Source organism: Crinia signifera, chromosome 11, assembly GCF_055691185.1.
Source record: "Crinia signifera chromosome 11, ASM5569118v1, whole genome shotgun sequence".
NCBI lineage: Eukaryota > Metazoa > Chordata > Amphibia > Anura > Myobatrachidae > Crinia > Crinia signifera.
Genome location: NC_139227.1, coordinates 31170619 through 31314797, shown reverse-complemented (window position 1 = coordinate 31314797; position 144179 = coordinate 31170619). Strand labels below are relative to the sequence as shown.

The following is a 144179-nucleotide window of genomic DNA, read 5'->3' as shown; positions in this document are numbered from 1 at the left end:
AAGTTTTTTGGTGTCCTACTTGACATAGGTCGAAATGGACACCGAATAAGTGGACCGTGTCTCCTTGGATGGCTCGCTGCTCTTGCTATGCTTCAGGTATGGTGCCTCGCTGCACTCGCCATGCTTTGGGCATGGTGCCTCGCTGTGTTCGCCATGCTTCGGGCACAGTGCCTCGCTGCGCTTGCTGGGCTTCGAGCACGGTGCCTCATTGTGCTTGCCATGCTTCAGGCATGGTGCCTCATTGTGCTCGCCATGCTTCAGGCACGGTGCCTCGCTGCACTTGGCACACTATTATATTCTCCCTCTACGGGCACTGGAATGGTAAATTATAAACAAGTCGGATAAAACAAAACAAAAAAATTCATGTCCACCTTGTCACTGTCAATTATGTTCCCATCAACTCTCTTCTGCAGTCACATATACAGTATATTATTGTTTATATTGCATGGCAGCTGCAGCCTGTGTGGGTCTATGTATGAAGCCTCTAAGGACGTTACTTTGAGTCGATACATAATGAAAGCTAATTGCAAATTTTCTTATCTAAAATAATATTTATAATTAATGCCAGGACAGAACAAAACCCTATTCCAGCTCACAGAGGAAGACTAGTAATCCAGGATTAGCTTTCTAATTGAACAGCAGGAGATTTCCTGTGCAAATATTTGGGTACCTGGGAGGAATGTCTCTTATGGTGGGCTACAGAAGCAGCTCCTGTTAGTCCATCAGGTAGACCTCAAGAGAAAGCAACAAAGTATATAAAGTAACAAGACAAACAAACAGTGCAAATGCTATGCTTACAGCAAATAACGGCAAATTACTGCTGAGATGGAGACGTTACAAGCGTCAGACTTGTCAGCCCTTGGCTACGAAATGCAGCAATTTGTGGAATTGTGTTGTGGCAGTTGGGGCCACGATGATGGCATTTACAGTGTTGTCATTATGGCGAGCCATGCAAGGGTATGCTTTACACTAATTTGGGTCCATGTCGGCAGGTGTTGACATTGACCCAAAAAATGACAAACATGCATGTTGACCTTTTTTCACGTGTCAACCCTTTTGTCACCCCCATGTCAGCATTTTCACCCTGCCAACCCTTTGTTGGTGTCGACCTAGTGCATGTCGAGTTTTTGGTGTCGACCGATTGGCTGTCTAGCTGGACACTGTAGGCCTTTCAATCCACACCTGCGCCACACCGAGGTCAGAGGCTCTGTGGGCACTGTTGCCCGACCCGTTGCCCGTGCTTCTGGCTTGCAAGTTGCATGGAACGGTCAATAGGGGCAGTAGTGCCCCTGCAGCAGCCCAGACTCTGTACACTGCTGACGTTTCAGGGTGCCAATGACACCACTCCTGTGCGTGACATCACACATAAAGGAGGCGGGGCCAGCACATGGTGCCGTGAGTGCTTTCAACAGCACTGGCTCTTCCTGTGGATGTTTAACAGTGTGTCAGTGAGTAATGAGTGCACCTCTGTACCTGTTAAGTCACCTAGGAAACATAAGCTGTTTGGGGTCCTAAAGTACGAGTTAAGGTGCGTACACACGGGGGCGATTTTGTGCAGGGCCGGCACCACCACTAGGCAGCTTTAGGCATTTGCCTAGGGCGCCGGCCACTGGAGGGCGGTAATGAGCTGCAGGAGCCAGGAGGAGCAGCAGCAGCAGGAACAGGAAGGTTCCCGCGGCACCAAGGAGAGCAGGAGCCAGGATTAAAGCACCTGGGAGCATGGTGAGTGATTCTACCCCCAACCCTGGAGCCCGCATCTCCCTCCAAACACACGCACACACACCCCCCACCCGGAGCCTGGCCGGAGCCGCCCCCCCCGCTCCCCGTGGAGCATGACGCTACGGCCACATCTCCGGCCGCATCCCCCCAGCGTAGCGGCGGCCGCATCCGATCACCCCCCCTGGAGCAGGTAAGCGCCGGGGCGCCAGAGTGCCCCCCCGCCTGGGGCGCTCCGGTGCCTTGCACCGGCCCTGATTTTGTGTAATATCGCAGGAAATATGGTCGCTAAGCGACCATATTGCCCACAATGGGAGTGTGCACCGGCGATATATTCCCGGGTGCGCACTCCCGTTTTTACCCCTGTAGTGATCGCTGGTCGCAGGAACATGCTCCTGCGACCAGCTGATTACCACTGCCGGGCTCCCCAGGCAGTTTCTTTTTCATCAGCGACCATCTCTGGTCACTGATGAAAAGGAGAAACTGAGCAATATATCTCCCCCGTGTGTACGGGGCTTTAGAGATCCAATGGTATAAGCCCTGGCTGGGGAACAGCTGTGCCAGGACACATGTATATTCTCATGTTTATTCTCGGAAAGGAAAAGATTCACAACATTCCTCAAGGCTAAGAGATTGCTGTGGAATGAAGAGCTGGAGCCTCCCCAGGCAGAGAATCCTGCCAGGGGTGATGTTTTCTGGGTCACTGCTGTGAACTGCACGCCCTACTACACTTATAAAAAGGAAATGGGTTCTTATCTACAGCGGACGTTGGCTTTCATTTCCTAATCTGCGCTATACAAGTTATATGACAGGTTTCTATGGTAAAATCAGACATTTTTTTCCCACTTGTCTCCGTACGATGTCCTTGGTAAAATTGGGACACCCTAGGACAATCTTCCAATGTTCTTATTAGCTTTGTAAGCATTAATTAAAGGAGGCAACTTTACATACTGTACATTGGGCCTTATTCTGACTGATTCGCTCCCCGTGACTTCGCACGGGGGAGCGATGTTTTGGTTCTGCGCATTTCTGCGCATGTGTGCATTTGCTGGGTGCGAGTGTCAGGCAGCATTTCATCCACACGCAGCGTTGCATGTAGACCAGAATAAGGGCCATTGTCCGCAACATTTTTGGGGGATGAGGGTAGTCCATAAAGCCTTGGAGTGTGATAAAGAGGAGAGAAATAAAGGGCCTTATTCAGGTTGGCTCGCTGAGCAGCGGTCGTTTGCTGCTTAGCAAGCACCTTAACGCCGCCCCGCTGAACGGCCGCCCCTCTAGCGCCCGAATCCCTTACCATTGAAGGATTTCTCCTGCCTTCAGAAGTATAACTCAGTCTAAACTGACCGTTATTTCCTCCGCAGATCGGCGAAGATGGGGCGGGCGCTGAAGTCATGTGACGGCAGCTGCCCGCACCGAGCAGGCATCATCCTGCCTGCCTTCCCAGAGGAACGCCCAGTGTTTCATGGGGACACCCATAAAACACTGGGCGTTTCCCTACTCCGGCCCAATGTGCGCCACCACCAGCCCCCTCTGGAGCGAACCATCGGGTGAAACCAACGGAACGGGGTCAAATTCGTCCCCTTTGTTCCGATCAATGTTGAATTCAGCCCAAAGTATCAACCAAATAGTGTCTAGCTTCCATGTTACAGGCTGCGTTTTAACAGTGACAGTTAGAAGCTAATTGGTTGGTATTGTAGCTCTCCTCACTTATCTCTCCGAGTCAATAGTATCAAGCATAAAGGGGGTCATTCAGGTGTGGTTGCACTAGCGATATCATGTGCAAAGTACCGAAGTTAGGCACATGCGCAGGACTGCGACATCAGACGCAGGGAAGCAACACAGTGTCTTCGATTGACCGTATGCTGTCATTTTGTCGATGGGGAGCTGGTGACCGTGGCAACGCTTACGGAGGAGAAGAGGTCAGGGATGTCCATCTTAGGACATTTCCTTTCCTATGTGACAGGTGGTTTGTCAATGCTGCGTCTTAGGGTGTAGCTCAGATCATTACTGCAGCAGGAAGCATCTGCTTGTAAGAGACATAGGAGGATATTCTGTACTTATCCGCACAAGGTATTTATAGAATGAGAAACCCCTATAATATTGCATACTCTGCTGTATTCTTTAGTTATCAAAAGAGAGGCTGCTATCTTTGGGTGCCGGACGGGGTCCTGACAGTCGGGATCCCGTCAGTCATTTACCCGACATCGGGATCCCGACTGTTAAAACACCGAAAGATGGGTTCCCGACGGCCATTGGCTATTCTTCCTCGTGGGGGTCCACGACCCCCATAGAGGGAGAATAGGATAGGTGGCGAGTGTAGCGAGCCTGCAAGGGGCTTTGTTGTGCTCCCCATGTTGTCTGAGTCCGGCCAGACGGGATCCCGACGTCGGGCTAATGACTGTCGGAACCCTATAAAACACCCCTATCTTTGACCATACCTCCCAACAGTCCTGTTTTTGTGGGAAAGTCAAATTTTTCTGGGATTGTCCCCAGGGCTGCTGCTATAAATTTTGGGGCCCGGGACTGATTTCTAGTCCGACACCCCCCCACCACCACCACCACCACCCAGCCTAAGGGTCAGTGTCCTTATGCCCAATATTTTTTTGAGAGATATTATGTTTGTTATATTGGTCAATGAATAAACAAATGTATATTTATTAACTATAACTGAATGACAATATTCTTATGAGGAAGCTGGGAGCCTGTAGCGCAGGGAAACACGTTGGAACAATAAACCTGCCAATTCAGAGAGCTCATCTTCAGAGAGTCAGTTACAGTCTGTGTGACTGCACTGGCTCAGTGGCTTTACTGTGTCTGGCAGTGATTTCCTACCTATCTGTCACCCACATGACAGGCAGTCTCATTGGGAGGCGTCAGGGCCGTCTTAACATTAGGAAGGGCCCCTGGGCAACCTAGTTCACTGGACACCCCCCCCCCCCCCCCCAAATTAGTTTGCCCAGGAGCCCACAGTCACCTCCCCAACCCTCACCTCTCTGGCTCCGTGCGGCAGCCAGTCAGCTTCCGGCGGCCGGGGATCCGATCATCTTCGCTGGGGGATCCGGGCAGCGGGATCAGGGCAGCGGCGGTAGCTAGGAGCCTGCCCTGAAGTGGCAAAGCGCTATTAACTGGCGGGGCGGGAAGCGCTGTTGCATTTGAAAAGACTGGCCAGACGCTGATTGGCTGAATTCAGCCAATCAGCGTTCGGACAGTCTTTTCAAATGCAGCAGCGCTTCCCGCCCCACCGGCAAATAGCGCTAATGGGAAAGATGGTGGCCGGGTGGCGGGGATCCGACCATCCTCGCTGGGGAAGGGGATCAGGGCGGCGGTGGCGGTAGCTAGGAGCCCGAAGCGGCGAAGCACTATTTGTCGGCGGGGGCGGGAAGCGCTGTTGAATTTGAAAAGACTGTCCGGATGCTGATTGGCTGAATTCAGCCAATCAGCATTCAGCCAGTCATTTTAAATGCAGCAGCGCTTCTCGCCCCCCCTGCCGGCAAATAGCGCTTTGCCGCTTCGGGCTCCTAGCTACCACCACCGATGCCCTGATCCCCCTGCCGGATCACCCAGTGAGGGTGATCAGAACCCCGGCACACGGACCCCCGAAATTAAATTCACTGCTAGCTAGGAGGTGAAGCGCTATTTGCCGGCGGGGTGGGAAGCGCTGTTGCCTTTTCAAAGACTGGCCGGATGTTGATTTTCTGAATTCAGCCAATCAGCGTCCGGCCAGTCTATTCAAATGCAACAGCGCTTCCCGCCCCGCCGGCAAATAGAGCTTCGCCGAATCAGGCTTCTAGCTACCGCCTGCGCCCTGATCCCCCTGCCTGGATCCCCCAGCGAGGGTGAGCGGATTCCCGGATCCCGGACCCCGGCCACCATCTTTCCCATTGGGCTGGGCCGGGGGCCCCTAGGCCCCCGGGCAACTGCCCATCGTGCCCAATGGGAAAGACGGCACTGGGAGACGTTCCCTCCCGCAAGGACTGCCAGACCAGGTTGCCATAAGCAGGGAGATGGTTCCTGTGGGAAGCTACTCTCTGCCTGGTTGTCAGCCCTATCCAGCTTCAGTGGGCTGCTACCTATGCAGATCCCTACGCCAGATCCCCACGCCTACCAGCACGGGACACAGGACTCCTCCTCACCCATGATGGATAGCAGCAGCTCCTCCTACCTAACTAGGAGCTTTCAGTATTCTACAGCTGGTTTTGCAAACATGGACATACAGTATATAGTCCAGCTAAATCTGACACTCCCTCTCACAATGGGTGGGATGTATTAACATACATTGCCGCCCCTTGCCACCCCCCCGCAGTGATGCTAGTGCATATGTACTAACATATACGGCTAGCATCGCGGTGACGGAGGCCCCCCGCAATACCTGTGATGTGGTGTGTGTGTGTGTGTGTGTGGGGGGGGGTCTCCGTCACCTCCTGGGCTCTGCGGCGGTACCCGGCATCTCCTCCTCCTCCCTGCAGCCGGAAGGACATCCCCGGCTGTGACATGCTGCTGGGGGTACATTCCACCCAATATGTTTTACTGTCTTGTGCTACTTGGTTCTGTACTGGCCCCGGTGCGGCCTACTTCTTGCTTTGTAGGTATTCCCAGTCTTGTATGCTGCCTGTCCTTATTGTTTGCTGCCTGCCTTGTGGCCTCTGCCTGACTCTCCCAGGATTCAGGTTCTGCTATTTTTTACTTTGCTTTAGGATTAATGTTACGTGTTGCAGCCCTGCACAGCATGTGATATATATGTATAATTCTGTCGTGCATCCTCGCATGTGACTGTTCCTTGCTCTAATAAATGCAAATAAACTCTTTTACTCTGTGTTTTATGCCGTATCAGAGATAATCGTTACACTTCCATATATTCTCATATGTTGCAGATTAGGCTTCTTCTCCATTCCAGTTCTGTATCGCCTCTGTGAGTTTTAGAGATAGCAGGGCGTCAGGATTACTTTCTCCTAATATGTTTTTGGCATTCACAGAGAGATTACAGTATTCCGTCTCTGCATTGCCATTCTGTTCAGGTTTGTACAATGCTGAAGTCTGGGACGTAAATCCATTTGTTTCCCTCCAGGATGGTTTGTGCTTTGTCGCTTGTGCATTCAATCCCACTATCTGCACTTAGGATCTTCGGTGCGATGCCAAGTTTGTTTCTTACTGGAGTGAGATATTCTTCCAGGTACCCCGGAACTCCGTCCTTGCTGTGAAACGCGTGGGTTGTGTATCTCTTGTCCGATCATGGAATGTGAGATAACGCTACACCAACGCTGATTGGTCCACACATATCCCTGTGTAACAAGTCAGGGCCTGTTTAGCTGCTGCCGCATGGTTTATAGACAACCTTTCAAGTATCTAGGGAAGAAACGTTATGACAGGGTTGCCTACCCTCCCGGAATGGTGGGATGGTCCTGGAAATCGGGTCCCCCTGCTGGCCTCCCCGGAAATGGGGCAACCCTCCCGCATAGCCCTCACCCGCGAACCACCCCTCGGCAGGGAGGTCCGTGGGTCAAATGACGCGATTGCATCATTTTAGCCTCCGCAGTGCAATGCCTGAAATACCAGCATTGCAAGGCAGGGGGCGTGGCAATGCCTCACTGAGCTGGCTGCCCTCTCCTGGAGAGGGCAGCCAGAACGTCGGCAAGTATGCGTTATGATGATGTCACTCTTTCATCCAGTGGCGTAACAATGTCACTGCAGCCCAAGTAGTGGCTTGTGGGGGCGCATGATCTCTGCAGATTCCAATTGATCTGGTCGTCTGTTTGTAATTTGCTGAAAATGTCCCTTTAAAAATGGTCGCCGCCTTGGAGGAGACAGAAGCTAGAAGTTCTACTAGACAGATGGATAGATGCTAGAGGTCCTACTGGGAAGTGTAAAACAACTATCAAGTGTTTTAAAATTAATTAAAAAATCGCTAATCATTGATAATAAAAATTGATAATCAATAAAATCTGCTAAAATCATGTAATTTTTGCAAACCAAACCGAAATAATAGGCTAAACTGGTGGCTATCAATCATAGCTGTTCAGGAAAAGTCACAGAGAGGGTCATTCAGGTGTGGATGCAGCCGCCAATTGTTGCCAGGGACGTGCAGTCAGGGGAGGCAGGGGAGGCAGTGCCTCCCCTGTCATCAATGATTAATTAAATAATACAAAGAAAATACTTATGACACGTATTATGTGTCATAAGTATATGCTTTATTTTATAATAATAATCACTTTTACCCCATTATTTTTTTTAGAATTGGTTATGGAGGCACCAAGAGCGGTGCCTCCGGGTGTCAATGTTAGCATTTCTGAAATAGGGGGTGGGTAGGGGGCGAGGCCAAGTAGCAGGCTGTGAATGCCCATTAGAAAAAGCAGCATAGGCAGCACTTATAGCGGTGCCTCAGTGACAGTCAGGGACATGCTTTCTGCTTCTGGCTATATGAAAGCACGCCCCTGTCACTGAGGCAGATGTGATTGGGCACAGTGGTGCTGCCTCAGTGACAGGGGCGTGCTTTCATATATAGCCAGAAAGAGGAAGCACGTCCCTGAACCAAGTCACTAGAAGCTTATATATGTGTCGTAAGCCGGCCCCAGCCCCGGCGCTAATGAACAGACCAGCGGGGAAATGACTTGGTAAGGCTCCACAGCCAGCGAGACTGCACATACCCGGAAGTTGCTCCGGGCAGTGTCGAGCACCGTGGGGACATCAGCCGGCGGGTGTGCGGTGCACGCATACCCCGGCAGAAGTTTGAACACCGCCGAGGGATGGACGCTTCTCCATGGGATCTGTCAGTAACAGCAGTGTGGTCTGTCGGCAGACCCGGCCTAAGGTAATGTAGGCACAGGTGCACTGCAGGGGGGACGTCCCGCCTGCCCTCCGCACCACCCTCCTGCACTGTGACTTATTCCTGCACTTCATCATTGATTTAATTGCTGCAGGAAACCCTCCAACCACCTCCCCCCCCCCCACACCCACAGTGTCCCCCTATCTATCCAGCCATCCCTGTCCCCTGCCTAGTGCCCTACTATCTAACCAGCCATCCCTGTCCCCAGCACAGTGTCCCCCTATCTAACGAGCCATCCCTGTCCCCAGCCTAGTGCCCCCCCTATCTAACCAGCCATCCCTGTCCCCAGCACAGTGTCCCCCTATCTAACCAGCCATCCCTGTCCCGAGCACAGTGTCCCCCTATCTAACCATCCATCCCTGTCCCCAGCCTGGTGCCCCCTATCTAACCAGCCATCCCTGTCCCCAGCCTAGTGCCCTACTATCTAACCAGCCATCCCTGTCCCCAGCACAGTGTCCCCCTATCTAACCAGCCATCCCTGTCCCCAGCCTAGTGCCCTACTATCTAACCAGCCATCCCTGTCCCCAGCACAGTGTCCCCCTATCTAACCAGCCATCACTGTCCCCAGCTTAGTGCCCTACTATCTAACCAGCCATCCCTGTCCCCAGCACAGTGTCCCCCTATTTATCCAGCCATCCCTGTCCCCTGCCTAGTGCCCTACTATCTAACCAGCCATCCCTGTCCCCAGCCTAGTGCCCCCCTATCTAACCAGCCATCCCTGTCCCCAGCACAGTGTCCCCTTATCTATCCAGCCATCCCTGTCCACAGCACAGTGCCCCCTATTTATTCAGCCATTCTTGTCCCTAGCCCAGTATCACCCTATCTAATCAGCCATCCCCTAGCCCAGTGCCCCCCAACCAGCCATCCCTGTCCCCAGCCCAGTGCCCCCATATCTAACCAGCCATAACCTATACAAGTGCCCCCATATCTAACCAGTTATCCCTATACTCAGCCCAGTGCCCCCATATCTAACCAGCCATCCCCTATATCAGTGCCCCCCTATCTAACCAGCCATCCCTGTCCCCAGCACAGTGTCCCCCTATCTATCCAGCCATCCCTGTCCCCAGCATAGTACCGCCCTATCTAATCAGCCATCCCCTAGCCCAGTGCCCCCCTATCTAACCAGCCATCCCTGTCCCCAGCCCAGAGCCACCCATCTAAACATCCCTCACAAAAACATCAGCAGGGGTGGTAGAACAGTGGGCAGACCCCATGGTGGCTTGGTAGAGCCAGAACTGACAGGGTCTGCAGGGAGCGCTGGGTCCAGGGCCGGCGCCACCACTAGGCAGCCTTAGGCATTTGCCTAGGGCGCCGGCCACTGGAGGGCGGCAGTTTGGAGCTGCCCCCTCGGATGGAGGTGAGCGGTCACAACTCCCCCCCACCCCCTGCAGCGACTCGGGGATGCTGCATCACCCACCAACCCACCCCGGAGCATCACAACGACCCGCGCTGCTTCACCCGGCAAGCACACACCACGCCCCCCCCCCCCCTGGAGCGTCACGCCGCATCGATTCACCCGGCAAGGCCCCCCCCCCGGGGAATATCGCGGTGGCCAGTGCTGCATCGCATGGCTCTACCCCCACCCCACCATGTGGAGTAACACATGTGAGTGCCGGGGCGACCTACCTGGGGAGCGGGGGAGCGACTGCGCGCCGTTGCTAGGCACCGGAGCCCCCCCCCCTCCCCCTGCCTGGGGCGCTCCGCTGCCTAGCACCGGCCCTGGCTGGGTCCGGGTAGGAGCTGCTCTGCTGATCTCTGCAGCTAATGTAGGCGGCAGCTCTTGCACTTGCCTGTCAGCACAGAAGCATTGTGGACCCAGGGCTCCTCACAGAGCTCGTCGGCACTGACACCACCAAGCTAGTGCCTCACCAACCACTAACCTCACCGCACGTCACTGATTGTTGCAAAGTACAGATTTTCTGTACTTTGCGCGTGTGTCGGACCCGTTCTGCATCCAGGGTTCCATCAATAACTACATCCATCATGTTATAGTATGGTAGTAGTGATTACTTACTAATTTCAATAAATATGGATTCTACAGCGTGGGAGTCCGGGCTGCAGATTCACACAAGCTAATACCAGAGCACCATATGCCCAAGACTGCAAAGACTCTGAGTCCTCCAATGCACGCTACAAATTGCAATTACTCTTATCTCCTTAGATAAGCAGCATTAGTCTCTAATAGCAGGGGGCATGAAGCCAAATTCATTTAAACTTTGGCAGATTTACAGTTTCAAGACGGTAGTGAGCAGGCAGCAAAGTCAGAACACACTGGCCGAGATCATTAGGAAAAGGAAATAGTCACTTTAGCTGCTTCACTATCCAACTTGTCATATCATCTGCCAGCCTCGCATATTGCTCCGGGAATACAGAGCACAGTTCATGATGGGCATTAGTCTTACCGCGGAACTCAGTAGATTATGCTGGGTTCTCTACAGTACCATTTGTGTTTGAACCCAAATATGGAAGCTGAGCGACAGGTACGTCCATGAAGTTCTTCGGCAGTTCTCCAGGGCTCAGGCTGAAGGGCACGATTACAACTACGCAGTGGCAGAAGTTTGTCCCAGTTGCCCGGAGGCAACATAAATATTGGTGCCCCCAAATAGCTAGTTCGGTAAGGTGTCTGCTTCTAGTCAAACAGGTCTTGGGTTCTAATACAGGGCATGATGTATTCAATGTTTAGAATAAAGAGAGTGTGACGTACATTGTCCTGCTAGGAGGGGGACTCAGCAAATGAAGCGATAACAGAGGCTTTTAATTGATTTAAACTCACAGGGGAGGAGAGGTGCCCCCTTGGGAGCAGGAGCCCGGTGGCAGATGACTCCATTGCCTCCCAGATTTACGCCTCTGCAACTACATTTAGATGCCACTAGGTCAGTGATGGTGATTGGTCTTCTGCCCAGAACTGTAGCACCACTTGTATTGCATTCACTGGGGCGGCGTTAACCTGTTTGCTATGTTCCAAATATACTATATGGTCAAAACATCTGGAGGAGATAAGGGTGAGTGGCAGCAAAAAAGCGGATATTTTGTGACCATTATCGGTGCGGGTGTCAGCCTGCCATCCCATATGTAGTAACAGCAGCACCAGAGCCAGATTAAGGTCTAAATGGGCCTGGAGCTGAAAATGATCAAGGGCCTATTATGCGCAATAATGTGGGGGGCGTGACCAGTGTTCTGGTTGGGTGGTCTGCTCATGGGTGTGTCTTTATTTGTGTAAATGCTTTCAACTAATTATATATGCCTGGAAAAGGCAGGGGGCTGGCATAAGAAAAATGCATGGAGATATATTGGCAGGTGCCCTCCAAAGGTACACCCGCAGGATGCCGATGTCCTCAGATACTTGCGGGGTGAGGCGGCACTCCAGTCATAAAAAAAATACTGAAAGCCGAAACTTGGTAGACAACATTTCAGCACCTTTTATGTGGTCACCTAAAGTTACCACACCGTATACCCCTTATACAAATCATGTAACACAATAGTAACCCCCTTATACTGTACTTGCCTCTTACATATTATGACATATGGAATGAGCCAAAATTCACACCGATTGAGCCAAAATTCACACTATGGCAAACAGATTGAGTCAAAATTCACGTTATGCCACACAGATTAAGGCAAAATTCACATTTTGCCACATGGATTGAGCCAAAATGCACACTATACCAGGCATGTCCAAACAGTGGCCCTCCTGCTGTTGTGAAACTACACGTCCCAGCATGCCTTGACATCGTTTTAGCATTCCCTAATAGCAAAACTGTGGAAATGCATGGTGGGACTTGTAGTTTCACAACAGCTGGAGGGCCATAGTTTGGACATGCCTGCACTATACCAAACAGATTGAGCAAAAATGCACAATATGCTCCATAAACAGGGGCATTTGGCGCGCATTAAAAATTGACACCATAATGCCCATTACATGTTAAGCCACACACCATAATGTCCATTAGGTATTATGCCAAACACCATAATGCCTATTAAAAATGATGCTACATAAGTGTTGCTTACCTACATGTTCATTGCCAGGGGTTCGATGCTCATTGCCATGTGGGATTACATGCTCATTGCCAAGGGGGAATACATGCTCGCGGTAACTGGGGGACAGCCACCGCGGGGCAGAAATAACAGCCATTGACAGCAGGGCCAGATTAAAGCAGGGGCAAAAGGGGTCAGTACCCATGGGCCCCCTCTAGCTAGGGGCCCCCTGTGGTTGGCATGTATTTTTAACAAAAACATTATTATTATTTTTTTTAGCTAAAGGTTTTGTGCATGGGTAGTGCTGCAGCTTCACCTATCTGCCAATGTGACATTGATTAATGGTGCTGAGCATCGGGCGCCAAGGCACACTGACTGCACAAGTGTGCAGTGCATTACTGGGAGTTGACTAAGTCCCATGACACTTTGCACAAGAAGGCAGAGGCTGAGAGGTTTATGCTGAGCTCTGATTGGTAGAGCTCATTACATGCTTCTCAGGCCTATGGAGGACAGCAGCAGCAGCCTAGTCATGGGAGGGTTTTTAATCAGAGGCACTGACACTGTGAGGTCTCCTACAGTCCTACAGAGTAAGCAGTTACCCATTGACCAAGTTTATACTGTCTTTACTCTGTGTTTTGACAGTATAATATTCTCTCATGCAATTTGTGGCCAGTAATGACAAGTGCAAGGGGTCCCCCTGTCTAAAGTTCCCCGGGCCCCCCGAAGGCTTAATCTGGCACTGATTGACAGCCGGGCAGAGAGCAGGGGGCTGCCCGGCTGTATTCAGAGCACTGCATGTCCCGGCTATTTGAAATAATACCCCTTTCACACCAAAAAATGCAGGGACTTACCCGGGAATATGATCCCAGGATCATGCAAGGACATTCTCGGACTGGCCCCTTTTACACCAGCCTAATCCCTGCATTTTCTGGTGTGAGGGGGAGAGAAAACCACCGCCGCCCCCTTTAAACAAACAGCTATATCTTCGGAACCACCTGACCCATTTAAATGTAGGCTTCGAATGATTTTGGTCCCGTGAAACTGGGCCGTTTGGTTCCAGAGAATTCTGACCTCAAACAACATGAACAGCCATGAAATTACATTTTAGAAATGAAAAAAAAAATTGGTTTACCCACAATATCTCTAGAACCAATAAACCCATATGGACCAGGTATCAGATTGAAGGCCCAGTGATTTGGGTTCGACTGAGATCAACCTCGAGCTTCTGTAATGCCGGAGTGGGATCTGACAACCGTTGGAACCGGGTGGAGGTCGGAATTAGCGGGTCCCATGTTATCCTATGGGGACAACATTCCAGGTTTGCCTGGCGGTATCTCTGGTTCCCGGGGGACTAGCGACACGGGGCTGGGCTCGTTGGAAAGCCCTGACCCTCAGCTACAAAAGCCTATTTGGAGAGTTGGCCTGGAGCTGGTGCTCCATCAGGCCCATTTTTAATCCGGCCCTGAGCAGCACCAGCGGCTCACCTCCTGCAGCCATGCTGCCATACGGCTTCTTAGAAGCCAGATAATTGTCTGATCTGCAAGGAGGCTGCGTCTTTGTACCAACCACCGATGTTTGCAAACAAGAATGGACTGGGTCCATATAACAGCCCTGGCATTTTACCATGCACCTGTGAAAAAGGTTGTGTTCATGGCTCAAGTAACATGGAGGACAGCAGCAGCAGCGACCTCGTCATGGGAGGGTTTTTAATTAGAGGCAGTGCTGAGCATGTCAGGGCTCTTACAGAGTAAGCTATATAGGGCCAAATACGTGCATTTCATGTGGTAATATATATATTTATTTATGTTTATATTAACCCCACCCTCTGCAGTTACCCATTGACCAAGTTCAAACTGCCTTTACTCTGTGTTTTGACAGTGTAATATTTTCCATGCGGGCAGTAATGACAAGTGGGACCGGGCCCACCTGTCCCAAGTGACCTGGGCCCCCAAAGGCTTAATCTGGCCCTGAGACTAGTGAATGAGAGTGTTTTATTCTGTTAAACCTTATTGCATAGGTATTTATTTTTCTGCTATCGTGGAACTACATGTTCCAGCATGTGCTTTCTGCCTTTGATAGAAAGTAGGGTGGCCAATCCCGGGATCGGCGGGATCCCGGGATTTGGCCCCAAAATGTCCGGGATTTCAATCCCGGGATTGGAGTATCCAATCCCGGGATTTTGGGATTAGACTGCGCATGCGCAGTCTAATGCCGGGCAGCTTCTGAGCACCCGCTTAGAAGCTGCCAGGCTGTTCCCGACCCCGGCGTGCGGCCTGCGCAGCGTGACCTCTGACCGTCACGCTGCGCAGGCCAGCGTCCTGCTACAGAGGACCGCTCCCGGCCGACACCTAGCCTCCCCTCCTGCTTCTGGTGCCGCCGCTACCTGCCCGGAGGCAGGCAAGCATCACCGCAGCGCCGCTGTCTGCCCCGCTCCCGCCAGCCTGTAAGTAAATCTGCACCCCCGCAGCGCTGCTCTGTCCCGCGCCCGGCTGCCACGCACCTGCCCGCCCATATAGGGGTGGACAGGGTGTGTTTTTCTTTTAGGGATGCCAATCCCGGGATCCCGAGAATCCCGGGATTGAGCATTTTTCAATCCCGGAATCCGGGATTGAAAAAATGCCCCGGGATTGGCATCCCTAATAGAAAGGGCTGGAATGTGTAATGCAATTAGTGCCTGATTCAGACTTGCTCGCTAAACTTCATATATTCAGAGCCTTGCGAATGCACGCCCCTCCCCCCTATCTTCAATAGCGCTTTCCGTGTGAGGTCCGGTGAGCCTGTGTATCAGCTGCAATGGGTGGCATAAGTGCACAGTTCTGTTTGCCCCTGCTTCTGTATATTACCACCAGTCATTCAGCGACTATAATATGAAGCCAGCCTAAGCACAAGCGCTGGTTTTCATTGTCGCAGTGATACATTCCTGACATAACAGGAGACGGCTGCTGTCTGAGGCCACTGTTATATACAGGGCATGTTAGGGCACAGAGCCTTTGGCACAGGAAGTATTGTGAATATGCGCCTGGGTGAACATGTCACAGTGATAATGTGATGTGTTTACAGAGAAAAGAACAGCGCAGGATCACAGTGTGCCTCTGTGAGTACCTCTGTGTTTGGGTGCTATCAGAAGGCGATGTACTACATAAACAAGCATTACATTGTACAGCTTTGTGTTGCCAGTTACTGGCTGCTGGCACAAGATTTAGGACCCATACACACTGGGTGATTTTGCCCAGCCATACGTGCCTACTTTTGAAAACTAGTTTCAGGGAGATTATAGTTGGTAGTAGAATTTTGCACAGCGCCCCATTGATTATATGGAGAGATTGTGACGAGAGATTGTGCACGTGGCACCAATAAGCGTAGTTGTGCACTGCTACATCTGAGATGAACTTACGCCAATGAGTATATAGTTAAATAATCAACCTTGTGCTAGTGGCATTATAAATAAATAAAAAAAAGTTATTCATTAATCAAAGAAGCCAGAAAATGGTGTATTTTGCAATAGCGGGACTTGCATACGCATGTTATGTAGGATTGTAAATTGGTTGCTGCTGCACAGGTAAATCCCCACCATAATTGTACGGGGGATGAAAGCATTTATAAATCTAATGCCTCTTATTTGTGGAAAGTATCTCAAGGTAGCGCTCCCACATTCCAAAGAATTTGCTAGTGAGGCTTGCAGGCCGCTGGGCAGTCGGTAGGTGAAATCTCTGGAAATAAGTTATGTGGATGGAGGCGCCGCCAACTGGTTCCGTAGTTGCAGAATTTTTTATCATTTGTTTTGCAGTGGTAATCAGTGCGAAATGTAATCATCTCTTGCATTAGAGCATACCGTCCCCCAACCGTCCAGATTACCGCGTCCCTCCCACAGCCGGCAGTGTCTTGCGTAGAGATGGGTCGTTCGTGAACGAAGCGGTTCTTTTGAACGGATCCTATAAAAGACTGAGGGAGATCCCAAAAAATGTGATCCGTCGTTCTTTTACTTTCAGTTTCGTTTTTCATTACAATGCATTTGCCTGAGCTCAGCACTGCCACCTGTGGCAGCTGAGATGTACTAACTCTGGAGACAGTACAGTGCTGCGACTGCAAGTGAAAGAAAGAATAACAAGGCTGCTGCTGCTAGGGATGGCCATCGGTGCAGACGCCATCGATGGTTGCCATCGATGGCGATTCTGCACCCAGCCATAGATCAGTGTTTTACTCGGTTATGTATGTTCTTATTTGTTCAGCTCACTGCTTTAAAAAAAAAAAAGTAAAAAAATGGTAATAAATGATTGTAAAACAAATTACCCCTTCTTTCAAAGTGAACCGATAATCCGCCTAAAAGATACAGATCTTTTCACTGACTGATCTGCTGGATCCCAGCTCTCGTTAGTGACCCGTTTTGCCCATCCCTAGTCTTGCGGTTGTGGGGGGGGGGGGGGGGGGGGGAGGGAGTTTGGAGTCCCCCCTCAGTTGCTGGCCAGCGGTAATAGATGCTGTGCACATGTGCACAGCATTTATTCCCGCAGCCAGAGGGGCTGGGGGCATGGCTGGAGGCTCACAGAGCCACTGCGTCCAAACGGGGGTGTGGCTGCATGGGACAACATAATTGTAGGCCACACCTCTCCCGCAGCAAGCCACGCCCCCTAATTTCGGGCGCACGCTGAAGGCTACAAGTTGGGAGGTATGTTTCAATTTTGTTATAATAACCTTTTACCTATTTACTAGTTAGTTATCAGCACATCAAAATGACAGGACAACATAACAGTTATGTCAGCGCCAGCGGCTGTGCTCGGCCGGGCGGAGCAACACTTTAATTGCTCCATTGGCCACCATCTAGTGGTCACCAGCATGCATAACACTTTCATTTCCCCCATTAGCCTTGTTATTATATAGACTGAGTTAAGAGCCCATCAAATTTAAGGCTTCTGCAGTGTACTTTTACTTTGAGCTGTGGCCGTTTTTATTTTCACTTTGAGCTGGGACAGTTTTTCGCCCACCCCCAGTCCCTATCTGATCTTTCCTCCAGTCTCTGTCTTCACAGCTCCCTCTCTCCATATCCAGTGAGTTTAAAATAGATCAGTGTCCCTGCAAAAATTGTTATGACATCTTTTAGTACACAAAGGAGTAATTTGGTCTGTTGAGTGGCCTCTAGTGGCCAGTGGTGGTACTTCACCTCATAGAGTCCTTTTATTATATAAGATATGAAGGACAAGATGTGCAGCTACGTGCAATAGTATACTGATGCTAATAGGATTAATACATGGACATAGCTCTTTATTCCAATATACAGAAACAAACTTACTTTTATTACTTCTGAGATAAAAAAATACTTTCAATTCTTTGTCTGATTTTTTCCCCCTCCTTTTACTACAACTATAAAGAAACTTGGCATATATAATGTATGCTCCTATCTATACCATAAAGTGCATTACGCCTCTGCAGTCATAGCCACTTATAGAGAAATATGATGGTGGCAAGTTCTGCTTTGCTGCATAGTAAAATCTAATCATTATCAGAGTATACAGGAATACAGGCGGAGGCTGGGTCTATGAGATGACTTATTACTTGCTGTATCTCTCTGTGCTGTGCTGGAAATGTTTATACATAAAGGACAAACTGTGCTAAAGTCTTCAGACAGCGGCTGTTCATTTCTGAAACTGCAGAGCAATTCATGTGTCCCTAATTCTGAGGATACAATATTTGCATGTATAGGAGAGAGGTAGCAAACCTTGGGGAGAGATAAAGTTATACTTGCCTACCCTTGCGGAATGGCTGGGATGCTCTCAAAAATCCGGTCCCCCCCCCCCCCCTGGCCCCCTGGAAAGGTGGGCAACCCTCCCAGATACCACCAGACCCCCATCCCCCCCATCTCCCCAGCGGCAGCAATTCGCGGATTTTTTGGGGTGACGCTATATATATATATATATATATATATATATATATATATATGCAATAGGAGAAGTGGCTCTCGGAGACTCAGGAAGAAGGTGAACACAGTGGATGCTTTAATCCAAACGATCTATGTTTCGGGGTACGGTGACCCCTTCAACAGGATACATGAGTGACAGGTACGTCCTGCTGTGTGTATGTGTGTATATATATATATATATATATATATATATATACAGTGGTCGAAGTGAGGCGGTATACGGGGGGTATGCCATACCGCCACTTTAATCTGAAGATAAAAAAAAAAACTTTTTTTCCCCCTCAGGATGCTCTCTGATCACTCAGCAGCGCATATTGTGCTTTTGTAATACCCCTGTACAACGGGGCAGTCTGGCAGGGGACGTTGATGGACAGGGGGGTGTCCGAAGGTGCGCACTATATTCACTCTTTACTTTTCCATACCCCCACTTCAAAATTTCCACTTCGACCACTGTATATATATATATATATATATATAGATTCCCAAAAGAACACAGCAGCACTCAGAGACTTGTACAGGTGAGAACAAGTGCAAATTTACTGGTCAACAGTTTCGGGGATTACACCCCTTCGTCAGGACCTGAGGAAGGGGTGTAATCCCCGAAACTGTTGACCAGTAAATTTCCACTTGTTCTCACCTGTACAAGTCTCTGAGTGCCGCTGTGTTCTTTTGGGAATCTACACATTGGGCTTTTTGCCCTAGCAGAAGGCAACAGAGCAGGATACCCCACGGAGGGGCCGAGTGCCGGACATCGGATTGATATATATATATATATATATATATATATTTATCATGTTCTATTTTTTATATCTTTAGGGAGATGGTGGGGCTGATAGTGTAGTGAATGTACACACCCATAAGACACAGACCACACCCACATAGCACTGGCCACACCCATGCAGTACATTTTACAGCTCCTCCCCTGCTTACAATAAGCCATTGTACATTTTCAGCACCAGGCCCATTTGGCCCTTAATCCCGAAGTGACCATGACCATACTCTCTCTTCTACCCTTTGGCAGCACTTTTTTGTATTAGGAGCTTCCCTAACGTGACGTGCATTAGCGGATGTGGATTAGGGATCTCATTATTGAAAATTGCACCATTGTATTACTATTTACATTCGTTTGTCTGTGACCACACCATAGCGGCTTAGGGCCTCAAATCTCATTTTGTAACTTGTCCTCTGATTTGTCCTTCAGGCATGAATTTTCCCAGCGGCGGATGTTTATAAAATGGACAAACTATCTGGTAGAACCTGACCCCTCAGTTTATCACTGGCTCTGCAATGCATTCATCACCCGAGTGTGTTTATTGGTTCTGAGGTAATTAATCCTAGCCACACTAAAAATGACGTGCCAGGGTCAGGCCTGGGGTAACTAGGAACCATTAGTAGGATTCCTGCATGCGAGTGCTGTCAGGGCTGTTGTATTTGTGCAGAGCAAAGGTCTGACAGCTTAATGGGCAGTGTAGAAAGGCCCATGTCTACAGCCATACTCTACTACAAGTTGTCATCCAGATAACTAACGATAACATTCCAAACCTCTCTGCGGAAGGTATACATATACATGTATTTAATATATACACTTTGTTTTAACCCTGTGTTTCCTATTTATCAAGGATGGTGTAATCACAGCGCTGATTCACAGCGCTGATGTCATCGGTTCCATTCCCACCATGGCCCTAATTTTGCTGAGTTTGTATGTTCTCCCCGTGCTTGCGTGGGTTTACTAAGGAGTTATGATAAAAAGATCTCAACATAACTGTTTGTCTAAAGTAATGTCATTTATGTTTACAAAGATAACACAAATATTAATTATACTGCCCTTCTAATAAATATGCAGCACATTCCAAACATATAATGGTATGTTTAGATATTGTGGCAGATACAGCATATTTCCACATGAGGATAAATTATAAATCCAGACCAGGTTTTAGAGCAGCGTCAGGAAAATTAGATCCAGTCCAGGTTTCCTAACTGATGTGATCAGGGTTTGGCTGATTATCAGCACCTGTTGCTTTTTGATATAAGTGTTTCCAGGGCAGGGGGTCATGATTCCTGATGGTGGAATAGCAGCCCAGGTGATAGGCCGGGGTGTGGGCTAAGGTAGGGACCACTGGAACATACTGAGGGGTTTGTACTATGCGGTGACATCTGTATGCTGCAATGCTGTAACCATCCTTGCCTATGCGGTGTACCCGGTATGCTGTTTACCTGCTACAAAATAAGTGTATGTGATACCTTGTCACATTACATACAACCACTGTATACTGTATCAGCAGTCCATAACCACTACCTACAATTTATGATAAACCATTTCACACATATTAACCAGAGGGACTGGTGGTTTTTTGGGCGTAACAAACAGGGACGTGCAGTCAGGGGAGGCAGAGCCTCCCCTGTCACAATGATGAAAATAATAAAAAGAAGATATTTATATATCTTCTTTTACTATTTTCATCATTTCTACCTCTCCGGCTGCCTCCCACTGCTGCATGTGAGAGTGGGAGGCAGCGGGAGAGGTGCCTCCCGCTGTTCACATTAAAACACCGGGCAGCGGGGGGCGGGTAGGGGTGGGCAGGGGGCAGGGCGCAGCAATGGGCTGTAAAAGCCCATTGAAAATGAATGGGGAAGCGGCACTTATACTGATGCCGCAATGACAGCGGCACCAGTATAAACGCATGCCCCCAGATGTGATTGGGCCAGCAGATCCAGTGCTGGATCCGCTGTCCAATCACACATGCAGCAGCGCGGGCAGCGGGGAGTTCGGCCGGCGCCTGCAGGGAGAAAGCAGAAGATGTCACTCACCCGCCGAGAGGACTGGCCGCCGCCACCGCCGAGGACAGGTGAGTCTGCCGGGTGGTGGGAGGGGAGGGGGGGTCGCATATACCGGCGGCCGCTGCATATGTAGCACCGCCGGGGGGGGGGGGGGTGTGCTGGTGAGGTCAGTGCCTCCCCAGGCAATGACCTCACCGCACGTCACTGGTAACAAACTACCACCTGGCGGAACAAGACTGGCAGCTTGTATCTTTTCCAACTCTTCCAGGTTCATTGGAGTTGAATTCTAGATGCACCAATGCTAGCGAGTTCCTAGGTCCAGCAGCGACTTTAGGTACAAACATATTAGGAAAAACAACAGCATGCAATACACAACTGCAATACATACAACATTAAACACTTAGGCGGGATATATACAACGTTCTAGGACAGGCGGAGGTGTTGACTCCGCCAGTCAGAATCCAGCTATCATTTAGCTTGCACATTATACAAATTGATAGCTAAAAGCTTATTGGTTGCTTGAAGCAACACCTCCAAATGTCCCTTTTAGCAGGTTTGATTAATTCCCCTCTAGCGGGATGCACGGTGGATGATACAATTTTATTATGAGTTTAGTTACCATATAAATACTTTTCTAGTGCAGGAATTTTTGGAAGCACTATTTAGAGCAGGCATGGCCAAACTATGGCCCTCCAGCTGTAGTGAAACTACAAGTCCCATCATGCCTTGCCACAGTTTTGCTATTAGGGAATGCTAAATCTGTGGCAAGGCATGCTGGGATGTGTAGTTTCACAACAGCTGGAGGGTCACAGTTTGGTCATGCCTGATTTAGACAGAAGTAGATTTCAATACAAAAGAGATAATGTTCCGCTTTCCATGGAATGGGGGGGGGGGGGCACTGACGTCGTGTGACGCTTGCATTCTCAGGTGTCTGCCTAGCATTTCCATAGCCATGCCCAACGGTTTTGTGAGCACACCCATAAACCACTTAGGGGACCACAGCGCCTGCCCCCTGCCCACCCAGCATTGAGCGAACGCCCCGACGAGCGTAAAACTTGCCAAAGCCATTCGCTCCAGGGGTTTGCACAAACCTCCACCATCGACACGGGTATCAAATTCTGACCTGGTGCGGCGCTTTGGGGCGTGATGCCGGGCGTGTCCCGGGGGACACCTGCTCCAACCTCCGCCCTCCAGTGGGTGGCGCCCTAGGCAGATGCCTGGAGCTGCCTAGTAGTGGCCCCGGCCCTGCCTGTAGCAGAGGTCATGAAATCTCCATGCAACATCCGTCATTCTTGTTTCTTCACCTCCCCCTGAACCGCGGTGACACTCCTCCGCTGATGTCCTAATGCTGTCCTTGCTCCGCAGGACCCGTTTGTGCACATGCACAATGTACCGATCACCGTCAAATAGGGTGCCACAATAGCTATCCTGTTATAAACAGTTATCAGACCAATATATGATCTCAGTGACTAGTTATAATGGTCCCCATCACGTCTATTTCATCTCAGTGATTCGACTCTCACATTTGTGGCGCCTTCTGCAGGGTTTGACATTGGTTGTGAAGAACATGTTTGGTTTATTATCCTAGAACTATTACCTGATGTTCATGCTTGGGTAGCCTGTAATGTAGCGAGTGACCTTCCAGTGTCATCTCATTACTATGAAGCGGCTGTAGAGATACAAGGGGGGACAGAGAGGACAGGATGACAGCGAATGGAAGGGATGATCAGACAGCGAGCAGTGACGTAGCGTGCAGCTTGGGGGCTATTCCAGCTGACAGGTGTAAAATGGGATTGCAGGACTGGTTGTGCATTTGTGTGAATGTGGTAAGGAATTAGGCTGTAATTCCTCCGGCACAGAGGGAGATACGATGAATGATCAGTTTCTGAGGGGAACATCTGCAGGATGAATGCTTAGTAGCCGGCAGCGCAGCTTTGAGGGATTACTGGGAAATTGTACATACTTTGTAGAATTTGTATGATAGTAATTATTGATGTTATATCCTAAAAGCGGATTATGGCTAAATCAGTGTTATAGATGTGTTCTCATACACCCTGGCTTCAGTCCATTACTTGCATACCCTCCCGGAATGTCTGGGAGGCTCCCAAAAATTGGATGGCCCTCCTGATTTTATCATCCCCGCAAAGGTGGGAAAGCCCCCCGCTTTTGCCGTAGGCCCCCGTACTCCCTCCATTGCCCACCCACAACAGAGTAAAAGCTGGCGGTCCGAGGGGGACCAGGAGATTTGTGCTGAATGGCATCATCATAGCCCTGCAGCCCGCTGTTCAGCAGGGGCGGAACCATGATGATACAGTTGTGGAGCCACCTTCTTACTTGGCCACGCCCCTAACTCCCTGCCACGCTGCCTCCTGCTGGGCAGCAATATTTAGGGTCACAGCGGCTGCATGCAAACGGTCTTGACAGACCTGCATTGTCTGGACCGCGCCTCTGCAACACCGGGTCATCACCACAGCAACACCACAACGCCGTTCCCATTGTCCCTGACACTACAGTAGCATTTTTCTCCGTAGTGATTTTTGCAAATATCCGCATGATACTGAATTAGGCTCAATGTGTCCAACTGGGCAACTGGCCTTCATTATGCTGCCATGATGATGGGCCTATTTTGAAGCGGAGGCCTGGAGCTATAGCTCCATCCGCTGCATTGTTACTCTAGCCCTGATCTCCCATTGTTTTATAGAGGGTATACACTATTTTTCAATTTGATTTACACTACACGGGAGCGCGCATTGGGATTGAATCTGCATTAAATGTAGGAAAACCATTTGATGCCCAGTTCTATAAGCAAAATCGAAAAGAAAAAAAGTGCATATCCCACTGTGTAGCCACTATAAGTGTACAATTCGTTCTGAGCAGCTTACATATTCTATAACAATAACTGCAAATGCGCAAGAGATATGCAGTGCCCCCTGGTGGCAATTATATATATATACATAATGCCCTTTTATTACCTGATTTGAAATTTAAACTTATTTCACATTAAAAAAAATAAAAACAAAAATAATAACAAATTGGAGTGTGGTGGTACCTTGTCAGTGACCCCCTGAAGTTAAGAACAACTCACCGCAACAGGGGTGCCAAGAGGAGGAGGGGGGTGCATACCGATAACCTAAGCTCAGGTGTGTAGGAGGTGGTGCTTCACTGGGCCCCCCTGGACCGGGCACTACAAGCTCTGCAATGAGTTTGATGCCAGCCCAAGTCATTTGAGACTGGTCTACCAAACTGCGGCACCCATTCAAGTGCCTTGCAGCACCCAGTTTAGAAACCACTGATCTAGACCAGTGATGGGAAACCCTTGGCACTCCAGCTGTTGTTGAGCTACACATCCCAGCATGCCCTGCAACAGTTTTGGCATGGCCAAATAGTAGAATTACAGCAGGGTATGCTGGGATATGTAGTTTAAAACAGCTGGAGAACCAAAGTTCCCCATCACTGGCCTAGATCAGGGGTTCTCAAACTCGGTCCTCAGGACCCCACATAGGTCACATTTTCCGTCACCCGGCAGGTGCACTCACTGACACGGTTTAAAACACCCACAGGTGGAGCTAATTATCTCACTTGTGATCCTGTAAGGAGACCTGCAAAACATACCCTGTGTGGGGTCCTGAGGACCGACTTTGAGAGCCTGTGGTCGAATATGTCTTCTTTTTAGATCATGTCCTTCCATACTCAGGTGGACGGTCTCCACACTCTCATGCTTGTTTCTCAGGGCACCAAGAGTGAGTCTCTCATGGTCTCCTCAAGAACCAAAAATCAGTTAATTTGTGCCCCAGATGATCCGGAAAACATGCCCTGCTAGCATTCCCCTGGATGTGAGACACACTGCTGTAATGCATAGAACATTAATGACATAAGAACAGTGTAACAGTGATCCAGAGTTGCAGGTCCCAGCAGGACACAGGCAGCGGCCACATAAACTCACCTGTGCTTACATTTGATTGAACTGAACTCTCCTTGGTTTCTACTGTAAATCTCAGTGAACACAGACAATACGCCCGGCTGGGCCTACTGCGCCAGCTGTTGGGACCAGTTGCACCAGACACTGTCAGGCAGTGCAGCTGAGCATGCAAATAGATCGCAGGGCAATCAGAGACTTCTGCTTGAATGAAGGACCTGTCTGTACGCTGGAATCGCTGCCAAATCGTGCAAAAGTCTTTCATTCTTCACAAGCAGCACAGTTATGTAAGAGGAGACGCTGTTACAGCACGTTCGGCCAGAAATACCCACAGATTGATTTTACACTGGGGCGACAAGTTCTGTGGAGCGGTAAATGCATGACTGTGTATACAGATCCTGCAAGCAACTTCACATTAGAAGTGGTCTGTCTAGTTCACACGTCAGAAACCATGGACAAATCTGTACAATTACATAGGAGCATGTCACCCGGCCTAATGGAGTGTAAAGCTGAGGTGACATAGCCGGACGCTGCAGCCAGGAAGAATTACTCAGCACTGCACCTTATGCAAACAGGAGTTCTGAAGGGATCCATTTACCTGTCTTGTGTTTTATGAGTGTTGCCCAATTGCGCAGAATGAAACCACTTCCTCTGTTACTCATAGGTAAAGTACCAAAACCATCAACTATTCCGCGGTTATTGCTGAGAAATCATCTCAAATCTGAATCCCAGTTTTCTGTATTACTGCATACTTTATAGTAATGGCCATAAGACCAGGCTTTCTGTTCTGGTGCCACTGCCCATACACTAGTGCGACGAGGGCACTTTCATCCGATTCCGACGGATCAGTTCGATAAATAGGATAAATAGTGTCAGGTCGCTTGTGCCTAACCTCCGGTTTCGATCCGATGTGCGGTCCCATGAGCATTGGATTGGGGCGAAGATCGCAAGGACTGCACTAAGGATTTGTGGATATGGGTCATTGGGTTGAGCAACATTAGGACGACCACTTAAAGTCAACACGGCTTATGTCAACACCTGGAATAGGTCGACACAAGCATTACAGTAGGTCGACAGTCAAAAAGTCAGCCTGGGGTTTTCACTTTTTTTGTCCTAAATGTCAACATAGTCGACATGGACATTGTCAAAGTGTAATGCATCTGATCGCAAGGCTCGCTGCGCCCGGCACACTATTCTATTTTTCCTCCGCGCCCTAGTGGGCATGAAATACCGCCTGTTGGCACATGTCGGCTGAAAAAAAGAGAAAAACCTGTGACGATCTTTTGACTGTTGACCAAGCTCAACCTAATGATTGTGTTGACTTTCCATCATGACAACCTATTGCAGCTGTCAAACTGTCGTGTTAAAACGAGTCTCCGGCTTTTGATTGGCTGAGGTAGAGCACTCTCAGTGGCCGCGGAGGGAGGCCGCTGATTGGCTGAGAGTGTTCTATCTCTGCCAATCATTAGCCGGGCAGTCTTTTCACATGTTATTTTAAAGTTGTAACTGCCGCTGCTGCACACAGCACACTGATGATCACCACCGCCCGCCCCACTGTTCTGATCACTGCTTCCTCATGGGCACCCCCCCGCTGCACCCGCCGGCCACTCATTTCAGAGCCCCCGCTGCAGTTCGGACATGATCGTACATGCTGCACGTCCGCCCTCCTGATCCCGTCCGATGCGCACTGGACCGCGCATCGGATCAAATGTCAAACACATGCGATTTTGGTCAGATTTCCCAAGAGCTGAAATCGCGTGGAATCAGTACAAAATCGCATAGTCTTTAATGGGATCTCATGCCATACATTGTATGCAAAAAGACTATATATATATATATATATATATATATATATATATATATATATATATATATCGCATGTGATCCTGCCACCCGGGAGCTGGCGGGGTACTGCATGCAATAATACGGTCTATTACATTACTGCCTCACAGCGCTGAGGACATGGGTTCGATACCCACCAAGGCCCTAAGTGTGCAGAGTTTGTATATTCTCCCCGTACTTGCGTGGGTTTCCTCCGGGTACTCCGGTTTCCTCCCACAATCCAAAAATATACTGGTAGGTTAATTGGCTTCCAACAAAATTAACCCAGGAATGTCTGTGTGTGCATGTACATGTGGTAGGGAATATAGATTGCAAGCTCCACTGGGGCAGGGACTGATGTGACTGTTCAAATATTCTCTGTAAAACGCTGTGGAATATGTATGCGCTATATAAGAAACTGTTAATCTCTTATATATTTAGCCAGATCTGTCACTCAACCCCTGTGGAGAACGTTCCTGTGTAGAACAGTTTCACTTTCATGTGTCTGACGTTCCACCCCCTTGACATCACCTCCCCCCGCCCAGCCAGGGCTACAGTACACGCCCACCATCCACCATTACTCCACAGCCACCATCCACCATTACTCCTGCACATCCCTACCCTCTGCCAGGACCCCCGCGACCCCCCCTCCCGCGAATCGCGGGACCCCCGCCCCCCCGCGAATTGCGGGACCCCAGCGACCCCCCTCCCGCGATTCGCGGGACCCCCGCGAGCCCCCCTCCCGCGATTCGCGGAAACCCCGTGACCCCCCTCCCACCATTCGCGGCACCCCCCCTCCCGCGATTCGCGGGACCCCCGCATTCCACCCTCTCGCGAGTCTCGGGACCCCCCCTCCCATGATTCGCGGGACCCCTGTGAACCCCCCCTCCCGCGATTCGCGGGACCCCCACGACCCCCCTCCCGCGATTCGCGGGACCCCCGCGACCACCCCGGTATCCGGACTATTGTTAGACAGCACTTACATCGACAGCCATTACATCGACACCATTAGTTCGACAGCTCAATAGGTCGACATGGTTTTAGGTCGACATACCATTAGGTCGACATGTCATTATGTCGACAGCTCATTATGTCGACAGCTCATTAGGTCGACATGTTTTTAGGTCGACACTGCCATTAGGTTGACAGTGTCTATGTCGACAGTCAAAAGGTCGACATGGGTTTTTTCACTGTTTATTGAGCCGACATGTGCCGACAGGCGGTATTTCATGCCCTACTATCCACTAGGGCGTGGTGGGAGAATAAAATAGTGTGCCGAGCGCAGCGAGCAGCTGCGGTACACTTCAAACTGTGTCCATGTCGACTGTGTTGACATTTCGGCCAAAAAACAGTGAAAAATCCCATGTCGACCTTTTGACTGTCGACATAGACTCTGTCGACCTAATGGCAGTGTCGACCTAAAAACATGTCGACCTAATGAGCTGTCGACCTAATGACATGTCGACCTAATGGTATGTCGACCTAAAACCATGTCGACCTATTGAGCTGTCGAACTAATGGTGTCGATGTAATGGCTGTCGATGTAAGTGCTGTCTAATATCCGTCCCAGACCCGACCACCCCCTCCCGCGATTCGCTGGACCTCCGCGACCACCCCCTCCCGCGAAACGCAGGACCCCCGCGACCCTCCCGAAAATCGCGGGACCCCAGCGACCCCTCCCTCCCGCGAGCCCCCTCCGGCAATTCGCAGGACCCCTGCATCCTCCCCTCCCGCGATTCGCGGGACCCCTGCGACCCCCCCTCCCGGCATTAAAAGGGCCCCCCACGACCCCCCCTCCCGCGATTCACGGCACCCCCCCCCTACTGTGATTTGCGACCCCCCTCCCGCAATTCGCGCCGCCCCCTCCCGCGATTCACGGCGGAACCCCCCGTAGCGCCCCCCTCCCGCGATTTGCGGGCCCCCTCGGCACTTCTCGCGAATTTGCGACCGCCCCCTAATTCACACATTCGGGGACCCCACCTCCCGCGATTCATGCCCCCCTCACGCAATTCACGGCACCCCCCACACCCCCCTTCCTGCGATTCGCAACCCCCCACGACCACCCCTCCCGCGATTCACGAAACCCCCCGTAGCGCCCCCCTCCCGCGATTTGCGGGCCCCCTCGGCACCTCTCGCGATTTGCGACCGCCCCGTAATTCACACATTCGGGGACCCCCCCTCCCGCGATTCATGCCCCCCTCACGCAATTCACGGCACCCCCCATACCCCCCTTCCTGCGATTCGGAACCCCCCCACGACCCCCCCTCCCGCGATTCATGCCCCCTCCCGCGATTCACGGACCCCCGCACCACCCCCCTGCGCCCACCCTCCCTTGATTCACGCCCCCCTCATGCAATTCACGGCAACCCCCCACACCCCCCCTCCTGCGATTCGCAGCCCCCCCACGACCCCCCCCCCTCCTGCGATTCATGACCCCTCCCGTGATTCACGGACCCCCGCACCACCCCCCCTTGACTCACGGCACCCCACGCGCCCCTCCCGCAATTCACGGACCTCCGCAACCCCCCCTCCCGCAATTCACTAACCCCGACAACCCCCCTCCCGCAATTTGCGGACCCCCCTTCCCACGATTCAAGCCCCCCCGCGCCCCCGCCCAAGATTTGCGGACCCCCCCCCTCCCGCTAACCGCGGATCCCCACACACCACCCCCCCTCCCGCAATTTGCAGACCCTCCAGACCCCCTTCCGGCAATTCCACCCCCCAGCGGACCACCGTGGCCCCCGCTCCCGCATTTCACGTACCCCCGTGACAATGGGGGATCCTGTACTACCACAAGCAGGTACCGCCCCTAGGTGGGAAATCCGGCCCTGGCTGCCGCACTGCAGGTTTCCCCACTGCCCTCTGCACCAGCGCCACAACTTTTATCAATGTCTTGCCCACATACCACTATTATACAGCCTCCTGCTCTCATGGACGCTCACTCCCTCCCAGTGTGAGGAGACGCTCACCCACTGCCGGGAGCTGCATACTGTCCCCCTCCCTCCTCCAGTTCTAGGGATGCCCATCGACCATCAATGATTTTCAAATAATCGATGGTTTATGGCCGATGTTGAATACTTTTGCCATCAATGTGGGAGGACACTGCCCTGCCTCCTGTTCTCCTGCCCCGTAACTTCCGCCAGTGGAGACCCGCTCACCCTGTGTTGCCCACATTCCCCTATCATGCTTTACCGCCCAGCCTCCTGCTCTCATGCACCCTAACTCCCACCCAGTTGGAGGAGACACTGACTCCTGTATTTCTGTGCTGCCACGCTGGACCCTCACCCACTGGCAGAAGCTGCACAGTGTCCACCACCCTCTTTAGTCCCCCGTATGCCCACACACCCCTATCACTACCCAGCTTCCTGCTCTCCTGAACCGTAACTTCCACCACTGGGTAATCGCTGACGCTGTGTTGCCCACATACCCCTATCATGCCTCATATCCCAGCCTCCTGCTCTCATGCACCCTAACTCCCACCCAGTAGGAGGAGACACTGACTCAGGGCCACCGTCCGGTACTCCTGTGCTGCCACGCTGGACCCTCACCCACTGCCAGAAGCTGCAATACAGGGCATCTTTCATACAATTCTAACCATATTTCTCACAATACAAATGTTCACAAATTAAGGGGCGTAGCCCCTTACGCCGGTGTGAAGAGCGCCCGTAGGGCGCGATGAATCACCTAGTAAATAAATATGTATTCATTACTGACTGACACATTTGGTTTTAATTATTTTGCAAGGACTGAGATTTGGACTGAGCCCCGTAATGACGTTGTAGTTAGCCGTCATAGGATAAATGGCTAACTACATCCTGCCTTCCCCAGCAGCAGCCAATTAGACAGCGCAGGCGTCATCGTAGAACTATTCTCACCTGCACTATTTGGCCGGGCGATAGCGTGGCCGTGCCTCGCCATCACCTGCTGTGTACACATTGGGTGATTCCACATAACCTTCTAGGCGATTTTGACAATGTAGTCTAAGTCGCCTGGAGGAATCGCCCCGTGTATGTGAACCCTGCTGACATATTCGCTGTGCCTAGTTACCATTGAGAAATCAGTAACTAGGAATGACCATTCCTGCCCTGAACACATACAAAGGAAACTTGTTTTTTTTTTGCATTTGTCTGTTATTTCTGGGGAAATAAAGAATCCCGTCTATTATTAAACTCAGACTGACACAATTTAAAGCAAGAGCCAGACAACAATGTAACTTACTCCAAACCACACCATATGTTACAGACAATGCTCCCGATTCACAGCATAGTAGGCCCTGGGCAAAGCAATGCACTGGGACTGCTACCCACACATTTACGTGAATAAAACAAAACGTGTCCCTCCAGTTCCTGCATCATAGCTCCACATGCTTCCATACAGTGAGCGGCTGTCAGCACTCTGATTGGGCGACAGCATCGTCCACCAATCAGCATGCTGGTAGACATGCACTGTCTGGCTGCAGGCAGTTAGAGAAAGCTTCCCTGACGCTCTGATTATGTGACGACCACCACCCGCGCCTGTTCGGAGGCCCCTGGTATTGTGGGATGCTAGGCAGCGGTCTATATGTTAAGATGGCCCTGCCTGTCCTTTTTTTATTCACGGCATTGAGGGATTTCATTCTACAGAGCTTGAGAGTCCTATGGTGCACACGTTACACAGAGAGGGCGTGGAAAAATTCTGGGGGTTCTTGGGCGGTGGCTTAATAGACGTACAGAGATTGTCCGCCTTATGGCCACAGGTGTCGCCAAAGTGGTTGCCTACACAGGTGTTCACTCCATCTAGAACAGGCATGTCCAACGTTGGCCCTCCAAATGTTGTTTTGCTATTAGAGAATGCTAAAACTATTGCAAAGCATGCTGGGATGTGTAGTTTCACAACATCTGGAGGGCCAAAGTTGGACATGCCTGATCTAGAACATATTTGTCTGCATCTGGCTATACAGGTGACTTTGTTTGCGGCAGTATAAGTGTGCTGCTTTATGGCAGGCCTGGCAAACCTGTAGCTCTTCAGCCGTTATGAAACTACATAATGTCCCAGCATGCTTTGCCATAGGTTTGGTATTAGGGAATGCTAAACCAGTGGCAAGGCATGCTGGGATGCGTAGTTTCACAACAGCTGGAGAGTCACAGGTTGGCTGAGCCTGCTTAATGGGATCACATCTAATCTTGAGGCCAAGTGATCCCACTAACAGAAATGTGATTTGCTCCAAATAAAAGATGCGGTTGCACTTTGTCTCGAGCAGTAGCAAAATGCGCCACAAATCTCTCATGTACTAAAGACTGTAAACTCCTGCTGCATATAAGACACTCAGGCTCGGCCAGATCCCTAGTGGGAAATAGCCTGTCTGTAGGAGCGCTGCCTCTTGTATCTGTCTGTGTTTTCCTTGTAAGCGACCACAACTTCCTGTCCTGAGAGCTAGGGGATATGTGCAATCTACATGGAGAACATTTAGAAGTGAATAACCATTCTTCCTTCCATTAACCTGGGACAGCTCCCAACTGTACAGGACAGGAACGGGAGGAAATGCTGAACAGCTGCAACTCTGGTACAGAACAAAGCAGAACATGGGTATTGGGCCTGGTGATCACGCCAGGCCACCTCTAGTCCGCAACGTCAGCATGTGCCAAACGGGTCTTCTGTATAGGAAGCTGCACAGGTGGGAAATACAGACATCTGATTATACACACAAGGTAATACGGATGGTATAATGGTTAGGATTATTGCCTAATAGCACTGAAGTCATGGGCATGATTCCCACCATGGCCCTACTGTGTGGAGTTTGTATGTTCTCTCTATGATTGCATGCGTTTTCTTCAGGTACTCTGGATTAATCCCACAATCCAAAACCCTCCTGGTCGGTTGATTGGCCCAGGACAAAAAAAAAATGAACCATGGGCCAAGGGGATACGGTCACTAGGTCAACATGACTGAAGATCGACATGGGTTATTAGGTTGACACAAGCATTAGGTCAACATGGGGATGGTCGACATGAGGTTTTTCACTTTTTTTTTTTCGAAATATCGAGACAAAAGAAGTGAAAAACGCCATGTCGACCTAGTTGCAGTCTATCCTATGATCCATACCGGGTCCATGTGGTTCTTATCTGCCATCAAATTGTAATCTAATGAGACAAAAGTTATCTAGGATTAAATAGGATTATTTTTTTAATCAGTTATTAAAACTCACAACAAATTTCCGTTTTTCAGCTGATACGTAATACGTCCGGGCTATGCAAAACAGGGAGCGTTACCCAATCTCGGTGAGAAAGTACCAACCAATAAAGCTGCTCTCATTTTTCAAACACAGGGCCAGATGCACTAAGCTTCAAAAGTGATAAACTGGAGAGTGATAAACAACCAGCTTCTGCCAAACATTTTTCAAGCACAGTCTCTGACATGGCAGGTAGGAGCTGATTGGTTGGTTGTTTATCACTCTTCATTTTATCGCTCTTGAAGCGTAGTGCATCTGGCCCACAGCCTGTAAAATAACAGTTGGAAGCTAAAAGATTGGTACTTTATCGCTCTCCAAGTTTCGATAAATCTTCCCAAACATGTGGCCATAAATAAGATGTATTTGTTGGAGAAACGGAAGATGCACAATCGGAAGTGCCACACATTACTCCCGGGAAGCAGATCATTTTCTGATCATCTTTAGTAGGGGGAGTTCCAAGGTGGGGGCTATAAAAGACCAATATGCAGTAGGTTTAAATTATTTTATTGTACAATTCTTGTAATGTGCAATGGTTTAATAACACTCAGCTAAACAGTATTTATACCGTATTTGGTCTTAAGGTGCCCATACACGTTACAATTATTGTATCCAATATTGGATACAATATCGCATCTCGGTTTTGCGATAAGATGAGATCTAGTACAAAAAGTATGTGCTGCACATACATTTTGTACTAGATCTCATCTTATCGCAAAACCGAGATGCGATATTGTATCCAATATTGGATCCAATAATTGTAACGTGTATGGGCACCTTAAGAAAGGAAAATAACGGTTACAATTCGATTCTGCGTTTCGTCCTCAGATTATCTATAGATGGATGACTGTCCTGATATTACACGTTAAGAAGCCACAGGCACAACTCGTACAAACCTAGCAGCATTTAACCAAGATACAGGCGCTTAACAGATTCAATGTACCATGATCTCATGTAGCACCTACTCTATTAATATCGTAACGACCAAAGGCCTGATGCACTTTACGATTGGCTTTTACCATGATATTCAAAAAGCCAATCGTGTCCTTCGTATGTAATATCATTGCCATTTTATATTTCCGGCTAGGTAAATGTAGTCCCAGACGTATATAATCTTTTGTTATTTTGCATCTAGATCAATTTTATTCTTCCTATCATTAGCAATATAAATTCAATTTAAGTGAGATCTATGGATGTTTAAATTCAACCACCTGCACACACCCCCCCCCCCCCCCCCCCAAATTAAAAACTCCAACCCCACTGTTCTGCTGCAGCATGGTCATATACAGCACGCAGTGTAAGATAAACAAGTACTGATCCAATTTATGTGTAATGTGTTTTTTTTGTTCTATTTGCTCAGAGATGTAAGCAATGCCGATATTTACAGAGCGGAGCGAATATTGTCTAACTGTGGATGTCATGGTCGCACTGTGCCATAGAGTTGAGGATTTACTGACGGGCAGGAAGTGCTTGGGGGAGGTAACAGAGTGGCAGCACAAACGCAGGTGAGTCATAACCGTTTTCGGGCCTACAAATATGTCCAACATAGTAACATGATGCCAGCGTCTCACAACTCGCGTCCAATCTGTGCGACCGTAGGGTCACTCAGGGAGTCGATAGTGGGAGGATCGGAGACCACTGCTGCGTTATTGACAAAGATACGCGCGTTACCGTATTTTATAGTCCTTTAAGCCATTCAGCGGCAGAATGGGACTAATTCTGCTATATTCCGTTTTTTTTCTTTTTTAATTCAAAAACACACAAAAACATTTCAACATAAGTAAAAAATAAAATCCTGCAGAGCGTAAAAACCCAAAACGTTCCAAATACAGTCCCAATATACAGATTCTCAAACTTCGCTTTACCCGGAAGTGATTACCGCCCTGTTTTGCATCCTGTGCTTGGCTCGCCAACACCCAGAAAAACAGCCACCTGCAGCGTTTCGGTACCGGTTGGTAAAATCTACGGCTTCATATTTTTAAGTCTGATTTCTCGCTCCCGTTCGAATTGTCGGTAATCTACTCTTTCCAAGAAGGCTTTCCTCTCGATGTACCTGGAAAGTGTACAGGAAATCTTATTAGAACAGCAGTCATTACATTATGGAGGTTATTCTGATTCACTTAGAAAGGCACAATGAGTCTCTAATGGACAAAACCAAGTGCACTGCAGGGGGGCAGATGTAACATGTGCAGAGAGAGTTATATTTGGGTGTTTTATTGTTTCTGTGCAAGGTAAATACTGGCTGCTTTATTTTTACACTGCAATATAGATATCAATTTGAAGTACACCCCCCACCCAAATCTAACTCTCTCTGCACATGTTACATCAGCCCCACCTGCAGTGCACATGGTTTTGTCCATTAGAGAGCGATAGTGCCTTTCCATCAGAATAACCCCCTAGGTACTAAATAATTTATTCAGTGCAGATGTTGTCGTCTAGCGTCAGAAGCCGCCGCTACACCAAAAACAGTAATGGCTACAGTAATAATGGTCATCTGTGTTACAAGCAGTGTTACAGGACGGCTTCATACAGCGCATGGAGGAAACCTCTCTCAATGCATGTAAATAATTAAGAGAAGATGCCTCGCAGCATCCGTGAGTGTTACATAAGAGCTGGTGCCAAGAGTACGGCAGTAACCTCCCCCTCAGGCAAGAAAAGGCCAGCAAGTACAAGTGCGTGCTGACTCAGGGCATCCCTGGCACCCGAGCAAGCTGTACCGTGCTCAATGGAGGAGCAGTGCCAACTGCTAACACAGCATGATCATGTGCCAGGGGAAGGCTAGCTGTCTCCTCTGTGTAGTTAATAGGTGACAGTTCCCATTATTATTATAAACTCAGTTTTTGTATTGTACTAGATCAGTGGTTCTCAAACTGAGGGTCCATACACACTGGGCGATTATGCCCAGCGTATATGGACAGCGATGACCGCCGCCATCGCTGGGGGGGAAAGCCGCTCAGTGCATACACACTGATCCACTTTCCCCCTGCCTGGCGCTGTCAGCATAGCCGTCCACAAAGCCGCTCAGCTGCTAGTAATAGAAGCAGATGGACGGCCGACAGGCAGCATTTCATTCCCTACCTCCCACTAGGGCGTGGAGGGAGAATATAATACTGTGCCTGAAGCATGGCGAGCTCATCGTGCCAAGCAGGGGGACGCGGTGCACTGTCCATGTCCAAATTAGGGACAAAAAAAAAAAAAAGTGTAAAACTCATGTCGACCATCCCATTGTAAACCTAATGCTTGTGTTGACCTTTCGACCTTATGTAAGTTGACCCCATGGCCATGCCCCACCACCTCCATGGTTTACTGTATGTGCTCTACACTCTGGCATCAGATGTTCTCCTGATAACTGATCTGCAGAGGTTTATCACATGCGTCTGCTGCAGGAGCACAGCATTGTGCGGGGTGTCCAGTCACCTGACTATACAGTGTATTACAGGCATTCCCAGCCACGGTCCTCAAGGCACACCAACAGTGCAGGTTCTAGTGATAGCCAGGCTTCAGCACAGGTGACTTAATTAGTACCTGAGTGATTCTGATTAAACCAGGCATGTCGAAACTACGGCCCTCCAGCTGTTGTGAAACTACAAGTCCCATCATGCCTTGCCACAGTTTTGCTATTAGGGAATGCTAAAACTATAGCAAGGCATGCTGGGATGTGTAACAACATCTGGAGGGCCACAGTTTGGACATGCCTGGACTAAACCATCTGTGCTGAAGCCTGGATATCACTAAAACCTGCACTGTTGGTGTGCCTTGAGGACCGTGGTTGGGAATGCCTGGTGTACTAGGACCAGGGTAAGGTTTATGGGGGCCTGAGTTTAGCTAATTTGTGGGGGTCACTATCAATACAATTGCCAATAAGATCTGCCGTATGTGGTTATTAAAAGTACCATGTGTAAATACATCCAGCACCACAAGTGTTTTATGCTGCTGTGAAATAGATGCACGTGCACCCCCCCCCCCCCCCCCCCCCCCCTAGCGTGTGGTGCCTGTGGGTGACCGCTCTGGCTGCCCTATTATTAATCCGGCTCTGACTCCCGTTAGCATGACGTAATATCTGCCTGTGGGGCTAATTTGCATATTGTTCCACGGCTGAATTAATGCCCCCTACAAAAAGGCAAAAAAGTGACAGGGTCTATACTTAAAACAATCAAACATGGGCCGACTGGAGACCCCCAACTCCAGCTGCATCGCCTGCCTGAAACCTGCCTCTCTCTGCAGGCACAACGTTGGCGGATGTCCTTACCCATCTTTGCCCCGGTTGTGGGTAGCCAACTCTTCTCCAATCCCCTCTTGATCTTTAAAGGTTTCCCAATCCAGCTTGGACTTCTCCAGTGTGCTCATTTTCTGCTTCTTGGAGCCCAATTTTCCCAGAATGCTGCCGACGCCCCCTGGTCTCTTCACACTGCAGCAGCACAGAGGAAACAGGAGGGTCAGCTATATACAGCCTCATAAGGAATCAAGAAGATTGTAACGCAAATGATAATTGGGCAGGGTGCAACCCATTGCCAATGTTGACATAATTGCAATATTATTATTAAACATACATCTGCCTATGTATACTTGTGCATTGGAAGTGCCGGACATTTTGCTGTTAAAATATATATATATAATATTAAAAAGCTAAAGCTTTGAAACGTTGATCACTATACTGTATGTGAGTCTGTGTAATTTATTACATCCGTCAATCTGGCCTCTATATATGGTACCCACCAGCTGGGTACAATCACAGCAGCAGCAACGGAATTCCGGCATACCAAGATACACTAGAGCAGGGGTAGCCAACCCTAGTCCTCGAGAGCTACCAACAGTTCACATTTTCCAGACAACCTAGCTGCTGCACAGCTGCACTCATTAATCACTGACACATTTTAAAAGATCCACAGATGGAGCTAATTAGCTCACTTGTGATTCTGTGCGGAGACCTGCAAAACATGCACTGTTGGTAGCTCTCGAGGACTAGGGTTGGCTACCCCAGCACTAGAGGCCACTCGACAGACCAAGTTACTCCCTTGTGTGCTAAAAGATGTCCCTCCCAACAGAAAGCGAATGAAAGCAATTTTTGCAGGGACACTTATCGGTTTCAAACTTGCTGGATATGGAGAGAGGGAGCTGTGAAGACTGAGATTGGAGGTAGGAGCAGATAGGGACTGGGGGTGGGGTGAAGAGTTTGTGTGTAAAAGAACTGTGACAGTATAAAGTGAAAAGGAAAAACTGTCACAGCTCAAAGTGAACGTACATTGCAGAAGCCGTCATTCTGATAGGCTTTTAACTAGTTTTAAGTATAATGTACCACTAGGGAAGCCAATCCCGGGATTCGGGATTGAAAAATGCTCAATCCCAGGATTCCCGGGATTGGATTCCCTAATAATAAAAAGCACCCTGGCCGCCCGCATATTTACTTACATTTGTCCGGGAGCCGGGTTGATGAGTGGGCGGGTGGGAGGGCTGCTGGCTTGCCGGGTTGGTAGGCGGGCTCCTACGGCGGGGTGGCCGGGAGCTGGGAAGGCTGGGTGGGATGTGCCCTGCGCGACCTCTGACCTCGTCACGCAGCACTGCGGGGTATGGGAGAAGCCGGGCAGCGTCTGAGTGCTCAGACGCTGCCTGGCATTAGACTGTGTGCAGTCTAATTCCGAAATCCCGGGATTGGAAACTACAATCCCGGGATTTAAATCCCGGCATTTTGGGGGCCAAATCCCAGGATCCCGCCTATCCCCGGATTGGCCACCCTAGGTACCACGTACGGTAATGCAGCAGGAGGTGTCCAGTAGAAGTAGATGCCTCCTGCACACATTCGTGATTTAGTGCTGAGGCTACACCATCGGCTGGCTGAATAACCGTGAGGTGAAAAAGTTTTGAAAAAATCCCCCAAAACGCATATAAACCTTTTAATGTATTGACCACAGCGATGTCAATCTTTTGAACATATTGAACATCTGTATGTTGACCATATGACCGTCAACCTAGACATCGGAATACGCACTTCATCATAAGTAACATTCCCTGAAGCTCCCACAGCAGGCAGGAAGCAGCCGTCAGATTACAGCGGCACCATAGATATCACAGGAAGTCCATCTCAGCTACACCAGACAATACAGCTTTCCGTAACCACAGCAGTGACAGCACGCATTTCACCATGGCAACAGTAGATAACGCATGAAATATAAGAACATAGGAGCAGGTGCAGAAATGGCTGCAAGATCTTCTCTCCTTTCTTGCCCGAATGCATGAGATGTGCACTCAGAAGGATAAGAGAGACATTATGGTGCAATAGGTTTTTAATAAAAACAGGATAAAATAAAACGACATCAGAGATAGGATCAAAGGACTCTCACCATGTACATTGGTCTACAGAGAAATTGCAGAAATTGTGTGTCCACAAGCCGACCGGTTTCGATACAAAGTATCTTTCTCAAGGCATCCCTCTCATCCTGAGTGCACATCTCACCCATTTGGGCAAGAAAGGAGAGAGGAATCCATTGGTGGAAACTATATTCCCCCCAATCAAGCGTTTAGGTCTAGATTGTTAGTAGACCTAAGATTCTGGTACGAGTTGAGAACCATGTTGTCCTGTATTTTTATGTTAATGTGTTACAGTATTACACTAATTTTCTTTTCTCTCTTGTTTGGGGGTTAATTACATCCAACAAGAGAAAGAAATCATCATTCATATCGCTCTGGGTGGTATTGTATGGTTTCGATTGAAGTGGTTCTTCTTGTCTGCTAGGTATCCCTAAGCTGCTTTAAGTGCATGATCAATTCGTCTGGAACTTTTTCATTGTAATTAATGTCCAGATCTGACAGACCTGCTGCACATGAATGCAGTGTGGGAGAAGCTATCTGTCATCCTAGCTACAGCAGAGGTATCAGCCCAACGTGTGGCCCTATGCCTTGACAGGGACCCTTTTATACGAGTGACTATTATTACAGTACACAGCTCCCCCGTACACCTGGTCCCAGGTGAACTATAGTGATAGGTACACACTTAAGGAGCAGATAGGCAGTACAGCATAGCTAGCACAAGCAGTCACACATCTATACAGCAGAAACACAGTGCAGAGATAAGGAAAATCGGTACTCTTTACCTAGCACGGCGCCCACGATTTTGATCGTGGGCATCGCAGGTAAAAAAATCGCGGGCATTGAATGCACTAAAAATCGGGTGCGACGCGACCGACGCGATGCCCGCGATTTCCCATAGGGAACAATGTTAAATGTCTCAATTGACCCGATTTTCATGTTCAATGCCTCAATTGACCCGATTTTCATGTTCAATGCCTCAATTGACACGATTTTTCCATAGGAAACAATGTTAAATGGCCCACAGAGGCCAAATAGCCACCCTGAAGTGTGAAATGGCCCCCACAATTGTTAACGCCACCCCACGATCAACGTCAACCCGAAGCGTGGCGAGCGCAGCGAGTCCGCGAGGGGCGGCGGTACACGTCCTACGACCTTTTCTATACCCCCACTATCCACGTCGGCGTGGAGTTTAGAATAGAATAGTGTGGCGAGCGCAGCGAGCCACCGAGCCCAAAGCGTGGCGAGCGTAGCGTGCCCCGCGAGGGGACGCGGATACCTTCACAGGTAAACGCGTCCCTTCACGGGCTTCACAGGTATCCGCGTCCGCTCGCCACGCTTCGGGGGCTCGCTGCGCTCACCACACTATTTTATTCTCAACTCCACACCGACGTGGATAGTGGGGGTATGAAAAGGTCGTAGGACGCGTACCGCTGCGCTCGCCACGCTTCGGGTTCACGTTGATCGTGGGGTGGCGTTAACAATTGTGGGGGCCATTTCACACTTCAGGGTGCCTATTTGGCCTCTGTGGGCCATTTAACATGGTTTCCTATGGAAAAATCGGGTCAATTGAGGCATTGAACAGGAAAATCAGGTCAATTGAGACATTTAACATTGTTCCCTATGGGAAATCGCGGGCATCGCGTCGGTCGCGTCGCACCCGATATTTTAGTGCATTCAATGCCCGCGATGGGCGCCGTGATAAGTAAAGAGTACCGGAAAATCTACTGCCATTTAGACACATTTATACGGTGACAGTGTGAGAGGTAAGTGACATTAGCACACGCAATGAGAAAGCAGGAATAGGTATGTATGTCTGCGGTCACCAATATCATAAGAGGTGCGCTGTTATACAAAGTCGCCCTACAAGACTGGAAATGTAGATCCCTATACGGTTACATTGCTCCCTTGGCACTACACCTGATTTATATGGAAAACTAGTTATTTGGTGTGTTTTAAATAATGTGCATCTTAGCAATGCTATTCAATTGTTGCTCCATTCAGATGTGATTGTACCCTCCCATGATGGTGGGCAAGAACTGGAGAAAAGTCCCTAATTTGGGTGCCACTACTGTTTCGGCAGCGCACACAACAGTGTAGAAGGGATTTGCGGCTTTACGCTGGCAAAGAAACAATTGAATCTCTCCCCAAAACATTTATCATTATCACATAATACCGCCTTGGAAGCAGCACGAGGGACAGTTCCTGAACTCTGCTTCTGCGCTCGTCTGCTTCCCCCTCTGCTGCTTCTGTGCCATGTCAGGCAGGCTTAGCAAATAGCAGGAATGATAATGAGGACTGTCTCCCTGCAATGCAACACTGCGCTGCCCTCCGTGTTATCCCTGAATTGTACTTGCCCTTGATCCACGCTTGAAGCTAACATTTTATTGCTGTGCCTGCACGCAACTGGCGAATATTTAATTCACATTGCAGATGAAGGAAACAACTGAAGCAGAAACACCTACATAACTGCAGTCTGCTAACCTAGAACCATGTATATAGAGGCCGGTGTTTCTGGACAAGTATACAACACGAGCTAATGTTCTGCTGCTTTTACATAGAGACATACAATATGACGGCAAGTAAGAACCACCATCTGGTCTGCCCTCATACACTTACACACTAGGGTTCAGGTTTGTGGGGAGCCAGTTAACGCATCAATATATGATTGGAGCATGGGAGGAACCCGGAGTATCCGGAGGAAACCCACTCAAGCACAGGGACGATATACAAACTCCACACAGTTAGAGCCGTAATGGGAGACCAGCCCATGGCCTCAGTGCTATGAGGCAGTAATGATGATTATTACACCATCTGTACATTTAGTTATATAATTATGGACTCAGTGACCGACATTAAGGGCCTAATTCAGGTTGGCTCACTAAGCAGCGGTTGTTCGCTGCCTAACGAGCCCTTAAACGCCGCAGAATTCTCTCGGTACCATGTGAGAGGACGTACGCAAAACACATTCCCTTGCACGCCCAGCATTTTTATGGGGACACCCATAAAAGGCTGGGCGTTCCCCTGTTGCCGCCCCCTACACGTCACCAGCCCTCCTGCCCCACAGTGAACGGCCCACAAGTGTGCAACTCACTAAAGCCGTTTGCACATGTGCAATCCCCAACCAATGGGGTTGGGGCCAAATTCAGATCGCACTGAGCGATTCTGAATCGGCTCCCAAGTGTGTGTGTGTGTGTGTGTGTGGTGGTGGTGGTGGGGGGGCGAAGGGCTCCCCGTGTTGTGTGTCAGGTCCAATCATTTCAAAGAAGAGCTAGTTGATAAATTGGGCTCTGTTTCAAGCGGAACTGGAATAAACATGATACAGTAGACGTGGGACAGTAGACGTGGAGAAGGACTCACGATAGTGCGCACTTCGCCATGTCTTCTGATCTAAAGATATCACCAGGGACACAACGCTTCTGAATGATATTTTGCACAATTGTGCGCCATATTGCTGAGTGTGTACAGGTCGATGATGTATCATTACATCGTCATCCCTTCGCGCGCCAGCCACATCGTCTAGTGTGTACCCAGCTTAACTGTACGAGCTGTGATTGTCTTCAGGCATACAGAGATTATACAGTACATGAGAGGAGTGGCGGAATGCATTACCAGTAAAATGTGGTGCTTCCTTCATTGACCCTTATTGGAGAGACCTGATTTTACACACATGCGCAGTAGAGGTAGAATACACATGATGCAAGTACAGGTGTGCAGAACAGGGGGGTTATTCTGGTTAGCATTACAAGCTGTGAAGCTCGCAGCTTACCGAGCACCTGTGACTTCGGCCTGCTGAAAACCCTCTACCCCGCCACCGAATCCCTGCGTTAACATGCGAGGGGATAGGTAACTAAGACACGTCCCCTCACACGTCTCCACTGCAGGAGAAATCATTCGATGGTCGGTGACTTAATTGCGAGCGCCGGGACGACATCGGAGGAAGGTTCCTGTCATCCTCTGACGTCAGCCGTCTGAACCAAGCCATCCTCCCACCGCGGTGATGGTGACACCCACGAAACACTGAGTGTTCCCATGGGTGACCCTCCTGTCCCCACTGCCATGTGCCCCGACCCCTGCAAATGCCTCGGTGACTATGCAAGTCTCCAAAGCCGTTTGCATAATATACCATGTGCAGAGCCCTAAACATCTGAACGGGGCCGATTGTGTCCCGTTCCGAACGGACATATGATAGAGACAGATAAACAGAATCAAACTGAACCGATGTCACAGGCAGACAGATGATATTAGCAGAACACCTTTTAATTGTGTCGACCCTTAGTCAGAGTTGACCTAGACCATGTCAAACTTCTTCATGCGTCGGCCTATTGCCAATCGACGGGATACCCAGGAGATCAGAGCGTAGTGGGAGTGTCAGTGGTGGGGGGACGCAGTTTCGTGGGCCCCTTCAGGACCATGGCTGACAACCGCCAGCTTTAAATAACCAAAAGAACATGATGCACTCTGGCAGGCGAGAGATAGAACATGATCCAAGTACCACAGAACACGGCACCGGAGCAGCCTCACTCTTCTTACAGGAGTCTGAATGAAGCAACACAAAAAAATTACATAGAAATATACCAGCTCTGCACACTGCAGAACCACAGAAACGCACAATGTGGTTTTTCTTTCCTCAGATGAATTCTGTAAGCATAAATACAGACGACCTTTGCAAATAATTGTATTTACAGATGAATGTCACGCTGACTGAGCCCATTCTCTGCTCTGCTGTAGGAGGCTTCCAGCCAGAAGGGGATGTTGCTATTGTAATCTCTGGCTTTTCTGCTTACCACTGAGATCAACAGCACCATCTATGGGTACAGAGCAGTTACTGCAGTACCCGCTCAGCTGGAATGCTGCAAAAGCAATGTATTAAAGGGATGCCAGAATAAAGCCTTTTTCTCTTTATTCAGTATAAGAGTAGCATCTACTAATAAAGGTTACAAAATAAAAAATTCTATTGATTTCAATAGATCAAATGAGAAGCCACTGAGACGGATATAATAAAGGGCCTGGTTCTGATATGTAATGTAGTGCACAGCCAGGGGAAAGTGGAAGCACAGTACTGTATAACTAATATAGGAGGCTTCTGTAGGAAAAAGACGCCTCCTGCGATCAATGTGCGCCATCGTATCACCATCTTAACCATCTACAGCAGAATACTCAGACTGGCCGTTAGAACCCCTCTGCCAGGTGCAGGATGCTTGCGTCAGGTGACGCAGACCCTGGGTTTTGTAGAACAGTGCCAGTTACTGCCCCCCAAGCAATGCAGCATGATACCCATGCTAAGGAGGACTGGAAGTGACTCATTGCCCATATGCAGAACTGACAGAAATGCAAATCCGTCCCAAAGATGTGGATATTTCGGAGAACCAATCTAGACAGGGCTACAGCAGGGGCTGGTCCCTGGGAGCAGAAAGATCTACTATAGTGTGCTCCAGTACATACTGGCAATGGCAAACCTCAGTACCTCTCTAAAAGCCTCAGACGAAATCTCCAAATTTAAGATTAATTTGGAAAAGAGAGGAGGCTTAGGATTCGGCTGCAGGGGAGTGGGAGTTGGGGTTATGCACTAATGCAGTGCCTCCCAAGCTGGGGTACATGTGCCCCTGGGGGAACACTGCAGAACAGTTGGCGGTACTTGAAAATAATATTGCTAATGGAGATAGAAGAGGAAGCAGTCTCCCGTTGGTGTGGAGATGATCCACGTTGCATCACTTCCGGTTCCGTCTGCAGCACCATCAGCATCTCCTTGTACTTTTTCTTGACCAGCAAACCCACATGGAGACACCCGCCCTGCCCTCAGACATCAGCAATCATCTTCCCCGAGCTGACACGGGTGGAAAAAGCAGTGGCATTAATCCTACAGGCGTTAGCGGGAACCCCAGAGAGAGTACACAGCCAGCAGCCAGACACAGAGGGACCGGATTCCTGACCGCACACTACTACTCCGTACTATAAGGACATGCATACCGCTCACTTCCACTCCACTCATAGGTACTGTGGATATTTCAAATTGAGAAGACGGGTTACTCATAAATGAAAACCCGGTACTTATGTAATATCTGGGCTCCCGTTTTTCTTATGAGACCGCGTCCCCTCGCGGGGCTCGCCAGGCTTCGGGCACGGTGGCTCGCCACACTATATAAAATCAACTCCATGCGTAGTTGGATAGTAGGGGTATGAAAAAATGGGGTGCATTTAACATGGGAGCCCAGATAATACATAAGTACCGAAAAGCCTAATTCAGGGGTACGGGAGAGAAACAAGGTTGGGAACCGCCACATTAATGGATTGCTGGGTATGGGAGTGGAGGTTAGAGTTATGCAGTAGGGCAAGGGTTCCCCAACGCAGTCCACAAGGCACTCCTAACAGTCTAGGTTTTACGTAATACCAGGTGACATACGTAGTACCTCAGTCAATTTCATTTAACTATCTTTGCTGAGCCATGAATATACTTAAAACCTGGACCATTGGAGGTGCCATGAGGACCACGTTTGGGAACCTCTGCACTAGGGGGAGGGTTTGGATAATAGAACACTTACAGGAACAGTGGAGCATCACCGGATCAGTGCCATAAGCCACTGGAGATGCTCTTGTTGCTGAAACCAGGTGGGTGACCAGCCACCAAGGTCATTAGGTCAACATTCATCCGTGTAGACATAATGACTGTCCAGAGAATTTACAAGGAAGATGTTGGCCACACCCGGGTGTCACCCTTCCAGGCTCCTCAGCAGTGACAGGAGCCAGGCGCTGCAGTGTAACATTATCCTGCAGCATTCGGCTCCTGTCACTGAGAAGGAGCCAGCAGTGCAGCCACTAGTCTGCGGGGGACAGCCCAGCATGTCTGGAAATACTAGGCACTTCCCCAGAGTGATGTAACCAGAGGGGCTTCCAGCGAGGCCACACCCTATCAGTTGGATACCCCCCAAATTCTCATTTTGGGTTTGATACACTTTCCATTATAATGTAACCCTTCCATCTTGGGTAGCTCCAACTTATGCACCTCTGTGTACACCTGCTCCCCTCTGACCCATCATCAGTCTGACGTCAGCAATAACTAGCATAAAACCACACTGGCTTAGTACAAACTTGGGGCTAAAGGGTTACGTTTACTAAGTGGTGGGCGCTTTTCTGTACACTTAAGCCAGAAATCTAAAATGCCATTAAAATAAAAAGCAAAACATTTGCTGGTAATAGCATTATCATTCCAGCTTATCTCTGTGCCGAGCAGCACCCATGGCTTAGTACATTTATCCCCTAGGACAGGGGTGTGGAACCTTTCCGCCCTCCAGCTGTTGTTGAACTACACATACCAGCATGCCCTGCTACAGTTTTGCTATTTGGCCATGCTAAAAATGTTGCAGGGCATGCTGGGATGTGTAGTTCAACAGCTGGAGAGCCAAAGGTTCCCTATCCCTACCTTAGGGGTAAATTTACAAAGATGGAAATTCTATTGACGCCAAGTTGTAGCCGATAGCAACACTGGGGTAAATTTACGAAGTTCTATTGTAGATAGGATGTTGCTATGGGCAACCAATCAGATTCTACTTCTTAATTATTTAGCGCCTTCCAGAACATAATAGATCCCATCTTCAATAGAACGCCTATCTTAGTAAATATACCACTCAATGTCTATTTGTGAGCCGCAGATGGGGGTGCGAGTGCATCCTGTGGAATGCGTGCTCCTGCATACACACACCATGAAAGGTAATGGTAGCTGCTCCGACTCTATGGAACTCACTTCCCCACACAGTTCGAGAGACCCCCACTCTAGAACCCTTCAAATACAGACTCAAGACTTTCCTGTTTACTCAAGAATTTCCGTAATTCCTTTAACCCCTTCCTGACAGAGCCAGTTTTTGCGTTCCTGACAGAGCCCTTTTTTTCAAATCTGACATGTATCACTTAAGTGGGGATAACTTTTTTTTGCTTTTACTTATCCCAGTGATTTTGAGATTGTTTTTTCGTGACACATTGTACTTCAAATTAGTGGTAAATTTGGGTCGATACAGTCTGTGTTTTTTTGTGAAAAATACCAAAATGTCGTAAAAAAATGGAAAATTTAGCAATTTGCAAAATGTTAAATTTTCTGCTTGTGAGACAAATAATCATACCACTCAAAATAGTTAATAACTAACATAGACCATATGTCTACTTTATGTTTCCATCATTATTTCAACTTCCTTTTAATTTTTTTGGACACTAGGAGGCTTACAATATGAATAGCAAATTCTCAAATTTTCAAGAAAATTTCAAACACTGATTTTTTTAGGGACCAGTTCAGTTCTGATGTGACTTTGAGGGACTTGTATGTGAGACACCCCCATAAATGATACCATTTCAAAAACTGCACCCCTCACAGTATTCAAAACAGCATTTTGGAAGTTTGTTAACCCTTTAGGTGTTTCACAGGAATTAAAACAAAGTGTAGGTGAAATTTCAAAATTTCATTTTTTTTGCAGATTTGCAATTTTAATACATTTTTCTAAGGAACACAGTACATTTTACTAGAGAAATGTGACTAAAAATTGATTCCCCCAATTCTTTTGTTTTCATAAATATCCTATATGTGGCCCTAGTGTGCACGTTGACCAAACCACAGGCTTCATAATAGAAGGAGCACCTACTTGATTTTGGAGCCTCCTTTTTATGAGATTATTTTTTAGGCACCATGTAGGTTTCTAGGCACCATAAGATGCTAAAATTTAGGAACCCCCCCACGAGTGACCCCATTTTGCAAACTACACCCCTCAGGGAATTCATCTAGGGGTATAGTGTACATTTCAAACCCCCAGGGGTTTCACCAATTGTGGTACAACTGGGCAGTGAAAATGAAAAATTAATTTTTTTACACAAAAATGCAGTTCTGGCTCCAAATTTTTCATTTTCACAAGGAGTGAAGGAGAAAAAGCACCCCAAAATCTGTGCCCCAATTTCTCCCGAGTACGGCAATGCCTCACATGTGACCAAAAAATACCATTTGGGTGCATGGCAGGACTCAGAAGGGAAGGAGTGATTTTTGGATTTTGCAGCTCAGATTCTGGTGGAATTTTGGTGGGTGCTATGTTGCATTAGCAAGACCCCCCAAGCACCAATACAGTGGAACCCCCCCACAAGTGACCCCATTTTGCAAACTACACCCCTCAGGGAATTCATCTAGGGGTATAGTGTATATTTCAAACCCCCAGGGGTTTCACCAATTTTGATACAACTGGGCAATGAAAATGAAAAATTACATTTTTTTACACAAAAATGCAGTTCTGGCTCAAAATTTTTCATTTTCAGAAGGTAAGAAGGAGAAAAAGCACCCCAAAATCTGTGCCCCAATTTCTCCCGAGTACGGCAATGCCTCACATGTGACCAAAAAATACCATTTGGGTGCATGGCAGGACTCAGAAGGGAAGGAGTGATTTTTGGTGGTGGAATGTTGGTGGGTGCTGTCGCATTAGCAAGACCCCCAAAGCACCAATACAGTGGAACCCCCCCACAAGTGACCCCATTTTGCAAACTACACCCCTCAGGGAATTCATCTAGGGGTATAGTGTATATTTCAAACCCCCAGGGGTTTCACCAATTTTGATACAACTGGGCAGTGAAAATGAAAAATTACATTTTTTTACACAAAAATGCAGTTCTGGCTCAAAATTTTTCATTTTCAGAAGGTAAGAAGGAGAAAAAGCACCCCAAAATCTGTGCCCCAATTTCTCCCGAGTACGGCAATGCCTCACATGTGACCAAAAAATACCATTTGGGTGCATGGCAGCACTCAGAAGGGAAGGAGTGATTTTTGGATTTTGCAGCTCAGATTCTGGTGGAATGTTGGTGGGTGCTATGTTGCATTAGCAAGACCCCCCAAGCACCAATACAGTGGAACCCCCCCACAAGTGACCCCATTTTGCAAACTACACCCCTCAGGGAATTCATCTAGGGGTATAGTGTATATTTCAAACCCCCAGGGGTTTCACCAATTTTGATACAACTGGGCAGTGAAAATGAAAAATTAAATTTTTTTACACAAAAATGCAGTTCTGGCTCAAAATTTTTCATTTTCAGAAGGTAAGAAGGAGAAAAAGCACCCCAAAATCTGTGCCCCAATTTCTCCCGAGTACGGCAATGCCTCACGTGTGACCAAAAAATACCATTTGGGTGCATGGCAGGACTCAGAAGGGAAGGAGTGATTTTTGGATTTTGCAGCTCAGATTCTGGTGGAATTTTGGTGGGTGCTATGTTGCATTAGCAAGACCCCCCAAGCACCAATACAGTGGAACCCCCCCACAAGTGACCCCATTTTGCAAACTACACCCCTCAGGGAATTCATCTAGGGGTATAGTGTATATTTCAAACCCCCAGGGGTTTCACCAATTTTGATACAACTGGGCAATGAAAATGAAAAATTACATTTTTTTACACAAAAATGCAGTTCTGGCTCAAAATTTTTCATTTTCAGAAGGTAAGAAGGAGAAAAAGCACCCCAAAATCTGTGCCCCAATTTCTCCCGAGTACGGCAATGCCTCACATGTGACCAAAAAATACCATTTGGGTGCATGGCAGGACTCAGAAGGGAAGGAGTGATTTTTGGATTTTGCAGCTCAGATTCTGGTGGAATTTTGGTGGGTGCTATGTCGCATTAGCAAGACCCCCCAAGCACCAATACAGTGGAACCCCCCCACAAGTGACCCCATTTTGCAAACTAAACCCCTCAGGGAATTCATCTAGGGGTATAGTGTACATTTCAAACCCCCAGGGGTTTCACCAATTTTGATACAACTGGGCTGTGCAAATGAAAAATTACATTTTTTACACAAAAATGCAGTTCTGGCTCAAAATTTTTCATTTTCATAAGGTATGAAGGAGAAAAAGCACCCCAAAATCTGTGCCCCAATTTCTCCCGAGTATGGCAATGCCTCATATGTGACCAAAAAATACCAGTTGGGTGCATGGCAGGACTCAGAAGGGAAGGAGTGATTTTTGGTGGTGGAATGTTGGTGGGTGCTATGTCGCATTAGCAAGACCCCCAAAGCACCAATACAGTGGAACCACCCCACAAGTGACCCCATTTTGCAAACTACACCCCTCAGGGAATTCATCTAGGGGTATAGTGTACATTTCAAACCCCCAGGGGTTTCACCAATTTTGATACAACTGGGCAGTGAAAATGAAAAATTACATTTTTTACACAAAAATGCAGTTCTGGCTCAAAATTTTTCATTTTCAGAAGGTATGAAGGAGAAAAAGCACCCCAAAATCTGTGCCCCAATTTCTCCCGAGTACGGCAATGCCTCATGTGTGACCAAAAAGTGGCAGGACTCAGAAGGGAAGGAGTGATATTTGGATTTTGCAGCACAAATTCTGGTGGAATGTTGGTGGGTGCTATGTCGCATTAGCAAGACCCCCAAAGCACCAATACAGTGGAACCACCCCACAAGTGACCCCATTTTGCAAACTACACCCCTCAGGGAATTCATCTTGGGGTATAGTGTACATTTCAAACCCCCAGGGGTTTCACCAATTTTGATACAACTGGGCAGTGAAAATGAAAAATTACATTTTTTTACACAAAAATGCAGTTCTGGCTCAAAATTTTTCATTTTCAGAAGGTATGAAGGAGAAAAAGCACCCCAAAATCTGTGCCCCAATTTCTCCCGAGTACGGCAATGCCTCATGTGTGACCAAAAAGTGGCAGGACTCAGAAGGGAAGGAGTGATATTTGGATTTTGCAGCACAAATTCTGGTGGAATGTTGGTGGGTGCTATGTCGCATTAGCAAGACCCCCAAAGCACCAATACAGTGGAACCACCCCACAAGTGACCCCATTTTGCAAACTACACCCCTCAGGGAATTCATCTAGGGGTATAGTGTACATTTCAAACCCCCAGGGGTTTCACCAATTTTGATACAACTGGGCAGTGCAAATGAAAAATTACATTTTTTTACACAAAAATGCAGTTCTGGCTCAAAATTTTTCATTTTCAGAAGGTAAGAAGGAGAAAAAGCACCCCAAAATCTGTGCCCAAATTTCTCCCGAGTACGGCAATGCCTCACATGTGACCAAAAAATACCATTTGGGTGCATGGCAGGACTCAGAAGGGAAGGAGTAATTTTTGGTGGTGGAATGTTGGTGGGTGCTATGTCGCATTAGCAAGACCCCCAAAGCACCAATACAGTGGAACCCCCCCACAAGTGACCCCATTTTGCAAACTACACCCCTCAGGGAATTCATCTAGGGGTATAGTGTATATTTCAAACCCCCAGGGGTTTCACCAATTTTGATACAACTGGGCAGTGAAAATGAAAAATTACATTTTTTTACACAAAAATGCAGTTCTGGCTCAAAATTTTTCATTTTCAGAAGGTAAGAAGGAGAAAAAGCACCCCAAAATCTGTGCCCCAATTTCTCCCGAGTACGGCAATGCCTCACATGTGACCAAAAAATACCATTTGGGTGCATGGCAGGACTCAGAAGGGAAGGAGTGATTTTTGGATTTTGCAGCTCAGATTCTGGTGGAATGTTGGTGGGTGCTATGTTGCATTAGCAAGACCCCCCAAGCACCAATACAGTGGAACCCCCCCACAAGTGACCCCATTTTGCAAACTACACCCCTCAGCGAATTCATCTAGGGGTATAGTGTATATTTCAAACCCCCAGGGGTTTCACCAATTTTGATACAACTGGGCAGTGAAAATGAAAAATTACATTTTTTTACACAAAAATGCAGTTCTGGCTCAAAATTTTTCATTTTCAGAAGGTAAGAAGGAGAAAAAGCACCCCAAAATCTGTGCCCCAATTTCTCCCGAGTACGGCAATGCCTCATGTGTGACCAAAAAGTGGCAGGACTCAGAAGGGAAGGAGTGATATTTGGATTTTGCAGCACAAATTCTGGTGGAATGTTGGTGGGTGCTATGTCGCATTAGCAAGACCCCCAAAGCACCAATACAGTGGAACCACCCCACAAGTGACCCCATTTTGCAAACTACACCCCTCAGGGAATTCATCTAGGGGTATAGTGTACATTTCAAACCCCCAGGGGTTTCACCAATTTTGATACAACTGGGCAGTGCAAATGAAAAATTACATTTTTTTACACAAAAATGCAGTTCTGGCTCAAAATTTTTCATTTTCAGAAGGTAAGAAGGAGAAAAAGCACCCCAAAATCTGTGCCCCAATTTCTCCCGAGTACGGCAATGCCTCACATGTGACCAAAAAATACCATTTGGGTGCATGGCAGGACTCAGAAGGGAAGGAGTGATTTTTGGTGGTGGAATGTTGGTGGGTGCTATGTCGCATTAGCAAGACCCCCAAAGCACCAATACAGTGGAACCCCCCCACAAGTGACCCCATTTTGCAAACTACACCCCTCAGGGAATTCATCTAGGGGTATAGTGTATATTTCAAACCCCCAGGGGTTTCACCAATTTTGATACAACTGGGCAGTGAAAATGAAAAATTACATTTTTTTACACAAAAATGCAGTTCTGGCTCAAAATTTTTCATTTTCAGAAGGTAAGAAGGAGAAAAAGCACCCCAAAATCTGTGCCCCAATTTCTCCCGAGTACGGCAATGCCTCACATGTGACCAAAAAATACCATTTGGGTGCATGGCAGGACTCAGAAGGGAAGGAGTGATTTTTGGATTTTGCAGCTCAGATTCTGGTGGAATGTTGGTGGGTGCTATGTTGCATTAGCAAGACCCCCCAAGCACCAATACAGTGGAACCCCCCCACAAGTGACCCCATTTTGCAAACTACACCCCTCAGGGAATTCATCTAGGGGTATAGTGTACATTTCAAACCCCCAGGGGTTTCACCAATTTTGATACAACTGGGCAGTGAAAATGAAAAATTACATTTTTTTACACAAAAATGCAGTTCTGGCTCAAAATTTTTCATTTTCATAAGGTATGAAGGAGAAAAAGCACCCCAAAATCTGTGCCCCAATTTCTCTCGAGTATGGCAATGCCTCATATGTGACCAAAAAATACCAGTTGGGTGCATGGCAGGACTCAGAAGGGAAGGAGTGATTTTTGGTGGTGGAATGTTGGTGGGTGCTATGTCGCATTAGCAAGACCCCCAAAGCACCAATACAGTGGAACCACCCCACAAGTGACCCCATTTTGCAAACTACACCCCTCAGGGAATTCATCTAGGGGTATAGTGTACATTTCAAACCCCCAGGGGTTTCACCAATTTTGATACAACTGGGCAGTGAAAATGAAAAATTACATTTTTTACACAAAAATGCAGTTCTGGCTCAAAATTTTTCATTTTCAGAAGGTATGAAGGAGAAAAAGCACCCCAAAATCTGTGCCCCAATTTCTCCCGAGTACGGCAATGCCTCATGTGTGACCAAAAAGTGGCAGGACTCAGAAGGGAAGGAGTGATATTTGGATTTTGCAGCACAAATTCTGGTGGAATGTTGGTGGGTGCTATGTCGCATTAGCAAGACCCCCAAAGCACCAATACAGTGGAACCACCCCACAAGTGACCCCATTTTGCAAACTACACCCCTCAGGGAATTCATCTTGGGGTATAGTGTACATTTCAAACCCCCAGGGGTTTCACCAATTTTGATACAACTGGGCAGTGAAAATGAAAAATTACATTTTTTTACACAAAAATGCAGTTCTGGCTCAAAATTTTTCATTTTCAGAAGGTATGAAGGAGAAAAAGCACCCCAAAATCTGTGCCCCAATTTCTCCCGAGTACGGCAATGCCTCATGTGTGACCAAAAAGTGGCAGGACTCAGAAGGGAAGGAGTGATATTTGGATTTTGCAGCACAAATTCTGGTGGAATGTTGGTGGGTGCTATGTCGCATTAGCAAGACCCCCAAAGCACCAATACAGTGGAACCACCCCACAAGTGACCCCATTTTGCAAACTACACCCCTCAGGGAATTCATCTAGGGGTATAGTGTACATTTCAAACCCCCAGGGGTTTCACCAATTTTGATACAACTGGGCAGTGAAAATGAAAAATTACATTTTTTACACAAAAATGCAGTTCTGGCTCAAAATTTTTCATTTTCAGAAGGTATGAAGGAGAAAAAGCACCCCAAAATCTGTGCCCCAATTTCTCCCGAGTATGGCAATGCCTCATATGTGACCAAAAAATACCAGTTGGGTGCATGGCAGGACTCAGAAGGGAAGGAGTGATTTTTGGATTTTGCAGCTCAGATTCTGGTGGAATGTTGGTGGGTGCTATGTGGCATTAGCAAGACCCCCGAAGCACGGTGAAATGATGAACCTAATAATCCATAGATGTGTGGTATATTTTAAAACACTCCTTTATACATAGGCCGGGTTTGTCGGGGCAAGTTTCACAGTGGAAAATAGTTTCCTTTCTTATTCCATTTTTATAGCAAACTTTGCACCTTTTTTGTGTCCAGCCCTTTCTTGCAGTGGAGGGGATTTCGTTCGGAAAATGCTGCCCTGGTACAATACGGGGGCCAGTACTAGAAGTACTGGGGCCCTCTGCCTGCTGGTTCCCAAATACTAGGCCCTTTATGACTTCCTCTTGAAAGTGCATAAATGTCCCCCTCTGGCCGGTAGAACGGAATAGCACGTAAGCGTTATACAGTGCCATCTGGATGATATACACGGCCAGCTTCTTGTACCAGATTTTTGTTTTCCGCAGGGCACTGTACGGCTTCAGTACCTGATCTGAAAGATCCACTCCGCCCATGTACCTATTGTAATCCAGGATACAATTAGGTTTTGAGGTGTGGGTACTGGTACCTCGTACAGGGACGGAGGTGGTACTGTCTCCGTGAATTGTTGTCAGTATAAGGACATCCCTCTTGTCCTTATATTTGACCAACAACATATTTTTGGTGCATATTCCCCTGCTTTCACCCCTTCTCATTACTTGGGCAATGTGCGTTTTTGGGAGGCCTCTTTGGTTCTTGCGCACAGTACCGCAAGCTGCTGTACCTCTTGAACCAAGGGCCTTAAACAGGGGGATGCTAGTGTAAAAGTTATCCACATAGAGGTGATAACCTTTATCCAGGAAGGGGTGCACTAAATCCCAGACAATTTTTCCACTAACACCTACGAGGGAGGGGGGGCATTCTGGCGGTTCAATTCTTGAATCCTTCCCTTCATATACCCTAAACCTGTGGGTGTACCCTGAGGTGCTTTCACACAGCTTATACATTTTTATGCCATACCTTGCCCTCTTACTGGGAAGGTACTGGCGGAATTTAACCCTTCCTTTAAAATGTATAAGGGACTCGTCTATGCAAATGAATTTATCTGGGATGTACATCTCTGCAAATTTGGCACTGAAATGATCAATGACCGGCCTGACTTTGAATAGCTGGTCAAAGGTGGGATCATCTCTGGGTGGGCACTGTGCATTATCGTTGTAATGCAAAAATTTAAGGATCGTCTCAAATCGAGCCCGGGGCATGGCCATACGGTAAAATGGGGTGCTGTACAGAACATCTGTACTCCAATATTGCCTAATTTCTGGCTTTTTTACTATGCCCATATGAAACACCAGACCCCAAAACGTCATCATCTCTACTGCATCTACAGGGGTCCACCTAGCAAATGATGACGTGGGGTTTTGAGCAATAAACTGCTGGGCATATAAATTAGTTTGGTCCACCATTAAATTTATAAAATCATCAGAGAAAAATAATTTGAAAAAGTCAATTTCTCTGAGACCTGTGGAATCAAATTGGATTCCTGGCATGGCCAAAAACTCAGGAACCTGGGGCTCAAAATTGTCTGGTGGTGGGGTCCATACGAGATCAATTATTGGGGGGTGGGTCTCAGCTGCTCTACGGGGGCGTCTTTGAGGGGGTCCCTCATCACCAGAGGAGGAAGAGAAGCTTAAGACGAATCCTTCAAATTCCCCGCTTGCCTCACTGGCTGTGTCAGAGTCAGAGGCAAGCATGGCATATGCCTCCTCCACTGAATACATTCTTCTGGATGACTGGGATGACATTTGGGATGACATTTTTATTTTTGTGTTACTGGTAGTGAAATGTTTTAACACGTGTATAGTGTAGGGGGGGGGGGGGTACAAACTTTATTTCAACCCGGGGGGTATGTAGTGTGTAGTGTGTATGTAGTGCAGAAAAAAAAATACTTTATACAAAAAAAAAAAATTGAAGGGGTTAAAAAAAAAAAAAAAAATTGAAGGGGTTAAAAAAAAAAAAAAATTTGAAGGGGTTAAAAAAAAAAAAAAAAAAAGGTCCTGCGCCAAAAATTGAGCACAGATGTTGGTCAGTAACGTCCCGTCACTGAACAGCGCTCAAAGGCAACAGGAATTTGATCAAAAAAAAAAATAAAAAATAGATCAACCCTGTGCCGAAAAAGCTGATCAGTGATGTACGTCACTGATCAGCGCACAGTGGCCACAGGACACCCACAAAATCACAGTGTGTGTAAAAAAAAAATTAAAAAAAGACCCCACAGCACCCACAAAAAAAAAAAAGGTGATCAGTGATGCGACACTGATTACCAGTGAGGGGCAGCAGGTGCACAACCTTTGGTGCAACTGACAGTGCAACTGGCAGCAACTGACAGGTATATATATATAAAAAAAAAAACCTCTGCACCCCCAAAAAGTTGCTGATCACCTCAGATATAGTGATCAGCACAAAAGGCGGGGGCAGCAGACACAAAATTTAGCACTCTCTATCACTCTCTGTCACTATCTCTCTCTATCTCTCACTATCCATCACTCTATGACACTGCAGCAGCAGCACTGACAGTTATATATATGAAAAATAACCCCTGCACCCCCAAAAAGTTGCTGGGGGTGCACAAAAGGGGGGCAGCAGACACAAAATATAGCAGTCTCTATCACTCTCTGTCACTATCTCTCTCTCTATCTCTCACTCTATGACACTGCAGCAGCAGCACTGACAGGTATATATATCTAAAAAAAAAACCTGCGCCCCCAAAAAGTTGCTGATCAGTTAATTTATACTGATCAGCACAAAAGGGGGGGCAGCAGTCAGTTATATAAAAAATATATAGCACAATCTGTCACTATCTCTCTCTATCTCTCTCTCTCTATCTCTCTCTCTATCTATAGCTCTATCACACTGCAGCAGCACAAAATATAGCACTCTCTGTCACTAGGCCTCTCTATCTCTCTCTCTATCTCTCTCTCTCTATCTAATAACTCGCAGCAGCACAACACAGCACAGGATGTCACAGGATGTCACAAGAATAAGCAAGATCCAGGCAGTGATCAGGTAAGTATTTAGAGGGGTTCTGGTCAGTATATCGCGGCAGCTGGGTACGGTGACCGCACTGCACGCAATTCCAGACCGGAATGGCGTCTGCAGTGCAGTCACCGTTAGTTTAAACCCCCCTCCATGGCTGTGATTGGTCCGTCGGTCCGACGAACCAATCACGGCCTTTGGGGGCGGGCGGGGTGACACCAGTGTCACCCTTACACCCCGCGGTGATTGGTGCTGTACTTTACAGCACCAATCACCTCCGATCCCGTGTCACCGGCAAACGTTATTCGCCGGTGACACAGAAAACGCTGTGAATGGCTGTTCACACTGAACAGCCAATCACAGCGATCGCCGACGGGGGGGCGGCATCGCAGCCCCCCCTGGGCATGCAGGGACATGTCTGCTGTCAGGGACAGCAAACATCGTCCCTCTGTCACTGCGTCTCTAGACGCAGTGACAGTTAGAAGCCATGACGTATATATACGTCATGTGTCGGGAAGTACTTCCCGGCCATGACGTGTATATATACGTCAAATGTCGGGAAGGGGTTAAGTATAGTTTATGAAAAGCTTTTCTGTACTTCATTGTTCCTGTACTTTATTACATTCATTCTATCCGTTAAGCACCAGGAGTCCTATTGGAGAAAGCGCGCTATATAAATAAAATTATTATCATAACTTTGCTAGCGAGAGCTTTCAGAGATTGTACAAAATAGGGCAGAGGTTAGAGGATTACTCTGCATCTACACTGTATAATCCAAGGGGGAAAGAAGTGGTTACATTCCGTAACAGAAACATCTGCTGGGATTAATATCACACACTGCAATTAATGCAGCTGCTGCTCTGCCCAGTCCTGGCTTTCTCAGACTCCTAAGATGTGTTTTATTGAGCGCCTTGGCTACTGCCACAGTTTACAAGCTCTGAGACAGGACTAAGTAGGTCAGAGTGAGTGAAGCGGTCTACATGGAAACGATTAAGAATACAGAACGATTTTATTTGGGAGATTAACCCCTACTTGCCCCAGCAGCGGGCGCGAAGGCAGGGAAAATAGTGCAACACGCTCACAATCCTACTGCATGAAGAAACCAAAGCAGTAGTCGGGTTCTGCAAGCCTGGAATCGGCAAGGTCCGCGGAAGGTTAGAGGCAGAGCATGCTGGTGACAAGGCTCCAGGCTGACGGAGATGTGGGTAGACTGCTCTGATGAGCTGTGACAGAGACCTGAAGCCTCAGAGCTGCCAACAGGGCAGTCAGCCATACATAGCACCAAGTTCAATCCTGGGTCATGATACAACATGTCTCATTCTGCACCAATTTACCCTGCAGACCTTTTACAGATCTGTATGACCAAGGAGCATGGCCTCCAATCAGAAGGCAGGGAAGAGCATGCATACGAGTTACTGTCCACTGGTCACCTCCTTCCCTATTACCTTTTGTGGCCCAGCATTCTCCAGCTTCAGAAAGCTCCATGCAAATGCTGGAACAGCTATCAGAAAACATAACAGCTGGAGACCTAGCTGAAGAAGTTCCCTGCCTTCCTAGGATGAGCTACATGCATTAGTGGCCAGAATAGAGGTGGACCTGTGGTGGTTCAGTCATCACCCTCATACCCGCCTGCAGCACCCTCAATAATGGAGGCAACATACCAAGATATTCTCATCACTTTTTCCCAGGTACCCCTCTCCCAATAGATAGCAGGATTCTTATGCTCAGGTAGACCTCCTCGCTACAGTTCAGGCTCCTCCCCATGTCCAGTTACTCCTCCCAGTTAGAGTTCAGTCTGCTCCCCATGCCCAGGTACCCCTCCCCGCTACAGTTCAGACCCCTCCTCGCTACAGTTCAGGCTCCTCCCCATGCCCAGGTACCCCTCCTCACTACAGTTCAGGCTCCTCTTCATGCCCAGGTACCTCTCCCCGCTACAGTTCAGACCCCTCCTCGCTACAGTTCAGGCTCCTCCCCATGCCCAGGTACTCCTCCCCGCTACAGTTCAGGCTCCTCCCATGCCAAGGTACTCCTCCCCGCTACAGTTCAGACCCCTCCCCGCTACAGTTCAGGCTCCTCCCCATGCCCAGGTAACCCCTCCTCACTACAGTTCAGGCTCCTCCCATGCCAAGGTACGCCTCCCCGCTACAGTTCAGGCTCCTCCTCATGCCCAGGTACCCCTCCCTGCTACAGTTCAGGCTCCTCCCATGCCCAGGTACCCCTCCCTGCTACAGTTCAGGCTCCTCCCCATGCAGAGATACCCATCCCCATTTTAAAGCCGGCTGCACCTCATAAACAGGTGCCCAGGACTGGTATAAGGGAATGAGAGTGGGGTCCCTCTCTCAGGAGGTCCTGCTGCCCGCTACAGATCAGACCACCTATCCGTGGCAGCAACCGCTGGCTGGTATAGCTCCACCCTATTTAGGTCGACACGCATTTGGTCGACCACTGAAGGATGATAGGCCTTAGGTCGACACCTGAAATAGGTCGACATGACTAAGGTTGACAGGGTTGGAAGGTCGACACAAGCATTAGGTCGTCAATTGGAAGGTCGACATGAGTTTTCCACAAGTTGTCCCGAATGTAGATGTCATGGACCCTGTCTCAGTGTTCCGCTGTGCTCGCCATGCTTCACGCACACTATGATATTCTCCCAGCATGCCGTAGTACATGGTATGGCAGGAAATACCACCTATCAGCACGTCGGCTCAAAGGAACTCATGGTCGACCTTCCCATTGCCGACCTAAGCCTTGTCGACCCAATGCATGTAGCCCTAAATAGGGTCGACCTTGTGACCATATTCCTCGCTGACAGCTGTCACACCCTTTCTGCCCTACAGCTCGCGAGGCTACTGGCCCCCACGGGATACGGTTACTAGGCTACAAGCATTAGGTCATCACCATTACGTTGACATGGATGAAGGTCGACATGACAAAAGGTCAACAGGGTCATTAGGTCAACATGGGTCAGGCCGACAGTCAAAAGGTCCCCATGTGGTTTTTCACTTTTTTTGAGCCAACCCAGTCGACCTTCAGCCTTGGAGAATGTGCCCAAAGCAACCAATCAGCTTTTGTCATTTACCTAGCAAGGTATTTGAAGTGACAGAAGCTGATTGGTTACTTTGGGCAACTACTAAATTGTATCTCTCTGCAGGGCTGGTCACGTCACCCCAGTCTCAGAAGTGCCCCCTCCAATCAGAACTGCATGTATTTGGCCTACCTTGGATATCTCCCCCACGTCCCAATGCCAGGGGGTACATTTACTAAAGGGTTATAAAAATGATACAGATTCTGTATCATTTCGCTATTGCATCTGGAAAATGATAGACACAAGCCGATAGGTTGCTTTGGAAACATCACCTCTTAAGGACCTTTAGTAAATGTACCCCTAATAGTCCTGTCAATTTAGAGCTTAGTGAGTGGGTGGTTTACGACCACGTCCCCTCTTTGTTTCCTTTCCTCTTGTTTTGTTCTGCCGCCGTAATCCGAGCCACGCGGCAGAGAAAGGGTTAAACGTAGAAGAAAAGACAAAACCAAAAAACCAACAATGGCTGGCAGATCCGCCCTCTTTAAAGCCCATAGTCTTAAGGCATTTACACAAACCACATCTCTGGGATCCTGACAGCATCTCCCCACTGACCAAATGATCTCACTGCTAACGAGCTCGTAAAGACAGCCGCAGCCCACTGGAAAGTATTATGAAGATCAGGCGTCAAGGCTGGCAGTCGATTATTTAACAGGGAATGACTGCAGACAGGTATTGGGCAGGCTGAACAGCAAAGCCCGTCATAAAACCTATTATCCACTCTATGTCAATGATTTAATAACAGCTTTGTGAATCCTCCGAGGTGAATAGCCGACGGCAAAGCAGTTCATTAAGTCGGCCTGAGGCTGTTAAGTACCGTCCTTCAAAGCCACATAGGTTCCCTTTAAACTTGGTACCATTTCATCTTTTCTGCTACCAAGCACAAGTACACAGAGACGGGTGACAGCGTACGAGGGAGATGACAGAACGGACATCGTCGTGGAAACATCAGTTTGACCAGTGACTTTGTAAAGTGCAGAATACTTTCGCAGAGTATTGATCTAGAAACCGTAATTGCCCCAATCCTATAATTGGCCTCATTCAGGTTGGCTCGATAAGCTGCGTAAATTTGGTGCTTAGTGAGCGGGTAAATGCCGCCCATTGGGGAGGGAACGCCTCCCTTCCTTTGCGGAGCGAATGTTCGGTTACACTTCCATATGTGGCCGCGCAGGCGAAAAATTAGATGGTCGCCAACAATCGAATTATTATTTTCCCTGTTCAAAAATAAAAAAGTCAGTCTAGCCCGACGTTCCTTTATGATAGACATGGCCGAATTCGGGGAGGGCGTTGACGGCCTGCAATGTCAGCCGCCGGTCCTGAGAAGGCTTCACACACCCGTGTTCGCATTGGGATGCCCAACATTTTTCGGGCGCACCCACTGTTTTTTTTTGGGACATGCCCAGGAAACATTGGGCGTTCCCATGTAACAGCCTACTCTCCGCCCCGTCTGTGCGGACGCCTCGGGGAGTGTGGCACCCGCTGAAGGTGTTGGCACAGCGTATTTTCGCCGATACGCATGAGCAAACCTGCAACATCGGTCCCTGGATCGAACTCGGAAAATAACGAGCCAGCCTGAATCAGGCCCAATGTACGCAAGGATCTTGTGCGGTCTCCGGGCGAAACCAGTGGGGTATGGGTCCGAGTCGACCCAACTAAGGTCGACCGTAAATAGGTCGACAGGCTGTAGAGCTACACAGCGAAAAATTTCAACATGGCTTAGATCGACAGGGTTGAAAGGCCGACACCAGCAATAGGTCAACAGTTAAAAGTTCATCATGAGTTTTTCCATGTTTTTTGTATCTATGTCGACTTACGGCAACATGGACACCGCGGACAAGTGTACCAAGTTTACTCTCCGCACTATTATAATCTTCCTCTACATCCACGAGGATAGTCAAATAGGAAATAACACCTGTTCTGGAAAAAAAAAAAAATTCAAAATCTCATGTTGACCTATTGGCTGTCGACCAGTGACCCATCCAGTGATACAAGGCACATTCTGCTTAGATCTGGCTTCTTTCTATAGACATCCAGAATGTACATCTATTTTATTCCTCACGGTTTCTTATTTGTAAAAGCAAAATCTCACCCATAGACTTCAATGGAACAATGCGCTCCGTAGCCAAGCGATAATAAGCAGCAGAATACTAGGGGAGCCTTAGCCAGCAGCACGTACTAGGAGACATCTGGCAGGGGTGTAACCAGACTAGTGGGCCCCATACGCAGAATTTCTAGGGCCCCCTGGAAGCACAACAGCCGTTGCCATGGACGGGAAGTACAAACAAAGCTTTCATCTCATTTCAGACTTCACTAAATGGAACAAAAATCCGCTAATTATGTAGTCTCGCAATGCGGCAGAAAACTAACTAATTAACTTTATATATACAAACATTTTCTGGCTTACAGAACACTAAATACATTTACAACAATTAGCTGTAATTATTTCCAGCTTACAAAGAGCAAAGCAAACGTCCCTGTGCAGTTATCATGTACACAGACGAGGAACGTACTATAGGCAAAAAACAATCAGGTTTGTGCGCAATGGACAATGTTCATGCAAAGGAGCAATTATCATTGTGCAATTCACATGCACAAGGGCTGCACTGCGGTCCCGCTCGCAGAGTGATTGACAGGAATTGGCCATCTGAAGGTGGTAACCGGGAGTTCAACCCTTTCCTCCATCCCTTTCAATAATCACCTCACAGCACCCCCCTTTCAATAATCACCTCACAGCACCCCCCCTTTCAATAATCACCTCACAGCATCCCCCCTTTCAATAATCACCTCACAGCATCCCCCCCTTTCAATAATCACCTCACAGCATCCCCCCCTTTCAATAATCACCTCACAGCATCCCCCCCTTTCAATAATCACCTCACAGCATCCCCCCCCCCTTTCAATAATCACCTCACAGCATCCCCCCCCCTTTCAATAATCACCTCACAGCATCCCCCCCCCCTTTCAATAATCACCTCACAGCATCCCCCTCCCTTTCAATAATCACCTCACAGCATCCCCCTCCCTTTCAATAATCACCTCACAGCATCCCCCTCCCTTTCAATAATCACCTCACAGCATCCCCCCCTTTCAATAATCACCTCACAGCATCCCCCCCTTTCAATAATCACCTCACAGCATCCCCCCCTTTCAATAATCACCTCACAGCATCCCCCCCTTTCAAAAATCACCTCACAGCATCCCCCCCCTTTCAATAATCACCTCACAGCATCCCCCCCCCCTTTCAATAATCACCTCACAGCATCCCCCCCCCTTTCAATAATCACCTCACAGCATCCCCCCCCCCCCCCTTTCAATAATCACCTCACAGCACTCTTTCTCCTCCACCTTCACTATACACAATGCTCAGTGCTCGAAAAATCTTATTAGATGCCTTTTTGTCCCAGACTCCTCCTCACCTTGCATTGCTCCCTGCCTCCTTCCTAGGACTGGCCCTGTTAGGCTTCGCCATTTCTGGGCTGTCGGGAATTGTAGTATAAAACAGAAACACAAGCTATTTCCAGAGCACAATTCACAGAGTTACACTACAACTCCTAGCAGCTCCCACTGTGCTAAATGACGTACAACGTATTATCAAATCAAATTTTATGTCACATACAAAAATCATACATGGTACAATATGTAGTGAAATGCTTTTTTATACAACGGTCCTACATTACGATAAAGTAGATTGGCTGAGGGAGAGTGTAGAGAGAATGTGTCGGGGAGGGAAGGAAGGAAAGTCCCGGTACTAGGGTAATCCCTGGTGGCACCAGGGGATCGGGGATAAAAAACATGTTTAAAAATCCCGATCCTCCAATCCTGGCAGTGACCGTGGAATTGTACGTTTTTAACATGTTTCTTTTACTCTATCCTCCGGCGGATTACCGATCATCGATGCTCGCCGAAAGGCACATCCTGAACGGGTCAGCGGATTGCGCCTTAATCGGTTATAGCAGCTATGCTGTACTATATGCCTGTTTGTGGCATTTTTGTTATTATAAATGCACAATGGAGACCACGGATGATTCGATCACTAAAATACCCTTATTTTAATAATAAATTCACTCATAAAAGAACAAAAAACGTTGTTTAAGGGCCCCTCAAGTTTGAGTTTCATTAGTCCCGTAGTAGATCCATCACTGAGACTCATAGCAACTATGTTCTCCATAACTGCAGATAGCTGCCAATCAGAGAATTCACCAATCAAACCACTGTGCATGTGCGAGGGGAAATAGCCACTGAAAATGCGTATGGATCTTAAGCCCATTCCCCCTCACATGTCCAAACCCCCACAGCGGAGTGTCACAGGGCACAGTGTGTGTATATGCGGGAGAGGCAGGGGTCACAGGGCACAGTGTGTGTGTATATGTGGGAGAGGCAGGGGTCACAGGGCACAGTGTGTGTGTGTATATGTGGGAGAGGCAGGGGTCTCAGGGCACAGTGTGAGTGTGTGTATGCGGGAGAGGCAGGGGTCACAGGGCACAGTGTGTGTATGCGGGTGAGGCAGGGGTCACAGGGCACAGTGTGTGTATGCGGGTGAGGCAGGGGTCACAGGGCACAGTGTGTGTATGTGGGAGAGGCAGGAGTCACAGGGCACAGTGTGTGTGTGTGTATGTGGGAGAGGCAGGGGTCACAGGGCACAGTGTGTGTGTATATGTGGGAGAGGCAGGGGTCACAGGGCACAGTGTGTGTGTATATGTGGGAGAGGCAGGGGTCACAGGGCACAGTGTGTGTGTGTATATGTGGGAGAGGCAGGGGTCACAGGGCACAGTGTGTGTGTGTATATGTGGGAGAGGCAGGGGTCACAGGGCACAGTGTGTGTGTATATGTGGGAGAGGCAGGGGTCACAGGGCACAGTGTGTGTGTATATGTGGGAGAGGCAGGGGTCACAGGGCACAGTGTGTGTGTATATGTGGGAGAGGCAGGGGTCACAGGGCACAGTGTGTGTGTATATGTGGGAGAGGCAGGGGTCACAGGGCACAGTGTGTGTGTATATGTGGGAGAGGCAGGGGTCACAGGGCACAGTGTGTGTGTATATGTGGGAGAGGCAGGGGTCACAGGGCACAGTGTGTGTGTATATGTGGGAGAGGCAGGGGTCACAGGGCACAGTGTGTGTATATGTGGGAGAGGCAGGGGTCACAGGGCACAGTGTGTGTGTGTGTGTATATGTGGGAGAGGCAGGGGTCTCAGGGCACAGTGTTTGTGTGTATGCGGGAGAGGCAGGGGTCTCAGGGCACAGTGTGTGTGTGTATGCGGGAGAGGCAGGGGTCACAGGGCACAGTGTGTGTATGCGGGTGAGGCAGGGGTCACAGGGCACAGTGTGTGTATGTGGGAGAGGCAGGGGTCACAGGGCACAGTGTGTGTGTATATGTGGGAGAGGCAGGGGTCACAGGGCACAGTGTGTGTGTATATGTGGGAGAGGCAGGGGTCACAGGGCACAGTGTGTGTGTATATGTGGGAGAGGCAGGGGTCACAGGGCACAGTGTGTGTGTATATGTGGGAGAGGCAGGGGTCACAGGGCACAGTGTGTGTGTGTGTATATGTGGGAGAGGCAGGGGTCACAGGGCACAGTGTGTGTATATGCGGGAGAGGCAGGGGTCACAGGGCACAGTGTGTGTGTATATGCGGGAGAGGCAGGGGTCACAGGGCACAGTGTGTGTGTATATGCGGGAGAGGCAGGGGTCACAGGGCACAGTGTGTGTATATGCGGGAGAGGCAGGGGTCACAGGGCACAGTGTGTGTGTATATGCGGGAGAGGCAGGGGTCACAGGGCACAGTGTGTGTATATGCGGGAGAGGCAGGGGTCACAGGGCACAGTGTGTGTGTATATGTGGGAGAGGCAGGGGTCACAGGGCACAGTGTGTGTATATGTGGGAGAGGCAGGGGTCACAGGGCACAGTGTGTGTATATGTGGGAGAGGCAGGGGTCACAGGGCACAGTGTGTGTGTATATGCGGGAGAGGCAGGGGTCACAGGGCACAGTGTGTGTGTATATGCGGGAGAGGAAGGGGGTCACAGGGCACAGTGTGTGTGTGTATGTGGGAGAGGCAGGGGTCACAGGGCACAGTGTGTGTATATGTGGGAGAGGAAGGGGGTCACAGGGCAGTGCCCCACCTGCAGTGCACATGGTTTTGCCCATTTTGAGAACAAATGTGTACTGCGATCAGATCTGAACAAGGGCCCGTGTGTATACGTAGGACAGTCCGGGTCTGTGGTTACAGGACAGAAGATATTGCTGTGATACGCTGCTGTGAGACTCACCCAGAGCTGGCTGCTATTCCGGTCTTTGCAGAAATGGGGCTGGGATCCAACTGGTCTTTCTGCTGTTTGATAAACTCCTTGGCTTCCCGCGACGAGGACTCCACCTCTCTTGTCACCCTGAGGAGGAGATAAGAGGACAACATTGGCCTTCTCTGACAATAAGGTTCGCTCAGTAGAAGAGGTTACAGAACCTAAATGATTTCTTACATTTAGGGCCTTATTCTGATTGACTCGTAAGGCTGCGAAATTCGCAGCCTTGCAAGTCCCATCAGATGCCGCCCTCCGCCCGCAGTGCCGGCCGCCCCCCTCGCATGCAGTAAACCCCCCCCCTGTGAATGGATGATTTACATAATCATCCATTCACAGGCGGGGAAGTCATTCGATGTCATTCTCCGACCATCGAATGATTTTTCCCGCGCACGCAGTTCAGAGAGACCTATATAGTCAGTTTAAACTGCGGGCGCCCTGTGCGAGGACAGGGCGGGCAGCTGACATCCGGTGAGGTCAGCTGCCCGCCCCCTGCATGTCTGTCATGGCCTCATTAGCCTGGGAACGCCCAGTGTTCTCATGGAAACGCCTATGGAAGGCTGTGTGTTCCCATATGCTAATGGGGCTGGCCGGCACCCCCCGCCCTCCTCCGCCCCCCGCCCGGCGTGTAGGGTGCGTGCAGACACAAAACATCGGTACTCCGTGCGAAAGCAGGGAGGACCAAATGAATCAGAATAAGGTCCTTAGAGTATCAAAATACAAAACCAATCTATACAGGAAGACGGAACCAGCGGTGGATAGAGCAGAAGCTTCCATGCACAGAGGAACCGGTGACTATATGAATACATGTCTCCGTACACATCTGTCAGTCAGTTTATAGGTCGAATATGAAGGTTGACATAAATTCGTTCGCACCACTAGTGCCTAAACCTTACTTTTTTTTTAAACCGCTGTCCATACACCAGGTGATTGACAGGAATCCAGCGTTTGGGGGTGGTAACCAGCCGTTTTGTGGGAGTGTTGTGGTAAACACAGACGTGCCCAGGCATTTGAGGTGAAGTCACGTGACAACAGCTTTGGCCCCGATCCAACCGCTTATATAACAGCCGCCAAGTAAATGCCCATACACACTAGAAGATTATCTTTCCAATCTGGCTGGTTGGGATGAAAATCTGGAAATTTCTGGGAACAAATTACAATCCACCGTTTGCTCCCAAACGCTGGAAAATGAACAAAAGCCGTCATCTGCATAAAGGCCCATACACACTAGAAGATATTGGCACCAATCTCGTTCAGAAAGGGGCTTTTACTGTGTATGCCTAATATCTTTAGCAATGCGCCACCTTCCGGACATGCAGGTCAATCTGCCAATAATGCTCATGCCGTTTGCACCCATCGTTCAGTGTGGATGCACAATATCTTTCATGATCCGGGAAGGGAAATTGTTCACCAATATCTTTCCTCTTTCATATCTTTGAGTGTGTATGGGCCTTAGATTGACCAATATGCCTGTAGGACCAATGCTAAATAATTAACCGTGGAAGGGAGGCAATTACCGGATCGTAGCAATTTAGCAGAGCTGTGATCAGGTCTGAATAACCCTCAATGGTGGTGTTCCAGACATTAGCAGCAGTGTACTGTAACATGCTGTATACTGTATTCATCAGGTGGCAGAACAGTATATAATATAGAATCAGAGGGGACAAGCCCCTTAATGTGTGAATGTGGTGGATTTTCCTAGTGTATCACGTCACTGGTGAGTCTGGAGAACACCACAGGGAGAACTACGTTCTCAGCTCGGCAGGAGCCCTGAGCTCACTGACCTCATCGGCTGGTAAGTAGGATGAGATCCGTCTTATGCTCAGGTCTGAGGCCCCCACTGGAGACAACTCCCAAATGCAGGAGGTGAAAACCAACATTAAGAGGCAGAATACAGCTCATGATTGTTAAGAGGCCCCGAGGGTCTGTGTCAATGCCAGGATAATTTGAGATGATTTTTAACATACAAATTCCTATAACAGACCTCTTGGATTACTGTTAGTCAGGGTCAGCCTGGAATTAGGGCAGCAGCGGAACCCACAGCTAAACTAAAGTTTGACTTTCAGTCTCACTGACTGTGTCACGGCACCATCTAGTGGTGGAAAGACAAAATACCAATACATATTATTATAATGGGTGTAGATCATTAGGTTGACAGTTATTAAGTGGACAGTCAATAGGTGGACCACAATTGGTTGAGAGGCAATAGGTCAACACATGAAAAAGGTCAACATTGACAGAAGGTTGACACAAGAAAAGGGACGACATGAAAATGGTTGACAGAGGAAAAAGGTTGGTATGAGTTTCTTTAAAAAATAATTGGTGTCTATGTTGACATCTGCCGACATGGGCACTGTATAAGTGTACCGCAACCGCTTGCCATGCTTCGGGCACATTATAACTCTTAAGATGCCCATACACGGTGCAATGAACTCCGTGCTCTTAGTACTAGATACGATGCAATCTAGAACTCAGCACGGGCTGCACAGACTATGTGCGGTGCGATGGGATGTGCACGGGAGCGCGCATCTCATTGCGCTGCCCTGTCGCACCGTGTATGGGCACCTTAAGCCCACTTGGACCATGAAGTAAGAACAAGTTGGGGGTTTTATTGACAATTCTTACGTGTCTACCTTTTGCTTGTGTCGACCATACGCCTGTCTATAATTACTGTCGACCAATTAACTGAATGCCATTATAATTATAACACAAGGGGTCTGCTGCACTGTACAAACTACATAAACAGAAACAGTATAAACAAAACAAGAATAATAATACTGACATACACACGGGCGATACGATAGCTATTCCTAAGCGATCTGACTCAACCTCGGTCCTCAGGACCACACACAGTTCCTATTTTCCAGGTCACCCGACAGGTGCACACATTACTGACTGACACATTTTAAAAGATCCACAGGTGGAGCTAATTATTTCACTTGATTCCGTGAGGAGACCTGCAAAACATGCACTGTGTGGGGTTCTGAGGGACAACTTCAGAACCCGCGGACTCGATTTTTTTTTTTTTAATGAAGCACGAATCGCTCTGTGTGTAAAGCCCCTGGTGACTGATGCGCGGTTCCGCGCGCCACCATCGCCTAACTAGATTTATACTGCGTGAAGTATTAATCTAGTCATGGACAGTGTTCTCACCAGAGAACACAGGACGTGACCGGTCGCTCCGTACGCATCGCTGTGTGCTGAGCGATATGAGAGAGACAGCACAGCTAAGCACAGAGGCTCACTCGCCCCGTGTGTATGGGGAATTACTCGACAAAACATTGCAGAACTACAGAGTTGAGAAACGTTGCTGCATCAGCGGCTATAATGCTAAAATAAGCAGCAACGGCTGAGCCCACATCAGGGAAAGAAAAGAACATGAAGGAAGAGGGTCCTGCTTATGTGAGCTTACACTCAGAAGGTGAGTGGTAGACAGATGGGTGACAGAGGGGAGAGACCATGAGTGAGGAGCATGGAGAGTGCGTTATAATGACAGCTGGAAGGCTGTCAAAGTAGTGCATTATAAGAACCTGCTTGAATATCTGTGGAGAGGTGGAGAGTCTGAGAGGGAGAGAGTTCCAGTAGTAAGGAGCAAAAAAGGCAAACAAGGAGACAGCAGTGGGACGAAGTAATCAATTGGGATAGGTGGCGTTTGTCTAAGGAGCGAAAGTGGACGGATAGAAGTGCACAAACAAAATGATAATATGTAGCAGTACAATGAATTGGAAAAGAAAGTGGTGGAGCGCTAAAAAATGTGGATCAATTAGGTAGTACAATAATATATTTATTAAACTGGTATTCAATATTTAAAAGTAATATTTATCTAGCAGCAATTGTAATAGAAATAAAAACAATTTAAAATAAATAAAGTGCATTGATGAGGACAAGAGAGGTTTTATACTTAGTGATTGGAGTCCCACTGGTCATTGGTTTGCTTTGTTATTAAATAATCATATGGTCCCTGGTATATATCCGAGCTGTAGTATGTGACTTGAGGGAGTCCATAAACCTTGCAGGATTTAAGGCTTCGCTGGAGGATATTAGCAGTCCTGGATCACACAGGCATCCTCAGGATAATGCGATCCTTGTATCCAAACTTGGAGCAGGTGGTGGTATCCCAATTTTAGCAGTTATAAAGATGTTTTTTTTCTGGATTTGTATCCAGGGACCAGAATTTAAGCCGCTGTAGCTGGAAGCTTGAGTACTCCAAAACCTCAATATCAAGTCCAAAGACCTATTCTGAATTTATTTGAATATAATTCTGGTAATACCCTCCAGCGAAGCCATAAATCCTGCAAGGTTTATGGACTCCCTCAAGTCACATACTACAGCTCGGATATATACCAGGGGCCATATGATTATTTAATAACAAAGCAAACCAATGACCAGTGGGACTCCAATCACTAAGTACAAAACCTCTCGTCCTCATCAATGCACTTTGGCCCTTATTCTGGTTGGTGCGGCCGGAGCCGCATATGCGGCTCCGACCGTGCAGGCGAATCCCCGCCTTCCATACGGATCGCCACGGTCGTCCGTACGCGGATATGTGGCGATCCGCATGAAATTGGACGGGGATACGCCTCCTCCATGGTGGGAGCAGCCCCTGCATTCGATGGTCGCCGAACATCGAATGCAGGGCCGCACGCTCCACCAGGTCCCGCAACACAAGACCACACGGACACTTGTCCGTGTGAAATCTTGTATGGGGGCGGGCAGCTGACATCCGGCGATGTCAGATGCCCGCCCCGTACCCACGCGTCACGGCCTCATTACCATGCATACGCCCCGCGTTTGCATGGGAACGCCCATGAAACGCGGGGCGTATGCATAGGGTAATGAGGATAAGTAGCCCCTCACGCCCCTCTACGCCCCCTGTGCGGCGTATAGAGAATCCTTGCGGCGAAATCGCCTGCACATGCGCAGAGTGACCTCTGCACATGCGCAGAAGATAAACATCGGCGGCCCGTACGCAAGCGGGAATATCCGCACCAACCAGAATAAGGGCCTTTATTTTTTTTTTTATTGTTTTAGTGTCTATTACACTTGCTGCTAGATAAATATTACTTTTAAATATTGAATACCAGTTTAATAAATATATTATTGTACTACCTATTCGATCCACATTTTTGAGCGCTCCACCACTTTCTTTTCCATTTTGCATTCTTTTGGGGATTAGACACCCCCCTAGTGGGAGCTGCTTGACACAACACCCCATTTAGGCACCCGTTTTTTCCTAGCCATAGGGCAGGAAAATATCTATATTCTAGTATAATGAATCAAAGTGAATCTGTGTGGTTCTAAATAATGTACATTTCATTAATTTGCTAAAGTGATGACAGCTGTGTATCAGTTTCATATGGGACTAAAGTTGTGTAATAGTGCATTGTAGATATGATAATTCTTGTGCTCCAGTCCTTATCCACTTATTAGACGCATCCTGTGCTGTCATGATTAGCCAGCTGTGGGGAGTTTCCCTGTGTGGACGTCACAGAGCATATGTATGACTGAACATGGTTTTCCTTCATACACTAGGAAGGGACTATGAGGTCCCCACCGTATAATCATCCCATCAGCAGCACTGAGCAAGCTTCATCCGTGTGGTGGTGTTCTCAATCCTGCTTCTCAATCCTACTTTGTACACTTGAAATTACACAGAGCAAGGAGAGGTGGGCACCAGGGAGAAGAACTTGTTTAACATACAAAAGACAGAAGACCCCCCATGCCTATTTGTGGGGGCAGGAGAATGAGAAACAGAATCACAGGCTTTATAGATTTGGGCTCCGTTGTCCATTTCTCAACACTGGCAATAGCCACATTCCACCAACTAATATCCTGCGGCTTCTCTGCTTTAAGAAAGCTTACAGGAAGTGCCACAGCAATGCTTATAGGGGCCCTGTGCTGGCACATCCTGCCCCTATCAGGACATCCAACAACAGGGTAGCAGGAGTGTACAGACTCTGCAGCTTTCTCTGTGCAGCGAGGGACAACCCAAGGCACCATGCAAGCCGAAAACGGTGGCATCAGGGAAGCAACCATGCCCTGCTTTCTGGGCAGACACATCCCTCTATATGGCCCTCCCTATGTGACCGGTCACTATAGACGGATGGCTGATGTGAAATTAAAATACCAAAAATATCTGTTCTAATTTAAAAAAAAATACAAAACATGTATTAATGTTTCTAGCACACCGAAGTGATCTCCTGCCCAGCACCCAGCATTGCAGTGAAGACGGGTAGTCTGAGTCACTTACCTATTCTCCCCGGGAGACTCACACTTTTTCCTGTGGGCTCATGAACTCCCAGAACATTGGGTGGATCTCCCGCATCATGAACACTTTCTAGTGGACAGGGAAGGATTGGGGAGAGACTACTGAGAACTGCAGGTCTGTAAGGAGGGGGAGGGGCTAAAGCGAGTTACGGCATTGTTTTAGCCCTGCCCCTTTCCCCACAGAGCCACAATGTGCGGCAACAGGGCAGGACCTGAGGACATGACAGACCCAGCACCACCCCCGTAATTAGGGATGCCAATCCTGGGGCATTTTTTCAATCCCGGGATTCGGGATTGAAAAATGCTCAATCCCGGGATTCCCGGGATTGGCCTCCCTAATAAAAAAAAAAAAAACCGACCCCTCCCCCAGATGACAATATAAATTTATCCTAAAGCTCCCCCCGCACTAGCACTTACGGCGGCGGGGGTTGTGGTGACAGGGCAGCAGCAGGACGGCTATCTCCCGCGGGTGGGCGGAAGGCTGGGGTTGGCACATCGGGCGTCTGTCCGGCTTTGGGACAGTGTGCTGTGCTGACAGGCAGAGCAGCGGCCAGGCTGCACAGCGTGATGTGATGTCAGGGTTCACGCTGCGCAGCCTGGGCGCCGCCATGCTTGTCAGCACAGCACTCAGTCCCTCCCAACTCCCGACAGCAGCACCGGGGGTAAGAAACAGTCAGCTGGGCAGCATCTGAGCCATATTCTGGTGCTCAGTGCTGCCCGGCTTTAAACCAAAACTAATGGGGTTACTAATCCCGGAATTGGAAGCTTCAATCCCGGGATTCAAATCCCGGCAATTTTAGGCCAAAATCCCGGGATCCCGCCGATCCCGATCCCGGGATTGGCCTCCCTACCCGTAATAATCATCTGCATTCTCCCAGATAGGAGAAACAAAGTCCTTCGCTATATACTGGCTACAGAGCACAGAGGGAGCCAACAGCGCAATACAATCACTACTCGTGTACAAGCCATAACTGAGAGACCTCGGGGTAAATGTACTAAGACGCCAGTTCTATTGAAGACGGGATGTTGCCCATAGCAACCAATCAGATTCTACTTCTTATTTATTTAGCACCTTCTAGAAGATAATAGATCAAATCTGATTGGTTGCTATGGGCAACATCCTATGTTCAATAGATCACCCATCTTAGCAAATATTTAACCCTTGTCAGATGGGGCATGGTTCGTAGGGTTGAAACTATGAAGGTTGACATACATTGGGTTGACTTAAGGAAGGGAGAAACAGCCAAACACTAGAGAGTGGGCAGCTGTTCACAGAAAGGATTCCTTGTGGGAGGCACACTTTAATATTATACGATTAATTCCAATTAATGAAAATATTGGCTCACATAACACATAAAAGACAGTTACTAATGAACATATTTGATAAACAATAAATGCTTATGAGGTTGTGATCAAAGATTTGCTGCCACTGAATATTTGGAAGTATTTCTATCTGAGAAGTGGCAGTTAGTGGTGTTTTTAATTAGTGCATACACTGTTGGTGTATGACCGGTTTGTGTCCTTAGATAGGGACACAGTGGGGAAAGGTACAGTACAGTGTGTTAGAACCAATCCTTTCTGCTGCTTACCTTCTTCAAAAATTAATTTGAGTGGACGGAGAGTGAGAGAAGAAATGGACACACCGATAGAAAAAATAGATAAATGTCTAGAGGACACTCCTGTAAGTAGTCTTAGGTCAGCCCTGATAGAATAGCATTGCGGGGCTGAGATTCGCTACCAGGAAGTCTCTCTGACACAGAGTAAGAAGCAAGTGATCAATAAGTGTAATTGGCGTTTGATGGGTGATATTTTATGCTCAAATTAAGAGTGGTTCAAAAACCAAGTGATCAATAAGTGTAATTGGCGTTTGATGGGTGATATTTTATGCTCAAATTAAGAGTGGTTCAAAAACTATGAGATTGCCATGCCCAGATACTATATAGTGTAATCAGTTGATGACCAGTCCGTAGCTTTAAACCAGGGAAAGAGAGATTATATATACGTGTCTGGGTTTCTGGTAGGTAAGGCAAATATATGATTTTTAAACAAAATCAAACCATTTTAATAGATGAATGAACGTTCAAAAAAAACAACAATGTAAATATCACACTGCCTCAATGCTGGACTATTAGATAATAATAAGCAAATTTAGAGCTTATTATTATCTAATAGTCCAGCATTGAGGCAGTGTGATCTTTACATTGTTTTTTTTTTTTGAACGTTCATTCATCTATTAACCCCTTCCCGACATTTGACGTATATATACGTCATGGCCGGGATGTACTTCCCGACACATGACGTATATATACACGTCATGACTTTAAACTGTCCCCGCGTCTATAGACGCGGTGACAGTTTAAACATGTCTGCTGTCCCTGACAGCAGACATGTCCCTGCATGCCCAGGGGGGGTGGCGATGCCTCCCCCCCGTCGGCGATCGCTGTGATTGGCTGTTCAATGTGAACAGCCAGTCGCATCGTTTTCCTGTGTTACCGGCGAATCAGACGCTCGGTAACACAGGTGTCAATCACCGCCGGGTGTGAGGGGGCATGAGGGGGTCACCGGTGATGACCACACCTCACCCCACCTGCCCCCAAGGCTGTGATTGGTCCGTCGGACCGACGGACCAATCACAGCCAAGGCGCGTCATTTAAACTAACGGTGACTGCGCTGCAGACGCCATTCCGGTCTGGAATTGCATGCAGAGCGGTCACCGGCCACTCTGTCGTGCTATACATACCTGAACCTTGCCTGATACTTACCTGATCACCGCTGATCACCGCTGGTAGCGTGCTGCCAGCAGCTGGATGCTTCCTGGATCTTGTGACTTCCTGTGTCCTGCTGCTGCAGTGTCATAGAGTCACAGATCGTGAGAGATAGTGAGAGATAGTGACAGAGAGTGACAGAGAGTGATAGAGAGTGATAGAGAGTGATAGAGAGTGCTATATTTTGTGTCTGCTGCACCCCTTTTGTGCTGATCAGTATATCTGTGCTGATCAGCAACTTTTTGGTTTTTTTTTTTTTTTATATATATACCTGTCAGTTGCACCAAAGGTTGTGCTGCCTGTGCAACTGACTGCTGCCCCCCCTTTTGTGCTGATCAGTTTAAATTAATTAACTGATCAGCAACTTTTTGGGGGTCCAGGTTTTTTTTTTTTATATATACCCTGTCAGGTTGCACCCAGTTGTCTGCCTGCTGCCCCTCACTGCTAATCAGTGTTGCATCACTGCATCACTGATCTGCAGTTTTTTTTTGGGGGGGGGGTTGCAGTGGGGTTTTGTTTTTACACCCACGTTGCTTTTGTGGGTGTCCTGTGGCCGCTGATCAGTGACGTACATCACTGAACAGCATTTCTGGCACAGGGTTGATATAATTTTTTTTCTGCAGTTTTTTTAAATTTTTTTTTTTTTTTTTGGAGAGTGCTGTGGTTTATTACACCCACGTTGCTTTTGTGGGTGTCCTGTGGCCGCTGATCAGTGACGTACATCACTGAACAGCATTTTTGGCACAGGGTTGATATAATTTTTTTTCTGCAGTTTTTTTAAATTGTTTTTTTTTTGGAGAGTGCTGTGGTATTTTTTTTTTTTTATTGTTTTTACACCCACGTTGCTTTTGTGGGTGTCCTGTTGCCTTTGAGCGCTGTTCAGTGACGGACGTTACTGACCAACATCTGTGCTCAATTTTTGGTGCAGGACCTTTTTTTTTTTTAACCCCTTCATTTTTTTTTTTTTATTATTGGGATCAAATTCCTGTATAAAGTATTTTTTTTTCTGCACTACATACACACTACATACCCCCCGTGTTGAAATAAAGTTTGTACCCCCCCTACACTATACATGTGTTGAAACATTACACTTACAGAAACACAAAAATAAAAATGGCATCCCAAATGTCATCCCAGTCATCCAGAAGAATGTATTCAGCGGAGGAGGCATATGCCATGCTTGCCTCTGACTCTGACACAGCCAGTGATGCAAGCGGGGAATTTGAAGGATTCGTCTTAAGCTCCTCTTCCTCCTCTAGTGATGAGGGACCCCCTCAAAGACGCCCCCGTAGAGCAGCTGAGACCCCCCCCCCAAATGATTGATCCCGTATGGACCCCACCACCAGACAATTTTGAGCCCCAGGTTCCTGAGTTTTTGGCCATCCCAGGAATCCAATTTGATTCAACAGGTCTCAGAGGAATTGACTTTTTCAAATTATTTTTCTCTGATGATTTTATAAATTTAATGGTGGACCAAAGTAATTTATATGCCCAGCAGTTTATTGCTCAAAACCCCACGTCATCATTTGCTAGGTGGACCCCTGTAGATGCAGTAGAGATGATGACGTTTTGGGGTCTGGTGTTACATATGGGCATAGTAAAAAAGCCAGAAATTAGGCAATATTGGAGTACAGATGTTCTGTACAGCACCCCATTTTACCGTATGGCCATGACTCGGACTCGTTTTGAGACAATCCTTAAATTTTTACATTACACCGATAATGCACAGTGCCCACCCAGAGATGATCCCACCTTTGACCGGCTATTCAAAGTCAGGCCGGTCATTGATCATTTCAGTGCCAAATTTGCAGAGATGTACATCCCTGAAAAATGTATTTGTATCGACGAGTCCCTTATACATTTTAAACGAAGGGTTAAATTCCGCCAGTACCTTCCCAGTAAGAGGGCAAGGTATGGCATAAAAATGTATAAACTGTGTGAAAGCACCTCAGGGTACACCCACAGGTTTAGGGTATATGAAGGGAAGGATTCAAGAATTGAACCGCCAGAATGCCCCCCCTCCCTCGTAGGTGTTAGTGGAAAAATTGTCTGGGATTTAGTGCACCCCTTCCTGGATAAAGGTTATCACCTCTATGTGGATAACTTTTACACTAGCATCCTCCTGTTTAAGGCCCTTGGTTCAAGAGGTACAGCAGCTTGCGGTACTGTGCGCAAGAACCAAAGAGGCCTCCCAAAAACGCACGTTGCCCAATTACTGAGAAGGGGTGAAAGCAGGGGAATATGCACCGAAAATATGTTGTTGGTCAAATATAAGGACAAGAGGGATGTCCTTATACTGACAACAATTCATGGAGACAGTACCACCTCCATCCCTGTACGAGGTACCAGTACCCACACCTCAAAACCTAATTGTATCCTAGATTACAATAAGTACATGGGCGGAGTGGATCTTTCAGATCAGGTACTGAAGCCGTACAGTCCCCTGCGGAAAACAAAAATCTGGTACAAGAAGCTGGCCGTGTATATCATCCAGATGGCACTGTATAACGCTTACGTGCTATTCCGTTCTACCAGCCAGAGGGGGACATTTATGCACTTTCAAGAGGAAGTCATAAAGGGCCTAATATTTGGGAACCAGCAGGCAGAGGGCCCCAGTACTTCTAGTACTGGCCCCCGTATTGTACCAGGGCAGCATTTTCCTTATGAAATCCCCTCCACTGCAAGAAAGGGCAGGACACAAAAAAGGTGCAAAGTTTGCTATAAAAAGGGAATAAGAAAGGATACTATTTTCCACTGTGAAACTTGCCCCGACAAACCCGGCCTATGTATAAAGGAGTGTTTTAAAATATACCACACATCTATGGATTATTAGGTTCATCATTTCACCGTGCTTCGGGGGTCTTGCTAATGCCACATAGCACCCACCATTCATTCCACCAGAATCTGAGCTGCAAAATCCAAAAATCACTCCTTCCCTTCTGAGTCCTGCCATGCACCCAACTGGTATTTTTTGGTCACATATGAGGCATTGCCATACTCGGGAGAAATTGGGGCACAGATTTTGGGGTGCTTTGTCTCCTTCATTCCTTGTGAAAATGAAAAATTTGAAGCCAGAACTGCATTTTTGTGTAAAAAATGTAATTTTTCATTTGCACAGCCCAGTTGTATCAAAATTGGTGAAACCCCTGGGGGTTTGAAATGTACACTATACCCCTAGATGAATTCCCTGAGGGGTGTAGTTTGCAAAATGGGGTCACTTGTGGGGGGGTTCCACTGTATTGGTGCTTCGGGGGTCTTGCTAATGCGACATAGCACCCACCAACATTCCACCAGAATCTGTGCTGCAAAATCCAAATATCACTCCTTCCCTTCTGAGTCCTGCCATTTTTTGGTCACACATGAGGCATTGCCGTACTCGGGAGAAATTGGGGCACAGATTTTGGGGTGCTTTGTCTCCTTCATTCCTTGTGAAAATGAAAAATTTGGAGCCAGAATTGCATTTTTGTGTAAAAAATGTAATTTTTCATTTGCACAGCCCAGTTGTATCAAAATTGGTGAAACCCCTGGGGATTTGAAATGTACACTATACCCCTAGATGAATTCCCTGAGGGGTGTAGTTTGCAAAATGGGGTCACTTGTGGGGGGGTTCCACTGCATTGGTGCTTCGGGGGTCTTGCTAATGCGACATAGCACCCACCAACATTCCACCAGAATCTGAGCTGCAAAATCCAAAAATCACTCCTTCCCTTCTGAGTCCTGCCATGCACCCAAATGGTATTTTTTGGTCACATGTGAGGCATTGCCGTACTCGGGAGAAATTGGGGCACAGATTTTGGGGTGCTTTGTCTCCTTCATTCCTTGTGAAAATGACAAATTTTGAGCCAGAACTGCATTTTTGTGTAAAAAATGTAATTTTTCATTTGCACAGCCCAGTTGTATCAAAATTGGTGAAACCCCTGGGGGTTTGAAATGTACACTATACCCCTAGATGAATTCCCTGAGGGGTGTAGTTTGCAAAATGGGGTCACTTGTGGGGGGGTTCCTAACTTTTAGCATCTTATGGTGCCTAGAAACCTACATGGTGCCTAAAAAATAATCTCATAAAAAGGAGGCTCCAAAATCAAGTAGGTGCTCCTTCTATTATGAAGCCTGTGGTTTGGTCAACGTGCACACTAGGGCCACATATAGGATATTTATGAAAACAAAAGAATTGGGGGAATCAATTTTTAGTCACATTTCTCTAGTAAAATCTACTGTGTTCCTTAGAAAAATGTATTAAAATTGCAAATCTGCAAAAAAAATGAAATTTTGAAATTTCACCTACACTTTGTTTTAATTCCTGTGAAACACCTAAAGGGTTAACAAACTTCCAAAATGCTGTTTTGAATACTGTGAGGGGTGCAGTTTTTGAAATGGCATCATTTATGGGGGTGTCTCACATACAAGTCCCTCAAAGTCACATCAGAACTGAACTGGTCCCTAAAAAAATCAGTGTTTGAAATTTTCTTGAAAATTTGAGAATTTGCTATTCATATTTTAAGCCTCCTAGTGTCCAAAAAAATTAAAAGGATGTTGAAATAATGATGGAAACATAAAGTAGACATATGGTCTATGTTAGTTATTAACTATTTTGAGTGGTATGATTATTTGTCTCACAAGCAGAAAATTTAACATTTTGAAAATTGCTAAATTTTCCAATTTTTTACGACATTTTGGTATTTTTCACAAAAAAACACAGACTGTATCGACCCAAATTTACCACTAACTTGAAGTACAATGTGTCACGAGGAAACAATCTCAAAATCACTGGGATAAGTAAAAGCAAAAAAAAGTTATACCCACTTAAGTGATACATGTCAGATTTGAAAAAAAGGGCTCTGTCAGGAAGGCAAAAACTGGCTCTGTCAGGAAGGGGTTAAAATGGTTTGATTTTGTTTAAAAATCATATATTTGCCTTACCTACCAGAAACCCAGACACGTATATATAATCTCTCTTTCCCTGGTTTAAAGCTACGGACTGGTCATCAACTGATTACACTATATAGTATCTGGGCATGGCAATCTCATAGTTTTTGAACCACTCTTAATTTGAGCATAAAATATCACCCATCAAACGCCAATTACACTTATTGATCACTTGCTTCTTACTCTGTGTCAGAGAGACTTCCTGGTAGCGAATCTCAGCCCCGCAATGCTATTCTATCAGGGCTGACCTAAGACTACTTACAGGAGTGTCCTCTAGACATTTATCTATTTTTTCTATCGGTGTGTCCATTTCTTCTCTCACTCTCCGTCCACTCAAATTAATTTTTGAAGAAGGTAAGCAGCAGAAAGGATTGGTTCTAACACACTGTACTGTACCTTTCCCCACTGTGTCCCTATCTAAGGACACAAACCGGTCATACACCAACAGTGTATGCACTAATTAAAAACACCACTAACTGCCACTTCTCAGATAGAAATACTTCCAAATATTCAGTGGCAGCAAATCTTTGATCACAACCTCATAAGCATTTATTGTTTATCAAATATGTTCATTAGTAACTGTCTTTTATGTGTTATGTGAGCCAATATTTTCATTAATTGGAATTAATCGTATAATATTAAAGTGTGCCTCCCACAAGGAATCCTTTCTGTGAACAGCTGCCCACTCTCTAGTGTTTGGCTGTTTCTCCCTTCCTTAAGTATCCTGGTACTTGATTCCTGGGGGCACCTCCAACATAAGTGACTATCGTACATTATCGATATTAAACTCTATACTAAATATCTAGCTCTATATTTGTTTTTGTCCTGTGCATGATACAAATCCCCTTTGATACATTGGGTTGACCACTAAAGTTTGATGCATGAAATAGGCCAACAGTACTAAAGTAGACAGGGTCAAAAGGTCGACACACGCATTAGATCGACAATGGGAAGGTCGACATGAGTTTACACATTTTATTTTGTCACGAATTTCGACGTAAGTAGACATGGATACCGTACCGGTGTACTGCTGCGCCCGCCATGCCTCGGGCGCGGTGCCTCACTGCACTCGGCACACTATTGTATTCTCCCTCTACACCCTAGTGGATGGTGGGGCATGATATTTCGCCTGTCGGCAAAAGAAACATGAAACATTCATGTCAACATTTTGACTGTCGACCTTACCGTTGTCGACCTAATGCTTGTATCGACCTTAGCCATGTTAACCTATTTCATGTGTCGACTTTTAGTGGTCAACCTAATGAATGTCGACCTAGGGCAGGCCTGGCCAACCTGTGGCTCTCCAGATGTTGTCAAACTACAAATCCCATCATACCTTGCCATAGTTTTTCTATAAGGGAGTGTTAAAACTGTAGCAGGGCATGCTGGGATTTGTAGTTTCACAACATCTGGAGAGCCGCAGGTTGGCCTCTCCTGACCTAGGGACTGTGGTCCCGTCAGATGACATCCCAGTTATCTGCGACAGGCTCCTGTAGAATCGTGTGCTACTTACTGGACTTCTTCACCAGCAAAATCAAACACTTTAGTGATGGTGACTTTCTTGGACGTCGGCCTGGTCACTGCCTCTGGCTTTGCAGATACGCTGGGATCCGTGGGTTTCTCCGGCTGTGTCCAAGTGACAAGAGAACAGACAGTAAGGATACGATGTGGGAGCAGTTTGTTATATAGGTCACCAAAGATACACACAGCCCGGCATCTCCCATTCATTAATCTAGTATCAATTGTTTTAATTACTGTAATTTACTGTGCTGGGGGCATATCCGAAAAGCCCCAGTGCCGGTACTTATCGGGGATTATGCTTTATGTGCATCAGGCTCCAGAAATATGTTCCACAATAAGCAGCCTAGGCGTCCACGATAACATGAGTCCGGGAACTTATTCCGGATCCCATGTGTTATCTCCCCCCCAAAAATGACCATCTGTCACATATACCGTTATCAGCTCTTTTATTCCGGAGAAAAAGCTTCGGGTCTAAAGGCCCCCATACACTAGCCGATTTTGGTCCGATTTCGGCCAGATCGGTCGGATCTGGCCTAAATCGGCTAGTTTTGATGTCCCCTCAGATCCGATGCGCGGTCCCGTGCGCATCGGATCTGCGTCGGGTGGTCGGACCTGCTGCACGTCCGACCACCCGACTTGGGACCTAGTGGGGCGGTGCGGCGGTGGAGGGAGCAGGGGGGGCTGGGGACGCTGCGAGGGACACAGGCGGCATAGAGCCGGGCGGGGGGAGCCGGGAGCTGTCAGCACTGAATAAAAAAAAAAAAAAAGCCCATACAATGAATGGGCGGCCTGTGATTGGCTGAGCGCTCTCTCAGCCAGTCAGCAATTGGCTGAGAGAGCGCTCAGTCAATCACAGGCTGCCCATTCATTGTATACAGTAGGCTTTTTTTTCTAGCACGGACAGCTCCCGGCTCCCTCTGCCCGGCTCTATGCCGCCTGTGTCCCCCGCAGCGTCTGTGTCCCCCGCAGCGTCTGTGTCCCCCGCAGCGTCTGTGTCCCCGCAGCGTCCCCAGCCCCCCTGCTCCCACCAGCAGCCCCCCTGCTCCCACCAGCAGCCCCCCGCTCCCCGGGTTTTTTACATGTGATAAATCGAGACGATTTATCACATGTAAAAAATGGCACATCAAGTGCCAATCTAATCAAGCTCCCCCGGGGAGCAGCCAGGGAAGCTCAGGGGGAAGTCGGGGGCGACTTGTCCTAAGGACAAGTCGCCCTAGTGTATGGGGGCCTTAATAGGATACCGACAATAATAATCAGTCAAATTATTTGGTGATGGGAACTGACAGCAAAAGTAAACAGTTATGGACTAAGTGCATCACGCACATACCCCCTGCTGTGAGCGCCTTTCTGCCATACTTGTACCTGCGACTATTGCGATTGTTGTAATTAGCCCTGGTGTATGAGAGTGCGTCTGAATGAGCGCGGGCTGGGAGAACCCCTCGTCCAGTGTCTAAATACACTTGGTGCACCTTTACATACAAGAGTCTGTTGCACCATTACTCCATTAAGAGTGTGTTCTCCAAAATTGATACAGGTTGAGTATCCATTATCCGAAATGCTCAGGAACACGAGCATTTTGGATAAGGGATCGTTCCGGATTTTGGAATATTTTTTTTTTCCATACTTACCTGGTTCCCTGGTGGTGCCATTATGGTCCCCCAATATCCACGGTGTCCTTCAGGATCCTCTTCAGCAGCATCTCCGGTCCCAGGGGTGCATTGCATGACTGCGCCAGCGACGTCACCGGCGCACCCGCGCAATGCACCCCTGGTACCGAAGATGCTCCTGAAAAGGAACCTGAAGGCCGCCATGGACATTGGGGGATGAGGGAAGTATAAAAAAAAAACCCTCCCAAAAACCCCCTGAAATATTCTGAAAAACCACGTTCTTTTGGAATATTTCTGTATTTTATGGTCAACTTGCTTTATTGTATTTATACATTAATCTATGTACTAGTAACGCTTTGCGACTGATTTATGTATATTGTCACTACATTTTGCCTCAATAAAAATTGTTACACATAAAAAAAAATACAAAATGGAGTGTGATCTCCAAATTGAGCGATTGCAAACACTTTAGTGATGCAGGGCCCAAATCAGGCATTTTCATGCATCTGAACTGACACCACCCAGTATAATTTGAATACATTTCCGATACCACGTGTCTATAATCACAACGGTGCCTCTGTGTGAGCACTTTGTGGGACGCATGCGCTGTACTTCTTATGTATCTGAGCACGTGCTGTAGATATTGCAAAACTGTGAACATCATGTATGTGACTCAGAATGAGGCCCTTATTGCACATTTGTGATAACAAATACATAACAAAGTTTTATAGACAGTGAGAGGCAGTAAAGACAGCTGATTCATGTCTGTAAGTACAGTAAAAAAGCAAGCAATTGGTCAACACACAATGCTGCACTGCAGGGGAGTAGATGTAGCATGTGAAGAATTAGATTTAGGTGAGGTGTGTTGAAACGGAAATCACTGCTGCCCACAAACTGATACCCTTGTGGTCCAGCGGGTGGCGCCCTCGCCGAGCTGCCAGAGCCGCAGCGTGCCTCGCCGGGGACGTGTTACCTTCGCGTCTCCGGCGTCCAGTGGTGGCTCTGGCTTCCCAGTGCTCGGGGCCAGCTGCTGTCCCCACCTGCAAGTGGCGCTGCAGCTCTGGACCCAGGTGATGGAGCTGCTGCTGCTGCTCTGTCACTGATAGAGTCAGTGTAAAAATAAAATAAATAAAAGTGAAGTAAGGCTGCATAATGCAGCCCCTCTATCAGGTGCATCTGGCTTCTGCCAGCACCTTGAAAAACTGAGTCCCTTGGCCTGGAGGTGGGGTAGAGGAGAGAAGGAGCCTGGCGGCTGCCTGGGGGGTAGTGAAGTTTAACCTCTAGGGTTCTGGAAGCTCTCTCCCACTCCACTACCCACTGTAAAGCCTGTGGCCCCTGACGTGTCCCGATGAATAAATCTAAATTACAGTGCAAATTAAAGCAATTGTGGGCTACATGCAGAAGCAGGGATAGATAAACAATGTATAGATAGACAATACCTGGCTGTTCTGGGTGCTAGGTGCAGGAGCTGGGATTTTCGCTTTCTGTCCGACATCAGAAAGAAAACTAGACCAGAGCGAATCTTCTCTCTTCTTTCGTGCCTCTTCCAGCTTTTGCTTCTTTTCCTCGTCAAACCCCCCTGCATCGTCGTCATCAGAGATGTCAGCCGCGTCCTCACATTTCTCAGCACAGTCTTCAGAATTTAGAGTCAGCACACCTTTCTTCCGCTTCCTTACGGAGAACAGACAATGGAGGTTATTCTAGTCCCCACACAGCCGCTTACAATGCCTGCCGCTAGCCTGACCATGGAATGATTTGGAGCATACACGCAAAACCAAGACGCTCTCAGGTGCCTTAGCTTTGCATGCGCCCTGTACGGGAACAGTGATGTCAGCTGCCCGCCCCGGCAGCGAATCACTAACGAATCTCCATGGGAACACCCATGAAACGCTGGGCGTTCCCATGGGCGGATCCACCCGCCGCTGCCCCAACCGCTCACACTGGTGGGTGTGACATTCCCCATTTTATTCTAATTTCCCACCAGGCTATAGTAGGTAGGTAGACTCTGCTCCCCCTCACGGCCATTACACTGCACCTCATTTCTGTCTATAGGGCACATCAGCAGCTGAAATTCATTGCCAACTTTGAGGTATAGGGATAATGTACTGAGTTTAATAATGGCAGGACAGACATTCAAGACAGCGATCCGACTGTCCAGGCACGTCCTCTAAACCCAAACCCATTTCCGTGACATGACGTAATCACTGTATACATTGCCAAGTTGGCGATGAGTTTCAGCCCCATCTTACACTTGATGCTGGGACAGTATGACTGATAACAGGCCCCCATAACCTCCAAGGGGAGATTAGTCGGTGACCTCTCCCCACCTTTAGCCGCCCGTGACCTTCTCGGGTGGCAGGATCTCATGTGATAAATGGCATGCAATCCCAGCCAAGCCTGCCCAGCTGCAGAAGCAATCCAAGAGATTGCTTGTGTGGGGAAATGGTGGACTACCTGCTCTGACCTGGCAGGAAATGAGACTGAAATAGTGAACATTACACTGGTGACTGGGCTTGTTCCCATACTCACTGAGCCACCAGCGTACATTTAATCAGGAATCTCTTCCCATCTATGGAGAGGATACGCGGCAGAAAGAAATGGTTGGCAAGTTGGAGCATTCTTATAAAAAAGTATTGCCCCAGATAAAGCAGACGGGTGTCAATAAGAATAGAAGAGACTTGGATTAAGTAAACCATTTTCCTGTGGTCTGGATCAACAAAATAAAGTGTACCCTAAACTCAATAGGGTTTATGTAAGGATTCTGTACTGCTTGTTAAGCAGCAGTTGTTCACTGCTTAACACCACCCGATGCCCTCCGTAACATGGGAGGGGATGTCCGAAAACACATCCCCCCTGTGCCCGGCTGAAGAGGAAAGAAGTAATTCGATGGTCACCGTCCATCTAATGATTTTGTTCCCCTTCATAAATAAAAACCAGTCTAAACTTACTTTTATTTCCTTCGGATTATACCGAAGAGGGGGGCAAGCGCTGACGTCCTGAGATGTCAGCCGCCCAGACAGGCATCGGCCCTCCAGCGTTCCCAGTGGGAACACACAGTAGTTTCATGGGGACACCCACAAAACGCTTTCTCCTGCCAGGGGCTGATGTTGTCATTGTCCCCCAACCCCAGTGTGCACCCCTCTAGCTCAGGTCTGGCCAATCTGTGACTCTCCATTGGTCGTGAACTACACATCCCAGCATGCCTTGCATTCCCTAACAGCAAATCCATGGAAAGACATGCTGGGACTTGTAGATTTAAAACAGCTGGAGCCTAAGAGCAACAGTTGACCATGCCTGCAATAGCTACTGGGGGACTACAAGTCCCAGCATGTTCCACAGGGTGTCTGCCTCTGTTGCATACTATTTTATACAATATAACAACCTTGCCAAAATAGAATTGTTCTTCCTCTTTTCTGTTTTCCGGGACTCTTTTCCTTCTCCGTCCTCTGGTTCATCATCTTCCTTCACCAACTCATTCACGTCATCTTCACTGTATTCTCCTCCTATGGGATACAAACAAATCCACTTGTCAGGTGTTTTACGCTGTATTTCATTAATAGTGTGCAACATGGGCTACTTATTTCAAAGAAGATTTCCATTGATCAACTTCCTTACACGAGACACAAAATAAAATGATTGCAAAGCTTTATTTAAAAACTCCATGTTACAGCGGAAACTACACAGAGGCAGAGGACGGTTTGTGGTAAATAAAACGTAGCAATGCAGCGACATGTAATTGTCACTATATAAAATAATAACATTAATCTATCTGCTAAAGTACAATTGGTCCTAATAATTTGTTAGCCGGTCAAAATGGGACACCAAGTATCAGCGGTTCCAAACAAATGGCCTGATTCAGAGTTGATTGCTGATGTGGGATTTGCAGATCGAGCAATTATCAGTTGACTGCGTATGGGTTGGAGCGCGCATGTGCGAGCTGAAAAACAGAAATAGTGTATGGATCTAATCGCTATTCCCTCGTAATTTGACTCGGAAGTCGCTGTTTGGGGGTGGACACCTGCAGTTTTCTGTCCAAACAACAGGCAGGCGTGCCTGGTAGTTGTCAGGGAGGGTCTGTGACATCAGCCCCAGCCCGAGTCAGCATGTCTCTGTCACCGAGTTGTGAAAGGCTCAGGGTTATGTCCACTTGTACAGATTGGACAAAAATGGTTCGTTAATTACGTACGGATGTTGGACAGGAAAAGGAATAGCAATATTTTCACAATTCATTTACACATGGTGGGTTTCCTCTTTCTGTCTGGGCAGCGGCCATCTACTCACAGTCATCTGAATCTTTGCAGATGAGCAATCAGATCTGAATCAGGCCCAAAGACGCAGCATCGCTCACAGATGAGGTGACTACTGGGTAGAGTATCCAGGAGGTCACACAGCATGGCCTCAGGAAGGGGTACTTGTAGATGCTTACAGGATCACAACCTGTGGCACTCTCCCAAAATGGTCACAATGTGTCTGCGTATTTGCAGTCACTCCTTGTTACCTATTCCAACTCGTCCCAGATGTTATAGGTCAATATGCTTAAGGTCGACACTGTTGTCTAGATTAGTGTTCCCTCTAGGCTGTTTTAGCGGGGCGCTGTGCCCTGCCCAATTTTTAAAGGGCAAAATGCGCCCTGCCCCGCTAGCAGCACCCCGCTAAAACAGCCTGGTGCCTGCCCCGACAGCTTGCACGGGGAAACCCAGCGCCGCCTTAGACGGCGATGCCCAGTGCTTCCCCGGCATTATGACACCTTCGGCGGGGCCGCCCCCTGTAGTGACGGCGGCGGCCGGGCCCGCCCCCTTTTAGTGACGGCAGCAGCCGGGCCCTCCCCCCTTTAGTGATGTCGAGCCATGGGCACGCCCCTTTTCATAACGTCGGCGGCCCGGGACCGCCCACAAGTGTGACGTCGGCGGGCCCGGATCACCCCCCGGCCCCTGCCCGACCAAAAACCTAGAGTGAACACTATAGGTCAACAGTCAAAAGGTCAACATGGGGTTTTCACTTTTTTCTTGAGCTGAGATGTGCAGACAGGCGGTATTTCATGCCCTACCATCCACTTGGGATTGGAGGGAGAATATAATAGTGTGCAGAGTGTAGCAGACATGCGATATGACGTGGTGTGTATGTGATTGTGTGCTCTGGAATGGACACACTGTTAACACAACATCCCACAATTAAAAGTTGCTATGAAAGTTCTGATTCCCTCCCATACTGATGACCCAGCTGTGGCTGATACCCAGTAACACGGTAACCATCCCCAGCAGACATCTGTGTGATCAGATGTGCATCTTTCCTCCTGCGGATAGGGCAATACTTCCTTGGACTTGTTCCCCAGCAGCAGACCGATATGGCTATGACTGGGGTTCCAGAATAAATTACCATCCAGCCCCACGTACCTGAGGGAACATAATCCTCATCCTCGGAGGAAGAGTAGTCCTCGGAGTCGCAGTCAGACATGACCGGGCTGAGCGATGCTGCTGGCCGGCTCTGTGTGGGCGCAAGCTCCAGACCTAGCGCTTTGTGCTACGCATGCGCGTCTAACACAGCGCGATCCATTGTAGCGCAAGCGTAGTAGCCCTACGTGGCGCAGGCGCAGTAACACAAAGCAAGGTCCACCGGCGCATACGCGATAGGGTTGAGTGAACCTCGTCACGAAACAGAAGTGGATCTAGACACAACGCAACGGTAGTGCAGAAGGATTAGCACTGACATCCGCCCTCTACAAATATGGCTCCCCGTGACGCCACGCCGGACCTCGGAGCGCGCACCGTACGTCAACAAACACGCTGTCACATCGCGCAGCTAGGAAATAATCACAAACCCTCTATTGGCTGCAGAGATGAGGGACTTGTCCATCATCCAATCCACGCAGAGAGACTTTCCTCTCAGCCTCGCCCCTTCGCGTCGGCTGACTGTGGTTGGTCACCGCGTTCCAAGTTGTGTGGTGCGAGTCCCGGCCGGGATGTAGGACGCGGGGGCCTCGGGGAAGTTGTGTGAGGAGATCCCGGGGAGGCGCTACGGCCTGCGGGGCGGTGGATGGCGGAAGCATGGATAGTGGGGAGACCGGGCTGCTGCAGCAGATCCTGAGCCTACGGCTGGTGCCGCGTGTGGGAAATGCCACTGTGTGTCCGAGTACCACCACCCTGTGCTCCTTTCCGGGTGAGTGCGGGACAATAGCCTGATCTGTCCGGTGCCAGGATCATTCCGCCCTTCGGCGGTCAGCATGCCTTGCTATAGGATCACCTGCTGCAAAGGGTTAATATAGCGCACAGGTCATGTGATCCTATAGGTTACTCTTCTGTAAATACCATGTGACCCAATATAGGGCACCATAGTGTGTATACCCTGTGACCCAATATAAGGCACCATAGTGTGTATATCTTGTGACCCAATATAGGGCACCATAGAGTATATATATCGGGTGCCAGTGTGTGTATATCCTGTGACCCTAGATAGGGGACCAGAGTGTGTGTATACTGTGACCCCATATAAGGGACCAGAGTGTGTGTATACTGTGACCCCTGTATAGGGGACCAGAGTGTGTGTGTATATACTGTGACCCCCATATAGGGGACCAGAGTTTGTATATCCTGTGAGTTCCCAACTTAAGTACCATGGGCCCCTAACAGTGTATCCAGATCTCCTAGCAGTTGCACGGTGTATCTGTTGCTGCCTGAAACATTGAAAGATCCACAGGTGCTAATTATTTCACAAGGGATTCAGAGATCTGTAAAAACATGCACCGGTATGGGTACCAGAGGACTAGAGTTGTGAAATACTACTGTCCTGCGACACTATAGGTCACTATTGACCCTATGGGGGTGCTGTGGTGCAGTTGTTATTGTATGCAGGGTCAATTCTGGCTGCTTTTGCATGTAGCTGGAAAATATTGCACAGCGTTATTCTTGCACTGTATGTTTTAGTTGAGTTTGGTTTCTCTCCTCCCACATTGAAATCTCTCTGCACATGTTACATTTGCCTCACCTGCAATGCAGCATGGTTTATCCAGGTGCGCAGTTAACTACTCTATTTGCTGTGCATTCAACTATGAAAGCCTGAAACTATTACGAAGGATGACCATTCAGATATTTTGAAGAAAGTCATAATGGTATTCTCTGTGAATTATGTTTAAATGCAGTGCAGTATAATCCATTCGTTCTAGTTAATCTTCTATATGGCTGCATTTTATCACCCTGCATATTTGAAGTGGGTTTATTACAAGCTGACTGTTCTCTAAGGCAGTGCGATCGGGCATGTCCTCGAGTATCGGCATTTATTTTTTCATGGCAGCCCTAAGCCAAAAGTATCTTATGGAGAAATTCAGCAAAAATGATTAAATAAAGTAACTAAAGGCATGTCCAAACTGTGTCCCTCCAGCTGTTGTGAAACTACACATCCCAGCATGCCTTGCCATAGTTTTAGCATCCCCTAATAGCAAAACTGCAGCAAGGCATGATGGGACTTGTAGTTTCACAACCAGGCATATAGTGCTCATTCTAGCATTCGCCATATTTGAAAACCCATGCAGTTCCTCTTCCCTGCCTGGGGTGTCGCTGTCTGCTGTAGTGCTTCTAGCACAGTGTGGTCTGTATATCAGCACTGATGTGCACACCAGACATGTGCTAGAAACACCACAGCAGACAGCGACACCCCAGGCAGGGAAGAGGAACTGCGTGGGTTTTCAAAGATGACGGGTGCTAGAATGAACACTAGGCATAGTTGGGCCTGCCTGATTTATATGATCTCTTTGGGCCTAGTTATGTGGTGGTGGGCAGGGTTACTGTTCTATTTGTCCACAAATGTTCTGATCAACACCACCGGGTCTGGTATTGCCTAGCACATGGATACAGTTGTCTCGCTAATCTATCCGAATGCATGTTTTTGTGCCAAGCAGAGACCTGATCAGTCAGCTGTTTGGTACCGCTAACCAGGACTGTGCGGAATAAGTGGTCTTACATGTCCAAACACTGTGCATTTAGGTGTGATATGTAATGCAGTTAAGCCCGCTCGGCAAAGCATTATAATAGTTCCGTTGGGCACCCATTACCTATCACCCACCCCAAAAAAACAATAGAATTCTCCACAAGGTGAAAAATGGTTCCTCTAGCACATCTGTATCTCTGTACTGAGGTACTGACCAGAGAGTTGTGCACCAGGCAGGAAAGAAGAACTGCACGTGATGTGACAGGTACACTACACTAGTATTGATTGCTTCTCCTGCCCTTTGCCACCCACTCCTGTTAGAGGGGTTGGGTTTCTATATGTATGTATGAGTGGGTGCAGCATTGATATATATTTTTTTCCTGTGGGTTCTCACTGTAAACTCTTCTTTAATGTTTTGCAGAGATGTGGTATGGTGTATTCCTATGGGCACTGGTCTCCTCCCTGTTCTTTCATATACCCGCTGGCTTGTTGGCTCTGTTTACCCTCCGGCACCACAAGTATGGAAGGTTTATGTCAGTGGGCATCCTGCTCATGGGCATTGTGGGACCAATATCTGCAGGCATATTGACAAGTAAGTGCAGGGTCGTCTACTACAGTGTTTTCCCCGATAATAAGCCCTACCCTGAGTTCTGGACATCTGTCCAAAATAAGCCCTACCCCGAAAATAAGAGAGAAAGACTGTGAATGGGGGAGGGATCTATGGGAGTTCCCCCCTGTTCACAGATCCTGGCGCTAGTAAAAATAAGTATAGCTTCACAAATAGCTTGTACAGTACAAGAATTTTATTTTATTAAAACTTCTAGATTGCCAGCTGCAGCAAATGTAAATGAGACTGCTAGTGTCTCATTAGAGATGCAAAAATTGGGGTTTTACACTTGCGCTGCTGGACCTATAATGATAACCTGTGAACCGTGCTGAACAAAAGGGCACCTAGACACACTTGAGATAATTGTAACAAAGTTTTATGCATATAATAAAACACAATAATAAAATTTACATATAGACAAATAAGTACATTTAAAAAGCAGATGTATTCCAAATATAATTCGCTGTATATTTGGATTAGATAGCAAGATATATTGAGATCAGTAAAATATATATATATATAACAAGTAGCCCACTCCAATGAGGTCACAAACTGGAGGTATTTAGAGTAGGTATCTCCAAGAGCAGAATAAGCTCAGTAGTAAAGCAGCCAGTCTTTAGTAGCAGGAATCAGGTAGTTAGATGGTAGGGGGTATGGGGGGGGGGGGCGTAACCAGAGTAGATAGATATGAGCAGTGGACAAGCTGCGTGAAGCCTGTTAGCGCATGCAACGCCAGAAAGAAACAGTCAGGGGACACACTCAGTCCTTTATATTATGCTCACCCTCCTTGTTGGTAGTTGCTGGAGGGAACGGGGAGCCTGATGGTGGGGAGGCTCAACCCAGTGCACGTAGTGGTGTCGCGTCCGCAGACGGGTGCTCTGATGCAGTGACCGTATCAGGGAGCCTGGAGGTGCCGCGGCTCGACCCAGGATAGTAGGCAATAGAGTATCCACATGTGGGGATTCCAGTGAATTGTGGCCGGTGTTTTTTGCCGTAGAATCCGGGTTAGCGTTTGGCTGAAGATGCTATAGATAGCTGCTGCTGGCTCAGCTGAGTTCGGAGCGTACGCCGGCTCTAAGTTGGAGATCGTGACCTCAGGAGTGGGAGGGCTACAAGCGGAAGTGACGTCAACGCGTTTCGTTCCCTAGGAAACCGGGAATTTTCTTAAGTTGAGAAAGTTCCCAGTTTCCTAGGGAACGAAACGCATTGACGTCACTTCCACTTGTAGCCCTCCCACGCCTGAGGTGTCCTTTTGTTCAGCACGGTTCACAGGCTATCACTATAGATCCAGCAGCGCAAGTGTAAAACCCCAATTTCTACCCCGAAAATAAGCCCTGTTGAAATACGCCCATGAAACGCGGGGCATACGCATATGTTAATGAGCCCAAACAGCCCTTCACGCCCCTCTCCACCCCCTGCTAGGATTGTTCCGACCGATCGTTTTCTGTATGGAATTCACGCCGTATTCGGACATGCGCGGTGTACGCACATGTGCAGATACGCCTCTGCACATGCGCAAGCACAGTACATCGGCCGTGTGACCGAACACGCAGCCGTCCGACTCAATCAGAATTTAAAAGGGACCTGCCAAAAGGCAATGTGTAGATGCAGCCTAATGGGTAGGTAAGAGTCCATAACCTGATGACTACTGAACAATATTATTTTGATCATTGACCTTATGATATAAAGGGTGTATCTCTCAGCTGCCACTCTGCATGTAACTATAGTTGATGAATCACTCGCTTAGTACACTGACCATGGAAATGAAATACAGGTAACATGTTTTCTTTTGTCGTACAGGTGCCGCCATTGCTGGGGTATTCAAAGCCGCCGCCAAGGAAATGTATCCGTTCCAGGCACTCGTGCTTGGCGTGGGTCAGACTTTCTGCGTGCTTATAGTTTCCTTCTTACGGGTTTTAGCAACTTTGTAACGAGCTGCACTCTAACCCCCAGCCGAAGACAGATGAGTGCATTTTGGTTCAAGAGTGGTATTTAACCACGAATACCCTACATCAGCAGCTTGTTCCTTATCAGCCGAAACAACAATTCTCTGCAATATCAGATTGTAAGACTGCCGACACACATCCAGAGGACTGCTCGGGGAAATGTGACTGGAATATCCAGAGGTTTTCAGATACCAATGAGTTCTTAAATTCAGGAAGGCGACTACATTCAGAAAATAAACCCACTCAATTGGGGTCCCGTAACCGTTTGTACCATCAACACCCCTTTCTGGATACGTCACAGATTATTTTCTCTAAGCTTTTCTAAACAAAGGAAAAACCACAAACCGTTGGACTTTCAGACCACACAAACATGCACTCCTCCTTCGTGCCTCCCAACTAGTGGGTTCAATCGCTCTTTTTGTCTTTTTAGACAGTTATCTAACCGATCCTAATACAACAATTCCGTTTTGACGAATTGGCCACTTTTAAATCTATTTTAATGTTTTATCTAGGGCGTTCTTTTAGTGCTAATGCTGCTAATATATGTATATATAAGGTTGTTTTTTTTTAGTGGTTTCCAAAGATCCTGGAAATGCTTTTGTATAGAGTTTCTCTTTTTGAGCGTTAAGAGTTTGAAGCTTTTCAACTACAAAAACCGAAAGACACCAAAGGTTGCAAACTACATAAATGGCGTGACTTAACATTTCTGATCTACCCAGCATAGGAGATGTCATTTGTAGGCATGATTTCATTCTGTGTTAGTCAGCAGCCTGGTGGCTTCCCAACCAAACCACAAGTTCATCCAATATTCAACGGTAAATTGTAATATGAATATAGATGCAAAAGGTCCCAAATTGTGGTGACTTGAGATGTTCTGCATCATGTGTGTGTTTTACAGCCATGCACAGGCTATCGTTCTCTATGATCAGACGTTTCATACCTGGAGAGCCTCCATTTCCTTTAGTAGACTTATGCTGGCATGTGGGGCCTCAAATGATGACAATTACTCCCCGGGATCCCAGCAAAATTGATGTTGTATGTTTGTGAACACCTCTGAAGAAGAACATTGGCCTGAATATTCTCTTATGGTCATGCGATTTTTAAATCCCTGGTGGCAATGGGGTTGTAGCCAAGTTGGATTGCGGAACTGCCGCTCGACTCTCCGGCCAAACAGATATCGTAGCGCTGGTGGAAACCTTTTTGGTGCCAAAATATGGGTAGATCCAGCCAAACCGGTGTCCAACTTGGCTACAAATGGTCCTATTTCAGAGACCTGTCACTCATGCCGGTATATCGTATCCCCACAAAACACAGTTGGTGTCCTCCGAGGATTGCGTCCACATTCGAAAGACCCCATTCTGTTATTAGCAGCAGCCATTTGGGGCCCATAAATGCTGTGATTTGGATATTTTTAGGTTGTTTAAAAACCAGACCGTGTTCTGGCGGGATGCGGTCATTTGGTCTGCAGCATGATGGTCGACATAGGAAAATGTCGACATTGTTCTAGGTCGAACGGTCATTAGTTTGACAGGTCATTAGTTCGACAATGTCTAGGTCAACAGTCAAAAGGTCGACATGGGGGTTTTTCACTGGTTTTTTTGAGCCAACGTGCTGACAGGCGGTATTTCATGCCCTACCAACCACTAGGGCGTGGTGGGAGAATAAAATAGTGTGCCGAGCTCAGTGAGGGGATGCGTTACACTTGAAACTGTATCCATGTCGACTGTGTTGACATTCAGGTAAAAAAAAACCTGTAAAAAACCCCATGTCGACATAGACATTGTCGAACTAATGACCTTTCGACCTAGAACCATGTCGACCTAATGACTGTCGACCATCATGCTGTAGACCAAATGATCCCAACCTGTTCTGGCCGATCGGTGGCTCAACTATATCCAGTACTCATTGGAAAATGTGCTTTAAAGCAATGATTGTGATCTGGTCAGCTGGAGGGTGGGCGCCTTAAGGCAGTATGTCTGCGTTGTATGGGTGGGTCTCGCCCCTTATCACCACTGTACCTGCTATACTCCGTTCTGATGTTTCGGCAATGTGTACATGTATACTTGTGAATGGTGCCTGTTGCGATTCATAGATCTTAACATGTACTTTCAGGTTTAATGAGTCTTACGGAAACCCATGAAGTTGCTTAGGGGCCTTTGTTGAAACTTTTGGGATATCCCGTGTTTAAATGTATGTAACAATACTAATGTTTTGTAGAACTTTTATCACTTTAGAGAAGTGAAAATGTAATATTTGGCTACTCTTAGATATGCAATTTCTAATGTAAAGATTGAATGCAGATTTTTTGCCGTGTATTCTAGCCGTGTCTAGGAAGCACATGCCTGCTCTGTGCATAATGCACACGTGTGTTACCACATCGGGGAGGTAAGAGGCGTGTGTTCTGCCCGTGGATCATTGTGGTAGAGGCAGTGAGACCAGACCATGGTTCTCTTACATCACCAGTCTATGTTTACAAGGCACTGGTTCTAACCGATCCACATTACAATACATTCTCCATCATTCGTGCTGGCGGTCACCCAAACCATGTGGGCAGGTATACTCTATAATTAATGCTTCCTCCTCCTTCACACTCAAGACTGGCAATAGACTGCATGGGGAGATTTATCAAACCTTCCAGAATGGGCAAGTGGAAAAGTTGGCCGTAGCGACCAATCAAATTATTGCTTTTATTTTCTAGATTGAGTTGATTAAACTTCACTGCTTGATCTTTGTCCATGTTCACTATATACTGATGTGATCTGAAGCGGGGATAGGATCATATTCTACTGTATGTGGACTCCCTCCAGGTCAACATGGCTTCTTATAAGTGAGCACATTGCATTGACTGCTTCAATGTTCCAGACTTGTCTGTTGAATTTCACGCACTTAAAGCACAGAGGATCACTAATGAACAGATCGGCATTTAAAACCCAAGCAGTGAATTCGACAACTGCTTTCATATTTTTTTTTTTTTTTGGGGTTCTTCTGGTTTTATGCCACGCAGGTGCTTTCCCTTGTCACAAGCGAAGTCCATTGTGACCACAAACACCAGTGGGCAGACTGCACACAGTTGGGCTGTTGGTGCACAGTTTGAAAAGCTAGAAGCTTTCCGGAGTCACTATGGCTTAGCACTGGTCATGCAGTTTGAGAATGGTCGTCCTCTTATTTGTAAACTGCATTTCACTGTAATCAAGGGCTTTACTGTTGAACCTTGTTAATTACTTTGTGGGGAACATTTTAAATCTCTAATTTTGAATATACTTATATTGACCTCTTGTTTTTTGTTTTTTTAGCAGATTATTTTTGGTATATTTTTTAATGTTCCGCACACAATAAGCCATCACAATAGCTTGGGGTGGAGAACCCTTTTAACAGAACAATACTAGATCTGCTTCCTGGAATGGGGGCTCTTACCTATATTTATTTTTAATGATAGCATCCATATAGAAGATTCAGATTTGGCAAAGAATGAAACCCCCCCCCCCCTCAGACCTGCTGTGTTAACCTGTCATACGCCCAAAGTTTTTATACTTTGAGGAAGGCCTTAATATTGACGCTTATAACATACCTGATTGACATGTCTTAAAGCTGATAGAATTGCAGACCACTAATCACATAGGTGCATTCAATTGTAGTTATAGCCACCTAATCAAAATTAATAATAATAATTGACTTTTTTAGCTTTGAGTGTGACTTTTGGTTCTTCACCCTACTAAAGTTAAATTAATACCCCCCAAATTTACCCCCAGCTGGAAGCAATCCCACACGAACGATGAACACCTGCCAGCAATGTGACAGTTACTGAATTCTAATCTTGGAGCCTATTGGACAGAAAATTTGTCCCGTTGTCCAATCACAACACTGGAATAAGAAGCGCAGCACTGGTTGGGCGAGTTCTCACTCACCCCTAGTGTACTGCTGTCACAGTTCTGCTAGTCACAGGATTGTTGGATAAGAATAACATTTATTGGTGATTTTGCTGGTGTCATGCACATGAAATGGCTATGTGTGTGTAAGTGTATTTGTTTTATTCCATTGGCATATAAAGCATAGAACTACCTGTAGATGGGGCAGAGAAAGGAAATTACATTTTATATTCTCTTTCATATGATTATTTTTATAAGAGTTTGGGATCTAGTCATGAAGCAACCAATCAGCTGCTATGTATAATTTCATAGAATGGACTTGATAAATGTTACCTCTGGTTTCCAAGGGCCGCTTCTCCCCTAAGCTCACTTCTCCACTCGATTCCCTGCTTCATGAACACACCCCTTAGTGTTTCCATAGGAAGGAGAAATAATACCGATATCACGACAACTACATCTGCAAGATTCGTCTTTCCTAGTAAATGGTGATGAGCCATGCAGTCTCAGTCGACACATAAAATTGTCAACATGAGTTTTTCACTTTTTTTATGTCAATGGCGACACCTGATGCACATGGACCCCAAATTAATGTACCAGTCCCCTCTGGCTCTCTTCACTCGCCATGCTTCTGGCCAGATGCCTTGTTCTACGTGGATGGTTAAATATGAAAAAGTACAAAATAATCGTGAAAAACTCATGGCCGCATTTGCCATGTTGATCATATGGTGCCGCCCGTATACTGTGTTACTCTGGAGAAAACTAGGATTCTTTTCATGGGCTGCACAAATAAATTACTTGTACGTGTTTCCGGACATGAGACGTAGGAAATAAGCTCATATTCCTTCATTTGTTAGGTGACCGTCACAGATTGTTCCGCATACTGGGGATAAGCCACATATGGAGAATGATGCATTAAGGTCCTACTGCTGCACACACCTGTACCTCTGCCCTGTGACCACCCTCCCATCTCCCCCCTCTATGATGTTATACATAATGATCACTTTGCCCTGTACATTAGAAGTTGATTTGTAAAATTTTATTTTTCTACTAATGTTTCTAATTTTGGTGTTTTATGTGTTTATACAATCATTAAAATGTTTGAGTAATATATATGTGTGCGAGTGATCTCTTCCTGCCACTAATCGGCTACACTATCGGTCAGATTATCACAGAGAATGCAACATAATGGTTCATAACAGGGATGGGGAACCTTTGGCCCTGTTGTTCAACTACACATCCCATCATGCCCTGCTACAGTTTTACTATTTGGCCATGATAAATCTGTATCGGGGCATGCTGGGATGTGTAGTTCAACAGCTGGAGGGCCAAAGGTTCCCCATCCTTGATTTAAAATCTATATTGCCTCTGTAATGGGTGAAAGGTTCAGCTTAGTGGCTCAAATCTGGATCTGCAAATAAACTGGAGTATATCCAATGTAACAGTTGGTTAGAAATGTTAATGTAATGGAGAAGCTGCTAATTTTATAGACTTGAAAAATAAACTTTGCAGTGCGCCAGAGTACTGACGTAGCGCAGTGCTAGGCATTCTCTCCATTGCCTGTGATTGTAAAGTTCCTGTATGATGCTTCTCCATTCAGTTTGCTGAGATTCTTATTTATTTAAAATGCTCAGCAGGTTGTCCTTATGCAGGCAGGGAGGCTATCTCAGATCTCTCCCTAAAGCCTGTGTTTATTTGCTATGCACACTTCTGCCTAGCAACCGGCCAGTGTTGACATCATGATGGAGCGATTACATCCAGGTGCCTCTTTTTGGGTTCCATAAAAGAAAAATGGTAAGACTTTTTAAAATGACATTTATACAAATTGTAGATACACATGTAACAGTTGTTCTGGTGTATCAGCCTAATGTATTACACACATAAGGGCACCCGTGGAATTTTAAAAATCACCCTCCTAGGTTTTTGTTTTTTTAAAGCCAATGAAGGGGTTAATGATGCTAAACACATATACATTAAACAGTCATTCCTTTTTCTTGAAGGATAGCCTTCACCATACACAGGAAAATTATTCCAGATGAGGTGTAATAGTTATACATATAGGAATGCAAAATCTGAGACAATGGAAAGGCTTACCCTTCCTTTTCCTGTCTTTAAACAGTAGCTCCTATAGATTGAGATCCTCTCTTGGATCTTCTATATTAAGGGCTTTATGAATAAGTCCCAATAAATTGTCATTCATATCAAGATTGAAGTCAGCCTCTGACTTATCCTGAAATTGTTCCTCCTCATCCAGGTCTTGACCTGGTAATTGTATACTGCTTGATTCTTCCATTGAATCCTCGCTTAATACAACATGCTTCCTCTTGGTTCTCATTTTACTTAAGTCCTCCTTGGTGACAAATGTGTCAGCCAATGCCGTCTTCAGCATATCTGCCAAGTTGGTCATTTGTGCCAGTGGTATTTGCTGAGGGGTCTTACAAGCCTCACATAGGTTGCCCACGTGCTTATCTGGTAAAGCCTTATCGCACGTATTACACTTAGCCACATGAGCCTTCTTGTGCTTGGCTTTAAGCTCTTTCACCTTGCTGGTTCCTGACCTGCATTATGCAGTAAACAGCCTCCTTAGAATTAAATCACACAAAAAATTGCCACCAATAGTGATACAAAAAACCACCACCTGACAAAAATGAACAAGGCATACCCTGACTTTTTAACTGCCTGACTATTTGCCTCCTCCATAGTATTGGCGGTGTGCACTATGAAACACATACATAAGCCATAAGGATCCATCCAAACTTACGGTAAGGCACTTAAATCCAGCCCATTACTTGGCTTTTTCCCAACTCTAGCCAGGAATGCAGAACAACGTCCCTTTCACAGATTAAATCCTGTATATGCACAGTTCACAGCTGAATTAGCGCTAGTCAATAAAGTGTTGGTGATCTAGTGGAAAACAACGTTTGCAGCTCACCACTCTCTCTCCGCGTCTGTCCTCCTCTGGATCTGCCTCTGTGTGCTGGGTAGGGATGGCCATCGACCATCGATGATTAGAAATCATCGATGGTTTATGGCCGATGTCGAATAGTTTTGGCATCGATGGGTGAGAACCAGATGGTTTCCCACCATCGATGTAAAGCATAAACGAATAGTTTCGTTTTTGCTTTGTCCCTACAGTGTTGGGACATGGAGTATAGCTCCGCCCCCGACACCCGCGAAGCCCCGCCCCTTCATTTTGATTGGCCCACAGGCCACTCAATCAGAGAAAATGGATGACCATCTATATGCAAAAACATCGATGGTCATCCATAGAATGGTTAAAGACTATCGATGGGCAGTTGCACTTTTGCCATCGATGGCAAAGGCAACGATGGCCATCCCTAGTGCTGGGACGCAGGCACGATTCCGACGCTGGCTACTTCCACCTTCCTGGCCGGAAGATGTTACAACCCGGCGCTGCGCACCGCCGATGACACCCGTCCGCTCTCTGAATAGAGTAACGGGACAGGATGTGCCGCAGCTGAACGCTCTCCTGCGCCGCCTATGCCAGCACTCCTGTGGATGCCGCTGCCACCTTTAGCTGCCCCCAGGGGGGTCCGCATGCAGCACAAGGACCATATCGTCCTGAGGGCCGACATACCCCGCCTTCTGCAAACAAGCCTGATTGAAGCAGAGGCCATGAGCAGTACTTCACAGGGTAAGCCTATCCTCACTACCCAGAAGGGAAAAAAGACACTGGAGCCTGGAGGAGGTGCCTTCTTATAGGGGCTGGTGTCTTTTTTTCCTTTCCGAAGCATTACCCAGAGGGCAGGAACCCATAGTAATGGCTGCCATGGGGGAGGTAGATGAAAGACATTTGCTATCATTTAAAATAAAATATTGGGGATTTCTCTTTCAATGGTCCTGGTGACACAGCTTCACATTGGGATGTAGGAGGGTCCGCAGGAGCCAGGCACCTATCCTAAAGCTTTTGGAGGGTAGGCTCCTCCCCTACTGCATCCCTGGACTCTTCAGTTCGTGTTAGGTGCCCACTGGAGTGGGTGCTATTCTAAAGGGCTGCTGGAGCAGCCGAAGGAGTAGAGTTAGTTAGGGTTTTTATTATTTTATTAACTTCTACACTAGCTAGGTAGGCACAGTGTGAGGATTCTCATTAGTGAATCCTCGCACTGCTAGCGCAGCAGGAGCTGACAGAAACGAGTCCTGTCAGCTCACTGTGCACGAGGGAGACGCTGTCTGGCCTCCCTGTGCAGCGCTTACAGCTTCTTTTAAGAAGCTGCCTGGGCTCCGGAGCGCTCTGAAACCGGCTTCACGCTAGGTGGGGATCATGGGGGACAGGCGCTCCGTGATGGCGGCGGCCATTTTCTGCGGAGCTTACACACTGAGCTCCTATACTGAGAGGACAGCAGTGTTGTTACAGGCATGTTCCGAGTGGTCCCCAGCTGAGGGGGAGATACTGGAACGAGGAGATCCTACAATGGGAGCGGCTGTCTGGGGGTAGTTGGCGCCAAAAGTCACAGACCCCGCAGCAGCAGGGACTTGGTCCCTTCCCTCACTCTGTTTTTGGCGCCATTCAGAACGCTTGCAGCGGAGCTGAGCTGGCTTACTGATCCTGACAGAGTGATTGGATTTCCTGGGCTTCGCTTTCCCCATTCTGAAGACTACAGAAAGCTAAGTGACTGAGTACACTGTATATAATGTATGTACATTTAATGCTGTGACTGTGTTATTGAGAACATCATGTCTGAGCAACAGTCTGTGGTTTTGGGGGAGGGAGCCTTTAATGCATTGAGCGCTTGCAGTGGTTGTACACTGAAATTTGTCCCTAAGGGGGGCTTTTGTATTTTATGCGCTGCTGTGAAACCCATGGGGAGTGAACCCCAGAGGGTAGTGCATCGGACCTTGCGAGGGCTGAGTCCCTGAGACAGGTCTGAAAATGCTTTGGTGCATTACTGGACAGGCAGAGTGATGGCTGGTAATTTCCCTAGACCAGGGCCATTCTCTCAGCAGTCCGGCCAGCTCTTTGCCTCGGACCCAGACAGATCCTGACTTATACAAGTCATGCAGGATACTGCTATGGGAATCAGCAGGTTTAAATTACTTGTTTGACAAGCTTTATGGTTATTCTGGGGGGACCCCTAAAAGGTCTTATTCAGTGCCATTATTAGCTGCTGATGAGGAGGGAGAGTACACAGACATACCCTGGGTTCAGGGTGATGTTTCTGAAGAGTCCTCACCCTCAGGGGTGGAGGATTTGATTACTGCTGTAAACAGACATTGAATTTGTCTGTGAAGTAAAAAACTCCTGCTAAGGTTGTTTTTAAGAGACAGCGTGAAGGAAATGATATCTCTCTGCAGACAAGGGTTTACAAGATTTATTGGAAAACCCCTGACAAAAGGCTTTAGATGCCTAATAGATGGTTAAGCCTGTATCCTATGCCTGAGGATCATGCAGACCTCTGGGAAAATGTTCCAGTGGTAGAGGCTTCTGTGGTATACTTGTCAAAAGCCACTGTGCTACCAGTGCAAGCCTTCAAGCAAGCAAGTCCTCTGGCTTCAGTCTGGGTCTCTAAGGCCAGGATTGGTGGGTCAGTGACCTGTGCTCTAGTTGACATGCTGTTTTGTGTGTGTTGTTACTATGCAGAGAAGTCTAATGCTGCTGCAGAAAGGTGATTCAGGCTGAGCAGGAAGCTCTCAAAATGGCTGCCAGAGTTTCCTCAGTGTTTGGAATGCCAGGAGAGTGCTCTGGCTTATAGCTTGGAAGGCAGATAACAAGTCTAAAAAGGCTTAGAGGCATTTGCTTTTAAAGGAAAGCTGTTAAATTGGTTTACAACTGGAAGAGATTAATAAGCAGGCCACAGGTGGAAAAAAGCACTTTCCTGCCTACCCCTGCAGCCAAAGCAGACATCAAGGTTTTCTGCTTTCAGGCCATCCTTTCGGCCCTCCCCTAGAGGAGGTGCGTCCTTTTGAGGACAGTCTTTTAAGGGATAGTCTCAGTCCTCCAGGGGCAAGGCCCCAAAGTCAAAATTTGGTTCTTTTTATAAGAAACCATAGGAGAGGAAAAATCCTCCGCATACTGCCAGGGGTTTTGCCCGGCGGTGTTTAAGGAGGGGGGACGTCTGTCACTGTTCAGAGACGCAGGGGCACTGTTAGACCGGAACGCTTGGGTTAGAAATATAACCCAGGGTTAAAAGATTCCCTTCAAAGTTCTTCCACCGATAAGGTTCATTCCTACACCACTACCAAAGGAGGCTCGGCTCCGTACAGCTCTCTTGGGAGCGGCTCATTCTCTTTTAGAGAAGGGTGTGGTAGTCCCGGTCCCCAGAGCGGAGGGAAAAAAGGCTTTTATTTCACTCTGTTTTTGGTCCCCAAACCAGACGGGTCTTTCAGCTGATCCTAAACTTAAAGACATTAATAGCCATTTGTGGGTAGACCATTTCAAAATAGGGTACTTGTTTCCTAGAACGGCCACAACGATTTAGATCGTTGTGGTCGGAAGATAAAAAATCGGTCGGTCGCATCGCATGCGATTTGGTCGCATGCGATGCGATCGACCGATTTTTCACCCGATTTTTTATTTTTTTTCACCCGATTTTTTGTAATTGCCCCCCCAAATGTTAGTAAGTGGGCTAGACCCCACGATAGACGTGAACCCGAAGCGTGGCGAGCGCAGCGAGCCCGCGAGGGGCGGCGGTACGCGTCCTCCGACCTTTTCATTCCCCTACTATCCACTAGGGCGTGGAGTGAGAATATAATAGTGTGGCGAGCGCAGCGAGCCACCGAGCCCGAAGCGTGGCGAGCGCAGCGAGCCCCGCGAGGGGACGCGTATAACTTCACAGGTATACGCGTCCCCTCGCGGGGCTCGCTGCGCTCGCCACGCTTCGGGCTCGGTGGCTCGCTGCGCTCGCCACACTATTATATTCTCACTCCACGCCCTAGTGGATAGTAGGGGAATGAAAAGGTCGGAGGACGCGTACCGCCGCCCCTCGCGGGCTCGCTGCGCTCGCCACGCTTCGGGTTTACGTCTATCGTGGGGTCATGGCGGGCACATAAAAAATGTGAAATGGGTCATATTGACCCATTTCACCTTTTTTATCATTTTTCCCTATGTGAGATGGACTTAATCAAGTCCATCTCATCTTGTGCCATTATAATGGCACAAGACCGACCGATTTCAATGTTAAAAGATTTTTTAACATTGAAGTCTATGGAAAAATCGGGTGAATCGGTCGGTCGCATCGCGGCCGATTTTAATTGGTCGCGACCGACCGATTGACCCGATTTCTGTCAATCAAAGTGAAAAATTAGTAAAAAATCGGCCACATCGGGAGGATCGTGTCCCTTAATTAAGAGCCACGATCCCTCACGATTGTGGCCGTTCTAGGAAACAAGTACCCAAAATAGAGTCTCTACGGTCTGTGCTGCTAAGCCGGGACCAGGGAGAATTTTTAGCGTCCATGAAGGTCCAGGACGCATACTTGCAGGTTCCTATCCACCCGGAACATCAGGCACTATTGGAGTGTGCAATAGGAGACCTTCTCCTGTAATTACAGGCGTTGCCTTTTGGTCTGGCCACAGCGTCAAGGGTATTCACCAAATAATGTCAGAAATGGCGGATGTGCTTCGACTGACGGAAATCATGGTTATTCCATTTTTGGACGACCTGCGGTTTAAAGCGGAGTCAGCAGACAAGTGAAGAGTCACTTGGCAGAAACCATCAGGTTTTGCAGATTCACGGCTGGCTTTTAAATTTACAAAAATCTCAATCGGTGCCGTCACAGAGACTCCAATTCTTGGGGATTGGTCTGGATACCCAGTTGCATTGGGTGTTTCTACCAGAGGCATAGGCCAGGGATCTGGCTGCCTTGGTACAGGAGATCCTAGGGTCTCAGAGCACAGCAGTATGGAGGTGCCTCAAACTGCTGGGGAAGATGATGGCGTCTTTCGAGACGTTACAGTTCACCAGGTTCCACTCTAGAGTGTCCCAGTGGACAGGGAACACTCAGACCATGAGGTCAGAACAAATGGTGTTGTTTTCAGAAACTCGATCCTTCCTAAAATGGTGGATGGAGGTGGATTCCCTTCGGGGGAGTCGGTCCCTGCAGTCCTGGAGCTGGGTGGTAGTCACTACCGACGCCAGTCTCAGAGGCTGAGGGGCAGTAGTCGTGGACCTGCGTTTGCAGGGCTTGTGGATGTTAGAGCAGAAAGACTGATACTTTACAGTCTGCCTTACTGATCAACATCTTGGAACTGAGGGCTGTGTGGAAGAGGTTTTCTCTGGCGGGAGAAAAGATTACAAGAGCTCCCTTTTAGGCATTCAGACCGACAACGTCACAGCTGTGGCGTATCTGAATCACCAGGGAGGCGCACACAGCAATCTGGCCATGTGGGAGGTGTCCCGAATCTTCTTGTGGGCGGAACAGAATGTTCTAGCATTATCAGCAATCTTCATACCAGGAGTGGAGAATATAGAGGCCGACTTCCTGAGCAGGGAGAAACTGATGGAAGGAAAATGGAGGCTGAATCCACAAGTATTCCACTAGATTACAATAAGGGGGAAACCCCGGATAGGGACCTGAAGGCATACAGGTTCATCCATCAGGTACCCAGGTTGTATGACAGGACGTGGGATCCACTGGCAGAAGCAGTGGATGCCATGACTATCCCCTGGGAGGGGAATCTTCTTTATGATTTAACGCCAGTTCCAATGCTGGCAAGAGAGTTGAAAACAATACAGGCCCAGACAATTCCAGTAATTTTAGTGGCCCCAGATTGGCCAGGGAGATCCTGGTACTCGAGGCTTCAGAGATTCTCTGTGGACTCGTGGCGTCTACCTCTGAGGTCAGACCTTCTAAAACAAGGACCGTTCAACCAGCTGGATTCAGCTCGATTAATTTTGACGGTCTGGCTGTTGAAAACGCCATTTTGAGGAATATAGGATTCTCAGAGGCGGTGGTTAACGCAATGAGGAAAGCCAGAAAGTCAGTGTCTTCTGTAAATTATTTTGGGGCCTGGAAGACCTATATTTGGTGGTGTGTAAGACAGAGGTCACGCACATCGAGATTTAAAATGGCTAAATTGTTGGAGTTTTTTACAGGAGGGCCTTTCCTCTGGGTTAGGCCTTCAGTCACTCAGAGTACATATCTCGACCGTGTCAATTTTTTTTTTTCTTTCCAAAGAAGGATTGCGTTAGAACCAGAAGTACAGACCTTCCTGCAGGGGGTTTATCTATTGAAACCTCCCTACAACCAAACAGTAGCGCCAGGGGAATTATCTCTGGCTCTGGAGTACCTTAAAGAGGCGCCTTTTGAGCTGTTAAGGTCGGTTGACCTTAGTTTCCTTTCAGGGAAGCTGGTATTTTTGTTGGCGGTGGCGTCAGAAAAAAAAAAAAAAAAAAAATATCGGAGTTGATTGCTTTGTTCTTCAAGTCTTCCTCCCTTATATGTCATGATGATAGGGCTGCCTTTCGGACAGTACCCCTAGATTTTTACCAAAAGTAGTCTCTGCTTTTCATCTAAATCAGGAGATTGTTCTGCCTGTGTTTCAACCCCCAGAGGGTTGTTAGGAAAAGGGACAAATTGAGGAATTTGGATGTTGTGCGCGTCTTGCGCGTTTATGTGGACAGAGTTAAGAGTGTCAGAAAGACTGATACTTTACTGGTTTGTATGACATACACATACTTAGTTGGCCTGCTTCTAAGCAGACCATTGCTAGGTGGTTGCGCTCTGTTATTGCGTTTGCATATGCTAAAGTTGGTAGGCCTGTACCGGCCAGGATTAATGCGCATACCACCAGGTCGGTTGCCACCTCTTGGGCGGTTCGACATGGGGCAACAGCTGAGCAGGTTTGCAGGGCTGCCACTTGGTCTTCTGTTCATACTTTTGCCAAATTCGATAGGTTCCATGAGATTCGCGTCGGTGGACGCATCATTCGGGCAAGCAGTGATGAAAACTGCAGACCTGAGCGTACCCACCCAAAAGGACCGGCTCTGGAACGTCCCAATGTGAAGCTGTGTCACCAGGACCATTGAAAGAGAAAAAGGGATTTTTGTAAGAACTTACCGTTCGAATCCCTTTCTCTGATATGGTCCTGGTGACACAGCGATCCCTCCCTTACGCTCAGTAAGTATGCCAGTGTTCATGATGTTTCATGTTATAATTGGTTGAAAAGTTAAATTTAAAATTGTGCATATAATATGTGCAGGTGTTTGTACTGAGTTAATGTATTCCAGTGGCTTTGAAAGATTGAACTGAGGAATCTGGGATGCAGTAGGGGAGGAGCCTACCCTCCAAAAGCTTTAGGATAGGTGCCTGGCTCCTGCGGACCCTCCTACATCCCAATGTGAAGCTGTGTCACCAGGACCATATCAGAGAAAGGGATTCGAACGGTAAGTTCTTACAAAAATCCCTTTTTTGTCATATTTTGATCAAAATATTTAGGCTTGAAACCCACGTAAAGTGTTCCCCAACTTTCTGCAAGTCCTTAACCTAATGTATATGGTCAGCACCCCATTCCATGTACTTCCATCCCAGATACAGAGGAGAGCATGTATACAGGGCTGGCTGGTGAGCCAATTCTGCTATCGGCGCTGACTATATTATATTGCAAATCTGTGTGTATGTAGCAAATAAAATATAAGGGGGTCTTGTTATATTTTGATCAAAACATTTAAGCTTGCAGCCCACGTCAAGGGACCCACATTTTCTGCAAGTCCCTACCCTACCGACCCTAATCTGCTCCATACTCCATTACATTGGTGTTAGGCAGCAGGTGATGCTTCTGCCGGGAGCTATGAGACAGCAGGTGATGCTTCTGCCGGGAGCTATGAGACAGCAGGTGATGCTTCTGCCGGGAGCTATGAGACATCAGGTGATGCTTCTGCCGGGAGCTATGAGACAGCAGGTGATGCTTCTGCCGGGAGCTATGAGACATCAGGTGATGCTTCTGCCGGGAGCTATGAGACAGCAGGTGATGCTTCTGCCGGGAGCTATGAGACAGCAGGTGATGCTTTTTTCGGGAGCTATGAGACATCAGGTGATGCTTCTACGAGGAGGAGGTAGCTGGTGGTGCGCTCATTGTTTTCCACCTGTCACTGGTAAAGGAGAATACAATGAACAGGCGCTCCTCCCTCTTCAGATAATGCAGAGTCTGTAGTTGAGAGCAGGTTATCCACTGGCATAGGTTCACCCATTGTATCTGTTGTACAATGCATAGTAAATGGGGGTGTTATCCTGCAATATTCTAGTTCCTTCATGTTTAAGGGCCTGAAGAACGGAGAACATCCTTTCCCTCCTTTCATCTTGGTCTTTGCATAAGAGACTTTTCAAGGAGGTCCCGAATCTCTGGATGAATGCTGCTCGAATACCATGAAGTATTGTGTACGATGGACTGCACAATCTTGTCAGGCTCATCGCCGTCATAAAAAGGGTACAGTCCTGTAACCATTTGATCTAATACTACCCGAAATGAAAAGAGTTCTGCCGTGCTGTCATATGGGATGTTAAAGAGAACCTCTGGGGCCATGAAATTCTGAGTCCCGGTAATCCCTCAAATTTTCTCATCACCATGGACATGCAATGCAGAGAGGCCAAAATCAGGTATTTTCAGGTTTAATGTCCCTGTGGATAATGCCCCTTGTGTGCTGGAACTGCATCCCACTGAGTATTTCTGCTGCTAAAAGTCTGATAGTTGGAACATCAAATGGGGCACTGCTCTCTATTAGATCAGAGAGGTCTCCCCTACGCAGGTATTCCATTGCAAATATTACATGGCCCGGTGTGTGGAACGCAGCATATGTGTGCGGGAAGAACACACTCCCCAGTAATTTTCATCACCTATTTCTCTGCACACATGGAGTTGGAATGGGAAGCTAGGAACACCTTCCCAAAACCACCTTCTCCAAGCATTCTGTGTAAGGTCAACTTGGCCAGATGGTCCGTGGTCTCTGAGGGGCTATCTGGAGGTATCTAACTTGCCTCTGCTGACCAACTTTTTTGTTGCTGGTTTCCTTGCTTGCATGTGATCTTTTATGCTTCTCTGTCCAGACATCTCTATGCTGGTCTTGCTGTTCTGTTGTCCCCTGTCTGGTCTGATGGTATTTTAGACGACACGCTCTTAAACCTCTCAGGTCTTTCACTGCTGGTCTTCTGCACCTTTTTCAGATTTAAGGCCTCATCTGAAGGCTCCCGTTTTCTATTCTCTTGGAGAGTCTTAAAAGCTACCTCGTGGTTTGGTGCTCCTCTCTTACCTGAATGTCTATCATTCTGATTTTGGAGAGCTCACCTCTCCCCTCATATATATCTTCCTCTTGCTAAGAACCACAATCTCCTTTGAAGCAGACCCATTGTTTGGTCGCTTTCTCTTATTTGACATCATATTCTATGAACAATTGAAACCAATTTGCCAAGGATGAAAAAAAAAGGAGCTTCACCATACACTAATGGAATTTATGCTGGTGAGACCCTGAGCCACCAACCCCTGATTACCATACAGGATATGCTGATTAGAACCATTGGAGAAATTCTTCATTTAAAAAAATCACACATTTGCTGATTCCGAACATTTTTGGGAATAACATTTTAAACATGTTTTTAGATTTCCGCAGTAGAGCCTGCTCAGACACTACTGCGCATGTGCAACAGCTGGAAAAATTAGAAGGCGCCCATTTTTCCACTGATTCCGGCAGCGCTTCATTGTATGCCTTAGGAGGGTAAATATTAAAGAATGTGTGTGGTGTTGTCCCCCCTGGGAATCAGTGGCCCATGTGCACAGTGCATTGCGCCCATTATAAATACTCCACTGTATGGTATTATGTTACAACAGTTGCACTTACCATAATATCAGCCATTTTGTGGACCAACCACCATTATTAGAATGTAGCCCATCTGGTAACTAGAAGCTAGGGACTGTTAATAGATGGTCTTGTGTATTATGAAAAAACAAGGCTGGGTTGAGTCTGCACTGGCAAGGATATCTAGCTCAGTAGAGAAGTAAAGGATGAGAAAGTATCGAATGGAACCTCTTTAGAATGTTGGTGGTGCACCCTAAAGGGGTGTACCCATGGTGCAATATGGTCACTGAGCAATTTTGGCTTAATATCTATCAGCAATATATTGCTCAGTGTATCGTTTGCATCAGCGACCAGCGATTTTTGGATGAAAATTGCAAACTTTTCTGTTTCTACCTCATTTGGACTAGGAATCACTTATCGCTGGTACGCCACGCATTGTGCACCAGCGACCAGCAATTTTTAGGCATAATCACAGGAGCCTGCTCCTGCAACCATGAAGGTTCTCCTAGAGATTTATCTCCCACACCACAAAAAAAAAAAAAAGTGATATGGTCGCTAAGCCCGGAGTTTACACAGCTTGTCAGTGGTACTACATTGCGATACAGGGAAAGAAGAAGAAATACTCTTTCTTGGGGCATGCTTATCAAAAGGGGAAATAAAGTACTTAAAACATAACATTTATTAATTTGTCGGGCAGCAAAACCATGCAGCAACTAGTCCCAGCATCCCAGGAGTGTTCTTATATACTACCAGTGGCGGAACTATAAATTTTGCTCCCCCCTGCCAAAAAAGTTTGTGGTACCCACCCATCCTCCTGGGCTCCTCTCCAGTGTGTTTCCCCAGCGTGTGACGTGATGATGTCACACACATAACCGAGAAGCTGAAGCAGAGAGACCAGCAGACACTGCTGCTTCCCCTGGCTCTGACACATCCCAGGCCGCCCCAGCACACCCATCCTCCCGCCCATCCTGTACACATAAGCCAATAGCTGGCTCTGTGTACAGTCAATTGAATCAGTGGGGGATTTTACATCTGTCATGGCCACACCCACGCTACAGCTGACTCTCCTTCAGTGCTCAGCAAGTGGACAGCGGCAGGCAGCAGTATTTCAATGCGTCAAGCGGGTGCTGGCGCCCACACAGACCCCACTGCCACTTGCTCCCTCAAGCGGCAGCTGGGGCTGCCTTACAGTAGTTACGCCACTGTATACTACAGTTATAATCCCATTATTCCTCTCCTCCATCCCACTCTTTGCCTCCTACTTGTATTATTCTTCAAAAATAATAATAAAAATTACTTACAAACTATAATTTGATCATTTTGAACAATAACTTTATTCAGAAATGAGAATCTGGAGACATACAGGGAAACCTGTTTTTATTATCAAATACAAGCGATGGCTAATATTAATAACATCTTATTTATTGGCATCACCAGGGGATGGTGTTCCCTTCCCAATCCACAAATGTGCCGTTATCTTTGTCACTGAGGGAAGAAATTATTTTCATCATGGCGCCGACACTGCCGCGTTTTGTCAGCGGTGCCTGAAACAAAAAGTCAGAAACAGAATAACTTGATATTGAATTTTAAGAAAAAATTATTTCTTTATCTATGTATGCTTTTAAATAATCTTTTTAATGAAATATTTTTTTAATGCAAACAGGAAATCTAACTACAGTATGAGATTGTATGTACAGTTTCCTAAACCTTGGATTTCAAGACATGCCAACAGTCCAGGTTTTCCCGATATCCATGGTTAAGGACATGGTTAAATCAGAATAACTGAATTACGATTTAGATCACCTGTGTTCAAGAATGGCTATGCTTAAAACCTGGACTGCTGCTATTTCACATCGGATGTTGCTATGGGCAACCAATCCGAATCTACATTTTCATGTAGCACCTTCTAGAAGATAGATAGTATCGGATTGGTTGTCCATCGCAACATCCCATCTGAAATAGAACTCCCATCTTAGTAAATAAACACCTCAGTGTGCCTTCAGGACCGTGTTTGGGAACCCTTGGACTAGAGCAGGGGTGGGGAACCTTTAGGGGGCCACGGGCCGTTTCCATTGGTTGAAAATGGCTCGGGGGCCATTTAAAAATAAAATAAAAAAGTTACCAATTGCCCTGCGGCAGCCGTCCCACGCTCCGGCGGCTGCCGCAGTTTGAGAGTCGCTGGGCTGTGTGGTCCGGCGGCTGTGCAGGCAGTCTGATACAGGGGAAATCTTGCGAGAGGTCGGTAACTGTCACGAGATTTCCCCTGTACTTGACTTCCCTTCACAGCCGCCAGGAGGGTGGGCGGTCCACAAAGACCGGCTGTGGGGGCCGAATACAGCACGCGGGCTGGAGGTTCTCCACCGCTGGACTAGAACAATGAAGATGGAGAAAGCATGTTAATGACAAAGCAGTTGAGATTCCGACAGTCGGCATTTCATACCCAACCCTGTCCATGTATTTTATTCAGGTCCAGTCACAGTGGCGTGTTCATTCGCACGGGTACGTTGCAAGCGCATATGTCAGCTGCCCGCCCACTCCCCCCCCCCCCCCCCCCCCAAGCGTACACGCATATGTAAAGGTTGCTCAGAGCAACCTTACATATGCGTGCACGTTCCACATCTTTCGATGGTCAGCAACCATCAAAAGATGTGTGCGGGTCCCAGTGGCCTGCGAATGGATGTTTATGTCAAACAACCATTCGCAGCCAGTGCAAACGTTCGTGCCTTGCGTACCACCATTCCCAAGGTGGGATCTGGTTCACTCGCAAGGATGCAAATTCGCATCTGAGCGAATGAGCCAGAATAACCCCCTTAGTCATATTTGGCAAAGCTGACATTTAATGTTGTTAAACTTACCTCGTCTGTTCCCATGTCAGTCTTCACCCAGCCAGGATGTATGGCAATAGATAGGATACCATCCTGCTTGTACGCTACCGAATGGCATCGCGAGAGCATGTTCAGAGCAGCCTGCAGGATGATTGAACACATGACAGTCAACAAGAAGCGCTACCTACTCATGCCGCGTGCTCATATTGAATTCGCCTTGATTACAACATGCATCTAATGCCACTTTAATACTGGTCACAGGAGACTCCGATTGTCTACCTCAGGCTCCACCCACATGGAGAAACCTCTGGCAGTTCTAGGCAATTGCAAGGCTGGAGTCCATTCTCTGGTTCTCATGTAGAGGACTCCCATCTGGGGCAGATGCATCAAAGCTTGGTGAGATATAAAATACCAACCATTGACTGTCAGCCTGTAATATTAGAAGCCCGTTGCTGGTGGCTGCAGCGCAGAGAATGCGGCTGGGGATGGAGGGTGTTGTTGAATGAGGACCATAGTCCACAGTGCTCTGTGCCCTATGAAGGTGCTTGGCTGGCCACTGTGGTCTCAGACTTGCTATTGAAATATCAGAAACTAACAGTTATTTTAGTCTAATCATCTAGATCAGTGGTTCTCTACTGGGTCCCCAAGACCTCTTACAGGTCAGGTTTTCCAGGTCACCTGTGGATTTTAAAATGTGAAAGTTGGCGATACACAGCGGTCCTGCCGGGTGACCTGGACAGAGTTTGAGGACCACTGAACTAGAGCATAAAAATAAAAAACACTTTTCAAACACCGCCACCACCACGATTGGAGGCAACTTCGAAGTTACCACAGAAATGGCACGCCATTTACATTCCACTTTTTTTTTTGGGGGGGGGGGGGGGGGTCTATCTTCTAAGCCAGGGGTCCTCAAACTATTTTGCTCTGGGACCCCATTAGACAATAAAAATAATTACGGGACCCCATCAAGTGAATGCAGAAGGTCATCACATCACCTGTGCGTCAGCACATACATGGCAGCATTGTGGAGGCACAAAATAATGGGAGGACAGACAACTATTCAAAAAAGAACACAAGAAAAAAAGGCAGTTGTGGGCGGATGCACACCTATCTGAAAATTTGGACGTTTAAGTTTGTATAAACAATTCTTTTAAAAAGTGGGAACTCCAGTTATCTTTATTTGTATAATCCTGATAAGGAGATACCCATCAAATATGCGAAATTGAAGGGGTTAAAAATTCTTGGACAAACAATACATATATGTGCTAGAAATAAAGATGGTGTTGAAAGATTACAACGTGTTGGCAGCGTTATTAGGGGGATGCAGTTTATTATTTGAGGGAATAAACCCCTTATACTTTATCAGTATAGGTCACACTGCTGTACTAGTTAATGTATTACAATTGGCCTTAATAGGCTTAACAGTGTTTGGCAATTGTCTTTATATAGAGTTGCTTTTACGGGTATGTCACTTAATACATATTGTATATATTTTAGTACAGTGTATAGCAGCACACTGTTTGCTGGCTCAAAGCCCAGGCTTCAGATTTTGCAACAGTGTATATATATTCAGTGTGAGATCATTTAGCATTCGCTTTGGAGTCCTCTGTTATGCATACTTATGAGGACCTTTGCTGGTGGTTGGTGGTACACTTTTAGCTATATAATGTGAATAGCTGTTTGGCGTGGGATTGATGAATCACCCACAGAGAGAATGCTATATGATCTCACTGGGACCAGGGAGTCCTTTTGTCCTTTACTGATTAACACTGCTCTCACCCCTGCATATTGGGTGGTGAGGCAGTTGTCGAGACAGTGACCCTATCTAGTACAAACAGCGAATCTGACACATTACATAGTAACAGCTAGCATCAACATCCTATAAGCTGCCTAACACAGGTTCGTGACATGTGTTTCGCATCTCAGCTTTCTCAAACTGGCCAGACAACTAAACAGATATTTCAGACTCTTTAAATCAATGACTGAGATTAGAAAAGTTATCAGCCTGATGGTCAGCAACATGGAGTCGCGACCCCATGCTGAGAAGGTCAGGACCCACAGTTTGAGAACCACTGTTCTAAGCTTTGGAGAAAGATAAAGTGGATGAAGATAAAAGGGGTAGATGATTGAAGCAGTGACAAGGAAGTATAAGTGAGCCAGAGGAGAAGTGGCCCATGGCAACCAATCAGCTGCTCTGTATATTTTTATATTATGCAAATTATAGAGGTTACCTCAGTGCTGATTGGTTGCCATGGGCCACTTCTCTGGCTCATTTCTCCTCCCTTATCACTGCTTCATACAACTACCCCTAAGCACCAGCCAATCAGCTCCTAACTGCCATGTTCCAAGATGGGGTTTGAACAACAGTTAGGAGTTGCTTGCTTGGTATTTTATCTATCCCAAAGACTTAGTACATTTATCTCTTATATTCACAAACATGAAGAGCACCCTGGAAGCCATGTTTGTCCATATAGGCCACCAACAGCATAGCTGTGAAAGTACTCAGAGTTGTATTTAAATCCTTCAAACAGAAGCCAATAACCATACAAATACTAAATGCACATTATGTGTTACTGGCTTACCTTACTGCAGCGATAAGATATAGCTGGTAAAGCGAAGTACATAGTGGGTAGATCCTGGAGGGAGCCAAGCACTGCGGAGATATGGACAATGGCTGACCTTCCGGTGCCTTCTTCCCTTTTAAGCAAGGGGTGGAATGCCTAACAAGAGTGAGGAAGGTGGAACAAATATCAGGAAAATCCATCAAATATAGCCCAATTACAACTGGAGCGAATGAACGATATATCAATAGCACGTCGTGGTTATTTACAGCCGATAGGTCTGAATGACATTCATCGACATATCACAATATGCCCACCCAGCTGTCATGCGAGGACCAACATATCGAACATCTGATTGGCAAGTGTGTATAACTTACCTAATTGGTTACTCATTCTACAGGACTGCGGGTGTTTGGACAAGTGGCTCCAGACTTGCCTTCTGGAAAAGGTTGTCATACTGAGGTGTGATAGTGATGCCAAATGCAAGCCTGGGCCAATTAATGAGGGGGCTCTAGAGGAATACTAATGCATGGGGAGGGGGCTACTTTTAGAAGCTGAAGCTATAATAGGCCTCTACACCAGTCATATGTATGATTCTGCCAATCAGCCTTAGCGTCATATCCCAGCCCAAATATAGCCACATATGTAATTAGCCATATTAGGGGACATCTGACCATTTGACACTTAATGCAAGCAGCTGGTAAATGGCATCAAACATACAAGGGACCGTGGTCATCTTCGGATTTTTATTAACAAACATGTCTGATAATGATGCAAAGGGATTATCATCAGGACTGAAGACTGCACACACCACACCGCCAGTCGCCACCACTACAGACGCTGCCCCGACATTCGCCACCACTACAGACACTGTACTGTGAGTTTAACCACTTTTACTACAGCACCACCAAAACTATAGTAATTTAATTTCCGAGCTGTTAAATATAAACTTGTAACTATTCAGTAAACCACCAATTTACAGAATAACCAACAATTATGTATTTTCAATTTTTATTAAAACAGTCAGTATTCGGTGTCCCAATTCCTAGGGATGAGAACACTGCCACAAGAAATGGTTTTATAGTATTTTTGTGAATAATTTACCTCAAAACCCCCTAAAAAGTAGTTTGGCTGCAGTGATGGATTGTGATACACTTGTCATTGGTCAGTATCGAATTCAATGCTATGGTTACACTGAAAAAGTAAATAAAATCCCCTTGTATTAATAATGCACTGCTGTGGGCCTAATTCAGCACAGGTCGCTAATCAGAAAATTAGCAAATCATGCCCAGGTGTCTGAGGAGAGTCGGACGCCAGGGATGACCACTTCCTGCCTGACTCAGTCAAAGATTATTGGAAGCCTCAGGACTACTCACATTGGCACAGATGGCAAAAACTGTTTGATGGTCCAGTAATGGGGTATAGATTTGTGAGTGGATAGTAATTTGCGATCCATTCGCAATTGTCTCGCACGTTAGCATGGGACTTCTTCACTTTGTCTGAGTGACTGCTTTCTCCTCGCAGGACGCCGCAACTTCACATTAGCGATCCATGCTGAATAAGGCCCTGAAAAAGCCTTCAATTCAACAGAACCATAATGGTTTATACAATAGGGGCAGCTGGGTTGTAAGTATTTGACTTCCAAAACCCATCTCCCTATTTCCCAGTGATCCAATGCACAGTGACTGATTCCAAAAGACAAAGGTACAGATCACATTTAGTAATTGAGTCCCTTCCTGTGTGATTCCCATATGGATATAAGACTGAGGCAATGACGGTTTTCGAAGTCAGTGTCTGTAAGTCAGTACATGTTATATAGCAGTATGGATGGTGTAATGGTTAGGATTATTACCTCACAGCACTGAGGTCATGGGTTCGATACCCACCATGGCCCTAACTCCGTGTAGTTTGTATATTCTCCCTGTACTTGCATGGGTTTCCTCCGGGTACTCCCGTTTCCTCCCACAATCCCAAAAAATGTTACTGGTAGGTTTAAAAAAAAAAAAAAAAAATAATTAAATTTCTATGTGTGTATGTACATGTGGTACGGAATAAAGATTGTAAGCGCCACTGGGACAGGGACTGAAGTGAATGCTCAAATATTCTGTGTAAAGTGCTGCGAAATGTGTGTGCGCTATATAAGAAACTGTTAATAAATAAATAGCTGCAAACTGGAAATATATCAAAAGTATCAGATACCCCAGTTTCTTGCAGCACGCCTGGCTCTCTGTTGCTGTATATAATATATACTATTATATTTGGGTCATCAGTACATTTGAGCAATTCTATTTCACACGATGCTTAGTAAAGGTCCGTGTTGTATTTTTTTTTTTTTATTGAAAGTACTTGCGAGTTGGTGTTATTATACATAATAATAATTTGCAAAACATTTTTAAACAGAAATAACTGCCATGTGTTTGTGCCACTGCTTTGTTGCTTAGTAACCAGCCAGCCTTTGGCCTAGGTTGGTGAAGAAAGTTTTGAGCGGTGAGGTGGTGCTCAGAATGAAGTAAAAAACTGGAAAAAATAAATGAAAAAAAGTTAGCCTATCAACATTTATGTACTGTATGCTGTCATACACCTGTACCTGAGTGACAAGCATTGGGCCCACCACGTTTACGTCATACACCCGCCTCATATCCTCGGCGGTCTGTGTCTCCAGGGTATTACGGGTCAGAACTCCAGCATTGTTGATCAGCAGATCCAGGCGTTGTCCATTCAAGTGTGTCTCTACCTCTTTCACAGAGGAACTGACACTTGCAGGATCTGTGGTATCTATAGAGAAACATGAAGGTAAAGTAAGAACTGAAAAGATATCATGTAAATATTATAAATAAATCAGATTGCAGTGGTGTCTTATGTAAATGCAAGTAGCATAACAGGATCCTTGTTTACATTTTGGAAAGGTCCCCAATGCCTCTAGAAAGACCCCTCTGTCCCCTCAGCAGTTAATTTTATACCCACAGTAGTGCCATAGTTAATTTCATGGCCACAGTATTGCCCAAGTTCATTTAAATCTCCATAGTAGTGCCCCCAATTCATATTATGCCACATTGCAGTGCCACCAGCTTACATTATACCACATAGGGCCTGACAAATGTACACAAATAAATGTATTTGCAGCTACATCAACTGAATGTATGTGATTTGTATTAGGAATCCCACAAATGGCTTCGCGAGATCCAGCGACCACTTATAAAGACGCTGCATTAGTCACGACATATATGTATTTTTATGCAGTAAATCGGGTTTGCATAGGCCTTCAGCATCAAGCCCAGTGCCTCCCCAGGTCACATTGGCATACACCCACTTTAAAACATCCCTGGACCATAGACTCTTCTTCGCCTGGTGGTGTGCAAGCCGAACCAGGAAACTATCTATTTGGTGGTGGCGGAAGTTTTGTGGAAAGGTACAATCTACAAACCATTCTACCCAATCTGTGAGTGAGGTATATTGTATACTATTAATTGTGGCAACTAGTTTGTATACTGTCCATTTCTGAATTCAATACAATGTCAGTGTCAGGGCTGTGTTTGTTTGTGAATCTGGACGAGGGCAGGAGACCAGTTGGATGCACAAGGACAAAAGCTGGCAAGTATATTGATTCATATGGTTACAGGTAAGTATCCTATACCATGACACTCATACCATGTTTCCATTGGCTTCTGGATACTAATAAATAGGGTCTGAATAAGGCCATCTGGTTGGCCTTGAAAAAGCTAGTGAACAGCGAAACGCTGCGTTGGCACATGTTCTGTCTGAAAGAGGTCTAGTAGCCCAAAATATATGAAGTTAGAATAATGACCTTATATAGAATATTTAACCATAATATCTAGAAAGAATGGGTAGCATTTAACTACACCCAGCTAAAACTCTGATATAAAGTGGTGCATTATATTAACATCCAAAATATAGCACACTTCATTACTGAAATATTGTGCATGCAGTAATTAGAGGAGGGCATCAAGATATCACTATTTTATTTGTACCTTTGGGCATTTTTCATGTATATGGAATGACCAAAGGAGGGCGCCAACACACCACCATATGTGCTAATAAAGCTGAGATATATTCCAAATGAATTGTGATAGCACAGTAATTGCAAGATGTTACAGTGTTAGTGTTAAATGTACACCAGTATTATACCTTAAATCAGTGGTTCCCAAACTGTGTGCCGTGGCTCCCTGGGGTGCCTCGGGACACATGCAGGGGTGCCGCGGCTTGGGGGTCCAGGACCAACTCAAATTATTAATGGTTAATTATTTATGAGCAAAACCAGTGCTGGTGGCTGCCAATCATAGAATGTGTACAAACAGAAGCAAATCCTGCCCTTTACCACATAACTGCCACTAAGAATCGCATATAAACCCAATCAAATTAATTTTTTTTGGACCTAGGGGTGCCGTGAAAAAAATTCTGATTCTCTAGGGTGCCGTGAATCAAAAAAGATTGGGAACCCCTGCCTTAAATTGAAACATTCTGACAAGCATAGTGTCCCACAATAAGGACATGATACACCTCTATCCTGCTGCAATATCAGAGTTACAACCACTAACCAATATTATCAGCCAACAAATTCTTCTGGGCTATATTAAATGGACGTTTCTTTTGGACAGACACTTGTGTAAATTTTAAAACACACAAATATTTTTCTTTCTTTAAACACACTATTTGTATTCATGTATATGTTGTAGGTGGTTTTAACCCCCTACATTTTTTTCTGCTGTTTACATGAATGCCCAACCCTGATATAGGGAATATTAAAGTTAATACTAATAAAAGTTATATTTTAAAATGATCAGTGCGTTCCCCCAAACAGTTCTTTTTTTCTTCTTTCTGTAAAATGTACATACCCATGCTGTAGGGAAGGAACAGCACCCCAAATACAAACTAAAAACGGTTTCTGGGGTCTCTCTATCCTGTAAAAATCAGGGACTAACTAACCCATAAGGTTGTGCGGATACACACCATACTCCTCACGGAGTAAACCACTATGCAAGTATCTATGGTTGAATGAAGGAATAAATGACCGAATGAACAAAGTTAATAACTGAATGAGATGGTCAATGGCTGAATAACATTAAGTTAAAATTTCTTGAGAGCTGGGATTTCCAGCAATACTGAGAAGCAGGCTTGCACAGAAGGGTGTGGTATATTTCACCGACAGTCGGGATTCTGACAGTCATTATTCATATATCGGAATCCTAACTGCACAGCGGGGGGAGTGCAATGAAGCCCCTTGTGGGCTCGCTGCGCTCGCCACGCTGCGGGCACGGTGGCAAGCTGCGCTCGCCACCTATATTATTCTCCCTCTATGGGGGTCGTGGACCCCCACGAGGGAGCAGTCGGGATTCAGACTTCGGAGTAATGACTGTCGGAATCCCGACTGTCAGGGAGCTGTCCGGCACCCGCACAGAACTGGGGACACCAGTGATGCAGGAATGCAGGCGTGAAGACTTGCGTGGAGCTGGGGATACCAGTGATGCAGGAGTGCAGGCTTGCGTGGAGCTGGGGATACCAGTGATGCAGGAGTGCAGGCTTGTGTGGAGCTGGGGATACCAGCAGTACAGGTAGCAGTGTTTGAAGCTGGGGATACCAGCAATACAGGAAGCAGAGATGCTTGAAGCTGGGGACACCAGAAGTACTATAGGTAACGCAATGTGCAGCTGGGGAGCGCTGACGGTCTCCGTTTTGTGACAGTCCCCTGTCCTTACTTATGCCGATGTAAATGAAGGGGGAAATTCAGATCAGACCTGATCACACGGCCACAAATTCAGTTAAGGCCCCGCCCCTCTAGAGTGAAATCCCACCTTGCGAATTAATGCGCTCTCTGTGTGAATTGATGTGTACGGCGAATATGTCCAAAATCTATCGTAAACAGGCTCACGGTTGAATGATTTTTACACTGGGCACCAGTCATCGCGGGCTCAGAGTATCCAGAGTCTTACTCGGCGGCTGCTATGGAAAAAAGCATATCCGTCCTGTTGCTGATGTCACACAACCTCCCCTAAAACACTAAGGCACGCCTAGCACTTTCCCAGACACTTACGCCTGCATTTTTCTTGGCACTCCCACTAAACGGACAGTCACCGCCCCCAGACACCTACTTCCTGTCAATCTCCTTGCGTTTGGCCAACTTTCAGAAAAAGTAGCAGACTCATCGCAGGAGGGCCTGGCACATGCGTGCTGTGATTTGTACACGTGCGCAGTCTATCGATAATTGGTCAAATTCACAGCCATGCAATCAGGTCTGAAGTACAGGGATGGCTAGCTCTGGAGGTGGGCCCCGTACATCTCCAGGCCCAATACCAATGGCACCCCAGCACCCACTATAGTTATGCCCCTGGTAAATTCCAATAAGGTCTCATTTGGAGACTGGCAGACTGATTGAGATGTGACCACATTAAGGAACTTATTCAGGTCCTTAACGCATGTTGCGCTCATTTGCACGGGGACCGACGTTTCTTCTATGCGCGTGCATGTTGCGCAAGGCCACGGCGAACAGATTGTTTGCGGGTGTACACAAGCAATCTTGCGGGCGGGGGGGCGGAGAGAGGCGTGGGGTGGCAGGCTGCCCCATCACCATATGGTAACGCCCAGCGTTTCATGGGTATTCCCATGAGAACCCTGGGCCCTCATGCAAATGAGGCATGACAGACAGGCGGGGGGCGGGCAGCTGACATCACCGGATGTCAGCTGCCCCCCTCCTTCCCCCTGAGCACGCGCGCGCGCACACACACACACACATCTGTAAGGTTGCTCTGAGGCAACCTTACAGATGCGTGAGCCTTCGCCATCAATTCAATGGTCGACCACCACCGAATGATGGGGGCGGATCCCACAGGCTGCAAATGGATGTATTCGCATTCCCTGCGTGCGAATTTGCCTTGCCAATGGGTGTCAGCCAGCCACCATTCGCAAGGTGGGGGTTTGGTAGACTCACAAGGCTGCAAATTCTCAGCCTTGCAAATCAACCAGAATAACCCCCTATGACGGAGGTGCAGCACTATTTTAAAGGTCTACCCTTTATGTAGAACATCTGCACTCATTTTAAATGCTAAAACTTGTGTAAAAGAGCAGAGACACCCTCACATATGCAAAACAGTATATTATTAAGCTGCGCTCATACACAAAAGTAACAGTATGTGCCAGCTCACAACTGCCAATTATGCACACATCATTAAGTCCAGCGCCCATCAGAATTATCCTGCAGAATTGCTGCAGCTCCATCCACCTGCAAGTGATCCGGGTGTAGCTTCACCAGCTCTGCACATACAGGGCCTGATTCAGGTTGAGGCACATTTGGGTTGCTAATGGACAAAACCACGTGCTTTGCAGGTGGGGCAGATGTAACGCGCAGATAGAGTTATGTTTGGGTGGGGTGTGTACTTCAAACTGACATCTATATTGCAGTGTACAAATAAAGCAGACAGTAGTTACCCTGCACAAAATCAAAACAACTATCCCTGCACATGTTACATCTGCCCCACCTGCAGTGCACATCCCCTCACATGCCGCCACTTCAGGAGAAATCATTCGCTGGTCGCCGACCAATCATCCTTGGTTTCTCCGGCCTTGGCAAATACAAGTAAGTCTAGACGGACTTTAATTTGCAGGCGCCAGGACGAAGATCGGGCTGGTGACATGACGTCAGCCGCCCGCGGCATACAGTAGGCCGGCCCACGTATCCATAGGAACGCCAATGCGATTTGAAAACCAACCTGAATTGCCCCGAAAGTAGGAGTACTTACTGTGCCTTGCACTAGTACCTACTGTATATAACACATGAGGCACAGGGAGAGAAGAGAGGCAGTTGGGGGCCTACAAATCACTCATTAGAACCGAACGGAGATGAATCAAATTGACTTGTAATATTTACTAAATGAATTCTGTAGGAGTTTTAATTCAGAATGCCCCGTAACCTGCGCAGCACACGCTTACCTAGCTGAATCACTATGACATTTGGATTCTGTTCAGACAACTTCTTAAGTTCCTGCAAAAGAGAAAAGTAACAAATAACTGCATTTAAATAATAAAAGAAATATAGCAGATAACATTTAATGCAAAACAATATAGAACACCTCTAGGTCCGTATAATACACGTCACTGGGCATTAACCAGTAATTGGGGCAGATGTATGAAGACTTAAGAGATAAATGCAAGGGTGATAAGAGAGATAAACGTCCAGCCAATCAGCTCCTTACTGACTTTTTTCAAACACTACTGCAACATCCTTCTCTCTGGGCTACCTCTCACATGCCTCGCACCGCTCCAATCCATTCTTAACGCTGCTGCTAGGCTCATCTTCCTCTCCCGCCGCTCTACCTCCGCCTCCCCCCTCTGTCTATCTCTTCACTGGCTCCCCATTCCTTTCCAAGTTCTCTTTAAAAACTCCTCACCACCACCTACAAGGCTCTCTCCTCCACCGTTCCTTACCTCTCTTCACTGATCTCTATCCACACTCCCTCTCGTCCTCTTCGCTCCATCGCTGACCGCCGACTGACCTCTCACCTATCACCTCCTCCCACTCCTGTGTCCAAGACTTCTCTCGCGCTGCCCCCCTGCACTGGAACAACCTCCCGCCACCCATCAGGCTTTCTGATTCCCTTACCTCCTTCAAGCGCTCCCTGAAAACCCACTTTTTTCGACTAGCCTATCCCTCCTCCTAACCTCTTTTGATCCTCCTATCCTGCCTCCGTTCCTACTTATTCTATTGTTTTTTGTTCGTCCACCCACCTATTTTTAGTATGTTAACTCTTATGAGTAGGGTCCTCCTTCCTCACCCTACCTCACCTGTGCTCCTGTCCTGTTCTTCCCTTCCTCTACTTAATTTTGACACCTACTTCTGAACTGATGCTGATTTTAGTTCTAGCAGCTATACCCCTATTTATACTGTATTTTTCAACACACCCTGTACGGCGCTGCGGACACTTTGCACCACCACCACTCGTTTATCTCTCTTTATCACCCTTGCATTTATCTCTTAAGGCTTAATACATCTGCCCCACTATGCCTTGTAGTCACTGGGCCCCTGCTGCGAGGAGACACATTGGGGCACAGGTCCTGTTTCCTCCGGATGCCTCACGGACCTCACAAACACTGCAGTGTGCAGAGGAACCAGGGAAACAAGATGCCAAAATAAATAGTGAAGCACTTATATCTTTAGGTTAGCCCCTAACCCAGTGGTTCCCAAACTGTGTGCCGTGGCTCCCTGGGGTGCCTCGGGACACTTGCAGGGGTGCCACGGGTTGGTGGACCAGGACCAATTCAAATTATTTATGGTCAATTATTTATGGACAAAACCAGTGCTGGTGGCTGCCAATCATAAAATATGTGTATAATCAGAAGCAAATCCTGCCCTTTACCACATAACTGCACCTAAGAAGCACATATAAACACAAGCTACTTAATTTTATATATTTTTTGGGGGGCCTAGGGGTGCCGCAGAAAAATTCTGATACTCTAGGGTGCCGCGATCCGAAAAAGATTGGGAACCTCTGCCCTAACCTGAAAAAAAAAAGTGATGGTCTGCCACATTTCCCGTTGCAACGTCACATCATGCAGCTGCCATGACCGGCCCCGCAAACTGTGTCCGGACCACGCCCCCAACGCTGTATTTCTGACCTGTTGCCGGCACATTGACTGCGGTCACATTTTCCACGGCATGCGCAAAATAACGATTGTTGCTATTCTGGGTCCCATCCTGAAATGGACCCGATGTGTGCTCATTATTTACATTGTCCAACTTCATATACATTAATTATTATTATGTTTTGTATAATAAAGGTTGGACTTTTTATACTGTAAGACTAAATCTGGCCAGTATTGCTATAAGATCAGCACTCCTAGAAGTGACACATAATTCAGGACAAAGGTCAGTTAGAAACTCAACTGCTGGTGAATTTGGTTGTTACATAATCCTTGTTCAAATGTATTATATGCACATGTGTACCGTGGGAAATACTGTAGTCTGTCTATATCAGGCATGTCCAAACTTTGGCCCCCCACCTGTCTACAAGTGAAACTACAAGTCCCATCATGCCTTGCCAATTTTGCTAAAGATAGATATTTCAGCACAAATTCAGTTTCAAAGGCTATCAGAGCTTTTAAAAACTCCTCACTTCCATTGTCACTACAGTTGTACTCTCTCCCCCTCACACCAGAAAAAGCAGGGACTAGGCTGGTGTAAAAGGGGCCAACCTGGGAATGCCGGGACCTGCAGTGCTCTGAATACAGCTGGGCAGCCCCCCACTCTTTGCCTGGCTGTGGCTGTCCCCCAGTTACTGCGAAAATGTATTCCCCCTTGGCAATGAGCATGTAATCCCACATGGCAAGGAGCATGGAACCCCTGGCAATGAGCATGTAGGTAAGCAGCACTTATGTAGCATAATTTTTAATAGGCATTATGGTGTTTGGCATAATACGGAATGGACATTATGGTGTACATTTTTAACGCGCCTTTGTCGTGCAATGTCCCTGTTTATGAAGCATTATGTGAATTTTGGCTCAATCCATGTGGCATCATGTGTAAGGGGCAAGTACAATCGGGTGTAGTATTTTGTTGCATAATGTGTAGAAGTTGTATATGGTGTGGTACATTACACTCAAGGACACGCCCCTTCGGCAACTACATCCTTCAATTTTGTCACCAAGGTGGGCCTATTTTCCATCCTCTCTCTTAACATGTACACTGGCACCACTAACACCCCTCTACACCCTCACTCTCCCAAACCCTCTCCTATCATGGTGCCACCAATGTCATTTTCTCCTGGATCCGCCCCTGTAAGCAGGCAAAAGAGGAGGCCAGCTTTGTAGGGGCTCATTTATCGTATAATATTTGCAGCTAATTCCCTGAAAACACTTGTTCAGGGGTTTTCTGCAAATGTTAATTATTCCCCGGATGAGAGACCACAGCAGGAATTTCCAGATCCCTGCTGCTATCCTTCCTGCACACTACTTCCCCCATAGGTTTCCATGGGGTATGGGATCCTGCCTGATGTATCAACATTCTAAGAAGTCCATTGTAGCGGGGACAGCACTAATTGCACATCCCCGGCAGTAAATGGGCCTTAAGTCGTTAGTCATTACGAGGACCTCATTGTGTGCGTATATATAGATCTTTGCATCAGCTCTTGTAAAGCGAAATGGTTACATTTTCTTGTGTTTGCGTTGTCGCACTCATTGTTCAGTTTCTGTTCCTTAGGTCATTTAAACAAAAAAAAAAAAAACTATTTAGCTGTGTCATTGAGCAAATATACCGTATCTAGCAAGTAATACAGAGTATCAATGCTTACATTGTACAGAGCAATGGAATGAAACCACGCGCTGCTAGGAAAATCACTCATCATGTGAGCACTGAATTCCCCAAGAAAAAAAAAACATATCCTCCAGTCCCCACCTAATTGTGGTGGTACCGGATGTGTGCGAGTTACCCCTAGTGTATGAGGTTCTAGGGAGGGGTCCATTTCTATTGGGACGGGGGGCATGCAATGCGACTGGTTGCTGGCCCTTGAGGCTGTCTGGGCCCCATAGCAGCTGCATCCCCTGCACTCACATATAGATTAGAAGCTCTTTTTACAATGGTATTTTTTTTTTTTTTTTTTTTTAAGAATAGTTCTTAAGGTGCCCATACACGCTCCGATCCTGGCGTGAGTTCTGGGCTAAAATAGCATCCATCACATCACATTGCATGCAATGCGATGTGATGAAAAGAAAGTACAAAAAGTATGTGCAGCACATACTTTTTGTACTGTTCGATGAGATGCCGCGGGAGCGCGCACCTCAAAGCACACACCGCACCGCCGGGATTGGAGTGTGTATGGGCTCCTTGCCTAGATGTCCAATATCCAACTTTAAAGTGTGTCCAAATATAAACTGTGCGGTAACAAAGTGGTCTAGCATTTGTAAGCTACATGCAAAAGCAGCGAGCATTTACCATGCATGCAAAATAATCAAGAGATGTATTTGCACCCCTTGGATTGCAATAGGGTTTGGACCAGGTACACCGTTACTGGGAACCACGATTTCCTTTCTATGGCCTGTTGCTGAAACAGCCCATAGAAGCTGCCCGCATGCGCAGTACTGAGGTCAATATTGCGCATGCACCAGTTCCGGCGCCTGTCATCATAGTACAGGCACCAGGAGGAGCACTTACTTTTTTTTTTTGTTAAAGGCACTACTGGGGACAGGGTGTGCACCTGGCACTACTGGGGACATGGGGGTAAATCTGGTTGGTTTGCAAAAGCAAAACTCCTTCTTTAATGGACAGAACCATGTGCACAGCAGCTGGGGCAGATGTAACATGTGCAGAGAGAGTTAGATTTGGGGGAGTTATTTGGTTTCTGTGCAGGGTAAATACTGTATGCTTTATAGATATCAGTTTAAACACACCCCACCCAAATCCATACCTCCCAACTGTCCCGCTTATCACGGGAAGTCCCGGTATTTTGGGACATTCCTGCGTCCCTCACGCCGCCGGTAGTGTCCCGCGGCAGGGGGGGGGGGGCAGTTGTGAGTCCCCCCCCTGTCATCCGTGAATAGACGTTGTGTGCATGCGCACAGCGTCTATTCTTGCAGGCAGAGGGGCTGGCCAGCAGCTCATAGAGCTGCTGGGCATGCCCCCACAGCGGCGGAAAACGGGGTGTGGCCTCGCGACACCACCATGATTATAGGCCACGCCCCCTTTCCGATAGGCCATGCCCCCTAAAAATTGCTGCGCACCCCATCTCTCCCCAGCGATCTGCAAGAGTTGGGAGGTATGCAAATCTAATGCGGTGTACACACGGGGGCGATTTTGTGTAATATCGCGGGCAATATGGTGCGCGCTCACGTTTTTTCCCCTGTAGATCGCTGGTTGCAGGAACATGCTCCTGCGACCAGCTGATTACCACTGCCGGGATCCCCCGGCAGTTTCTTTTTCATCAGCAACCATCTCTGGTCGCTGATGAACAGGAGACACAGAGCAATATATCTCCCCCGTGTGTACGGGGCTTAACTCTCTTTGCACATGTTACATCTGCCCCACCTGCAGTGCGGCATGGTTTTGTCCATTAAGGAAGGAGTTTGCTTTTGTAAACCAATCCGAATAACCCCCATGATGTTTAACTGGCACTACTGGGGACATTGTTAAACTGGCACAAAAAAAAAAAAAAACCCATCAGAATGAGAATCACTTTATTACCAAGTACATCAATGTACAACATACATAATACACAAGGAATTTGTTTCCAATAACCACTGCTCCCAGTCAGACCGTGTACATACATAACAGACCAATACAAAACAGGATCAATACATGGGGAGGGCATCAGGCTAGTATTCAGGTACATGTTTAGTACATATACAATTCTAAGTGCAATTCTAAAAGCAACAGAACTTTGTGTCAAAAGAGTTAGGAAAAACACAAGAAAAAGAAAGCCATTGTGGTTTGCAAAAGTAGCAAGTATTGTAAAAGCAAAAAAGTTGGCCCTTAAGAAATTTAAGCAGACGCAGAAGAATGAGGACAAAGAGGTGTATCTTGTTAGACAGAAGGAGGCTTAGAAGGTAATCAGATGTGCAAAAGCACAGGCTGAAGAGAAAATGGCCCAGTCAGTGGGTAAAGGGGGGAAAACTTTTTTAGGTATATAAGTGAAAGGAGAAAAACAAAAAGTGGAATAATTAGACTGAAGACAAAGAGTGGAAGTTTTCTTGAGGGGGACAATGTAATAGCAGATAATATTAATAATTATTTCTGCTCAGTATTCACTGCTGAAAGAGAGGGGAAGGGGCCACAGTTAAGTTGCAAGTATAGTCAGAAAACTGAGGGAGAGCCAAGTACATTTACAGAGGAGAAAGTCCTCACAGAACTCAAACCTGAAAGTGGATAAATCAATGGGGCCAGATGGGATACATCCAAGGATACTAAAAGAGCTTAAAGGGGAGCTGGTAAAACCAATAACAGAATTATTCAACCAGTCACTAGCTACTGGAGTAATCCCAGAGGACTGGAAAACAGCGAATGTAGTCCCACTGCACTAAAGTGGAAGCAAGGAAGAGGTAAGCAACTATCGACCAGTGAGCCTTACATCAGTAGTAGGGAAATTGATGGAAACACTCTTAAGAGTTGTAGAATATCTCAAAACCAGCAATTTACAGGATCCAAAACAGCATGGGTTTACAGTGGGAAGATCATGTCAAACAAATCTTATTGACTTTTTTGACTGGGTGACTAAAGTAATAGATCAAGGTGGGGCTGTAGATGTAGCTTATCTAGACTTTAGTAAAGCTTTTGACACTGTCCCACATCGCAGACTGTTAAATAAACTTTAAAGCTTGGGATTGGATTCTAAGATAGTTAAATGGATAAGAGCATGGTTGCAGGACAGAAAACAGAGTTGTAGTAAACGGAGTACAGTCAAAGGAGGGAAAGGTTACAAGTGGAGTACCCCAGGGATCTGTACTTGGACCGGTGCTTTTTAATATCTTTATTGGTGATATTGCAAATGGAATTAAGGGTAAAATGTGCCTTTTTGCAGATGACACAAAAGGTATGCAACAGGGTAGACACACAAGGAGGGGTAAAACAAATGATTAAGGATCTAGGTAGATTAGAGAAATGGTCAAGAGAATGGCAACTACAGTTTAATGACAAAAAATGCAAAATCATGCACTTGGGTCTCAGAAATCCAAAGACTCAATATAGTATAAATGGCACTATAATGGAAACTACTGAGGAAGAGAGGGATCTAGGTGTCACTATTTCAGGGGACTTAAAAGCAGGTAGGCAATGTAACAAAGCAATGAAGAAGGCAAGTCAGATGCTTGGTTGCATAGGGAGAGGTATCAGCAGTAGAAAGAAGTAATAATGCCACTGTATAGGTCATTGGTACGACCTCACCTAGAGTATTGTGTTCAGTTCTGGAGGCCATATCTCCAGAAGGATATAAATACATTAGAGACTGTACAAAGAAGAGCAACTAAAATGGTGCATGGCCTACATCACAAAACGTACCAGGAAAGACTAAAAGATCTTAATATGTATACTTTAGAGCAGAGAAGGGAAAAGGGGGGACATGATAGAAACTTTCAAATATATCAAGGGTTTTAACAAGGTACAGGTGGGAGACATTCTTCACAGGAAGAGGAGCAACAGAACACGAGGACATGCACTGAAACTAGAGGGAGGAAGATTCAGGGGAATGTGAGGAAGAATTTTTTTACGGAAAGACTAGTAGATAAGTGGAATAGCCTACCATCATAGGTGGTAGACGCAAATACAGTAGTACAATTTAAACATGCTTGGGATAAGCATATTGATATCCTTACAAAAAAATAAGGATCAAATATGGTTTGAGGTAACATGTTTAAAAAAAGGGGCAGACTAGATGGGCCAAGTGGTTCTTATCTGCCGTCAAATTCTATGTTTCTATGCTGAGTGCCGAGATTAGCACAATGGGGTGGAATAGATGACTTGAGTTTCTGTGTCTGGCTGTCCTCGCCAGTTGCGAGCCGTACTGCCTCTTAGACAGCAGCCTTCTGAACAAGTCATGAGCAGGGTGGGAGTGGTCACTGATAAGTAACCCATGACCTATATATGTCCTCAATCGCCGGGAGATCCGATCCAATGATTTTTTTCCGCTGCTCACAGTTCGCTGGAATCTATTCCTGTCGTAAGCTGAGGCGGAGTCATACCAGACTATGATTGAGGTACAGATCACGGATTGGATAATTACAGAGTAGAAGAGCATCAGGAGTTCCTGTGGCAACTTCCTGAGTTGGCCTAGGAAGAACAATCTCTGCTGGGCTTTTCCCACAGTGCCGTCGATGTTGTCCCTCCACTTCAGGTCCTTGGCAATTGTGGAGCCTTGGAATCGGAAGGATTCCACTACCGTTACTACACTGCCTCCAACCGTTAGCGGGGGGGAGAATAGGGGAATTCTTCCTGAAGTCTATGATCATCTCAACTGTAGGTTGTTAGCAATGCACCAAGTGACTAGCCTTTCCCTGTAGGCATTCTCATTACCTTCTGTGATCAGTCCAATTAGCGTGGTGTCATTCGCGAATTTGAAGAGCTTCAGTGACGTTTGCCTGGAGGTGCAGTCATTGGTATAAACAGAAAAGGAGAGGACACATCCTTGGGGGGCTCCCGTGCCGGTGGACCGTGCTCCAGAAGTGAATTTCCCCATCCTGACTCTCTGCTCTCTCTCTCTATGAGGAAATTCAACACCCAGAAACAGAGCTTCCAAAATGCCTAGTTGTAGCATCTTCAATTTCAGCAGGCCTGGTAGGATGGGGTTGAATGCTGAGCTGAAGTCCACCAAGAGTATCCTCGCGTACCCACCTGGTGAGTCCACGTGCTGCAAGATGTGGTGCAGACCCAGGTTCACCGCATCCTCTACTAATCTATTGGCCCTGTATGCGAACTGTAGAGGATCGAGGAGGGGACCAACTGCAGACTTAAAGTGGGCCAGTTTCAGCGTCTTCATCACCACCAATGTAAGTGCTACAGGCCTGTAGTTGTTCAGGTTCGCAGATGCACTTGAAGCAGGCTGGCACTACTCTTGTGTAGAGCGACTTAGCATTCTAATATAGGGCCTTATTTTGGTTCATTCTTTCTGACAAAATCCTTCTTAGATGGACAAAACCATGTGCACTGCAGGGGGGGCAGATGTAACATGTGCAGAGAGAATTAGATTTGGGTGAGTAATTTTGTTTCTGTGCAGGAAAAATACTGACTGCTTTATTTTTACACTGCAATATAGATCTCACTTTGAAGTAAAACCCCACCCAAATCTAATTCTCTCTGCACATGTTACATCTGCCCCACCTGCAGTGCACATGGTTTTGCCCATCTAAGAAGGATTTTGTCAGAAAGAATGAACCAAAATAAGGCCCATAGTGCCTGAGATAGTACACAAACTTCGTTTAACGCACAAATAAAATATATTTGTGTGTATTTCATGTATTTATACAACAGATACATTTTGTGTTCATGCATGGCTTCCATCCTCAAGATAACTTGATGAAATCCAAAAATATTCCTAGAAACTGAAATTATTTTTTATTAGCAGTTATTTATATAGCGCACACATATTCCTAGTGTTCACGCTGTTTTAGCGGGGCAACGGGCCCTGCCCAATTTTTAAAGGGAAAACCGCGCTCCGCCCGTTTTGCGGCACCCTGCCAAAAGAACCCAGCCTGTCTGTCCCGCTGCCGGCTTCTGCAAGACACTTTGGTGCGCGGGCCGGCCCACATTCGTGACATTGCCGGCCAGATGCATGCTGTTGGCGGGCCTGCCCGTGACCACATTCGTGAGGTCATGGATGGGCCTGCCCACACCCACATTCGTGGAGTCGGCGGGAAGGCCCCGCCGCGTTCAAAGTGCCCCTTTTTCTCCAGCACCCTGCCCTCCTGGGATGCTGGAGGGAACACTAATTCCACAGCGCTTTACAGAGAATAGTTGAATATTCACATTAGTCCCTGCCCCAATGGAGCTTACACTCTATGGTCCTTATTCAGGTCAGTTCACAGCTAGCTCGTGTTCGCACTGGGACCGATGTTTTGTTAGTGCGCATTTCTGGAGAGGGGCGTGAGGGTGCTGGGCAGCCCCATTAGCATGTGCATAGCAGATGCTAATGAGGCCATGATGGGGCAGACAGTTGACATCATGCTCAGAGCTACCTTACATATGCGTGCACCCATTCCCATCCCCTGCAAGCGAGTCGCCCTTGCGAATGGGTGGTGCCAACCACCCATTTGCAAAGCGGGGTTTGGTGGACTCGCAAGGCTGTGAATTCACAGCCTTGCGAATCAACCAGAATAACCCCCTTTATTTCATACCACATGTAAACACACACAGACATTCTGGGGTTAATCTTGTTGGGAGCCAATTAACCTACCAGTATATATTTGGATTGTGGGAGGAAACTCAGACAAGCATGGGGAGAATATAAAAATGCCACAGAGTTGGAGCTAGGGATGGCCATCGTTGCCATTGATGGCAATTCTGCAACTGGCCATCGATAGTGCTTAACTATGCAATGGATGACCATCAATATTTTTACATATCGATGGTCATCCATTGTATTTGATTGATTGGCCTGTGGGTCAATCAAAACACAGGGGCAGGGCTTTGTGGGTGTCGGGGGGGGGGGGGGCGGAGCTATGCTCCGTGTCCTGGCATTTAAAAAAAAAAAAAAAAAAAAATAGTAAGCAAAACATTGTTTTGCTATTCCATCGACGGAGGGGAACCATCTGGTTCTCCCCCATCGATGGCAAAAGTATTCAACATCGGCCATGAACCATCAATGATTTCAAATCATCGATGGTCATCCCTAGTTGGAGCCATGGTGGGAATTGAACCAATGACCTCAGTGCTGACATCATACAGAGGCAAACAGGCAAATTAGTGTATTATTATTAGTATCATCATCAATCATTTATGCCAGTGGTTCCCAAACTAAATTGAATTGGTCCTGGACAGGGCATAAAGTGGTCATGGGGGGGGGGGGGGGGGAGTTATTTCTCTATGCCACCTAAACTCAGTTCCACCCCGTTCCCCCTCACTTTTACCCCTGGTCCTGGACCTCCAAGACAGAGCGAGGGCCGCATAGGCTGGAGGGAAGTTAAGAGCCTGTGAATTTGTTGTCCACAAGCAATGTACAGCAGAAGCATCTTTGTAAAGCCCTATGGAAAAAGTAGTGGAGTGGCAGTTAGTTCTGCCAATCAGGTAGCAGGAGGGCGGCAGCCAGAGAGGGTTATATCAGTGATCAGAGACAGGAAGTGAGCCTCTTTGAGTCTGGATCTGGTCACAGGCAGCAGATAAGTGCAAGTTCTTTGTTTTTGCATCTACCCTTCTGAATCCCCCATTTCATTGTGCTCCTCCTTTAGCACTTCCCTCTGCTGCTACAGTGGGTCCGGGCGACCTGAGCGCACCGCTCCCCCCCCCTGCTGGCGCCGATGCCTCCCGCCAGCTGGCTACTGTATCTGCACGTGGCGGGGGGAGGGAGTCGTCAGGAGCTAGGTATTCTGTCTCCCCCGCCTCCAGCACTTACAAGGTCCCCAGTCCAGGCTCCCACGAGCAGTCGGCGTCCACCCCTGCAGCTGCCGCTGTGAGGACATGCACTGAAACTAGAGGGAGGAAGATTCAGGAGAAATGTGAGGAAGAATTTTTTCACAGAAAGAGTAGTAGATAAGTGAAATAGCTTCCCAACAGAGGTGGTAGACGCAAATACAGTAGTACAATTTAAACATGCTTGGGATAAGCATATTGATATCCTTACAAAAAAATAAGGATCAAATATGGTTTGAGGTAACAGGTTTAAAAAAAGGGGCAGACTAGATGGGCCAAGTGGTTCTTATCTGTCGTCAAATTCTATGTTTCTATGGCGGCGGTGGGCGGCGCTTTTGGTCTCAGGACACGAGTAGCGCGTCCGGGAACAGGGATGGCGCACCTGCTGCAGGGGGGATGCCAAGCACACCAGCGGAGGCGCTGCTTGCGCCCGCCGTTTCTGAGGACCCCCTGCTAGTTCACATGCAGCGGGAAAGGTCCTGGCACGCCAGGATACACAGCGCCCGCACAGTCACGCCCAAATGAGGCATTGCAGGCTTACAAGGGGCTTAGGTTCCCCTAGGGGGGGTACGCTGGTGGGCAGCCTGTTGCTGCACATCACAAGTGGGGCGTCCAGGGGGGGCTATACCATTACTGGCAGGCCCTGTGCTGGCCATACACGGCAGCATGGGGGCCTCTCTGTCTCCCCCAACTGGCGATCTTCCCACCACGTTAACACCAAGAAGCATGCATGGCCTCCCGGCCGCGGCAAGTTCCCAGTTTCCCAAGCAGTTTGCCTGGGTCAGGATCACCAGCGGTAGCGGGCTCCATGGTTGGTGTCCCCTTTTGGGGGTCCAGGTTACCGGCCTTTATGCAGCCTACTCCTGGTCAGCAAGGAAAGTTGTTGCGGTCTTTTTACCACGCCGTACCCTTATGACCAGCAGGGATCCACCCCTCCCAACACCATGTTGGACGCCAGCTCCCATGGGGTCCTGCCCAGGGTTTCCCATGCTTCCAGCAGAGCGAGGGGCCCCTCGGGGGCCCTGTGCGGTCCATGCTGGCCTTTTCGCCGCTGCCCGCCACCCAGTGGCACTCGGGTTATTCCCAGTTTCACCCAGGGGGAGGGTACCCACACCCCTTTTTCACATCCGGGCATCACGGATGGTGTAATGGTTAGCATTACTGCCCCACTGCAATGAGGTCAGGGGTTCTCAAACCAGTTCTCCCACCCCACGGTCCTCGGTGCCTCATGCGGAGAGTGTGTCGGAGGGCGGTTTCATGGGGGCGATCAATGGGTGATCTCTCGACCAGGCATGGAAATTAATACATTGCATTTGTCTCCCGAGCTCTCTTCAGGTGCCTTACTGGAAGCAGTTGCCAGCGGATCCTCCAGGGGTACTGGACAAGGGGCCTCTCGTGACACGCCTGAGTCGATTAGGCATTGGACGCCTCCTGCAGCAAGTGCGGCTGGCAACAGACCTGCGCCGGTCGTGGCGGTCGGAGAAGTTAACAGCCATAGCTCTGGGAATGCTGAAGTGGTTTTGCCATCCGCCGTCGCAGACACAGTGGCCTCGGGTCCTGCACCATCGGAATAAGAGCCGGTGGCAGGACTGGGGTCAGATGGGAGATTCAGAAGATCATCATGGAGAAGTGTGCTTGACACCTCGCATGCAGCAGCAGCATCCCGGCAGCTGCGGGCACTCCCCACAGCGGCCATGTCAAGCAAGGGGACATCCCTGACTCACCCGGCGGCCGAGGGTGCCGACCGCGCAAAGCGTGGATCCGGCATGCCGGCTGCTTTACCTTCAGCCGAATCTGAAATCCTGGCTACGTCTGCTGACGAGCACGGAGGCTCCTCCATTGGTGGAGAGAACACTGAATTTTTTGTGTGTGCAGCATCCCCTTTACACTCTTCCGCTAGCAGCTGGAAATTTGGGTCCCCCTAGCGCCCGCACGAATTTGCGAGGTTGGTGGCGCGCGCTGTAGCTAAGCAGGTTGGGGGTCCAAGTGCACCCAGAGTGGGAGGGCCCCATCAGGTTAAGGGGGGTCAAAATACATAATTAGGAGGGGCCAGTAGACCTTTTCACACTAACCACATATGCGGGAAAGGACTTTGCAAGGCCAGACGGTCCTCAGCCAAGGGTGATTTCGCTTCCCAGGGTTTTAGCAATTGGCTGAAAGGGGGTTGCCTGTTACTAGCCTTGTGTTACCTCAGCACCAGGCCCAATGAACTCGTGAACATACTACGTTACTTGTTCCCGGTTAACGTCACGTTCATAATGACAAGGACAGCGCATGGCGTGATGCCAATGTAAAGTGTTGTCATACTCACGAGGGGTCCAAACCCATCTTAAAGGGTGCAAACACGTTGACATTCAGCTGAGATCATAGGTAGGGGCCAGCCTTCGGTGTAGCCTCCAGGCAAGAAGCCCTTTACAAGGGGGAAACCCGGGGTGAGATCCGGCAGCAAAGAGAAGTGCTTCGCCTTTCATGACGGCAAGTGTGACCAAGGGGCAAGTGTAGTTTATGTGGGGCAGGTCACCCTAAAAATTTTATAGACCTGCCGCAAGCAATGCAGATCAGGGCGGGGTCGGCACTGGCAGTCTGAGGTGGCGAGACAAAAGGTGCTGGCAGAGAATCTAATGGGGCAGTATGGCGGGGCCTTTCCCAGTCTGACCCGCTGGTGGGATTTGTTTCTCCCCTCTGGGGGTGGTCCCGAAGAAAACCCCGGGCAAATATAGACTGATTCAGCACCTTTCTTAACCCCACGGGGCGTCCATCAATGACGCCATCCCCGAGCAACATTGTAGCGTCCACTACCCATTTTTCGATGAGGTTCTAGGCATGGTCCGGGGCTTTGGCAGTGGAGCCCTAGTGGCTAAATCGGACATAGAGTCGGCTTTCAGGCTCCTCCCCCTACACCTAGAGTCCTTCAGGTTCATGGGTTTCCATTGAGACGGGGGTATCTTTATTGACAAGTGTTTGCCCATGGGGTGCTCTGTATCCTGCTCCTACTTTGAGAAATTCAGTTCCTTTCTACACTGGTACATTCATGACGTCACAGGCTATAGTGGCGTGGCACATTATTTAGATGATTTTTTTTCTTTGTGGGGCCAGGCGGGCAGGGCACGTGTGCAAACATCCTGGCATCCGCCATCAATGTCTTGGCGTTTTTAGGGGTCCCCATTGCCGCAGATAAGACGGAGGGCCCTGCCACGGTTCTGTCTTATCTGGGCATTGAGATAGACACTGCAGCAGGTTGCTGCCGGCTCCCTGAGGACAAGGTTTGCAAGCTGCAGTCTCTCATTACTGAATGCAGGGAAAAGAAGAGAGTCAGGTTGCAGCTCATACAATCTTTACTGGGCTCTTTCAAATTTTGCATGTCGCATTATCCCGATGGGTAGGGTGTTTTGCCGTAAGCTAGAAAGGTCCACGGCGGGTGTTAGGCACCCTCATCACACAGTCAGATTATAGTTTCTGCAGAGCTGAAAAAGGTGCTCCCAGCTAGCTAACCAGAACATAGTGTTCTGGTGTGATAACCTTGGGGTGGTGCATGCCATTAATAATCAGAGGGCGGCTTCCCCCAAGGTTTTGCGTCTGCTACGGCACTTAGTTCTGCTCTGCTTACGGCATAACATACAGTTCAGGGCCAGGCATGTCCCGGGGATGGATAACAACATAGCGGATGCCCTTTCGAGGTTTAAGTTCGCGAGGTTTCGCGAGTTGGCCCCCAAGGCTTCGCCACTTGGGCTTAATTGTTCCCCTTTTGTGTGGCAGGTCATAGAGCCGGCATGACAGACCTGGCTTTTCTGTCCTTGGCCCCTTCCACTAGTAGAACTTATGGGGCTGCATGGCAGGACTGGGTGGAGTTTCAGGGCTCCCCCGAGGCTAGCGGTAAGTCGGTCGAGGACCGGGTACTCGCTTTTGTTTAGGGTCACCATAGGCGGGGCAGGCCAAGGTCGGCTATGGCGGCGGCGTTGGCAGGCATCGCTTTCTATTTGCCCCACAAGGTTTTTTGTATTGTCCAAAGCCATGAAGGGTTGGACATGGGTGCGTCCGGTTCCACCGGATTCACGCAAACCCATAGACATGAGTATGCTGGGGGACCTGGGGGGTTGTTTGGCTAAGGTTGCTGAGAGCGAATACGGAGTTGCACTGTTTAAGGTTGCATTTACATTTGCGTTTCATGGCGCTTTTCGCATCAGCGAGCTGGTGGCAGCCAGCAAACTCTCCCGCACTGGCATCCTAGGGGAGGATGTAGTATTCCGTGAAGGACAAGTGCTATGCGAGATTAAGCGGTCCAAAACGGATCAGATGGGCAGGGGCCACTGGGTTACCCTTAACGCACAGGCTGAAGCGGCCGTGTGTCCGGTTTCCTTAGCTAAGGAATATAGCTCCCGCAGACCAGAGGCCGCCTTGCAGTTTTTGGCGCACGTTGATGGGCTACCGCTGACCCGATTCCAGTTTGCGGCTGTGTTTCGGCAATGTTTGGTAGAATTGGGTCTGCGGGAGCAGGATTTCGGAACGCATTCGTTTCGAATTGGGGCTGCTACTTGCGCAGCAGCGGCAGGATTATCACCTTCTGCCATTCAGGCAGTTGGCAGGTTGAAATCCTCCGCTTATAAGAGTTATGTAAGAATAGATAAGTTAGATAAGTTGTAGTTCAAGCGCCTGTTGCGCCGGCTCAAAAACGATTGTTTACAATCGGTTCTGGAATGACTAGCGTTCCGGAATCGACGGTGTGAAGGGAATTTTTTACTTTTTCCTTCATTGTGGACTAATTCAATTGTCTGTCCCCTAAAGTTCACAGAAGGGTTTTTTAAGTTTTTCACCTTTACTTGGGCCGTAGTATGCATTTTGTTGTGTTAAAAGTATATCATGATGTTAACCACTAGGTTTTCTCTTTTTGCAGCCCCTCCCCCTTCCGATATGGCTCTGGGTAGGGTTTGGTTCGTAGGGCACTTTTATTTTTTGGGCTGCTAGGCACCCACTAGCCTCCAGTGCTCCTGTTCTGGAGAAGGCACTCGCTGTTAGCTGGTTTGGAGTCATGGGTTTTCTTTGGGATAGTCTATGGGAGCTGTTATCCGCCAAAGCCCGTAAGTGGGGCCGCCCCGATGTTCTGGTGATTCATTTAGGTGGCAAGGACCTGGTCAAGAGGACGGGCATTGAGCTCACCATCAAGATTAAGACAGACTTTGTGCGTCTGGCAGACCTCTGGCCCGGTGAGGATTGTGGGGTCCGACATAATTCCCGCGTTAACTGGCGGGGTTGCCGGAATGTGTCCGCAATCGAGAGGGCCATGAGGAAGTTGAACCATGCGGTGTCTAGGCATGTTGTGGCTCGGGGCGGCACAGCGGTTAGACATGCTACTATTGTTAAGGACTCTGTGGGTTTGTACAGGCCAGATGGCGTACATCTTCCTGACTCAGGTATAGCAGTGTTTTTGTAGGATTTTTTCTCTAGTTCAGGTTAGTTTAGCGTAGGTTGTTATTTGTTTGGGATGGCGGGGCCTGGTTACGCGTGGTGACCCTGCGGGGTCTTTGTAACACAGGCTGTGGCGAGAAGGCGCTCTCGACCAGCAAGCAGGTGGGGTGTCAGGTGATCTCTGTGCGGTATTGCCCCCCCTTTGCCAAGAAGGCGGGCGAGTCCCCAGTTCCAGCTGGGGGTGTTGGCCTTCATGGAAGGTCCACGTCATGCAATAGAAGGGGGCGGTATGTCCGTCACAGCGCAGGCTGTACCCACAAGAAGGGGGTGTGGCCATTGGCGGGCGCTGAGGTCGCTACCATGGCAACACCGCGTTTATGGTGCTGGTCTCAAGCGCTTTCTTTGCCATCCCTTATACAAACAGGGGTCATACCACTTAAATAAACAACTATGACCTTTTAACCTTACGCAGTTGGTGTCAGTGTCGTTATTTTTAGATTAGGTGTTTGTGTCATTTATTTCTAGGCATAAGAGTTAAGTAATGGTATGAGTTAACAACAACATAATTTAATAGGCGCCTTACTCAAGACACCTCTGCAAGTGCACGGATACACCCAGTTAGGAAACCACTGCTACAAGTGGTGACAAGATATTAATAAAGACTGTCTACAGCAGGGCGAAATAATCTGTATTCTCCAATGGTTGTAGATTGTTAAACCTCTGTCTGGCAGGGCATGCTGAGACTTGTGGTAAACTGGAGGGCAGAGACACACCAGAAATTTTTGGGTGGGGGCGCAAAATTTATAGGTCATGTAAAAGGATAATTGCATTTCTATTTGCTGGTTCCACAATTCTATTCAGACCCAGACAAACACTCATACAGTAAATGGATGTCTCTCTAATACAGCTTAATACCAGGGGCTGACATGGATAATGACGCACCACAAAAATACCCATTATTTTCCTCAGCGATATTATATAAGTCCCATCCTCGCTAAATGCAGAGCTGGGTAAGCAGTGCACGAAGCAGAGGAGTATAGACAGATATAACAAGGAATTTCAGTTGTTGAACACATATATACGGTATATGCATATATATGTGTCTCATTTATACATATAACAGAAATGTACAGATTTTATGGAAACACCAGCAATCACAACCAAACAATAAGATGGGAGCAATAGATAATCCACAATTATAATTAGCTCCATCCTTACCTGGCTCTGTGGCCCTTCTGGATCCCGGCAGGTAGCAAAGATCTTTTCTGGAGGATTTTGACTCGTCAGAAATTGCTGCACAAATTCATATCCTATCCCCCTGCTTGATCCAGTCACCAGGACGGAGAGAACCTTAAACTCAGCCATAGCTGCTTTCTTCTGTGCCCCTCTGGACTTGCCTCTGCCTGTTACTGCCTTCTTCTGTGCTGAATGACTGGCTAGATATATGACCTTTCCCTTCTGTGTGTGTGAGTCTGTAATTGTTAACTGTTAACCTGCTGTCTTTCTCTGCAGGAAGTCAATGTGACATGTGACAATAAAGCATACTTGCAAGGGCGTAACTACCATAGCTGCAGGGGGTGCAGCTGCTATGGGGCCCAGAGCTGAGAGGGGCCCACTTTGCCTGTCAAAGTATCATGTGCTATATACATGTTTCAGCATTAGTTGATGTATAGTGGCCCTTACAAACTTTTGCTATGGGGCCCACATGTATCTAGTTACGCCACTGCATACTTGCCTACATGACCCTCTCCTTCATGAAGAAAATGCTCTGTCCCTGGTAATGTATAATTGCCATCACCTGTGGGGAGCTAGGTAAAGGTGATGGCAATCAGACATTACCAGGGAAGTCCAGGAACAGAGCATTTTCTCCCGCATGGGGAGGGTCAGGTAGGCAAGTATGCAATAAAGCAAATGTCTGTTGGGTTTAAGGCATTCCAGTAGAATATTAATGTGCGCAGGATCTGGTTTCCAAAGCCATCAGGTATTCTCAGTTGTGAGGAAATGCCGTACTAATAAACAATATACCACAGTTTCCCAAACTCATTACAGTCCAGGTTTTCAGGATATCCATGATTGAGTAAAGGTAACTTAATTAGTACCTCAGTCTGTTTGATTTAATCAACTGCAGGGGAAAACACAGGATTTGCAGGAGGGGGCTTCCAGAGAAGGGTGGAGCATACTTACATACCCTCCAACATGACCCATTCCATTCGGTACACAATGCTCTGTTCCTGGACGTCCCTGGTAATGTATGATTGCCAGCACCTGTGTGGAACTAGGTAATTGAAGAGAAGGGTGTTTCAACACAGGTGATGGCAATCCTACATTACCAGGGAAGTCCAGGAACAGAGCATTGTGTACCGAATGGAATGGGTCATGTTGGAGGGTATGTACTTACACCTCCCAACTTTATCATATTTTAAGCATACTTGCCTACCTGACCCTCTCCATGCGGGAGAAAATGCTCTGCTCCTGGACTTCCCTGGTAATGTAGGATTGCCATCACCTGTGGGGAGCTAGGTAAAGGTGTTTCACCACAGGTGATGGCAATCCTACATTACCAGGGAAGTCCAGGAACAGAACATTTTCTCCCTGAAGGAGAGGGTCAGGTAGGCAAGTATGATTTTAAGGTGGAACTCAAACAAAGGGGCGTGGCTTCCTGGCAGGGTCCGCAACCACAAAGCCACTCCATTTCCGTGGCTGTTGGGGTATGGCCAGCACTCTATCTCAGTGAATAGACACTGTGCCCATAGCGTATATTCCCCGCTGCTCTGCTAATCAGAGCAGAAAGTTGAAGGGGGGACTTCCAACTGCCTCCCTGATTTGCGTCATTTTAGCCCTGCCCCCTCCCCATAGCCCTACTGGCATCATCTCTGTGGCTGAGGGTGTGTAAGACTTCCGGGAGGGTAGCATATTTTCATGGGACAGTCACAATTTTTTTTGTGACTGTCCTGCATCCCACCCACAGGCAGCAGTGTCCTGCAGTGGGGTGGGGTGGGGTGGGGGGGGGACTTACAGTCGGCACATCAACAGTAAATAGGTGAACAGTCAATAGGTCGACCACTATTGGTCGATAGGCCATACGTCAACACATGAAAAAGGTCTACATAACTTGGGTTGACATGGTCAAGACATACAATAGGTCAACATGGGAAAGGTCGACGTTAAATAAGTCGATGT

General features: G+C 47.4%; 3 protein-coding genes across 3 annotated transcripts; 1 reads left to right on the top strand and 2 right to left on the bottom strand.

The window, feature by feature from the left end:
• Positions 1–33888: 33888 nt before the first annotated feature.
• Positions 33889–89802, bottom strand: CFDP1 (chromatin remodeling protein CFDP1). Its single transcript, XM_083165153.1, has 7 exons — positions 89475–89802; positions 87464–87584; positions 85521–85752; positions 82467–82579; positions 66969–67085; positions 37395–37553; positions 33889–35198 (listed from the first exon to the last, which is right to left on the bottom strand). Exons 1-7 carry the CDS (start codon positions 89533–89535, stop codon positions 35108–35110), a joined length of 894 nt encoding a protein of 297 aa, XP_083021279.1. The 5' UTR covers positions 89536–89802; the 3' UTR covers positions 33889–35107.
• A 166-nt stretch (positions 89803–89968) lies between these two features.
• On the top strand, positions 89969–98028 carry TMEM170A (transmembrane protein 170A). The gene is made up of 3 exons (XM_083165154.1): positions 89969–90237; positions 92423–92593; positions 94409–98028. Exons 1-3 carry the CDS (start codon positions 90126–90128, stop codon positions 94537–94539), a joined length of 414 nt encoding a protein of 137 aa, XP_083021280.1. The 5' UTR covers positions 89969–90125; the 3' UTR covers positions 94540–98028.
• A 14494-nt stretch (positions 98029–112522) lies between these two features.
• Positions 112523–142702, bottom strand: LOC146045129 (C-signal-like). The gene is made up of 6 exons (XM_083163816.1): positions 142218–142702; positions 124490–124541; positions 119136–119323; positions 116570–116707; positions 114018–114128; positions 112523–112706 (listed from the first exon to the last, which is right to left on the bottom strand). Exons 1-6 carry the CDS (start codon positions 142362–142364, stop codon positions 112593–112595), a joined length of 750 nt encoding a protein of 249 aa, XP_083019942.1. The 5' UTR covers positions 142365–142702; the 3' UTR covers positions 112523–112592.
• Positions 142703–144179: the final 1477 nt, after the last annotated feature.

Coding starts and splice junctions, on each gene's coding strand:
- CFDP1 (XM_083165153.1), bottom strand. CDS start 89,535: ATGTCTGACTGCGACTCCGAGGACTACTCTTCCTCCGAGGATGAGGAT. Junction 37,554..66,968: donor GGAATAGCAGCCAGCTCTGG/GTGAGTCTCACA, acceptor GTGCTGCTGCAG/TGTGAAGAGACCAGGGGGCG. Junction 35,199..37,394: donor CACAACCGGGGCAAAGATGG/GTAAGGACATCC, acceptor TACACTTTCCAG/GTACATCGAGAGGAAAGCCT.
- TMEM170A (XM_083165154.1), top strand. CDS start 90,126: ATGGATAGTGGGGAGACCGGGCTGCTGCAGCAGATCCTGAGCCTACGG. Junction 90,238..92,422: donor CACCCTGTGCTCCTTTCCGG/GTGAGTGCGGGA, acceptor AATGTTTTGCAG/AGATGTGGTATGGTGTATTC. Junction 92,594..94,408: donor ATCTGCAGGCATATTGACAA/GTAAGTGCAGGG, acceptor TTTGTCGTACAG/GTGCCGCCATTGCTGGGGTA.
- LOC146045129 (XM_083163816.1), bottom strand. CDS start 142,364: ATGGCTGAGTTTAAGGTTCTCTCCGTCCTGGTGACTGGATCAAGCAGG. Junction 116,708..119,135: donor GCCCAATGCTTGTCACTCAG/GTACAGGTGTAT, acceptor CACTCTTGTTAG/GCATTCCACCCCTTGCTTAA. Junction 112,707..114,017: donor CTGACATGGGAACAGACGAG/GTAAGTTTAACA, acceptor TTTTTGTTTCAG/GCACCGCTGACAAAACGCGG.